The sequence below is a fragment of the Callospermophilus lateralis genome, chromosome 14 (genome assembly GCF_048772815.1).
Source record: "Callospermophilus lateralis isolate mCalLat2 chromosome 14, mCalLat2.hap1, whole genome shotgun sequence".
Taxonomy (NCBI): domain Eukaryota; kingdom Metazoa; phylum Chordata; class Mammalia; order Rodentia; family Sciuridae; genus Callospermophilus; species Callospermophilus lateralis.
This window is the reverse complement of record NC_135318.1, coordinates 56,586,300-56,709,108: the sequence shown is the minus strand read 5'-3', so window position 1 is coordinate 56,709,108 and position 122,809 is coordinate 56,586,300. Positions and strand designations below refer to the sequence as shown.

The 122,809-nt window shown below is 37.9% G+C and overlaps 2 protein-coding genes across 3 annotated transcripts; both read right to left on the bottom strand.

Annotated features, from left to right (window-relative positions):
• Window positions 1–5,021: 5,021 nt before the first annotated feature.
• Gmcl1 (germ cell-less 1, spermatogenesis associated) lies at window positions 5,022–51,459 on the bottom strand. Of its 2 annotated transcripts, XR_013088585.2 has the most exons (15): window positions 51,010–51,459; window positions 44,424–44,547; window positions 42,491–42,587; window positions 41,359–41,456; window positions 39,154–39,266; window positions 38,447–38,512; window positions 37,306–37,390; window positions 35,466–35,556; window positions 30,149–30,286; window positions 25,129–25,198; window positions 21,739–21,814; window positions 17,470–17,615; window positions 14,587–14,674; window positions 7,056–7,271; window positions 5,022–6,511 (listed from the first exon to the last, which is right to left on the bottom strand). XR_013088585.2 is itself a non-coding variant. In XM_076832816.2 (14 exons), exons 1-14 carry the CDS (start codon window positions 51,267–51,269, stop codon window positions 7,143–7,145), a joined length of 1,581 nt encoding a protein of 526 aa, XP_076688931.1. In that variant the 5' UTR covers window positions 51,270–51,459; the 3' UTR covers window positions 5,022–7,142. The 2 variants fall into 2 exon arrangements, 1 of the variants encoding a protein (XP_076688931.1); XM_076832816.2 differs by having other exon boundaries at window positions 5,022–7,271.
• A 4,954-nt stretch (window positions 51,460–56,413) lies between these two features.
• On the bottom strand, window positions 56,414–117,778 carry Anxa4 (annexin A4). Its single transcript, XM_076832917.2, has 13 exons — window positions 117,695–117,778; window positions 84,076–84,130; window positions 77,303–77,390; window positions 73,610–73,704; window positions 70,288–70,401; window positions 68,836–68,926; window positions 66,931–67,010; window positions 64,946–65,002; window positions 63,050–63,143; window positions 60,336–60,431; window positions 59,692–59,750; window positions 57,953–58,075; window positions 56,414–56,565 (listed from the first exon to the last, which is right to left on the bottom strand). The coding sequence occupies exons 2-13, from the start codon at window positions 84,076–84,078 to the stop codon at window positions 56,506–56,508; spliced, it is 960 nt and encodes a 319-aa protein (XP_076689032.1). The 5' UTR covers window positions 84,079–84,130; window positions 117,695–117,778; the 3' UTR covers window positions 56,414–56,505.
• Between the last annotated feature and the right edge of the window lie 5,031 nt (window positions 117,779–122,809).

Below are 122,809 nucleotides of genomic sequence, written 5' to 3'. Positions count from 1 at the left end.
TACAGAAGACACATGGAGAAGGCAAAAAACGATGATCCCTTTTATGAGTGCTCCTCTGTCAGGAATAGTATGGGACCTTTTCTGTGGGCTTATATCCCTCATGAATTCAGTGGAGCCCTTTTTGCTTATATTTGTTGTGAAGTCTGAGAATCTAGTTACACTTCTGCTTGCGGTAAAGAGAGAATCTGAATTTCATTTCGTTTTATTGAGTATGAACATCCAAAATAGATGCTGTTAGCAGGCATTTGACTATATGCAGACTGAGTCTGATATTTAGGGGGAGAGATCAGAAGATAGGAGAATTTGAACCACAGGAGTCCATGAGATGTTCCAAAAAAGAAGAGAATGACAAGATACAAATGTCAAGTATAAAAACACTGGTGAAGAACAGTGTGTGAAAATTCCAGGGGGTAGAATTTTGAGAAGAGGAGAAGGGCCAGTATAGGAGGCTAAATAATGGCTTCTCTAAAGATTTCTGGCCCTTATCCCTGGAACCTATGAATGTTACCTTACATGGGGAAGGTTTTGCAGATGTAGTTAAGAATATTAAGAGGGAGATTATGCTGAGATCCAAGTGGGTCCTAAATGCTTATATATACGCAGAAAATGTGACCACAGAGGCTAACATGGGAATAATGCAGCCACGAGCCAAGGAATACCTCCAGCCACAAGAAGCTGGAGGAGGCAAGGAACAGATTCTTCTCTAGAAATTCTGGAGGGAGTGCAACTGTGCTGGTGCTTTGGTTTTGGCTGATTAAAATTGATTTTAATTTCTGGCCTCTAGAATTGTGTGAGAATAATTTTTTAAGCTAACAAATCTTTGCTAATTTGTTGGCGTAGCTTCAGGAAACTAATACCATTGGCTATGTCAAATGTAGTAAACTCCTTTAAAGTAAGAACTGAGAACTGTCAGCTAGATATAGCAGCATGAGGCCATTGATGAACTTGCAGAAAATTATTTTAGTGAAAAGTAGGCAAAGAGATTGTAAAGGATAAAACTTCTTTTTCCCATTCCCTAAATCCATACTAGCACTAGAAATCAGGGAAGTTGCCTGATTTCCAAAAACCTGAGAAACTTCTCAATTAGAAAAATCATACCTAACACAGTGGCAGTTTAACACTGAAAGGAACAGCAGATCTGTTTTCCCAGGAACCTTTAAGCCCCTGAAGAAGTGGGCAGGGGTCAAACCATCCAGAGACAGCAGACAGTGGGACTGTGGAGCCACAGCAGGAACCCAGTGTTCCGTACTGTGAGTGGCATTGTGTCAGGGTGCAGCTGACAGGTCTCTGCACACACGAGCATTAGGATTGGAGGGAGAAGCAGAGCAGTGTCCCAGGAAACTTCAGGTCATCCAATGGGCACCAGAAGTAGGAAAAATCAGCTGGGACCATGGCAAAAATCCTTCAGATTAATTTTTGAATTTCCCCCATTGGGTTGGTCAACCTCTTCCAAACCATGGTACGCTGAAGGGAAGGAAGCGCCATTCTCTGTTCAGGTTGTTGTAACAAAATATCATAAACCCAGTGGTTTATAAACAATAGAAACTTACTTCTCATAGTTTTAAAGGCTAGGAAATCCAAGATCTATGCTGGAAAATTTGGTGGCTGGTGAGGGCATTTTCTTCATAGAAGATGAGTTCTGTATCCTCATGTGGGTGGGAGGGGATAGCTAGTGCTTTGGGGCCTCTTGTATAAGGGTGCTAATCCTATTCATGAAGGCTCCACCCTCTTAACATAATCATCTCCCAATGGCCCCAACTCCTAACACCATTATATCAGGGATTAGGTTTCAACATATAATTTTGAGGGGACACAAACATTCAGTCTATAGCATATACCCCAATAAACTCACCTCAGTAACTCTGGAGAAGCTAGTGCTGTTGACTGGTTTGGACTGCTAAGGAAACAGAAGATGACTTTCATAGTTCCTGAGGAAACCCAACCTACTATAACCAGTGATTAATGCAGAGGTTTATTTTTCAACTTTTTTATTTTGAGATAATTATATGTTGAAATTGCAAAGGTAGTGGAGAGAGAGGTCCTGTGTATTTTTCAGCACACAATTACATCTTATGAAACTATAGTACAGTGCCAAACCAGGAAGTTGACATTGGTACCTGTGTGTGTACAGTCTTTATGTCATTTTTCACATGTGTAGATATGTGTAAACACAGTAAAGATGCAGAACTATCACCACAGAGACATCCCTCATGATAACTCTTTACATCCCACCCTCTGACCCCTGGAAACCACTAACCTTTCTTCTATCTCTATGATTTTTTTTTTCATTTTGAGAATGTTATATAAATGGAATCATGGGGTTTGAGACCTTTTAAAATTGACTTGTTTTCATTCATCATAATGCCCTTAAGATCATCCAGGTTGCTATGGCAATAAGCTGTTCATTTTTATTACTGAGTAGTCATCCATAGTGTAGATGTGCTACAATTTAATCATTCATCATTTTAGATTATTTTGCTTGTTTCCAGTTTCTTGGCTATTACAAATAAAGCTGTATGAGCAATTGTGTACAGGTTTTTGCATTGACAAAAATGTTCTTTTACCTAGAATAAATGCCCAAGACCTGACAAGAACAACTTAGAGGAGAAAAACAACTCTATTGCTCTGGGCCCAGTGAAGGAAATCTGCTCAGTTCATGCTGAGGTTAAGAGAGAAAAAGAGACAGACAGACACAAACCCAGAGAGATTTGAGTTTATTTAGAGAACACTTTGGGTAATGTGGAAACTTGTTTACAGAAAAACATAGGAGGCTGGTACAACCATCTTCAACTGTTTTGTGCTACTGTAACAGAAGACCAGAGACTGAGTAATTTAAAGAGAAAATAAATTTCTCACAGTTCTAGAGGCTGGGAAGGCCAAATCAAAGTGCTGGCTTTGGGGAGAGCCCACTTGTGTCAGGATATGGCAGAGGGCATCACATGGCAAGACAGTATATACAAGAGAGGGAAGAATGCCTTTCTTGCAATGAACAGTGTCTATTCATGAAGGTTCTGCCCTCATGACCTAATCACCTCTTAAAAGTTACACCTCTCAACATTGTTGCATTGAAGATTAAGTTTCCAACACACAATCTTTGGGGGAACACAGTAAAATCATGATAGTTGGAAATTACCTCAGGTAATTTGTCAGTTCCCGTACTAGAATGGCAGCAATGGACAAGGTGAGAAAGTGACTGCATTTGAGATATAATTGGTAGAACTGAAAGAACTTGATTCTGGATGCAGCATATGAGGGAGTTGGAAAAGAATGGCATCTACATTTCTGGCATGCACAACTGCGTATTATTTCTAGAAATGAGGCATATGAGACAAAATCTGGGGAAAGCAGTATGTTCATGCTGGACATGTTAATTTGATATGCCAAATCACACCCATGAATAGAGGCCAACTAGCTGTATACCTGAAACTTGGAAGAGAGATCTAGGCTGGAACTATAGAAAAAGGAATCCTCAGAATTCAGATGAAGCCGTGAGAGTGCATGAAACCACCCATTGCAGGCTCAGGAAAGAAAAGGATCTGGAGATAGCCAGAGAAGAAACCCCCAAAGAGACTAAGGAATGGTCAGAGAAATAGAAATCAGGTGTGATGTCAAGAGAAGTTCAAGAGAAGGTTATTTTTAAAGAAATAAATGGTCAATTTTAAATGTTAGGTTAAAAGAATCAAAACATACACCTTGGGCTGGGGCCATAGCTCAGCGGTAGAGTGCTTGCCTAGCACGCAGGAGACCTGGAGTTGATCCCTACCAACTTGTACAAAAAAAAAAAGAAAGAAAGAAAAAGAAACAAAACAGATATAACTTATAGCATTTAACTGACCTGGAGAATTTAATTTTAACTCAAGTAGTTAAGTTGTTCTGACTTTGCTGGACCTAGTCCTATTTCATATGAATTACCAGGAAGCTTGCTGTTGAGTCAGCAAGCACTGCCTCCCCATTAATGTAAAGTCTGATCACGAATAACAATGACTGTTGCTGTTTGAGGCTTTTTGCACTTCGTACCCCTGTAGTTTGGTAAGAATTAAAAACTCTCAGGTTGGGGAAAGAACTATAATGTGTTTTTGTTTTTTTTTTAAACCACTGAGCCATATCCTCAGTCCTTTTTGAAGTAGGGACTAGCTTGCGCAGGTTGGCCTTAAACCTGCAATCCTACCTCAGCTTTTTGAGTTGCTGGGATTATAGGCATGCACCACAGTGCCCACCAGCCTATACCATATTTTTCCTCCTGTTTTTTCTTTTTCTTTCTTTCTGTGTGTGTGTGTGTGTGTGTGTGTGTGTGTGTGAGAGAGAGAGAGAGAGAGAGAGAGAGAGAGAGAGAGGTAGATAGTTATGTGCTGGGGACTGCACTCAGGGATTCATGAATGCTAGGTAACCACTCTACCCCCGGCCCTTTTTCTTCCCTTTCCAATCCAGTCAAGTGCTTAGACCACAATACTCCAATGTTTCCTTTCAGGTGACTGATAAGTCATCTATGCTTATTATTTGCACCTCTGGCTCCATTACTTTTTCTGTTCTTTACATGGGTTCACCAATAAGGTAATGTAACTTTAAACAGTTTCATCACTAACAGTCCAATATGTTCTAAACCAACTATCAGAACTTTCTGCAATGATGGGAATATTCTGTATCTGACTCCCCTGTCCAATATGGCAGCCACCAGCTACATGTGGCTACTAAACTCTTCCAATGTGGGTAGTGTGACTGAGTCAATTTAATTCTTAACTAAATTTTAATGGCATACTTTTGCATTTGATAGTGAAAAGTGTTTATTGTTAAGTTAATCCTGTTGAATGTCTTAGAGATAGAATAGTACCCACTATATATTTGGTTTAAAAAAAGCTAGTAACTCACTACTGTTTTGCATTTAATTTTGCCTATCTTGCTAAATTTCAATCCAAAACTATAAGAAAAAAATTAAAAAAGAAAAAGGAAAAGAAAAAGGTACATTCATATCTTTTTAATAATTTAACATGAACATATTCTCTTAAAGATCTGATAGACAAGCAAAAATAATTATTTAATGAATAAATACTGTTTTCCGGCCATAGCAGTAAAAAAACCAACCAAACAACAACAACAACAACAACAACAAAAAAAAAAAAAACTGGTAGAGGCAAGAGCTGACAAATACAAAAGCTTATATACAATAATTTATACACTACTTCAGCTGATACTACCACTTTATTGAAAATATTCCTATTTAGGAACACTATACAAACAGTTAAGTGGTAAGAAAATAAAAAGCAGATTCCTTACTTTTAATTAGCTTGCAATTACCAGTTTCTCAAATGAGAATATAAACTACTTGTGACAGAAGAAATAATTATCCTGTCTATGGATGACATAAGCAACTTGACTAGAAAAGAACCAATGAACAGGAATCAGATATAATTCCAATTTGGCCAGTTCATTTTTATAAGTGAAATGAAATAGTCAATTTTCCTCATTAATATACTCATTTATCTTTACTTCCAAATTTCATAAAAATTTATTCAAAAAATCCAACGAAGTCTAGCATTATGTTTTTTAATGTGTAAAGGATAATGAATCTCTTATGCTGTGATAAAGAAAAAGCTAGTACCTCATGAAAAAAGATGTAATTAAAGCCAAATATAAAATTAAAAAATGTAGCTTCTTGATATAGCTAAATCACTGTATTAGAAACATGTACATTACAGTTCTAAGAGTAGAGCAGGAGGCATTTAAAAGGTTCCTTATGTTAACCAAATGGACAAATTCTCAAAGGATGAAAGCAACTTATGAACCTGTCAACATATTGCTGGGAAAAACTAATAAATTTAAAACATAAAAGTAGTGGGCAAAAATATCTGACTAGAAAGCGAAAAAAATCCCCAGGTTTAATTAAGTTTTTGTCCACTTTAAATAAGAGCTTATTTATTAACTTTTTTTCAAATGGGCATTTTTTATTTGCACAGATACATAAAAGTGATTCCCATTTTAAAAAACATACTAAAAACATACATTAACCACAAAAGTACTTACTTTGAAAGGAAAACGAGCATGGCTATTTTCAAAATAACAACAAATACAAGAAGCCAACTTATGTAAATCATGACAAGTGTACATCTCGTTTTTGACAAAAATAAGTTCCATTTTTACATTAATGCTTTATTATCAGCTTTTATATTAGATCCTCCAACCTTATGTACATTTACTATGAAATTTCTATCAGTATGTATAACTCAAAGGCACTCAATTCAGAGATTACAAAGTCCTGAGCTTAAGTATGAAACAGGATTCCCAACTAAAATTTGAACATAAATAATTCTCAAGATCAGAGAACATGAAAATGTTTAAAACTGTAATATTTGATACATAAATAATTCATAACCTAATATTAAAAGTATACAGAATGTCAAAGATAAGACCATGTAAGGCAAAGGAATATTCTCAGAATCAAACTGATTTTTCCCTCATTCAAGTTCATTTGAAGGTCTAAAGCTGACTTTTGTTTATGGTTGAAATCCCAGGAAAACTAAATGAGAAAAAAAAAAAAAGCATGAAAATACTTAAGTTTTTAAAAAAGTTCCTCAGCTTAGTCTCCCCCAAACCATGAAAAACATATTTAATGATTAAAAACAACTGTAGACTGTAGATTGGAATGATATTAAACTAAATGGGGGAATTAAAATGAGTAGTTGAAAAAAATCAAAGGACAGCGTTAAAGGCACGAATTGAAATAGCATTTGTAATTGGCTGTTCAAATTATTCCTTTAGCATTCTTTTAGCAAAATAAAAATAAATTTACAGATGGATGAGGTTCATTTAACATTAGGCAGGATCAAATTTTAATAAAAATTAAATCTATATTTTGTTGCAAACAAATGTAAAATTTACCTACAGCAATTTTCTACTAATGCTAAATTAAAAGCATGGGTTGACATCTTTATAATGCATGGTTTGGGATGTTTTCTTGGCTTTAAAATGCTTTTTCATATATGCATAGAAATGTGACAAATGTAAGAACTATCTTCTGAATTATCTGTACAGTTCATAAGGCCTTTGTTAATATTAGTCACCTTAGATGTGAATATCAGTAAGGCCATTAAATTAAAGCTGGCCTAAAAAGTTTTCAAAGTGCTACTGTTTCCAACTGATGAGGATCCTCAGTTTTCTGGATTTTCTGGGTGACGACTGTTTTCAGTTCTTTTTTCTGGTGATATATACAAGAAGTTACAGCATATATATAAAGGGAAGATCAGAAGCCTGCTGTCCAAGTTCATCACCACTTGTTCCTATAAGACAGATTTGTATGTTTAATGACAACTGAATAGCAATATTTAAAAAGCCAAATTAACTAAAAAACCAAGCTACTGAATTGAGTGAACCAAAAGAGGTAACATGGAATTAAGAGTTTGTGCCTGGAGACGAAGAGTCACAGCTCAAATCTCAAAAACTCTTGCCCACTAAATGTGTGACCCTGTCAACTGCAGCTTCCTTGCTATAAAATGGGGACAAGAAAAATACCCATTTTACAGGATTATACTGGGGATCAGATGAGACAATGTACAGAAGTTTTGTAAAGCAGCTATATATTAAATAATAGTGGTAGTTATTTTCATTATTGCAAAAATTTCTGTCAAGTTCACATATACTTTATGGAAGAATTGGTGAACTGGTAAAGTGAACCTCTTACTTGGCTTCAGGTGGGGAAGTCATAATTATCATCATCAAGCAGGGTTTCTGTTCCCATTTAAAAGTTCCCACTGTCCCAAAGACAAACATGTTACTTGTCTCCTGACACATAAAACATTATCATGTAGAAGCAATTTCAGGTTCAATTATATCAATAAACACGGGAATGCTATGAACTCTCTTCAAAGACTGAAGCTGATGCTATACCCAAGAATGTCAAATATAAGCATTATTGATGTTACAGATCTCTTTTTGGATTCTAACATATGCTTTAGCAGAAACATTTAGCAAACAAAACAAATCCTGAGTAAAAGAAGCAACACTGAGGGGCTGGGGTTGTGACTCAGTGGAACACTGCATAGCATGTGTGAGGCACTAGGTTTGATCCTCATGGTGTTATGTAAAAATAAATAAATATATATATTGTGTCCACCTGCAAATTAAAAAACAAAAACAAAAACAAAGCAGCAGTAGCAATAGTGAAATGAGAATTCCTACTTTTTAAATATTTGAAATACATTCCATACAATAGTGTGCACTAGTTTCACTATTTAATCTAGAGTTTTACATTTTTTACTGAAGCAATGAAAATGAACTAAAAATAGAATATTGATTGACTCTAGTAGGCTTAACTGAACACAGCTTCTGTGTTTGGGGAGTAGCAAGATAATTGGATAAAGATAGGGAATACAAACGTACTCCAAGCACATGCTCTCGCGCGCACACACACACACACACACACAATCTCTGTACCTTTCAAAGCAGGAGAGTAGTATTAAAAAAAGAAAAAAATTTTAAAAATAACAGTATTAGTATTAAAAAAAGACAATATTGAGATCCCCCCCCCCCCCCCCCGCCACCTTGCTGATTGTGCTAACAGTGTTACCAGAGAGGAATGATGTCAAAGCATAGTTGACAAGCAACAGCTCTAAGATCACCAGTCTGGGTTTTGAGTATCTGTAGGGCTGGGGTTGGGTGGGGCAGGCAAAAAGGGCTAATTCTGGGAGAAGAAGGAAGCCAATATGGACATCACTTGGAGCCTATAAGGGCACACCCATTTCTGAATATTAAATTACATTCATCCCCATTCTCTATCCTCAAGATGAATCTTGTTCTAGCTTTATCAAATCTTTAACTCCACCTACAGGTTCAGTGTAGACCTACATCTGCATTGAAGCACATTTAAAGTTATATGTCATTTTCCTTGTTCCATTGTGGAAATGGAAGCCGGGGAGCCCATTGATTTACAGCAGCAGACATCTTCCTAGGTTTCCAATTCTATGTTCATATGATTATTTCTTCATCCACATGTATAAATTTGTCGGCTTCTCAGAGTCTCATGCTACCTATTCTACACCATCTCTCTATTGCTTCCCCCATATCCTGTCTTATCTGTTTATAAATTCTAGGATCCATAAATCCAACTTGCTACTGTAAGGTTTTCACAGAGTTACAGAGCAAGTCAAATTGAAACAGTTGACTTACTGGCTGTTATCTATTTCTTCCTTTCTGGGTAATCTATGCTTTCACTCTTATAGCTTGGCTTTGACTCCCCATCTTAGCTCTCAAATGTCTCATTCGGTTAGTTTTTTTTGGCCCACTAAATATCAGTGGTTCCTATCTGGGTATCCATCTTGTTGTATTCTCTTAATTCCTATGGGTTATCTCTTCCAGTCATTATTTCTAGCCCACACAGTATTTGTAAACTCCAGGCCCATTTACCTACCAATCTATCAAATTTTCACACTGATGCTATCAAATGTGCCCTAAATTGAATTCATGACCTCTCTCTTTACCATCACCAACACTTTAAGTAATATTTAATCTTCCTTCCTATAATTCAAAGTTCAGAGAAAAACCACTACTATAAATTGAGTTGCCCAAGTCAGAAAATCAGGAGACATCTTTCACTACTTTTTCTCATCCACACACAGTTAAACACTGAATTCTGTCAAATGCACTTTATTTCTAGAACTCATCCACATTTCTTCATCTCCACTCTTAAGTTAAGGTTCTCATCATTTTTTATCTGGATCATAGCAACATAGTCATTTTCTGTCATCATCATGTCTCTGATCATTCTTAAACATTGCTGAGAGAACCTTCTATAATGCAAATTAACATTCTTGTGAAATAGTTATAAAATAATTTTACAAAAACCACTAGCTTTCCCATGTTATCAAAAATTATTAGAAGAGATTCATGTTGCATTAGCATATATAAAATATTTATTAGCATTATAGTTTCTGGAAGTATATAGGAACCATGTGAAAACTAAATTCTAGAGAGAGATATAAGGAAGATCTTAGTTTATGTGAGAGTATCATATGCCAGAGGGATAATATCAGTTTCCCACAAACTATTCTATATATACAGAAAACAAAATCCCAACATGAAATTTGACAAAATGATTCTACCTCTGATTCAGGAGAATAATAATATACAAAGAATTCAGGGATTTTTGGTTTTGTTTTGTTTTGCAATACTAAGGATTGAACCCAGGGTGTTTCATAAAATGGGGACAAGAAGAGTACTACATCCCTGGTCTTGCTAAGTTGTTGAAGCCTGCCTTGAACTTGTGATCCTCCTGCCCCAGCCTCTCAAGTTACTGGGATGACAAGCATGTGCCACTATGCCCAGCCTTCCAGGGATTATTGGGGAAAAAAAAAAAGAATGAAAGTGTTTTTTTATTAGGTTAAATTTTTTAAATTTAACCTAATTAAAACAATGCAATGTTGTTTTTTATAATAAAGAAATCAATAAAATGCTTCTAAAATAAAAGTAAATTTATAGGGATATATATGCTATGGCTTGATTGATACACCTGGTACATTTCAGAGATATCATCAAACACTCTAATGTAAATCAGAAAAGGAGTAGGAAAAAAATACAGATGTCCATGTATGCCTAAGAAGAATGAGGAGGCCTAAGGATCACACTAAAATAAGTCATTAAAGGAAAAGATTAATAAATCATCTTAAAGACTGAAAAGATAAATGACAAAAATGAAAAAGACAACCTATCACAAATGGTACTCTTCACCTATATGAGCTGTTAAAAATTAGCATGAAAAATGAACACCTTAATAAAAGAGTAAAAAAAAATATGAACTGTCAACTTACACAAGATGGTAGTCAAACATACAAAACACAACTATACCACTAACAAGCAAAGAAATAAAAATCAAACCTGATATAATTTGTTTTGACTTAATTTATTAGGGAAAAGATTAAAAAATTATAATACACTATACTGGGAATACTCTGTTGCTGAAGGAAGTGTATGTGGACAGTATTTTTGGAGTGCAATTTTGGCCATTAGAAAATGTATATATGCACCATTTGATATGAATTCCACTTCTTGAAATTTACCTTTAAAATTTCAGAAATGTACAAAGATAGAGGTATATTTCTTTCTTTTGTCTTGAGTACTAGGGATTGAACCCAGTGCTTTACCACTGAGCTACATCCCTAACTATTTTTTATTTTGAAAAAGGGTCCTGCTAAGTTGTTTAGGTCCTTGCTAAATTGCTGAGGCTGGCCTTGAACTTGCAATCCTCCTGTCTCAAGTCTCCCAAGTCACTGGGATTAAAGGTATGCATCACTGTGCTTGGCAAAGATACGTGTATCTCTTAATAAGAAAAAAGAGAACAACTTTATCTAATAAGGAGAAATTACTTAAACTAAGGAACAGCCAAAACAGCTAATATGCAGTTAATAAAAATAATGTTGTAGTTATACATTTATCGGTAAGAAAAGCTATGTATAACAAATTAAAAAGAAAAAGTTATCAATTACTATCTCATTATCTGGTGCACACAGGTTCTCCCAGCCTTGGGTTCCAAAAGAGGACTCATTCTTTCTACTAGGCCCAGGTTAGGTGAGCCCATTTTGTCTCTTCCCAGGACTTAACCACTAAGTCATGATGAAATTCCCCTGATACTGAATGTAGGCTATGTAGAAGACAGAAGACAGCACATATTATTCACTGTGGATGTCAAGGCTGCAAGAATCAGATCAAACAAAGAAGCTCTGTGACACTGACCTGGCCAAGGTCAATACCCTGCTCAGACCTGATGGTGAGAAGAAGGCATGTTTGACTGACTCCTGACTGTCATGTCTGAGATATTGCTAACAAAATTGGGGTCATCTAAATAAAGTCCCAGCCAGTTCATTCTAAATATATATCTTATTTATTTTTTCCACCATCAAAGCAGGTTAGCTGGGTATGTGGCACATGCCTATAATCTCAGCCACTCAGGAGGCTGAGGCAGGAGGTTCTAGAGTTCAAAGCCAGCCTCAGCAAAAGTGAGATGCTAATAAGCAACTCAGTGAGACCTTGTCTCTAAATAAAATATCAAAAAGGGCTGGGGATGTGGCTCAGTGGTTTAGTGCCCCTGGATTCCCACCCCAGTACCAAATAAATAAATAAAATAAAAATTTTTTAAAAGCAGGTTATAAAATAGCGAATAGATCCTATTTTGAAATAACAATGTCAGCCATGATGTACATATGACTTTTATTTCTGCTTATTTATGCTTTCTATTTTTCCTACAACAAACATCTATGACCTATTAAAACATACATATGGAGCTGGGGTTGTGGCTCAGTGGTAGAGCTCTTACTAGAATATGTGAGGCACTCGGTTCAATTCTCAGCACCACATATAAATAAATAAAGTTATATCAATAAGTAAAAGAAATACTTTAAAAACCCACATATATACAACTCCCTAATTAAAATCCTTCCCAACTCCATTTATAGTCCATCATGTGTTGGCTCTCTTTGTATTGAACCCTTCCAACCCTCTTTTGAGTTCTATGAATGAATCATGTGCACCCTTCCTCTATCTCACTCATTTGAGGTATCCATTCACTTTTCAACTTTTCCAGAAAAAGATTTTTTTTTTTTTCCTGAGCTGTCTTCCTTTTTCTCCCTTTAATAACCATACCTACCCTCAACCTCATACCTACCCTCAGTATGGGCTGAAGATTTCTCCCTCAATGTTACATGCTACTCTGAGCTTATCCTATCATCCATCCCATTTACACCAGTCTACATTAGCACAGGCTCTTCCTGTTTATTTCCTTCACTATTGCGTAGAACCTAGTACAAGGTAGGGACACAATGTCTGCTGAATGAACAAATATCTTGGTCTGGTATTTTTACTTTTCTGATTGCTTTAAGTCATCACTATTTATCTATCTATGTATCTATTTAAATAATTTTTTATTTATGACTTAAGTTCCAGGTAAAGGGCAGTCATTGTCCTTTCAGTTTCAGAGGTTTTAGAAGGACCAATAGAGAATTTCAATGGAGAAAGATTTTAATTTTCTCATTATGTATCTGATTTGAAATGGTCATTTTCATATACTACCTACCTCATCTCTATCACTAAAGTTTCAACAATGGTTGAAGAACCTTCTATACAAATGCCATTTAGAAATTCTCATCCAGGGCATGTGAGGTTACTTCTAAGGTTCCTCGCAATGCTAAGAGGATTCCATGATGGTTTTTTTGGTCTAAGGAAAACTGCTATCTTCTCAGAATTTATATGAACTATCCAGGCTGTAAATCCTTTCATTATACCCTTTGAAATGTTAATTAGGTTTTTGTTGTTGTTTTTGTATGGGGGATTGAACCCAGGGGTGCTCTACTAGTGAGCTACCTCCTCAGCCCCCCTTTTTTAAAAAAATATTTTTATTTTTTAGTTGTAGTTGGACACAATACCTTTATTTTATTTATTTATTTTCATGTGGTGCTGAGGATTGAACCCAGGGTCTCAAACGTGCTAGGCACCACAACTTCAGCCCCAGCCTGTTTTATTTTTTATTTTGAGTCAGGGTCTTGAACCCAGCACTTTGCACATGCTAGGCGAGCACTCTACCACTGACCCACAACCCCAGCCCCCTGGTTAGTTTTTAATAGAAATAAACTTTCTCAATATTTTAACACTCTAATTTTACTATCTGAAAATAGTTTACCTTGTTATAATATTTTGAAATATCTGCATACATGTGATGTATGAAAAAAACAAATGAACTTAGAATTAATTTGGAGAATGTTACAGATATCTGTTATAAAATTAATGTGCTAGAGAAAAATGTTCTTTTAATGTTCAGGAGCTATGGAGACACACTAGATTATTTTTAAGATGTCTACCATTAATGTACAAATAAATATACTTAGATATACAGTGTATCAAATTCATAACTTTTTGAAGATATTCAAGTTAAACAATCATTTCCTTATTATCAGCTTCCCCTGCCTCTCAAGTCAAATTGTGTTTTGTACTTTCATTTTTGTTGGCCCAGTTATGCTTCTATAGATACAATATCCCTTATTTGAAAGGCCTGAGACCAGGAAATGTTTCAGATATTAGAAAATCTACAATATACATAATGAATTATCTTGGGGATGGGACCTAAGTCTAAACACAAATTCAATGTTTCATATGTAACATACACATATAGACTCAAGGTACTTTTTTTTTTTTTTTAATATTTATTTTTCTTAGTTCTCGGTGGACACAACATCTTTGTATGAGGTGCTGAGGATTGAACCCGGGCTGCATGCATGCCAGGCGAGCGTGCTACCACTTGAGCCACATCCCCAGCCCATTATAAAATATTTTTAATGATTTTGTGAATACAAGTATTTTGTTGTCAGACACATGTGGCACTCAACAAATTTCAGATTTCAGAAAACCTTTGTGGATTAAAGGTTTCTGGATTAAGGATACTCAATCTGTAGTGGGATCAGCTAAGTGCAGAAATGAATGTAGCATTTTCATCTTAAAAAAAACAACTTTCAAACCAATCTTTAAATCAAATATCGCTTTAATGTCAATTCTATTCTCAAAAGAGGAGTCAAAACGTGAATATTATAATGACAACAGAAAAGTAATCAAACATACCTGATCCTTTTCAAGTGTAAGTATTTGATAGCCAGTTGTTCTACTGCATATTAATTTTCCACTACTGTCAAAAGAAGCCAAACGTAACCTGCAATTAAAAAAAAAATAAACAGGAGATATTTTAAACACAGATTAATTTAAGCAAACCTCCCTCACTTTTTTCTCTTCCATATTCTGTTTTTTATTTTATAAGAGACTTCAAAGTCTTTTCAGACTATAAACTGATTCCATTTGGATTTATAAACCTATGCTGTATACATATGTGAAATATAATTTGAAAATGACTTTTCAAAAATCTTTTTTTGGGGAGGGAGAGGTCAGAGGATATAAATTACTTTTTATTATGGTAAAATACACATGATTTAAATTGTTCATTTAAATAATTTTCATGCAGTCCTGTGGCATTAAATACACTGATAATGCTCTGCAACTATCACTATGACCCATCTCTGAAACATTTTCTTCTTCTCCAGCTGAAACTCTGTACCCAATAAACACTCACCATTTCCCCTTCCCAGCCCTGGCAACCATATTAATTCTGTATGAATTTTCTTTTTTGTCAACATTTTTATGTGCACCCCCTCATATTTTTTCTTGGTGTACTAGAATTATGGGACTCACTGTTATACATTCATACATGCACATGATATAATAATATAATTGGTCAATATTATTTTTTAGAATTTCCTCTTTTCTTCTTCTCCTCCTCCCTGGTCCCTTTCTACTGGTCACCCTTCTATTTTCATGAGATTCCCCTTCTGTCTCTATGAATTTGCCACTTAAAGAACCTCATATGAGTGGTCCTACAATATTTGTCCTTTAGTGACATGTTTATTTCACTTATTATTATGTCTCTGAGGTTTGTTCAAGTTTAGCATGTGTTAGAATTTCCTTTCTTTTAAATACTGAATAATGTTTATTATATGTATGTTACCACGTTTTAGCCATAATCTGTCAATGAACACATGGGTTGCTCCTAACCTTAGGTTACTATGAATAATGCTGCTATGAACATGAGTATACAAGTATCTGTTCAAGGCTCTAATTTCAATTCTTTTGGGTGTACAGGCGAAAAAAGGAACTGCTGGATCATATAGTAATTCTGTGTTTAAATTCTTTGAAAGCATCATAACAATTTCTTTCCTTTTTTGTACGGGGGTGAGGGAGGAGAGCATGGGATTAAACCCAGGGCTTTGTACATGCTAGGCAAGCACTCCACCATTGGGCATCATCCATAGTACACAGGATTCCAATTATTCTATATTGTTGTCAACACTTATTTTGTTTTGAATAATAGCCCTCCTTAGGGTGAAGTAACATCTCACTGTGGTTTTGATTTGCATTTCCCTTAGCATTTTTTCATGAGCTCATTAGCCGCTTGTTTATCACGTTAGAGAAATTTTATACAAGTCCCCCCCTTTTTTTACAATTTTTTTTTCATCAGTGGACCTTTATTTATTTATATGGATTGCTGAGAATTTAATCTAGTGCCTCACACATGCTAGGCAAATGCTCAACCACTGTGCTATGATCCCTGCTTACAAGTCCTGGGGATTGAACTCAGGGCCTGATACATGCTAGGCAAGCCCTCTACCACTGCCTTTGCTCTTTTTTTTTTTTTTGGTACCAGGGGATTGAACTCAGGGACACTGAACCACTGAGTAACATCCCCGGCCCTTTTTATATTTTATTTAGAGATAGGGGCTCACTGAGTTGCTTAGGGCCTCGCTAAGTTGCAGCAGCTGGCTTTGAACTCGTGATCCTCCTACTTCAGCCTCCCAAGACGCTGGGATTACAGGTGTGTGCCCAGTTCCTTTCCTCATTTTTAATTTTTTTAAAAAAATCATGTACATATAGAAATTGTTCTAAATGCATTCTGATTAACTCCTATCAGACATACAGTTTACAAATATCTTCTCCCATTCCAATGCTGATAGTGTGCTTTGATGCACAAAAGTCCTCAGTTTTGATGAGGTTTAATTTATCTATTTTTTCTTTTGTTGCCCATCCTTTGGATGACCTATCAAAGAAACCACTGCCTAATCAAATGTTGTAAAGGTTTTACCCTGTTTTATTCTTCTGAGGCCAGGTCCTTGTGATAGCCAGTGCTCTACCACTGAGCTATGTCTCTGGCCCCAGTTTTAACTCTTTATTACTAAATAAATGTGATCCACCCTTGAGGTGATCTTTATATATAGTATAATATAAGTATAAATATATGATTTAAAAACAATCTGCTCGCTGGGCACATGTGCCCAGCAACTTAGAAGGCTGAGGCAGGAGGAACCCAAGTTCAAGGCCAGTCTTGGCAACTTAATGAGATGGTCAGCAACTTAGTGATAAGATCTTGTCTCAAAATAAAAAAATAAAATGGTCTGTGGATGTAGCTCAATGGTGAAGTGCCCCTAGGTTTATTCTCTAATTCCAAAATAAATAATTAATATGGAAATAATCTGTTCATTAACTATTTCCCCATTTGTTAGCCTATAGCATACTCTCCAGTAAAAGGCTGCCAGTTCATCTGTCAGGCAAATTTGGATATATCAAATCTTGTAGAAAGTTAAGGATAATTCAAGACATATTGGTAGAAAAGCACCTTGCCATATTTCTAGTTTGGATATTTTATTTACTAGCCATAGCAACAAAGCTTCAAACTCAGTTATCAGTCCTCTATCATTCATATTCCAGCCTATTCATTCTAATATACTAGCTCTTTTGATTTTGATTATTAATAATATATTTCACAGAAATGGAGTCTTACCAGTTCCTAACACTTTTGCATATTCTGTATCTTACTAAATTGGTATAAATTATCAAGGTTTTATTTTATTTCTTCTATTTCCTCTGTAGTAAGGAGAGTGGAGTAGGTAAATCTCATCCTACCTAAATGCTATGCTCCTTCGAGGTTGTAAACTGACAGATCCGCTACATGGCTGATTCAGTGTATTGCGTTTGAAAATGATGTACCGATTGGTGTAAGTTACAAGTAGGTCAAAGCCGAAGTTAAAACCTGTCCATCGCCAGCAGTACTAAAAACATAAAAGAGAGATTTATTTCAGTTAATCACATTAGCAAGTAAAAAATAAAAAGTTCAAAGTTACTTTTTTTCCCTCCTAACTCCAGGTATTTCCCTCATGGGAAGCACTTTTGTCAGTGCTTTTCTCTTAAGGCTTTCCAGAGAACCATATACCTAGTCAGAAAAGCAACCTTTATGACCATAATTCCTTAAGCTGCTTTCTTACTATGCCTCTCTTCATGCTCTCCATACTTCAATTCTATCATAAATAATAAGGTTTTCACTACAATTCTAAGTAACATTGCTTACATACTGGGAGTCCAGATGGAGGCAAAAACCCATTAAAATCCACTTTACTTTAAAAACAGTCTAATACCTCAAGTAATTAATCAAATAGCCACATGACTGGGTTATTCTCAATACCATCATAGGGTTCTAAGTTTGCTTATTCTACCAGCTAATTGTTAATAAGAGAGGTAAGGTACCACGGGATAGGGAAATAAAGTTAGGGCTTCAAGGGTTTGATGGGCACCCTGAATTAAAACATTAATTCAATATTTAGCCAACACACTGAGTACATATACCAGACACTGCTTTAGGCAGTGGAGACATAGTAGTAAATAAAGTTTCTGTCCTAGTAGAACTTATATTCCACTATGTGAATATGTTTGTGTGGTAGAATGGAAGATGTACAATTCACATGCTCTAGAAGAGAAGAGAAGGTCAGAGGAGTCATAGGGTAGAGGAGGGGGCTTGCAGTTGAGAAGCCTGCCTGCCAATTTATACAAGTACACAGGAAAATATCTCTGAGGAGGATAGGTGAAGGATCAGATCAGGTAGCTATCTGGGAAAAGAGTGTTATAGGTAGTGAGAACAGCAAGTATAAAGCTCTAAGGGTAAAAATATGCTTGGCATATGTGAGGATCAGCAAGACAGGCTATATGGATGGGGCAGTGACTGACAGTGTTAGAAACTGGAAATGAATTCATTTAGAGGAATTTGAGGGCCAGAAAAGATAGGGTCTAATGGTCTATGGTAAGAAAGAGTTTAGATTTCCTCTAATTGTGGTGGGAGGTGAATGGAGGCTATTTAGGGAAGGGAGTGACATAATCTAACTTACATTTTAAAAAGATCACTTAGTTGAATGTAAAGGAGGCAAGAGTAAAACAGCACTAATGAGGCCACTCCAATAGCCCAGGCAAGAGAGAATGGTGATGTGGACTTGAGTGATAGTGGTAGACATGCTAAGAATGTAAAGGCATAAATCCTTGAAAATTTTTTATGGAAAACGAGAGTGGTATGAAAGAAAGAGGAATCCAAAATGAATCCAAAGTTTGGAGCCTATGTAATGGCCTAATGGAGGGGCCATCTACAGGCTGCAGAATATATGGGAAGGAGGTGGTTTATGGAAGACAGAAGCTCTGCTTGGGATTGTTATATTAGAGATCTACTAGGTATTTGAAGAAGATGCTATTTGAGTAGCTGGATATATGAATTTAGAGGTAGGAGTCATCAGGGTACAGATAGGCTGTGACATCATGAGATTCTATGAGATCAATTATGAGGAGCACAGGTAGGGAGAAGTTCAAGGACTTGAACCTCTAGTTAAAGCAACATTTGTTGAATAAGAGAAGGATTTAGCAAAGACTAGAAGGAGCAGCCAATGAAGTAGGAAGAAAACTAGCAGAGTATGCTGTCCTAGAAGTCGAGAAAGTCTTTCAATAAGGAGTGAGTGAACAAAAATGTCAATATTGCCAAAGAGTTTTCAGAAGAAAACTGACATTGATTACTTGAACTACTCGATTTGGCAATGTGGGATCACTGCTGATTCTGGCATGACCGTTTCAGTGAAGTTGTGCTACGGAGTAGATTCAAGAAGGCATCAGAAAAAACTTTTTTCAATGAGTTTTGCCTAAAAGGGAGAGAAGAGAAATGGAGTGGTAGCTAGAGGAGAATGTGGAGTCAAAATATTGTTTAAGATGGTGGTAATGCAGGATGATGTTATATGCTAAATGTGAATAAGCCAACAGAAGAGAAAAACTGATTATGCAGGAAAAGGCAGTTATTACTGTAGGAACAAAATTTTTGAACAGAGGAGAAGGGATGGGATTCAGTAGAAGGACAGGGGATGCACTAGGACAGAAGCAGACAGTTCAGCCATTCTCTGAAGAAAAAAAGCACAGTGCACAGCTACAAATTGGTGGAACTGTTGGTAAGAGGATGTACAGATTCTCTTCCTATTGCAGTAAGAAGCAATAGGATAAAAATAAGGGGAGTAGTACTGAATAAAAGACAGTAAGAACAATGTATTGTATGTCCTACTGCGGTTAAAAAAATTGCTGGAGTAGAGAGCTAGAAAGATAAGAGGAAGTGAAGCCTGAAAAGGGATGCTTGAAATAAGAGATTTTGAAGGTGGTAATTAGTTGATTAAAAAAAAAAAAAAAACTTAGGATGGTAGGGTGAAGCACAAGATCACTGGGGGAAGATAAGGGAACAGACATACTGAAAACACCAAGACTGGTAATAAAAGTAGTGACAAGTAATGACAGTGAGCCTATGAATGATGGCCACAATAAGGGTCTTAGGTAGTGTAATAGAAGAATTTGCTTCAAAGGAGCTGTAGTCCAATGAAGGACAAAGGAGGAACAAAATCTGAAAGCAGCAACAAAGAAGAACAAGAATAAATAAGACAACTGTTCCTCTTGCACACTCAGAACATTTATCACAATTGTGAATACAAACATAATTAACTTTAAAAATTAAAGTTAAGCTTGATGTGGTGGCACATGCCTATAATTCCAGCTACTCAGAAATGGGGCAGGAGGATCATGGTTTGAGGCTAGCCTGGGCAATTTAGAAAGACCCTGTGTCTCAGAATAAAATGAACAAACAAAACAAAGGGCTGGGGATGTAGCTCAGTGGTAGAGAGCTTGCCTAGCATGATTGAGGCCCTGGGTTTAATCCCTAGTATTGAGAAGGAAAAAAAAAAAAGAGGGTAAATATGGAAGAAAAGGGATCAAATGGGTATACAAATTAGGCTAAAATTTCTTTTAAAATGAAAATCATGATTAGGCTTTAAAATCAATTTAATAAATGACAATCAACTTTTTAAAAATTAAATAGAAAATAAGTTCGTTGGACACAGCAAAGGTAAGTATTATTTTAAATATTTATAAATATGCATACACACATATATCATGGTAAGATCTGAGGATTGAACTCAAGGGCACTTGACACTGAGCCACATATCCCCAGCCCTATTTTGTATTTTATTTAGAGACATAGTCTCACTAAATTGCTTAGAATCTCACTTTTGATGAGACTGGCTGTGAACTCAGGATCCTCCTGCCTCAGCCTCCCAAGCTGCTAGGCTTACAGCTATGTGCCACTGCAAAAAGATAATTCTTAAAATACATTTACACAATAAAATACACAATACATTTATTTCATTCATTTATTTATTTTTATGGGGTGCTGAGGATCAAACCCAGTGCCTCACATGTGCTAGGCAAGCGCTCTACCACTGAGCTATAACCCCAGCCTCAAAAAAGGTGATTCTTAATGTAGTTAGCAATCAAAGGGTTTGACTATCTTTGATTTAGGGTAATTAAAAAACAGAATGACTTTTAAGACTATGTAACTTCCCTTTTTCTTTTTTAGGGGTGATAGGGCCTTGTTAAATTGCCCAGGCTAGTCTTGATTTGGTGATCCCTCTGCCTCAGCTTTCCGAGTAGCTGGGATTATGGGTACTTGTCACCATGCCTGGCTCATTTTACTTCCTTATCTTGATTTCTGAATTGCTGAGGGATCCTCTTCTCAAATATCTTATCTGGATCCCAAATTTAAGTTCAACAGTCTCATGCAAGGCTGTGTAATTTACCACTGAGCATGGTAGCTGAAACTCATTGCCTAAGACAATATACTACTAGAATTATCAAATAAGCTCTCCATAAGCATAGTAGGTATCATGATGGATATACAAAGTGCATTATGGTTATAGAGTTCCCAGACATTTGTTCTATTAGTTTTTATTATGAAGAATTGAAAACATATGAAAGTACAAAAAATAGTCCAATGAACCACACTTTCTCAACTATCTGTATGAGAAAAATTTAAGAATCACAACCCATACTTACTTCACCATCTTTGGCAAGCTTTCTACCACATCTCATGCTATTTCCCTCTAGTTCTTCTTTATTGATTTCTTGAGGCCTAAAAACATACATAAGACAAGAACTTCCATAGAAAATAGGTAACTGGTAATTGAAAAAGAGCTGCAAAAAGTTAAAAAGAACAAGGACTGGGGATAAAGCTCAGTGACACTGTACCTTAGGTTCAATCCCCAGTATCACAAAAATAAATAAAATAAAAATTAGAAAATTAAAAATAAATAAAACAAAAAGTCTCACTACTTGATTTAAATATGTACACACACTTTTTTTTGCAGGGGGGGCATGTATAGATAAAAATAAGAATGTACTGGGCTGGAGGTGGAGTGTAGCTCAGTGGTAGAACACTTGCCTAGCATAATGAGGCCCTGGGTTCAATCCCCAGCACTGCAAAAGAATAAATAAAAAAAAAAAAAAAAAAAAAAAAGAAAAGAAAAAAAAAGAATTGAGAATTTGTTGATTAAATTTAGTCCATTACCTTGCTAAAAAAAAAAAAAAAAAAAAAAAAAAAAAAAAATCAAAATTCTTCAATGTCTCACTTTTGCCCTGACTTCTAGATTTATTTTTATTAGGGCTCAGCCAAATCAGAGAAAAGGGGGGAAAATATGAAAATGCTGTTTACCAGGAAAATATAATGCTTAAAAGTCTAATTGCTAAGTAAAAGAAATTAAAGTCTATAAATTAAATTATAAGATGTGACCTAATTATTACCTATCACTTGATAGTACTTATTTTATAGGTAAGCCAGTTTCTACAAAATCATTGTCATAGAAAAAAAGCTGTATAATACTATCTATTATCCTTCAGTTTATTCCTTACTTTAAAAACTTTAGTTAACTGAAAGAAACCTTGTGCTTTTAAGTTGTAATAACAAATGGCATTATTATTATTTTGGTATTCCAAATAAAATACACTATATTCATTAGTTTACACATAAAGTGCTTAGAAACTGGAACGTAATATATAATCATAATAAGTAAATGTAAATAAGACATATTCTTCATGTCCAAGTACTGCACCCTAGTAAATAATTGGACATAATTAATGATCATAATAATGTGGAAAGAGACGCTATGTTAAAACCACAAGGGCACAGATTTATTGCCCAGAGTAGAGGGGGAGATCATGACAGAGTAAGTGTTTGTGTTTAGTAGGACTTGTGTTGGAGTGGAGGTTGGAGGCCTATCTGTACAGTGGGAAGGAATACATGCAGAAGGAACAGTAGGCTACATATAAAAAAGGGACTGAAGAATAGAATATAAATGGATAAAGAATTTAGTGCAGCTGGAATATAAGATGAACAGGAGGACGGATGAAGCTAAAGGCATCTGAGATAGACTGTTGAAGGTTGCCAGGGGCCAGGCTAATTAAAGTTTCAACTTTTCCTGTAGGTAGTAGAATTCCCAGATGTTAGTTTTATTATTATTCAACTTTTTATTATCAAATATTGCAAACATGATAGTGGACAAAATTACATAATGACCCATCTCAACATCTAGCCTCAATAATCTTGAGTAATGATAATTATTTAACCATTAGTACTGAATGTCCTGGACACATTTAAGCCGGGAAGTAACACAACTATATTTCCGTTTTAGAAAAATAACCCTCTTGGAAATACATAAGAGAGTTTGGACAAAAAGAACCCTGGAGGGAGATATAACTAGTATAACCTAGTATCCAGGAAATACACTACCTTCCTCACTTTAGCAATACTGGAGCTGTGGGCAGATGCTGCATACCCATAGAATAGAATATATCATCAATGGCAATATAATCATATACTTCTTTTGTTTCAGTACTGGGGATTAAACTCAGAACTTCATGCATGTCAGACAACTGCTCTACCACTGAGCTATATCCCTGTCTCTACACACATACTTCTGAGGTCAAGAAAATCAGACACTTAGGTAAGACTTTTACTAACCTCAGTAAGGATAAAAGTGAGAAATTTTTTGAAAAATAAAGAACATCCAAAATTTTGAGGCTGAACATACAAAATAATGAAGTGTTATTATTTAGTTTCTATTTTATTTATAATCCCATTTTTCCCAAATCAAAACAAAACAACAACCCCAACAAACCCTGGATGATAATAACCTCATACTTATAGTTTAGATATGAACTTATAAATAGACCATTATTTTAGGAAATTCTTCTGTATATAAAAATGGCTAAAGATATTAGGGTCAAAAAAATTAAACTTCTTGAGGCCTCTTCTATATACTTACAGGTGAAAGTCTTTCACACTATTTCAAGGAGCTAGCATAAGGAACACACAATAAATGTGCAAGTACTTCTGTGAACTGCAAAGCACTACAAATTTAAAGAAAAGGTTATTTTCTTTCCCTTAAAATGAAGAAAGTGCATAAATATTCTGTAGGGGGTCAGAAGTCTTGGGGGAAACACCTGTAACCAGATAGATTTAATTCATTTTAGACTCAAAGATTTTCAAAACCTTTTTATTAATCAGAAGTTGATAATACTACCACAAATATGAAAATCAGCTTTATCTATAGATAAGTATGAAAAATAAACTTATGAAAGCATCATTCCAAGTAATATTTCAATGTTAAAAGGAAATCATAATAGGTGAAAAAGTATATGAATTATTCAATTTTACTAACATAACAAGTGACAATTCAAACATTCTATTTACTATTTTAACTGACCAGAAATTTGTAAAAGACTGATAATGTATATAAGAATAAAAGTTGATTACATATCTTTTCTCTACTTCAATACAGCAATGATGTTTCAATATAATGAATACATTTAAAAATTTAAAGCAAAAAGAAATTATTATTTTTGGACTAGGGATATAGGTCAGTGGTAGAGTGCTTGCCTAGCACGCAAGAGGCTCTGGGTTTGATCTCCAGCACACACACAAAAAAAACCCAAAATGGTTTTACGGTACTGGGAATTGAACCCAGAATGGCTCTATCACTGAGCTACATCATCAGCTCAATTTATTTATTTTCCTTCTTTCTCTCCTTCCTTCCTTCTCCTCTTCCTCTCTTCCCCTTCTCCCTTTCTTCCCTTCCTCCCTTCTTCTTTCCACCATTCTTCCCCCCTTCCTCTATCTAACTGCCCACCTACCTACCTATCTATCCAACTTTTGTGTACATGTGATTAAACCCAGGGTACTCTACCACTGAGCTATACCCCAGACTTTTCTTATTTTTATTTTGACACAGGGTGGGTCTTCACTAAGTTTTACCCAGGTTGGCTGTGAACTTGTGATCCTTCTGCCTCAGCCTCCCGAGTTGCTGGGATTACAAGTGTATGCTAGCACACTTGGTTAAAAGGTTTATTATTATTTTTTTAATGAACAATAATAAAATGAAATATACTTACCCCACTTCACTGTCTTGTTCTGCCCGGAGCATAGCAAGCCACTGCTGCTTATATACAGAAGATAGCCATTCTAAAGCATAAACATTAATTAAGTAATTAAAAATAAATAAAAATGGAAAGACATACAGGATTTAAACATGTTAAATAGTTGATAGAATTGTTATTATTTCTTAATTTTAAAATAGTAATTTAAAAAGCAAGTATCTTAGATTTTACAAATGTGCAGTAACAATATGGCTTAATGATCTTTTAAGTGGTAAAGTTCATCCAAATTTGCCTCAGTCTAGATTCTACTTAGATTATATATACTTAAATTAGAATTTAAATCCTTAGTTAAAAGTTATTAATTAGGAGTTATTAATTCTTGCATTTAATAGTTTAAAAAGTTTCCTTTTCACAGCTTATGTTAATTTTCATTTGTGAGAATAATTTCTAAAATAATACTTTGTTTTACAAAGTTTTAACAGAAAACTGAATAATGAATTTTTCCTTTATTAAATTACCAAAAAATAAAAATTAACTTTTTTTTAAAATAAGCCACCATTAAATTAGCAAGTGAAAAATGATTACTTAAAAAATAATTTTGGAATATTAGATTTATATAACTATCATTAAAAATAAAACATTTTGCCAGGCACAGTGGTATACTCTTATAATCCCAGTGACTTGGGAGGCTGAGGCAAGAGGATCAAAAGTTCTAGGCCAGTTTGGGAAATTTAGGGAGATCCTGACTCCAAATAAAGAATAAAAAAGGTTGGGAATATAGCTCAGTGGATAAGGCCCTGGATTCAATCCTTAGTCACACACTCACACACACTCTCTCACAAACACACAAGACTTTAGCTTATTCTAATTATTATTAAATTTATAACTAGAGATTTTCTTTTTTAAAATATTTTTTTTAGTTGTAGTTGGACACAATACCTTTATTTTTTTTAAAATTTAGTTTTATGTGATGTTGAGGATCGAACCCAGCACCTTGCATGTGCTAGGTGAGTGCTCTACCGCTGAGCCACAACCCCAACCGGAGATTTTCTTTAATAATAAGCATGTAATTTTTTTTTTTTTACAAGTCTGGACAAGTTGAAATTTTAGTTATTTAGATAAAAATATAGATTAATGGGGCTGGGGTTGTGGCTCAGCAGTAGAGCACTTGTAAAAGACTGATAATGTATATAATGTTTCAGAAAGATTCAGTTTAGCCTCATGTGTGAGGCTCTAGGTTCGATCCTTACTATCACATAAAAATAAATAAAATAAAGGTATTGTGTCCATTTACAACTGAAAAAAAGGTTTAAAAAAATAAAATAAAAGTAGAATTGCTTATCACTATATTTATCTTTTTGCTATTTTATTCCCCAAACCAGAGAGTTGTTTTTGTAGGCTGAGTGTATATAGTATACAGCTCAGTGGTAGAGTACTTGCCTAGAATGTGCAGGGTCCCTGAGTTTGACCTCTAAGACCACAAATGGAAAAGGAGGGTTGGGGTTGAAAGAGAGGAAAAGAAGGGCTATTTTTCTTTCAAGTTCTTAATTTTTACCTTAAGGAGGGGAGAAAAAACAGTGCAATTAAAATCTGGATTTTCACTTTCTAAGTCTGTACTTAATGAAGGTATCCAGGGCAGGGGTTGTAGCTCAGCGGTATAGTGTTTGCTTAGCATGTATGAGACTCTGTGTTTGATCTCTAGCACTGTGGGTTATGGGGTGAAGGGGTAGGATCCAGATGAGTTCCAATGATTTACTGTATGCTTCCTTAAAACACGGTGTAAACACATTTTTCAATGTTTCAGTGCCCCAAAATAATATTCTTGCTATTATTAAAAGGCATAACTAACTGCTAAATGTTTATGCCAATTTATCTTCCTAGGTAAACGCATGACGAATTTTATGTGACTCAGTACACACACATATATATCTGCAATTCATTTGGATTTTTAAATTTTGTTTTACTGTAAAATGCTGGTTCCTATCCATTAAAATGATAATTTTACTAACGAGTTGTGTTTATGGCCTATCATGAATGATTTGTAAAATTGGAATGAAAGGGTTACACATATATATTCTCAGTATCATGTGAGAGATATTGCATGAAAATGTTTTTTAACATTTAAATTGACAAACTTCGTATAATCTCCTTTAAAACCAAAAACATTTTAACAAATTAAAAACATGATTGCATATTTTTGTCCCTCCTGTCTTTCCAGTTTGAAAGAGTGAAAAGTCAAATAAATCTTGTCACTGGTAGCTAAAAGCTTGTAGGACCTATGTCTTAAAAGCAGGATTCCAAAAACAAGTCAATGGAACACAACTTGAAATGCGCTATTAAGTTATTACAATAGGGCAGAAAAATAATCTGGTACAGTATAAGATGAAAATAAGTGAAACAGGTTCTTTTACATAGTTTTTTTTTTCAGTTATAGGTGGACACAACATCTTTATCTTATTTTTATGTGGTGCTGAGGATTGAACCCAGTGCCTCACGCATGGTAGGTGAGCATTCTACCTCTGAGCCACAACCCCAGCCCTACAGTTTTTAATAACTTATATGCAGTCATATCTCCAGAAGGCAGAGTCATTAGACAGAGTTTGCTAGTCTTTTTTTTTTTTTTTTAAATATATCAGGGATTAAACCCAGGGGTGCTCTACACGGAGCTATATCCCCAATCCTCTCTGAGATAGTGTATTGCTAAGCTGCCAAGACTGGCGTTGAAGTGATTCTCTTGCCTCAGCCTCCTGAGTTGCTAGGAATACAGGTGGGCATACTAAAATCCTTTTTGACAGAATATTGGGTAGAAAGATTCTGAAAAAGCCTTCAAGAAACTATGACTCACCAGAAATGGGGATGCTTGCCTATAATCCCATCTACTCAGGAGGCTAAGATGGGAGGCTTGCCAAGTTTGGGGTCAGTCTCAGCAATTCAGCAAGAACTTGTCTCAAACTTTTAAGAAATTAAACAAAATTTAAAAAGGGCTGGGGATGTCGTTCAGTGGTAGACCACCCCTGAGTTCTATCCCCAGTGACAAATAAATGATATAAATTAGAAGAAATCAATTTAGATTATTCCCTTGTCTTAAACAAAGGAAATGGGAACCATATCATTTAAAAATCTAATGTCCTATATTTACAGATTTTAAAAAACAAACAAAAAATCACATTCCTAACTTGCCCAGAATTTTGCTGTGTAAGTGAAAGGAAAAGTATATTGTTTATGGTCTGGGCAGCAGGAAGATATTAAATCAAGTAACCAAGTCTTAAACAAATGTGGAAAAATAACTAGATTCAGGAAAAAAAAGACAGAGGGTCAGATCACATGCAATACTGGTTTGGAAAGAACACAGAAGAATTAGGACCATGACCATCAGGCTTTTATTAGCAGGGTGTGAGAGATGAAGTCCTACCCAGAGAGAAAATATCTTCTGGTAGAATGAAATAAATGGAGGGAAGAGATAGAATATTCTGAGATTTTGTTGACCCAGACATTCAGGGCAAATAATAAAAAGATTTGGGAGGAACAGTAATAAGATAGGTTAGTGGCATTTCTAAATTTTTGACTTAAAGTGGTAAACAGATATAAAATCTCCCTAGACTGATGAATGTATAACTTTTATTAATGTCAACACATTTGGCACTATTTCTGAAAAATGATCAATAAATGTTAGGTTGATTAGTCAAAATTATTTCCATTTACTTCAAAGCTGAGATACCTTCCGACTCAGAGCATATACTAATTTATCTCAATAATATGAGCTAGATAACCAATTTCTGTCCCCTCACAAGCACTGTGGTATGTAACTTTACTTTATACTCTACATTTAAAACTACAACTTTTATTTGGACATACAGGAAAATCTATTTGCAGACTTATATTTGTAGGATGGGGTATTATAAAATTTTTAAAAAGATTTCTCCCATAAGTCAGAAAAACATGACTGAAATTTGACCAGAATAAAAATCTAAATTATTTTATACTGAATAAAATATTTCAGACTAGAAATATCTGTGCCCATCATGAATTCCAAAAAATATAAGGATTATCCACCTGCATCATAGATACACCTAAATTAAACTATTTTAGAACAGATTTTTTTTGCATTACTGGGGATTGAATCCAGGGCCTGGTGTATGCCAGGCACACACTCTACCACTGAGCTATATCCTTAACCCTTAAAATTCATTTCTAAAGAGACTTAAAAGGAAGTAAAATTGAAATGGGTATAATTGTCTTTGGCATTTAATATTAAATCACTGCTAGGGCCTGGTGTTCAATACATGCTGTATTTGTATTTCTTATATCCTTATGTATTACTAAACTGAATCTTTCTGAAACATTAGAGATTTAACTTTGAAAATGAAATCAGTAGTGGTTTCAAAAAACTGAAATTATAATTAGCAAGGATATTATATCTGGTTCAACATGAAGTTTAAAACCTTAGATGGAAAGAAAAAACAGAAAATAAGCACTTTAAGTAGTATTAATAGGAAAAGCAGTTATGAATTTTAAATACTTCTGAAGTCTATTTTTTAAAACTCAGGGGTACTTAATCACTGAGCCACATCCCCAGCCCTATTTTGTATTTTATTTAGAGACAGGGTTTCACTGAGTTGCTTAGCACCTCACTTTTGCTGAGGCTGGCTTTGAACTCTTGATCCTCCTGCCTCAGCCTCCAGAGCCACTGGGATTACAGGCATGCACCACTGTGCCTGGGCTCAAAAGTCATTTTTAAAAGTCTGATCCAAAACAGTGTACTGATAATTAAATTAAAGAATATCCATATTATAGAACACTAGTCATTTAACTATTCTGGAGAATATTTAATGAAATATGAGAAAACACCCACAATATATAATGTGAACATAGAAAATAATCTATATGGTATAATTGTACTGGTACAAAAAATATATATACCACTTTTGAATTTAGGTTAATTTCTTATTTGGTTCATTATTTTTTCTATGATATATATTGTTGTTAAAATCAGAAAAACATTACTTAAAATCAAAAATTCATCATATTCTCTTACCTGATGGTACTAGAGAATCTTGTTCAATAATCCTTGCAGAAGCCAGATCACTAATAATATACTGTAACCTTAAATGTCTAAACACTGACACAAATGGTTTCCCTTGCTCAGTTTCAAGGAATGCCGTACCTTCAAAATCTATTGAAAAAACAAAATAAGTGATTATTTTCAAGCCTATTATTTTATCCCTAAATGTCTTTGTGGACAGGGATACACATACACACATACACACACAGTCCTTAAAATACAAATTAGCTATTTCAAAGTTTCTAAGAATTTTATAAACCTAACATGTGAGGATAAAAACTTGGGGAGATTCAGACAAAGTCCCAGAAAATTAACTTTGGTCCTAGTTAGACTGCTGGCCTGGGAATTAACATGGGGGGCTTTAGAGTTTGTGGTGCAACAAGGGGGTAAAGGCTTGAGAAAAGTACTTAGGGTTAGACTAACTCTCCAGAATTACTTCCCAAGGACTGAACACTCCAGTGAAACTCAAGCCCAGAAGCTTCACTTGAAGGTCTTTCACAAGATTCTCAGGACACAGAACACCTTTTGGGAGTCTTCTAATATTTCTCAGCAAAAACAAGACACTGTTCAAGGGAGGGAAAGGGAGGAGGCAGGGGATTAGCAAGGATGGTGGAATGTGATGGACATCATTATCCAAAGTACATGTATGAAGACTCGAATTGGGTGTCAACCTACTTTATATACAAACAGAGATATGAAAAATTGTGGTATATATGTGTAATAAGAATTGTAATGCAAAAAATAAAACAAGTACATGTATGAAGACATGAATTGGCATGAACATACTTTATACAAAGATATGAAAAATTGTGTGTAATAAGAATTGTAATACATTCCATTGTTGTGTATTTAAAAAAATAAAATCAAGTAAAAAAAGACACTGTCATCACAGATTTGCAACACATGGGTAGTATTAATTTATTACTAAAATAATTCCAGTCTCTGAAGCACATGAATATATATTTTTTTAATTTTAGGGAGAATATAAGGTTATTCCAAAAAATTACTCGATTGCATTTCAATGTGCTTTCACAAATGTGAAGGAAATGTTTAGATATTGCTATTAAACATGAATTAATTTGTGCATAAGACCCAGCTTACATTCACCCTTGTTTCTAATAAGGATAAAGATAAGAGATGATGTTGTGCCCGCCGAAAATTAAAAAATAAATATTAAAAAAAATTCTCTCTCTCTCTCTCTCTCTCAGTCTCTCTAAAAAAAAAAAAAGATAAGAGATGAGAGCTGCTATTATAGACTATTATATCTCAAGCCATGAAACATAAGTTTTCTGTGAACTAGAAAAGTATTTTGCACCGAAACAGTTTTCCTGAAAATTGTGAAAAGACATCTAATAAAAAGAATTTTCACAATTTTCAATTTTTTTCATACTTTTTTTTGTATTCCTTTGGCATCTACCAAGAATCAAGCAGAACAGAAAAGAAAGTATTATACTTTTTTAAAATTAATAGTTAACGTTGATTATTTACACAATAGGTGTGTTACTGGATTTATTTCTCTACCTTTTTCTATAATGAAAACAGTTCTAGTTCATATGCTGAATTAACTGTGCAATTTCATGGGGTGTATTAAGAATATCATTAATGTTTTTACAGTTACTCTGTCACATAAGCAAGTTATAAAAATCTAATCTGTCTCATAAAAATCTGGTAATTATTCCATGGAGCCTTTCCTTCAAGGTTATAGGCTTATTTGCTTATTTTAGTAATAAATTAATACTACCCATGTGTTGCAAATCTGTGATGACAGTGTCTTATTTTTGCTGAGACATATTAGAATACTCCCAAAAGGTGTTCTGTGTCCGGAGTATCTTGTGAAAGACCCTCAATTGAAGCTTCTGGGCTCGAGTTTCACTGGAGTGTTCAGTCCTTGGGAAGTAATTCTGGAGAGTTAGTCAAACCTTAAGTACTTTCTCAAGCCTTTATCCCCTGTTGCACTATAAACTCTAAAGCCCCCAAAATTAATTCATGGAAACAAAAAATAAACAAGAAATAAAAATTTCTTGCTGGCCAACGTGTCACTATATTAACTGTATCATTCAAATTCAATAGCAATACTGAGGTGTAACTGTATACAAATTTTCCAAAATTTCTGTTATTTCTTTTCATCTTGATCCACATATATCTGGAAAGTCATATAAAACTTAAAAGACAAATATCAATCAATAATGGGCAAAAGGACAAGTGATTTTTCTCTATTTCCTAAGTATGTTTTCTAATTTTGAAAACTGTTTGAAATGACTTTTATAAAGACCTCACAGAAAAACAATGGCATTAGACATATATTTTCCTTTATGCAATAAATATCTCTCTGAAAATTCTATATTGTATATTGTTACACATTATGACTGGAATGAAGATTCTGAGGTGGGAAAAACAGAAATGGACCATAGTTTCCTATTCTGATTTCTACCAGGTGGGCTGGAGATTAGTTTCTCTTATTGATGGGTTGTTGTGTTTGATTAATCAGGAGCACAAATGAGCATGAAGTTATAGCAACATTTACCTATTAACTACTGTTTCTATGAAGTCCTTTTGTCCACTTCTCCACCTCCAGATTCTGTGTTTTATTTAAATTCTTTCCTATATTTTCCTCCTCTATAATTTTTCTAATCCTCCCTTAATTGCCACAAGGTAACACTGAAATATAATTTAATATATAAACTTAATATTTTGTTCTTCAAGTAAATCATTAGAATTTATTGATATGGTCTTTCATACATTTTTAGTTCAGTAGCTTGAATAATTTATCTGGCTTTGAGCTAGGAAATTTGACTACATAAAATAATTCTATAAAATTTATTTAAATAAGACAAAAGAACACCACACTTTAAAATTAAGAACTTCTATTCAGGGCTAGGGATGTAGTTCAGTGGTAGAGTGCTTGCCTAGCAAGTGCCAAGCAATCCCCAGTACTCCAAAAAAAAAAAAAAAAAAAGAAACATTTGCCAGGCACTGTGGAGCACATCTGTAATCCCAGCAGTTTGGGAGCCTGAGAAAGAAGAATCGCAAGTTCAAGGTCAGCCTTAGCAATTTAGCAAGTTCCTAAGCAACTCAGACCTGACCTAATAATGAAAAATTATTAAAAAATTAATAATAAAAAATTAAAAATTAAGAGAATAAAATCATGGCATTTGCAGATAAATGGATGGAGCTGGAGAATATAATGAACTGAAGTAAGTCAATCCCAAAAAACCAAGTGCCAAATTTTTTCTCTGATATAAGGAGGCTGATTCATGATGGGGATTGGGGGGCAGTGTGGGAGGAATATAAGAACTTCAGATAGGGCAAAGGGGAGGGAGGCATGGGGGTAGGAAGGAAGATGGAATGAGACATACATCATACCCTAAGTACATGTATGAAAACATGAAAGGTGTAACTCTACTTTGTGTAGAACCAGAGACATGAAAAATTGTTCTATATTTGTGTAATATGAATTGAAATTACATTTTGTTGTCATATATAACAAATTAGAATAAATTTTTAAAAATCCAAAGGCAATTGGTCAATTCAGAATAGAAATAAGGTAAACCTATTAAAGTAACTATACTTTGAATTAAAAAAAAAGGGTGGGGGATATAGCTCAGTGGTAAATTATCCCTAGGTTAAATGGTACCTCCCCTCCAAAAAACAAACTTCTATTCATCAAAAGACATCTTTAAGAAAGCAGAAGGATAATCTACAAGTTGGAAGATAAATGTAAAATGAATTTATGACAAATGATCGGTTATCAATATCACATAAAGAAGGGGATGGGATTGTGGCTCAGTGGAAGAGTGCTTGCCTAGAATGTGCGGGACACCTTGGGTTTGATCCTCAGCACCACATAAATGTAAAATATATTGTGTACACCTGGAACTGAAAAATAAATTAAAAAAAATACATACAGATTACCTACAAATCATGGGCTGGGGTTGTGGCTCAGTGGTAGAGCACTTGTGTAACATGCATGAGGCCACTGGGTTTCATCCCCAGCACCACATTAAAAAAAAACTAAATAAACAAAATAAATGCATTATGTCAAAAAAAAGGAAAAAGACTCATATATTTCATAATTTCATAGAAAAGGAAAAACATGACTAATATAACATATACAAGCCATTTAATCTCTTTAGTTAACAAGGAAACGAAAAATTAAGACACAATATGAAGTAGTTTCATAACAACTAAAACAAAATGATATACTGTCCAGTGGTACGCTGCAGCTGGCTCATGTTAGTTCACAGGAGCTGTGTGCCTCTTTCCAACTCTGCATTCAGTGATGTCATGTTGGTAGCTAGAAATCAGTCATGTGAAGAGAATTTTGGCCATGGAAAACTTTGCTACAAATCAGGGATTGGTTTTTCAGTGAGTCAGCTCATTAGCACACTACTATGTTAAGACATATATTCATATATGTAAAGACTTGCACTTTTACTTCCTAGATCTGCTGCCACTTAATAGCTCAAGAGATATATGCATAAAGTGGCAAAATTTTGTTTAAAGCAAAAGAAAAATATACACAAAATTCAATGTAGTGGTTGGGGAAAGTAAGAGGGACTTAATAGGAGAAAAACAAAAGGACACTGAAGTATACTCTACAGGGAAGAAATTAAAATTAGTTCATGGAGGTTCAATATATTATTAAAAATACCTCAAAAAGATGGCCATACGTGACCAAAAATGATAGTATGCTAAGAAAATGAAGAACAAAGGATTATTATTGATCTACTTTCTTTGTACCTGGGGGCCATTAGAAGTTTTTTCCTAGATTTATTTTAGCAAACTAAAAAATAAATACATTATATACTTTCTTCTACCCATATTAGACCTTGTTAGCAGTTGATCTGAATCAATTTTGGATCAATTTCCCTAGAAAATCTGATAAAAGATACAGAAGCCCCCCCTCTCCAAAAATGCAGATAGCACACATGTACCTAGCCAATTCGGAATTTACACACACAGAAGTCTGTCCATAGCCTCTCATGTTTTAGAATTGCTGCCAATAGATAGGATAATTGGTTATGAAAAATTCAATGCGATTAAACTAAAGAATGAATGTGATAACCACGATCTGTTGGTGAAACAAAGGGAGAAAGAACAGTTTTAGGGATAACCATAGGTAAGGCATTTTTCTTAATCTAACCTCAATTTTCTCATTGTAACTAAGAGACTAAATTAGATAATTGCTAAGGTCCTCTCCAGATCTAAAATTAAGTCTATAAACAAGTCAGGGCCCAGTTTTAATAAATTCCATTAAAATAAAGATAAGTTCTTTAAATTTTAGGCATACCTTTTCTCCGCTTAGAAAACCAGACATCTGTTTCTGTCAAAAGCTGTTTTAAGGATCCATTCCAAGAAGGCACAAGTTGAAGGAACATCCACTGAGTTTAAAAAAAAAGAAAAAACATTTGACTTCATCATTTTGTGATTATATTTTCAAACTGCTCCCACCTTTAAACATAACACCTTAAAATTTTAAATTTACTCTTTTATAAGCAACAGACAAAAAGTATAACTATTATATGACATCTTTACCAGCTTTAAATTCATCATGGCATTAATCATAGTCCAATGATAAAAGCCAAATGTGCTTGTGCCAAGAAGGAAGCTAATCCCTAAACTTTATGGTCATGGATACAACTTAGATTAATGTGTTGAATAATCTTATTTTATGCATATTATCAACTTTATGCTAACTTATTCATTAATTAACAAGTCAATTTCACTAAATACTATGTAAGGCTAAAGAATCAAAGTCAGGTACATTGGCACATGCCTGTAGTCCTAGCTACTTGGGAAGCAAAGGCAGGAAGATTGCTTCAGCCCAGAAGTTTGAAACCAGTTTACACAACATTGAGAGCCCATCCCATTCATAAATAAATAAATAAATAAAATTAAGCACGGGAAAAAGGATTATCTTATTGCTGTTGAAACAGTATCCATAGTAGTTAAGAGTATGGACTTTTATATCCTAGATATGCTACTAAATAGCTCTTTTTTTTCTGGGCCTTAATTTCTTCAACTGCAAAATGAGCATGATAATATGTCTACCTTATAGGATATTAAAAGAATTAACAGAATGGGGCCTAATGGAGATGATACCATGTAAGTGTTAGCATTTATCACTACTACCATAAAAGCAGTAATAGTAATGGTACGAAAGAATTCATACTATCTTAGTTTAGAGATAGAAATGGACCTTCTATAACTTTATAACCCACACACTAAATTTCCTTAAGAAAAACAGTAATGGAATCCCACCTCTGCCATAGAGATAAACAATCCTAATCATATAACCCAGAAGGCATCTCAATCCCAAATTTCACAACTATGTTACATGTAGACAGTGCTCCAAGTCAGGGACAAAAGGCTAAAGCAAAATTATGTAATTGGAAGGGAGCAGTGAGCCAGAACTCATAATACCTGGCCTTTGCCACTTAGTCATTATAAGAATTCTGAGTCTCACCATCTGTAGTAAAAGAATAATAGCTGATTTATTTCTTCAGAACTATGAAAATTAGATTAAAACATGTTGAAACCTTTCAAAAAGATGAATTACAGGTAGGCCTCTAGAAGAATAATTTCACCTTTTACTAGAAAAATTATTTGTGAAAATTGCATCATAAAATCTTGAATTCTACTGAAGCTTAACTTTGAAAACATTCCTGAAAACCATATAAAACATTTAAATTCTAAGATAACATCTTTTACATGAAACATTTCTGATTATGTAAAGATATAACAAAAACATGTTTATGGTTGAAAAAATTCTGGGAAAAAACAAAAAATACTCCTAAGATAGAAAAGAACAAAAAATAAAGTTATCACTCATGAAATCCCTAAATATACTTTTTAACATTTTAGCAAATAGTTCCAACTTACAATGGTTGATTTCTTCAACCTAATGATGGTACAAAGTGTACCCATAAAACCATGACTTTTTCACTTTCAGTGCAGTATTGTTTATCAGGATGTAACCCCATCTCAAGTCAAGGAACATTTGTAGCTTCTGTTCTTTTTCATGCATTCATAACCATCCCTTTATCACTGGATACCAGCTGTTGCCAGGTATTCATTATAATGAGCAAGGCTGAGGGGATATCCTTGTGTACATCATATTATGTGAATACCTTTTTAAGAGCTGTATAGACGTCCATCTCCACTTGCATCACAAATAAGTTAGATGAACCAATAAGCTGTTTCATAATGTTTATACTGAAAAAGATGAAACAGAAGCGTGAGCTTAATCTTCACACACAGACTGAAGGATGCTGGTGGAATGAAAAACTGTTTTTATCAAACAAAAATGGAATTAAAAACTATAACAGTCTTTTTCCCAAGACTTATCTTGGTTAATAATCTGTCTGAATACAATAATACTAGTAATAAAAATACAGTAATACTAATAATTCACAGTGTGAAATCTTTTTTTCACACTGACAGGGAAAAAAATCTAGCCATTAAACAACAACAAAATTATAAACTGTTTTAAAATGAAAATTAAAAAAGATATTTGAACTTCCCTTATTCCACAATGTATTTTAAAAAATTTTTTTTCACCTGTCCCCTCCGATCACCCCCAAACCAACAAAATTGGTATCTCAGGAAGCTAAACAATGCTGTCTTTGGTTTTACACCATTTCCTCCAGAATATCACATATTCCTGACATTTGTATCCTAAATCCTTTAAAAGTTCATTTCCACCCTGAATTTCTCAGCCCCATCATATATCTTAGCCTCACTATTACAAAAAAAGCTCCCTGACAGTAGAAACAAGGACATAATCACTTCTGCATCCCTCATAGCTCTTAAAAGAATACCTTTAATATATAATGGACATTCAGAAAGTATTTTTTGAAGGAAGGAAAGGGAAGAGAAGGGAGATAATAAACAAATAATTTCAAAAGCAAACTAATTGTGAATTTAATTTAATTAGGCTTAGCAAAAATTTTAAAATTATTTTCCTCAAATATAATTTCTCAAATACAGTTTAAGAAATATAAGAAACTTTTAATTCTTCCAGAGCCTGATAGAAGTAACACTGAAACTTCTCTATAGTCTTATAGTAGCAACACATTTTTCTGTTAAAATTGGTTAAACAAAATAGACATAGTATCATCATTTTATAAAGAAAAGAAATTTGTGTAGCATTTTTTCAGTTCATGGATGTAAAAATACGTTTTGTGTTCTACAAAAATAACTTGCATACTTTAACAAATGAAAAACATTATTCTAGGATATTAATTACAAAGTTATTTAAAATTCAAATACCTGAGTTCTTTAAAAAGCTCAACATTCTGGTGAGTCATCAAATTGTTTAGAAGCCACTCAAGGCACCTGAAATTAAAATACTTAATTATTACATTATATATATTTATAATTAACCAAGTAGGTCTTACAATTAAGATAAAAACAGAATATTAATCTTGCTAGTACATGCTCAAAATTTTTAGTTTAACAATATGAAATTTAGTATTGCTTTTGTCAGTAGTTATTAAGGAAATATTTCCTTGATATTATAGCATTTCTACTTAAGAAAAACATTTCTATTTAAGAAAAAATACCGTTTCAGGTTTGTGTTAAATAGTTTATGATGGGGCTTGCACATATCTTTAAGATCTCAAAATGAGTTCTGCAATTCTCAAGAGTTATAAAAAAAAATTGCCAATATCTATTTAAAATATCTATTAAACCTACTCCTTAAATAATTTTAATAGAAAATGTAAAGAGTGACCATAGTTTTTATAAGCTTGTATAACCCACCCATGGTCACTTAAAAAGACAACACTCTTGAGGAATTTACTAATTAGTTCAAAAGAAAAAGGGACTTTTAAAATAATAAGATTCTATCCCCCTAGGCTTTTTTCTTTTCTTAATTCTTTTATTTTCTTATAACTCTACATACATTCTCTTAAGAAATCAAAGCAACCAAATTCCCAGAAGTGGAATGGGAAGAAAAACAAGAAAAGTAAACTCACTTTTTCTTTACAGAATCTAATCCATAGGTCCCTGCTGATGTGTAATAGCCACATACAGTTTTCACATTAATTGTTTCCTTCATTGTCTCACCACACTGCTGAATTAAACCATCCTGTAAATATAAATAAGCACTGGAAAGGCCCATTTCATGTGGGAAAAATTAGTTCTGATATGTGCTTTTACATATTAAAAAGTTTTTTTAAAAAAAGGAAGAAAGAAAGAAAGAAAACTCATTAAGTGCAGCAAATTTAAATTTTTTATAAGTCCAATAAAAATACAGAAAAAAAAATTCCCCAAGTATTCAACTTAATACTTGGAACTGAAAAATGGAAGGTAAATAAATATAAATAATACTATTCTCTTTGTTTTCTATTTTTCCCCCTCTGTGGGACCTTTGCAAATTTCTTTGGCAGCACTTTGTCTGTTCTTTTAAAATTAAGAACTCTCTATATAATCAACCAGCTAACCATGTAACAGGTTAGACAAGTAAATAATATGAATTATCAGAGAGTTCCTATTAAAGTTTAAAACACCTATAAATATCTAAGACATTCCCATAAAACAAGTATAGTATAAACAATTTACATTAAAATTTTAATCTGAAATGTTTATATGGTTTCAAATGAACAAACTTTAATATACAGAAAGAATAATGATGCTTTTCATTCAAATTTCTGAAATACATTCATCATGCAAGTATATTATTAAGTTAGAATTAGTAAATTACAAAAACAAGGTGGAAAGTCAATGTAGAACAAAACCAAAAGGACTTAAGTTAGAAAATAAAGTACACTTCATTGGAAATAAGTATTGAAGGGATCAAAATATTTTTAAAAATCAAATTTTTACCAAGGATATTTAGCAAGTTGTTATAAATGTCAAAAAAAGGAAGCATTTTTTAAAAAAATTAACACATTGATACAAAATGGTTTTTAAACTTACCTGACAATCATTCTAGACTCCTCCCCTTTCTCTTAAACACTTCATCTGTCACCTTACCCAATGGATTACCCTTATTTAATCTTTTGGCTATCCATCTTTCCACTCCATGTTTATTGCCACTACTTTAACTTGGACTTCACTTGGACTCCTCCCATAGGCTTTTGTCTCTAATGTACTCATTTTTCATTTTCTCTTCAATACATTCTTCACACATCGATCCTGAAGTATTCTTTCTAAAGCATAACTTTGTCTTTCTTCTGATTAAAATCTTCCAAAAGTACTTACATATAAAGGCTAACTTCATAGAAATATATAGAGGGAACTTCATAATCTGTCTTCCGCCTCTCTTTCTACAAGCCCTGTTTAGTTTTGCTAGAGCCATGCTCCTCTTAGATTCTCTAGTCCTCCATCATTTCACATCTCTAGGTCTTAGCTTACTCTGTTCCCTATGTCTGAAATGCTCTTCCTCCCTCTTTCTTCATACAATGTATGACTCAATTTGGAAACATCCTCTTATGATACTATTGGGTTATAAAATGACTAATTCTTTTTTTTATGGATCTACTAAATCCTACAAGATTTTTATACCTTTAATTTTGGACAGCTCTTATTTTACCTTTGGATTTATATATCAACCCTTCCCCTTTCTACACACACATACATATACTATACTGTGAGCTTCGTGAAGGTAGGACTACATTGTTGTTTCAAAAATTGACACACACAAATTGTATGTATTTAGGGACTATATCTTAATTTACCCTTGGATCTCTATGCCTAATTTGACATATTGGTCAACGCACTTTTGTTAAATGAATAAATCTGTCATTCTAAGATTAAAACATATAAATGTGGTTTACACATAATTATTTAACAACTAAGAAGAAGTTTACATAGTAGCATACATGTTTTTTGAACTCATGAACTAAATTAATTAGTAATCAGAAAACATTTGTTTAATAGTGTAAATAAGTCATTAATAGAGGTAAATGGACTTAGACAAGTAAATATTTTCCATATTACAGTCATACAAAGATAGTGACATGGAAATAGTTTGTATTCGTTTTACACAGACATAAACCCCTACCCCAGTTATAATAAATTGCTTTTGGTTAAGCATTTTGAATGATGTATAACAAATAATACATTTATACATTTAATTTTCATTTTAAAATTATAAAGGCTTAACTTTATTTTTGGAAAGATATGTTGAAACAAAGAAAACACTGATTTTTTTTTTTTTAAATAATGTGCATACTTACCAACTGTAGCATACAAGCTGCTGCCAAAATAGCAATAACTCGACTGGGCTTTATTAAGACATCATCTCGATACAGTGATCCAAATGCAACCTGCAGTGCTGAAAGTAGAAAGTGCACATGTAGAATTAAATAACAATAATTAAATCTATAAGATTATTGCAAAAGTAATGACTGTCTTCACAGTGATATTTATTTAAATCTCATACGCACATAAAAGGATAAGAGAAGTATCATAATTAAAATAGTAGTAATGGTTATTCATTGATGATAATAACAATGTTGTAAATTTTGTTTATTTTATGAAATTTGGCTGCATTTTTTAAAGTCTAATCTTGATGTTTTTGACTAGAATAAAGATGTCCTTCGAATTTTTATAAGATATTCCTGAATAGAGCAATCATTAAGTGCAAGTTCTCACTGATAATCTTAATTCTGCCTTGTTCAGTGATTCACCACTAGAGAGTATGGTACGCTCCTGGTCCTATCCACAGCTATTTAGGCCTGGCCATCCTTCTCTCCACTGCTACTCTCATCAGTGTTCTACTGGTTTGTTTTGAAAACATTCTCAAGTTTCCTTTTTGCCTTTGTGGTGAGCACTGGGTATCCCCCATTTGGGCTATCAATGAGAGGAGCAGAAGGAGCACTAGAATAGGAATAAGGAAAGAAATAGTGTGACTGCAGGATCACTAAACTGTTCTCAGATCCAAAACAAGTCCCTATCTTTTTAGACCTTGAATTCCTCAATTAAGTATCCCTACACTCTAAAATAACACAAATTACATGATTCATACCCTTCCTGTTTCCAGAAGAACAATCTTCACACATTAATTTTTTTAAGTGGTCATACATTTCCTTCCTTCCCCCTACATTTCATATCCCAGGCAGACATATTTACAAAGGCAAGTAAACAAATTTGACAAAGTCCACAAGACTAAACAGATCTAGGACAGGAAGAACAAGACTGATATAGTATTAGAGTAAATTAATATAAAATTATTAGCTTCCAATGTTAAATGGAGCTTTTTCCTAGCTGACAAGGTTAGAAGGAAATAATTATTTTCTATCAAAATAATAAATTTTATGAAAGAAATGTTTTATGATTTTTTCATAATAGTAATTATGGAGGAAGTACCTTCTATATCAATATTCTGGTCAGGAATCTCCAGTTCAATAATATTCATGCTGGATTCTTTCCAAGAACCACTGAACATACTAGAAAAGTAGCCTGACTTAAAAAAAAAAAAAAAAAAAAAAGTCAATGATTATCCAATACTTTTGTCTCCCAAATTATTTTCCAATTTCCAGAGAAAAAGAATTGTCAAATATGACCATAGAAGAAAAGAAATAAAGATAAGGCCATTATTAGGTATATCAAATTATGACAGTTTAGTACAATTTTAACACAAACTATTTTAACACAAACTAAATCAAATTTTATATTACTATCTGAATAGTCCTCACACTGTTGAATCCTTACTGTGTCTTCATGGTGATAAAGGGTTTAGATCAGTTCCAAGTTAATACATAAGTATGTTCCCCCAAAGAAACCAGGAAAAATTCTGATTTTATTTAATCAGAAAAATCCAGAATGAACCTGAAATCTAGGAAGTCTTTACTTATCTTACAAATAGCATCCCTCAGAATTACAGTACTTCAGAATAGATCAAATATGAACTAATTTATTTTAAAAAATTTACTGAGTCTTTATTACAGTTATCCCTTTGAATGGTTCCAAGATCCCTTGCAGATACCAAAATCTGAAGCTGCTCAAGTTTCTTATATTTCTATGTAATCTATGCATATCCTCTCCTATAAATTTAAATCATTTAAAGATTACTCCTAATGCAATGTACATGCTATGTAATTAGTTGTTACACTTTTTTTTTTTTTAGGGGATAATGATAAGAAAAGTCTGTATGTGTCTTAGTGCAGATGGAATTTTCTTTTTTCTGGATATTTTTAAACCACCATCAGATTTATTTATTTTTATGTGGTGCTGAGGATCAAATCCAGTGCCTCACACGTGAAAGGCAAGCATTCTACCACTGAGCTACAACTCCAGCCCCTATTTTATTCTATTTTGAAAGTTCTGAATCTTTAACAATAGCAGACAGGAAAATTATCAGCACAAACATATAATAGGTACATCAGCTAAATTCTAAATAACATAGTTTATATATACTTTTTGTTCATCTTTTTTTTTTTTTTTTTGGTGGTGGTGGAGTAATTGGGGATTAAATTCAGGGGCACTTGACCACTGAGCCACATCCCCAGCCCTATTTTATATTTTATTTAGAGACAGGGTCTCACTGAGTTGCTTAGTGCCCTCTCAGTTGCTGAGTCTGGCTTTGACTCGCCTCCTGTCTCAGCCTCCCAAGCTACTGGGAATACAGGCGTGTGCCACTGCGCCTGGCTCATTTTGTTTTTAACTAAACTAGGTTTCCCAAGACAGAATAAAGGGTTAAATGTCAAGAACCTTTCAGTCACATTCAACTTGAACTTCAAAGCAACATTTCAGATGAATTTATGCAAATGAATAATCACAAATAAAATAAATTTAGCAATATTAACTTTAATAAACCATTTTCTCCTGACTTTTCCCTCTTTATCAACAGAGGGCACTGAAATAAGCACCTTGTTGAAGTAATGACTATTGCTGGGCTAGCATGACAGTGAGTTTCAAGTCTCTTATTTAGGCCAAACTAAGTTTTCACTGAAAATGTTTACCATCTTTCTAGTAAAATACTTATTTAAAAAAAATTTTTTTTGTAGTTGTACACAATACCATTTATTTATTTATTTATTTATTTATTTATTTATTTATTTATTTATTTATTTATATGTGGTGCTGAGGATCGAACTCAGGGCCTTGTACATGTGCAAAATGAGTGTTCTACCACTGAGCCATAACCCCAACCCCTTTCTAGTAAAATACTTATTATCAGATGAAAGGATTTTATTACTGTCTATGCAAAAGATTACTATGAAATGCAACGAGGAAGAACACAAGTTTGAGTTTCTTTAAGTAACTACCCTGGTAACCAACAGAAAAATAAAATACTTACTTGACATAAATATATTTTGTGTAAGCTCCACTCTTCTCCGAGAGCACAAATCTTAATGTCACTGTTTTCACCATTCAAAAATAATGTTTGATAAATATATTTGGATGTGCTCTTTAATTTTTTCCTGTTGAAAGACATGTAAAAGTTATATATATATATTAAAAAACCTGAATGTTTTTTTGATTTTGAAGACATTTTAAAATACTCCTTTTGTTCAATTTCAATTAGAGTTTATTTGTCCATTGTGTAAAAAAAAAAGAGGAGGGGAATATTATATATTCAAATTTTCTCATTTCTAGAAGAGTACAGAAGATAATACCTAGTAGCCACCTCTGGGGCACTCCATTCACAGGGGGGAAAACAGTGAATAGATAGGGGCAGCAGCATGGGAAGGAGACCTTTCTCTACGCACCTTTTATATTTTTTAAAAATCTTTGAATTAATTTTAATTACGTATTTAATAAATTAAGAAGATAAGTCAGCATGGTGGTTTTTGCTTTTTTCCTTATTTAGGAATCAGCATAGTTACAGAGAATTTCAATATAACTGCAATAATCTGCTGTGCACCTAAAAAATGAAGAACAAGAGTGAAAATTCCCTACCCAAGTAATTAGTAAAATAATTTACATCTAACCTTATTGGATACCAAACTGGACTAGTTATGACTGGTTTTAAACTAACTCCCATTTGTTTGGACAAATGGTCTGAAACCTTAAATCAAAGGTTTTCGAAGTTGGGCTCATGAAAGAAGCATTTTAGGGTTCACCAAGGAGAGGGAAACAATGAACTCTAGACACCTAACTTCACCCAGAGCAACACCAGCCACTACCTCTATAAACACACTGGATTTCTGCATAAGATTTAACTTAAAGGAAGACTTAAAAAGTTTAGAAATCATTAAGCAAGATGATCTAGTAAATAAGGAAAGCATAGGCAAAAGCTGATCAGTCTTTACAATTTTTGACTAATTCTGACAGCTTTCTTAGTAGTTAAAAATTTTTAAATTTCTTCTTAAAAATGAAGTCATTGTTTCAGATGGCATCTTGAACCAGTGTATTTAATACCTTTTCCCAACAGATATTAAACACAGCACAGTAGGTTGGGCATGTAACATGTTCCTGTAGTCTCAGCTACTCTGGAGGCTGAGGCAGGAGGGTAACTTGAACTCAAAAAGTTTAAAGCCAACCTGGGTAAAACAGTAAGACTCCTCCCTAAAAAAAAAAAAAAAAAAAAAGTACAAAAATAGTACATACTTTTGTGGTAGATAGACATGGGTTTGAGGCCCTGGTCTCCTACAGCTCAGTTACACTGTAAAAAGATAATATAAATAATATCTACTTCATTGAGTTATTGTGAGAAGTAAAGGAGACAACGTGGTTTCTGATTCCTGATAGTACCACGAGTACATGTTTGATTCCCATCCCTCCCAAATCACATTAAAGAACAAATGCATAAAAACGAATATTACATTCACAGTAACAAAAATATGACAGTGGGCTCATCATCTGATAAGAGACATATTAGGAATCTGAAAATTAGAGAATAAACTGGAATAAAAAAGTAGAGAAAGCCACAGCACAAAATATATTATAAAGGGCTCAGATGGAGGTTAAAATTTTGTCTTTCAGAACCCTGTGGGGCGGGTGGAAGGAAGGAAATATGAAAATTTGTCCTCCTTAGTGGCCTCCCTTACTCTATGAACACAGAGTACAAACACCCTGGCAAAAAGACTTCAGGGTTTTTCTACAAAAAAAAAACAATCTACCAGAAGACCTAAGGCTTTTAATGTAAGTATTGGTGATCCAGACAAAGCAATCCTTACTCTGGAATTTGAGGAATCTGTAGCCTATCAGCTCCCAACCCATTCATCCTCAGTCACGATTCCCAAACTGTGTGCCAAAATACCTGGAACACCGCAGAAAACTAGATAGGCACTATACCATGTTTTAATTTGAAGAAAACACATTTTTTAGACAACAGGTAATCTACCATTATTAAGTTGTTTGGACTTAACCATCAGGTATTTCTTCTGCATTAAGGGGTACCATAAAAAATTACTATGACACTAAGGGTACTGTGAACCCAGAAAGTTTGGAAATCTACTCTAAAACAAAGAAAACCCAAGTTTCCAATTCAGTCAATCTTCATACTCAAAGAAGAGGCTTATGGAAATACAACTATTTGCTTATTAAAACACATGTACACATACAAAGCAGCAACTCATTCTTAAACATAAGAGGACAACCAAGGATTACCCAACAAAATAAAAAGAGAATGACCAGAAGAAGTATCTAATTCAGGAAAAGAAAATTTCAAAACCCTCTCATTCATATACTTAGATATCTTAGATTATTACACTTATAAGGTGCTATGAAAAAGAAGTACTCAGAACAAGAAAGAGTTCTTACAGACTATTATTATGAATCTCTAGATTGTAAGGCTCCAGCAATTAACAAGGCCATCAAAAGACCCATAATTAGGTCCATTCTAGTTCAATTTAAAAACATCAGAGATGGGCTGGGGTTGTAGCTCAGTGGTAGAGCACTTGCCTAGCATGTGTAAGGCACTGGGTTCGATCCTCAAAACCAAATATAAATTAATAAAGTCCATTGACAACTAGGAAAATATAAATTAAAAAAAAGAAAAAAAATCCAAATGTGTCATAAAGAAAAGTCACCTAAAAAGAAAAGAGAATTAGTTCAGGATCAAATGTTTCAACCATGTTGTAAGACAGAAGACAATGAAGTAATATGATCAAAGATATAAAGTTATTATAGAGTTTCAGACCCAAAGTATGAATAAAGAAAGAGAGATAAAATTTGTATTTAGATATGCATAAATTATCCTATTTTGTGCTCTTTCATGAGAAAATACTTGGAAGACTTAGATCACTAAAAGAATGAAAAAAAGGGAAAAAAAATACAGGCCACAGAAAACAGTGGCTCTAATCCAATCCTAAGATGGGGTGAAATAAATCCCAGAATAGGAGTAGACAAATCCAGACTGGAAAAGAAGGATGGAGAAACCCTGGAGGGAAGTCTAGGATTTAGAGGAGATGAATTCCATGCAACTGTGTTTCAGAAGGTAGAAAAATCTGAAGATAATATTCTTTTGTCAACAAGGCAGCCAGAAACTCTGAGACAACAAAAAGCAATCCAAAAAAGGCACTGTCCAAATAAGATACAAACAAAAACAGCCCAACCTAAAGATTCCACTTAACTATGAGGTTCAAAAATTTCTCCCTTTGAACAGAGGGTTGTGACATTGGACTCACCAAGTATGATTTATAATCCTAGCACACTACTTGACTCTGCAGCAATCTTTACATAGTTATAACAATAAATACTGTTTAGTAGATTTCAATTTTTAGGCACAAACTATGGACAAAGCACTGGTTGGAGAACAGTGTGGATTTTAATAGTTCTGTTAATGAAAAAGTAAGACAAGCACTTAACCAAAGGTATGAGGTAGAAAGTAGGCCTAGAAGATAAAATTTCTTCTGAGGTAGTTTGTTAGGCAGGAAAGTACAATAAACAACCTCGAGAAGTGTATTAATGCCAACACATACAATTGCAGGTCTCAATATTTTCTTATTTTCCATGAAAACATATATTCTGATAAGCATTTTCTAGTAAAGCTTACTTCAAAGACTTTCCCTTATAGTCTGCCCATGTAGTCCAGGAATTGGCACATTTTTCTGTAATGGTCTAGATGGTAAAAATCTTCAGCTTTGGCCCAGCAATTTTGGGGGTACTCCCATGGAAAGTTTTCTACTCGCCAGTCCCAGCCTATCACACTTACCAAACTTTTTCGCCATATATGTTCAGTGGATGGCAAATTTTAGCTTGGGGAGGGAGGGACCTATTTCAAATTTGTTCTTTCCTTGGATATTCTGCCTCAGCCTTACAAAAAGTGACTGTTTCCTGTATTTTTTATCCCTATATTTTTAAGAGATCTCTTTACCTTAATATTTGCCCTTAGCCGTTAATTCCCTGTTTCTGTTAATATTTATATTTAAATTATCCCTGTTCAAATTACTGTGTGGTTTCTTTCAAATGGGCACTGACATATATTTCAATAATCATATTAAAAATATGTGGTCTAAATAATAACTATAAGGCAGAGATTGCTCTATTGGATTAAAAAGACAAGACTCAACTAAATGCTGTCTCTATGATATCTACTTTAAATATAAAGACACAGGTAAAAAGTGAAAGGATAAAATAAATAAATAAACACATATAACAATTATCAAAGAAAGTGGTCAAATAACCCAATTAATAAATGGGCAAATGAATTAAACAGACACTTCTTAAAAGAAGAAATACAAATGGCCAACAAATATGTGAAAAAATGTTCAACATCGTTTGCAATCAAAACTACATTTTATCTCACATCAGTCAGAATGGCAGTCATCAAGAATACAAACAATAATAAATGCTGGAGAGGATGTGGAGAAAAAGGAACACTTTTACACTGTTGGTAAATTAGTACAACCACTATAAGTATGGAGGTTCCTCCAAAGACTAGGTACAGAACCACTATATAGCCAGCTGTACCGCTCCTTGGTATTTATCCTAAAGAATTAAAGTCATCATACTTCAGTGATAAATGCTTAACCATGTCTATAGCAGCACAATGTACAATAGCCAAACTATGGGACTAGCCTATGTTTCCATCACCAGATGAATGGATTAAAAAAAATGTGGTATATATACACAACGGAGTTTTATTCATGAAATCATGTCATTTGCAGAAAAATGGATGGAACTAGAGACCATTAGGCCAAGCAAATAAGCCAAACTCAGAAGGTCAAGGGTCAAATGTTTTCTCTCATATGTGGAAGGTAGAGAGGGGGCAGGATCTTATGAAGATCAAAGGGAGATCAATAGAGAAAAGGGACCAGGAGGTGGGAGGTAAGGAGGAATGGGGGAAGGGGAGAAGTGCTGGGGAGTGATGATGGCCAAATTATTTTGTTATGTTGTGCATGTATGAATATTTAACAACAAATTCCATCATTATGTACAACTTTGATGCACCAATAAAAAATGTGGAAAGAGAAAAAATTTTAAAAAAATAAAGAAAGTGGTAGTGGCTATATTGACAGTGACAAAGAGGAATGAATATTTTATAATAATAAAAGGACCATTTAATCCTGAGTAGGTATATGCCAGACACTGTGCACCATGTTCATTCTCAAATTTGTGTTAACTATGAAGTGGTTTTAATATCTATATTTTACATATAAAGAATATGAAGTACAGAATACAGACATGAACTTAGAATCTAAGTGCTTAAAACTGCTACAGTGAGTGCTATGGCACTTGTCCAAGTAATTCCAGCAGCTAGGGAGGTTGAGGCAGGAGGACCACAAGTTGAAAGCCAGCCTAAGCAACTCAGCCAGACTCTGTCTCAAAATAAAAAAATAAAAAAATAAATGGTTTGGGGATGTGGCTCAGTGTTTGGATTCAATCCCCAGTAACAAAAAAATAAAAACTGTGCTACAGTGACTCTTTAGAAAGGTTACTGAAGGAGGGAGCAGAGGAGGAAAAGGAAAATACTGGGAAACAATATTGACCAAAATATCCTGTGCTTGTACAAATATGGAACAATAAATTCCACAATTATGCATAATTATGATGAACCAATAAAAAATATGGGGGGAGTAGGGGTCAATTTTTTTGGTAAATAAATACAAACTAACATAAAACCGTATGAAAAGTTTTATAAATTAAACTATTAAACAGCTTTTACCCATGATATTTAAGCACTACCTCTATCATTGATCTGTTACACTTCCGTCATGACACTTTTTTACAATATGTAACACTTCTGTAGCAAAATTTTTTGAATCATTTTTAAGGTTCATTTAAAAAAAATACATCTATTGATTCTGCCAATGACCTTAAAAATTGTTACGTGAAGAAATATTCTACTTATAAATTACATTCTAGTTCACAAGCAAATATTTTGTTTTCCAACTTTTCCAAGAAAAGGGTAAGCACGCTCTCTGCAGCACACAGCTTGACAGATCCGCGGTCAATGACTTCGTCTACTATAGACCTTGAAAGACTTTGTTCCCTATTAGGAATAAAGGCACACTATTTGATAAACTTCACCTTTATACATAAGGAGAACTGGGAGCAATTATTTCCCCTTTACTGAGTGAGCGACAATAAAGGTGCTCATCTTGGGCATCAAATTTACTCCTGTATACTATTTTTGGCAACCGGATGCAAAACAATTTATTCTGCGGTAACCGCTCAGAGAGGGCAAAGGTGTACTATGGAAGGCCAGCCAGTCGGTCTGGGTTGAAGGAGAGGCAAGCTCTAGCTGACGTTCCTCAGTCTCATCCCGAGGCTGAAACAACACCCCGGCAGCGTCAGTGGTTTACAAGGCAGAACATCAGGCGTCTCCCGGACCTGCCTTGCAGCAGGGCTCGTTCATTTACTCGGTCAAGGGCACGTCCACTCTTTACTGGCGGGGGGACGCCGCATCCAGCCGGGACACTGGACGCCGGCTCCACCCCAAGCCCAACAGGTGCAGGTGCGGGTGTGGGTCCGCTGGGGAGCGCCCCTCCACGTACCTTCGAGGAGTGTTGAGGAGCTTCTGCTGCTCGTCGCCTTCATCCTCATCCTCGTCTGTCTCGGAGTCAGGGTGACAGTAGCAGAAGGCCCCGCTACTCCGCTTGCGTTTGCGGCTACCCGGGCAGTAACAGAAGCTGTGGCCAGCCGCATCGCCGCCAGTCTCCGGCCTCCGGGCAGAGCCCCCCACTCCGGGACCGGGCTCCTGTGGAGCTCGGGCTCGCCCAGGGTGGCGCAGCACTCGGCTGCTAAGCGAGCCCATGGGATAGCGCTCCCTGGTCCTTCAGGGAGCACGCTTCAGGACACCCAGAGGAGAGGGTCTCCCGCCATGGCCCGGCCGCTGCCGGCCTCCTCCCAGCCCAGGTGCCTACACAGCCACCTTCTCACGCGCAGCCCCAACGGTTGAAGAGGACGCTACCGCCTCCATCCTCGGCCCCGCCCGCCGCGTCCGGCCGCGCGGCGCGCCGAGACCGCAGAACCTCGCCCCCTCCCCCGCCTCCGCCTATCGCAACAAAGCGCGGACCGTTCGGCGCAAGCGCGCGACGAGCCTCCGGAAGGGGCGGGGAATCGCGAGTGCGTGGCTGCGGGAGCCTGCACAGGACGGGCGCGCGGGTGCCGCGGAGGGCTTCCTAGCCTGCGGTTGACCTGGTGTTTTTGCTAACGTGCACTGTAGGGCTGTTCTCGTTGTTCGCTGTAGTTCACACACGTCTTTTGCATCAGAAGTCATTCATTCTTTCTACAAAGTCCTTTGGGCTGCAGATAATTACTGGGCCTTGTGTTAGACGAGAAGCAAGAACACCTTCTGTTCAGGCTTCTCGAAGGAGCTCTCACTTCCTGGGGTCCGACCCTGCAGATTTGGGGCATGATTTCCTGTGAGAAGAGCACTTAGAAGGAGGAACTACGTGGATCGTCCGAGTTTCTTCAGCCCTGGGTTGTGGCAAACATTTCCTGCACTCCCCTCTCCTCCTCGCCCTTTAAACCCAGGGCCTCATAGATGCTATGCACTCACTCTACCTTGGAGCTACATTCCCAGCCCTCTGCACTCTTTTCCTTTTCTCCCAGCACCAGTAGGACGTCTGAAATTTTGTCAGAATTTAAAAATACCTTCAGGAGGCCCTAGCAAAATTAACAGGTGTCTGCGTGGGATAGCAGTTTTTGCAATAGATTGGACAGCTAGCTTTTGATTGCTGCCTCTCTTTCTGCCACCCCAACCCCACCCTTTGCCCTTTTTGTATTGGGGGCTGAATCCAAGGGTGCTTTGCCACTGGGATACATCCCTAGACCTTTTACTTAGCAGGTAGACTAACTCTGTTATCCAGGCTGGCCTCAAACCTGCAATCCTCCTGCCTCGGCCTCCCAAGTCACTGGGATTCCAGGTGTGGGCCGTCGTGCCTGGCAACTTCTTTCACTTAATGAAGTTGCCTGGCAACTTCATTTCACTTAACTTTTTTAAGTGAAATGTTTATAATGAAATCTAATAGAGTAATGTGAACACCTGTGGACACCCCCGCCCCCCGCCCCGCCACTGACTTGAAATTTTTTTATGGTAGTTGATTTATTCTAACCCTCCACTCAGCTTTATTGATATGTAATTGAAGATTTGTTCTTTTAAAATAGGACAATAAAAATATGAAGTTCCCTGTGTACCCACTTTCCATCTCCATTTCCATTCCCAGTGGTGATCACTGTCATGAGAATGGTGTATATCATTATTCCCATGCATATCCTTGCATGCACACCATAAACAATGTATTTTGCACATTTAGACATATAATTAAAGGAAATCATATAATACCCATCATTCTGCACCTTTCTCCTCTCTCAAAATGATACTTTTGATTAAATCTTTAGATCATTTTTCTCTGCTCATTGTAAGACTGACCCATAATTTGTTTATCCACTGTTAGTGAGTCAGATTATTTCTAATTCTCTAACAGAGCAAAAATGAACATTATGTGCAAGAGATTCATCAAGTAGATCTCACAACAGGGGGTTTGCTGGGAAGTCTTCAACTCTACCAGCTATTGTTAAAGTTGCTCCCAATTGATTGCATCAATGCACCAATTTATATTCCCCTTGGCAGCATGTGTAGTTTGGGGGTCCCAGTGGACTGGTATCTGATTCATTCCTGAGAAATCTGAACTGGAGAACCTAGCTGAGGCATCTTGGAATGGAAGTGGGAGGCAGAGAATGATGGCTGCAATAGTACCAGCTTGAACGCACAGAATTTGTTAGCATAAATTTGTTAGCATAAATGTGCAAGTGTTTCCCATGGAACGGATGTGGGCCATAATGAGACAGCCACTATGGTGTCATCCTATATCCCTTCCAAGAGACCTGGATGCAAAGGTAAATTAACTTCATCCCCAAAAACCTAAAGTCATCACCAAATTCAGAAAGGCTGAAAAAGAACTGCATTTACCTTCCTAGAGGAACCCCAGGGTGGTTTCTGTGGTGATAAGTTTGACAAGGGACCCCACAAGAATCAGCTTTGAGGTGCTGGGTTGTGGCTCAGTGGTAGAGCGCTGGCCTAGCACGTGCGAGGCCTTGGGTTCAGCACCTCATAAAAATAAATAAATAAAATAAAGGTATTGTGTCCAATTACAATATATATATATATATATATATATATATATATATATATATATATATATATTTTTTTTTTTTTTTTTTTAAGAATCAGCTTTGAACATCTGCCAAGATTACACAAGGCTGATTCTCTTCTACCACGCCACAAACAGCCAGGTAAGTAACTTCTTACTTTCTTGCTCCAGTTACTCTCCTCCCTGCTGCTAAAACTCAGGAAAGGTAGGCTGGTGGAAAAGGGGGAAAATGCCTTGGTGGAGAAAGAACTCTACCCTCTCCCCTTCCCCCAAAAGGTGGCATCTCACTGGCAGTAGGCCAGAAGTGAATGAGGGAAGAAGCCAACTGTAAATCAAGTTTGGAATTTTGACTAGATATATTAATTACTGAAATGATACTTTTTGTTACCTTAAGGGACTACACAGATTATTTAAAACCTAAGAATGAGCAGAAAAGTCATGACCCTATCTTCTATCTGAACTGACATCTAAAGACAAGAGAAGAACTAGGCTCATTGAATAAATGAAAATGCACAAACAGGAAAGAGAAACAAATTTGCTTCATAATTATATCTCAAAGTCATGCTTCTTCATTATAACAAATAACCAGAGAAATAGTCCTAGTTTACAAGTGTGTGTTTTTCAGAGAATGTTCATTTGACCAAAGAATTCATGCAGCTTTTTCTGAAATAAAAAAATAAAATTATACAATTTTAAAAATGTGACTAACTTATGTAAATTAAACATAACACAAGACTTTGGAGATCTATCCACTACTTGCAATAACATTTGCTCATTTAAATTATTAATATCTAATTAATATTAATTCCTCCAGGGTGGCTTTATCTTGCCTTCTAGAAAGATTCTGGTCAATAAATGCAATTTGTTAAAAAATTCTGGCTAAGCCATGTATCATTTAAAGATTAAAATTCTACCAAAATAAACAACAAAAAACCCTCACAATGCTTCCAAAGTGAAATAAGTTTGATTTGGAAATTCCATGGTGTTCTGGGTAGGTATTGACACGGAAGTATTATTTCCTATAGTTAACTGGAATGACTAAGTACTCACATAAGTAGCTTTCAACAATAGCCCCAGCACTTATAATAGATAAATAAGTAGCACTAAACTGAAAAGCAAATCCTTAATATTTTACCCCAATCCATCAATACATAGAATGGAAAAGAAGGCATATATTCTTATCATAAAAAGAATATAAGTAAGTGTTCCTCATACATCTGTAAGCTTTTTGTTTTTGCTGGGGATTGAACCCAGAGTCTGGCACATGCTACACAACTGAGCTACACCCATAACCCCTATATCACATTTAAGTTAAGGATTTTTCTTTCTTTTTTTTTTTTTTTTTTTTTGGTACCAGGGATTGAACCCAGGGGCACTTAACCACTAAGCTACATCCCCAGGCCTTTTTTATTTAAAGACAGGATCTTGCTGAGTTGCTTAGGGCCTAAGCTGCCGAGGCTGACTTTGAACTTTATCTCAGCCTCCCAAACACTGGGATTCAGGCATGTGCCACTGCACCCAGTCAAGGATTTTTCTTTTGGTAGGACTGGGGATTGAACCCAGGGCCTCGCATATGGTCGGCAAACCCTATACTATTGAGCTCCACCTCCAGTCTACCCAATATAACATTTAATATAAATGTTTTACTTAGTAGAACAAGAACATGTTCATTTCCAGAGAATAAGTTTGTAAGTTTAATATCATTTGGTAGTGTTTGGCATATGTAAGCATTAGTTTTATAGCAGTAGGCAAATATAAGATTAAATATGTTATTTTTCCCCTAAATTGTAATCCCTAATAGGAACTAAGTATCACAACTCCTTCAAAAATAACTCCTTTCATAGTCCAGCATGAAAAATCTCAGAAGTGGAAAAGTTCAGCAGAGAAAGAATATACCTCATTTTAAAGTCATCATTATTTATTAAAATTATCTTTCCATGTTGTATACAAACTGAACTTTTTAGTTAAGTCCAACCACACTTTCAGAATGATTATAGGGTTGAAAAAGCACAATGCACATGTAAATTGCTATGGATTAACAAAATCAAAAAAGATTTAAGAATTTATTTTCAGCACAAACAGATTTCTTTAAGTCAAACAAAATTCAGAGCATTACACCCTTACCAGAATTCCCTTATTTGAAGGTTGCTTTTTTTTTTTTTTTTTCCCCATTCACTTTTAAGCTAGATGAAGACCTTAACTATTATATTGTGGAATGTTCAGCATTTATCTTTGGTAACCAGACATATATGACCTGTACAATCACACTTGGATTTTAGTTTATTTAAATGAGTTGGTGATTTGGTGCACTTCAACCTTGAAAAGTGTTCTCAACATGAGATGAAGGAAGCCCCCTATGACAAATAATAAAGATCAACAAATGTTACAAACAAAACCCAAAAAAGGAGATTTGTGGGTGCTTTCCATTGATGACCACACAAAATAGAAAACTGGATGGATTTTACTAGCTAGATGCTCACTATTTCAAATGAAGAAATTACCATCCTCTTTAAAAGTAGGATTAGGGAAGAAAGTGATTTTAGAATGGTCTTCCAGTATCCCATTTTAAAAGTTTTTACTGAAAAGAAAATATGAAATAATTTAATGTATTCAATTTCTGTGAAACATAAATCTGTTAGAAACACAGAGCACATTTTAATTTCTAATTTTAAATTTCCATTTAGAACTTACAAGCTTTGAACTACAAGTACAGCTTTAATGCATCATAATGACTAATTATAGATGATAATAATACAGACAGTTTATATCCTAGGAGGCAACTGTAGGCGTCTTAATTGGAAATAAGCATTCTGAGTTAATGCTAATAGCAGTGTAGAAAAATGAACTTAAAAAAAAATTTCAGTGTTGAGAAGAAAATCCTCCTGGGACTTTATTTTAATCATCTCCTCCACAGAGAATGAGCAGTACTTTCCTGTAGTCTCCGGATGTGTCACCCTGGGGGCCAAGGAAGCAAAGTTACAGTCAGATTAGTGGGTTTTTAAGTAGAATACACAGATCACGGTCATCATTAACTTCAAGCTTGGTTGGATTTTTCTCAGCTCTTAAAAGATTTTTTTTTAATTACAAAAGTAATACCTGTTCAGTGTAGAGAATAAAGACATAGAAGAACAACATAAAAATCACCCACAGTTCCACCATCTATAGATTACTAATGTTAACATTTTGATGTGTGAATATGTTTCCTGTCTTTTTTCTATGCATATAAGATACCTTTGTGATGGGATAGTAGTATTCTTCTGTATCGGGCATTGTGTGTGTGTGTGGGGAGGGTGTTGGGGACTGACTCCAGGGCCTTGTACATACACTGAACTACACCCCAACCCAATAAATTTGTGTTTGTCCTTCATAGACACAGAAACAGATATAATCTCTACCTATATAGTTCCAAATTTTAAAATATCAATTATTCTCTTCGATAATACTGTGAACCTGCTTTCTTTCTTTTTTTTTTTTTTTTTTTTTTTGTATTTGTCAAATGTCCTTTTCCCTGGCCAGGTTCCATAAACTTTTTTACATACTCCTGTATTTTAGCTATTCCTTATAAGCAACATGAAATTGGAGTTCATGTTTTTACTTAACCTGAGAGTTTATTTTTATTATTATAACTTACATTTTTATCTGTGGTCATTTTTTCTATTATTTACATATACTACTCTGCTTCTTTTGACAAGCTGTTTCCCAGTGGGCAATGTATCCTTTATTTTTCAGAATATTTAATTCACAGATCAAATCCTGATGTGAAATTTGTTATGCAACCACAGCTTCCAGGAAAACGAGTCTCAGCTTTGTGTTTACGAGATTCTTCTGGCTTCCTCACGAAGCAAAACCCACTAATGAGGGGTTTTGAGGGATGTGAATCATTTACTCATCACTCCCATGTCATCTTAGGACTCCTAGATGTCTGGTATCAGGTAAATAATAGCAATCTAGGAAAACTTATGTTTCCCCATATTACCAGCAGACTTCAGCTCACTCTGCACAGGATTCTGGATTCAGTTGCTTCTCTTATCATTTATTAGGAAGACATGGAAATCATGCTCTTAAAGGTATTCAATAAAATGTAAACTTCTTTTCTCTGGGGTCAATGTGAATGCATTACTGATTTACAAGGCAAAAATTACCAGCTTATAACCTGGCAAAGGTTTAAAGATGTGTGTGAAAGAAGAGAGTCTGGAAATATCTCAAGTGGAGGCCCATTTGTATGTGAAATGACAGATGCCAAGAAAAGGGGGACCTGGAGTTCTAAATGCTGAGATCAGAAGGGGCCCCATTCCTTCTATGGCACTTTCCCCTGGGCCAAGGCAAGGCTGCTGTGACCCACCTTGATAAAAGAGTACAGAGACTTTCCATAGAGCCTCTTGAAATTTGCCCGGATGTCCAGCATGTCAATCTCTGCTCGAGAAACCATCACTCTGATGAGGGTGTCATCATCAGTGCCCAAGCCCTAGGGAAGAAAACAGATCCCTCAGTAGGAAAGGCCAGCTGGTTTTCAGACTGCTCTTCTCCCGTCTGGCAAGGCAAGGGATGGGTAACTTTCCTGTGGTGTCCTTTGCTTCACAGTCTTGAGGGCCTTCACCATGGGATTCAAGGACCCCCCAATTTACTTTTCCAATACTCTATATTCAACCCCAAAGTTACTCTTTGCCCTCTAGAGACATATGCTGTGCTGTCCTGACCCAGCCTGTCTGCTTTACCTTCCATGAGTCCTCTTTTCTCCCATGTAAACTTTCCTAAAGGTCCTGCTCAAATACACCACTTTATTTATTTATTTAGGTGCTGGGAATGGAATGCAGGAGGGCCTCGAGTCATATGCTGTACCACTGAGCTCTACCCCCAGTCCCCAATTTATTTATATTTTCTTTTGTATCCTCCCCTCCCCCACAAAAACAAATATTGAAAAAAAACAAACCCTACCCTTTCCTCCATGTTCCTATAATATTTGGACCTTCGACTGCTATCTTTCGTTGTGTATTATTGATGTTTTTCACATACTTGACTCCCTATAAGGCTAGATGTTCTTTGAGAGCAAGGGCTACATTTTGATCTCTCCTGCACCTCTCATGGACCCCAGAATGGGTGCATCCATGGGTTAAGAGCATGGGCTCTGGAGCTAGACTGGCAGAGTTTGCATCCTTGCTTCACTACTTTCTCACTGAGGACCTTGGGCAAATTGCATATTCTCTCTGTGCCTCAGTTTCCTCATCTGTAAAATGGGGGTTTTGATAATAGTACCTTCCCCTTAAAGTTGTGGAAATAAAATTAATCCGTACATATAAAGAATTAAGAATACTGGGGCTGGGGTTGTGGCTCAGAGGTAGAATGCTTGCCTAGCACATGTGGGGCCCTGGGTTTGATTCTCAGCACCACATAATAAAATAAAAGTATTGTGTCCAACTACAACTAAAAAAAAAATATTAAAAAAAAGTACTGATTTGAGGGCTGGGGTTGTAGCTCAGTGGTAGAGTGTTTGCCTCGAACATGTGAGGCCCAGGGTTTGATCCTCAGCACCACATAAAAAAACAAATAAATAAAAATAAAGATATTGTGTCTATCTACAGCTGAAAATTTTAAAAAAAAGAATAATGATTTTGAAATAAATACAAGGAAGATGGGTAGAGAAAGAGGAATGGGGAGGGGAGAGGAAAAGAAGAGGTACCAGGCACTCAAATGGAGCAAATTAAATCTCATTCATGTAGGATTATGTCAAAATGAATACAATTATTATGAATAATTATAATGTACTAATATAAGCATAAAAAAAGAACACTGATTGGGGGCTGGGAGTACAGTAAAGCTCTTGCCTGCTACATACTACTAGAGCACAAAGCCCTGGGTTCATTCCCAGGACCTGAAGGTGGGGTGGGGGCCGGGGAATGACAGTGATCCACACATCGTAAGTATTCAATAAATACCACTTGGTATTATTAGTAGCATCACTCAGTGAAGTATATACAAATTGAATTGAATATTTCAGGCTAAAATTTGGGGGAATATAAGCAAACCTAAGGTGACACAAGATGTGCCAAAATCATTCAGATGTTAAAAAATAAGGCCATTTACCTTCATAGATTTATAAAGCCTTTCAGCAAAATATGCAGATTTATTCCTCATGCATTTTACTGTCAAGAGAAAACAAAAAGAAATGAAATGATTATATATATGACCTAAGAGAAAGAAACGGACCCTAGTTCCCTCAGTTTCTACAAAGTATCAAGAAACAGCTCTTGATTACTTTGATGGAGAAATTTCTAGCCTAACGTTTCATGAACATAGGCTACATTCTAGGCATTTCCTGGGATGGCAAACATTCTCAATTTACCATAAAGGTCCTAGAGAAGTAGTTAGTAAAGGCCACAAAAATAAAGGGTGGCATGTAGTTTCAAAATGATTATGATCTTTACAATATGAAACAATTATTAGTCCCAGCCATTCACAGACATGCAAGATGCACCTAGTATAAAATTATCTTTCACATAATGAATTATAAAAGCTATCAAAGAAGATATCAAAAATATAAACCACATAAGACAATAGCAATCAGGTTGTATATAATATTCCGGTAAAATCTGGAACACCGCATGATTGATTTAAACAACTTTAATTTCTGAAAAATAAAATTCTATATCCCCAAGACAAGAAACTGGCAACAAGAGGAAAAGTCTATAGACATTTGTGTCTCCGCTCCCTACTCCCTACCAGCTTACCTATAGCCAGCAGAGCATCTTCAAAATGACCAGATGTCTCAGATTTAATACTCTGTTCAATATCCTTCTGTGATATCCTTTTGTATTCATCAAACACTACAAGCAACAACAAAATGACATTATCAACAATAAAAAAGAATAGAGGAAACTAAACCTTGTGGAGAGAATGAGCATCTTTTAATTAGTTTACACTATTTATTCTTTGGCATATTTCAAGGGGAAGCTAATTAACAATGTGGGTGAGAATTCAGTAGGGAGATGGCCCAGTGGAATGGCTGAAGGCAAGGAGGAAAGAGCACCATGATTCTTGGAGGACATCAGGCAAGTCCCTTTCCTTTTCTGGGACCCTGTTGCCTTACATTTAAAATGGAGACAACCTCTGGAGACATTTGCTTTCTTTCCTCATTGCTTCCTTAATATGCAGAATGTGTCTCTTTGTAATTTTGACTTTGGCAATCACCTGTGTGTTCATCTTCCTTTTGGCTCATCAAAACTAGAGCACTTCAGCCTCTTCAAAACTGAGTCACAGTTGATAACAGCCGGTTGCATCTTTTAATAGATTTTAGCATAATTAAAAACTTTTTTTTCTTGCCTTTTTGCCAAGTATTTTTGAATGTGATAAACATGTCTTTCTCTCCTGCTGTCTTCTTCTGGAGCCTTCTTAGAGCAGATATCTTAACATCACCTTCTTTGGCTTGCTGTCTTGCCCCTATGGATATGATTCTTATGGGCTGTCAGTGAAAGGACACCCATACCCAACAACATACACCATAACCTCAACCAAAACCAAACAAGGGAGCAGTTCATCCGGTCAGCTCCATCAGACTTGCCCTCCTGGGAATTTTTAAATTGAGCATATCAGGGGATGGCCAAAAGCATTAAGTCATCTTACCCTCAAAGAACATAAGAATCACTTCTCAAACCTGTCAAACTTTTGAGTGTCACTCTCAGAGATTCCAACTCATACAATCTGAGTAGGGGGTTCAAAAATCAACATTTTTTAATGCATTGGCAAATAGTGCCTTAAAAATAAAAGCTGTGACTCACTTCTAGGGAGGTTCCCAGAACTGCCTTCATTTCTGTTCTTCATGAAGTTGTTCAACTCTCCCTTCAATTTTGTGAGCCACCTGTATTATTTTCTATTTTCCTTCTGGCCCCAATCCATATTATTTAATTGGAATCAGTATATGTTGCTTGGAATCAAATAATCTAATTGACACACTTTTTATAGGGTGGTGGTGAGGGCGGGTACTGGGGATTGAACTCAGGAATATTCAACCACTGAGCCACATCCCCAGGCCTTTTGTGTGTGTGTGTGTGTGTGTGTGTGTGTGTGTGTGTTTTATTTAGAGACAGGGTCTCACTGAGTTGCTTAGCGCCTCGCTTTTGCTGAGGCTAGCTTCGAATTCCGTATCCTTCTGCCTCAGCCTCCTGAGCTGCTGGTATTACAGGTATGCTTGCCATTACTGTTGGTTGGTAAGCAATTTCTGATGCTTTCTTTATCCAAATAGTGCTTAAAGTATTTTCTCTAGGGGGTTGGGCTATAGCTCAGTTGGTAGAATGCTTGCCTAGCATGCACAAGATCCTGGGTTCAATCCCTAGTACCACCAAAAAAAAAATGCAAGCATTTTTAGTGACTTACAAGCAGTTATTTTATAACTGTCCAACTATTGACTTGTGTGCCTGGAAGGGAAATTTCTCACAAATGCACTACATCAACTTTAGAGGAAACTGCAGTTTTGGAAAAACACCACCAGGGGGAGATTTGTGTTATTTGTAATCAGACCATGGAAGGCAATGAAATGAGTAGCTGAGCCACGAGCTGGTGAATCTCATGGTAGCCCATGATGTTTATTAAGAGAAGTAATTGCTTATTTTTTTTTTTTGTCACTGAAGAATAGTTGTAATAATTACAACTTCAAAAAGTACAACTGTGTTATACTTTTCAATTACTCTGTTTTCAATTTAACAAACTCATTCCTCTCAAACCCCACAAGTTTTGTAAATCTGTGTGTGTGTGATAAGGGTATGTGGGTTTGTAAAATTATGATGTACGTAAAGACCCAAAAAGTTTACATAAAAGATGAAATATCCTATTAAATCCTTATTTCTATTTACAAGAAGGATATAAAAGCCTGCAAACAAATGTTCTACAGCTTTATAATCTTTCCCCTGCAGACATTAAAAGCTCATTATGAAGTTTAGAATTATCAGAAACAAATTAGAAACATCACACATAGGAAATAAAATTGAAATGATCCACTCTTCATCTTATGCAACATAACCTCTAGAGAAATCACTTCTTTTAGGTACCCAGCATGGATGTTAAACAGGAATAAATATAAATGAACACTTCTATTTTATTTCCTCCTGATATACGAATATTATTTTCTTATGTAACTCAATAAAAATGAAAGTCTTGGGGCTGCTTCAGAGAAAGGGCTGGCTGTGATGATTGTTTTCCTAGAAACAGTAATGCCAAATTTCTATAAATACATTGCATATGTATTAGTTGGTCATAATTATTTTTTCAGAAATTAGCTCTCATTCATGTCACTGGACTCATAACATTTCCAAGGTAAGAACCTGAGATGGTTCAGTACATTTGTGGGGGTTTTTTGCATCAAACAAAGGGGAAAAGGTTATCAATTATTTATGGGCCAGTTTTCACCGTCTTTCAAAGAGTTTCTTTGGGAAGTGAGATAAGTGCCTACCATGCAACAGATGATTTCGATTCCGGGAACAGAGAACAGATAGAAATTTCACCTCATCTGTCCCCCATCTCTGCTCTCCAGCCTCATACAGGTCCTGAAGCCAAACAAAGCACAAATTTGAAACACCAAAGAAGACATTTCAGGACATGTGCAAATATTTCAAGAACTTCAAAGAGCTGGTCTGGCTGATTTTGTTGGAGAGGGAACACACACACACACACACACACACACATACACACACACACTCCCCTCCCTTTCTCTCTGTTAATAGAGGGTTCCTGGCTTACAATGGTTTGCCTTATGATTTTCCAACTTTAAAATGGTGCAAAAGTGATACGTGTTCAGTAGAAACTATACTTTGAATTTTGATCCTCCCCTGGGCCATAAGCAGTATACTTTACTGCAGTTGAGCAGCTGCAGCAGTAACTCTCCCAGACAGCCACCAAATCATTAGTATAAACAACCAATACGCTATAGTGGAATGCTAGATTAGTATAAACAACCAATACGCTATAGTGGAATGTGTTGCTAAGCTAGGGTGTTTGGTAGTTTTGGTGTATTGAATGCATTTTCAACTTAAAATTTATTTTCAACTTGCAATAGGTTCACTGGGACACAATCCCCTTGTGAATTAAGGAATATATGGATGTATGTAAACCTATAAATATGTGTATATTCACATACACACACATGTACCTATGCACCTTATTGGTTTGTTTCTTGGAAATCCCCAATACACGACTTCAATTAATAAAGTACAGTGGAAGTGACACTGATTTCTGAGGCTGAAGTATAAATAATAACGAAGCTTCTACTGGTTCTAGGGAATGATTGCTTTTGGGGTGCCCCTTCTTGAAACCCAGCAGCCACACTTTGAGAAGCCCAAGCCACACACATACCCCCTTCTCTCTAATGAAAGCAATGGGTTCTCTTCTGCATGAAACATAGTGGTTCATATCACATTGGAGTAGAACTAATTTCTTACTATGGTTGTGTATTGGTTAAGAGCATAGGATCTGGGGCTGGGGATGTGGCTCAAGCGGTAACGTGCTCGCTTGGCATGTGTAGGTGCTGGGTTCGATCCTCAGCACCACATAAAAATAAAATAAAGATGTTGTGCCCACCGAAAACTGAAAAATAAATATTAAAAAATTCTCTCTCTCTCTCCCTCCCCTCTCTCTAATAATAATAATAATAATAAAAGAGTATAGGATCTAGATACAAATCCAAGTTATTCAATTTACTGTCTGTCTGAGCTTGAGCAAGGAATTTTTCTCTGCGCCTCAAATTCCTTGTCTGTAAAATGAGGATTGCAATGCTCAACTGCCAGGGCATTGCAAGGATTTGATGATATATTTAATGTTAAGTCCTAGGGCAGTGTAAGGACCTGGGAAGAAGCCACTTTTATGAGCTATTATTTTTAGTGTTATCTGGTCTCAGTGGTTGGTACCAGGGAATCATCTGCCTTTTTGGGTTTGGTATTAATTTTATCCCTCAGGATATATGCTGTGCCAAACTGTTCTACACAAGTCCTACTCAATGTCCTCTTTGGGGAAATAGAAATACAAAGTAAATAGACAAAGGTGGGTCCTTCCAGCTTCAAATGATTCAGAAGATACCCAGTGATTCTCTGGGCTTGACACACAATGACCCAGTGTCAAGTAGTCTAGGATCCAGGAGTTCAGGTATAATGAAGTCCAGTATCACCCCCAAGTCCCAAGTACTTCTGCACAAAACCTCTGTTATTAAAGGTCATCTGTGGCACTTTTTTTTTTTTTCCATCATCTATCCTAGCCTGGCTAATATACTCTGAAACAGAAGAGGGTGTCCACCGACTCAGAATTGTCTTACTGGCAGAGACGAAAACTGGGAGAAGGAAGCTGCAGTTCTACCCACCTGGGCATCCTGTTTCATGAGAGCATCATCCAGGAAATTCCCCTCATCCCTGCCACCCTGAGGATGAGAAAAACAAACCAAAGAGAATGAGAGAGCCTTCATGAAGATTCTGGAAAATGAAGACAGAAGGCTCAGGAACCCAAGGACACAGTAATGTAACTACAAGGCTGCAACTTTGGGACTAGGGAGGCAGAACAGATGTCCTCTGAATGTGCCTGCGCTGCTACCATGGCTCTGATCTGTGTGTAAAGAATGTTGCCAGCGTTATCAGGTACCCCAGTGTGGCCCCCATGCTGCGCCAATGAGAGAATGACAGCTCCCTCTACTCTCCCCTCCCTCCCCTAGCTCCTCCCACTGCATCTGTCTTCCCAGCTGACCGCTGTCTAACTTGTTCAATCTATTCCCATCAACTTTGGTCAAAAAGGGGTTGGAACAGAGAAGAGTCAAGAGAATCTGGAACCTGTGGTGGGATTGGAGGAGCACAGGAAACATCTCACACACTCACATCAACAACCCCAGCTCACGGGAGGCAGAGGGGAGGCCTCCAGGAATGCCAAAGAGCAACAGAATAGGCTGCTCTCTTCAAGTTTTTTAGACTATTTTTTAGTGCTGGGCTTCCTCAATATTCTGTGGTCTAAGTATGGTTCCTCAGGATGGCCAATATGGGAGGAAAGGAAAATATGGGAAGGACATAAGAGAAACAGGCAAATATTGTGGAAGTAAAATATCAGAGACAAGGGTGAAATGGAAGGTGGAGATGATCTCTAGGGTTCTGCTCAGGGTGTTGCATGAATAGATATGGGGCAAGTGAGGGAGGAGAAAGAGCTAGTTTTGGAGAGAAAATTATTTTGGGTTTAGGTTTTTTGTTTTGTTTTTTGATATTGGGAATTGAACCCAGGGGCACTCAATCACTAAGCCACATTCCCAGTTCTTTTAATATATTTTATTTAGAGATGGGTGTCACTAAGTTGCTTAGGGCCTTTTGCTCAGTTGCTGTGGCTGGCTTTGAACTCGTGATCCTATCTCAGCCTCCCAAGCCGCTGGGATTACAGGCATGCACCATTATGACTGGCTTGGGTTTAGTTTAAGAGCAATTTGAAGTGATAGTCGAATATCCAAAAGGAAGCATTTAAAAAGCGGTGGAAAACACAAGCCTCATACTCAGGAAGGAGGGCAGGGACAAAGCTGGGGGTCATGTGAGGTATCTAGAGTTTTGTCTTCTCTTGTTGGCCGCCCTGCTCCCACCCTAGCCCAGTCCTGCTTTAGGTCTCATCCGGAACACGGATGTAACTTTCCACCTGGTCTCCCAGCCTCAAGTTCTTTGCCCCTGTTGGTCCCACACGCTACGATGACATTCCTCTTTTAGAAAACACAATTCTAATCACATCCCTCTCTCATCACCACCATCATCACATCAGCTGCTTCTCCCAAACCCACTCCCTACTACTCTCCAGACAAAGGAAAATCTCCTCCCAGTGTAGGACTCACAGTCCATCCTTCCAGCTCCCTTCTAGAACCACCAGCCTGACTATTCAGCCAATCATCCCCTAAACACACAGTATTTCCTGTCTCCTTGACTTGTTTTTGTTGTTCTTGCTGTTCTTCCTTCCTGGAATGCACCCACCCATGACTCCGCCTCTTGGAATTCCCTGACCCTATAAATCTTTGAACCAGCATCCCTGCTATGAAGGCTTTTCTCTGTTTCCTGCATCCAAAATGTCTCCTTGAGTCTTCCTCTTGCTATGTGCCTCTTCTTTGGTATTTAATTTTTTCTTGCCTCATAACAACTTGTGTACCTGACATATCCCTTTATGATAACATAAATATAAATACAGTAGAACAAAAGGGCACACAGGACTAGCCAGGTCTCTGGAAGAGAAATAACAAAGAGGCCTGAGAATAAAGCCTGGCAAAGGGGAAGGAGAGTGAACATGTCAATGAAACCTGTCCCCCATCAGAAGTCAGAGTCAGAGGTGGAGACTTACAGCTGACAGAGACACCAGCACTCGCTGGAACATGAAGGATGTGTCCGAGCAAATGTCATCTTCAAGGCTCCGTCCATATTCTAGCAAGAGAGTGGGATTAGCTACATAAGAATAAAGTGTCCTGTCCCACCTTGTGTCACCTTCTGGGGAGGTCCGTCCCTCCAAGAATAGCTTATTTACCAAGCAGCTCATGTCAAGGTTTCTCCCTTGTACACAGGTTTTTAAAAGCTAAACTCTGGTAAAATGATCAAGATAAGAGTTATGATAGTAGAAAGGAGGGGAGTTGAGAAGGGGGCCAAAACCCTTCTCTGGTTCCTAGTGTCCAGGGCTCTGTTCGGAAAGTGGTTGACTGGCTACTGCGAATGGCCTCCACATCACAGAGGAAAGCATCCAGAGCAGCCTTTTGGGGCTCTAACCCTCTGCAGGGCGGAGGGGGGATCAGGGTGCTAATTCCAAACTCCCAAGGTTTAGAATTTCCACAAGCTCTTACTGTGCTGTTTTCTTTCTACAAAAGTTATACATGTTGATTGGAGAAAATTTAGGGGAAAAAAAATAAAATAAAACACAGGGGAGGAAACTCTATCATAATCACTGATCACATTTTTTATAAGAATATTTTCTAATTTTCCTTCTACATACACACATTATTTTCTTTTCTTAAAAATGGTATCATAGTATATTATTTTTGACTTGTCTTTTTTCACTTATCTGTATACCACATCACTTAATATAATCTAATAATTTTGCAATATAAGATCTATTGATATACTATCCGTTGTGTAAGTGTACCCTATATTGTTTAGCCAATTTACTACAACTGGTGAATCTACTACAACTGGACAATAGCTAATATAAAAAATACCGAATAGGCGCTGGGGTTGTGGCTCAGCAGTAGAACACTTGCCTAGCACCCTCGAGGCACTGGGTTCGATCCTCAGCACCACATAAAAATAAATAAATAAAATAAAGGTATTGTGTCGAACCACAACTAAGAAAAATATTTTAAAAAATACTAAATAAACAGAATCTAACCCTTTGTGAATTTTTTTTCTACTTTTAGGGCCAACTGGCATTGCATTTTTTAGTGTAAATTTACTTATTTAGAGTAAAAAAAAATAAAAAAATGCTCAGGCACTTTTTTTTTTAACATGTTGTTGAGGTAAAATATGTATGTGCACAGTTCCATGAATCTTGGCAAATGCATGTCACCAACGTAAACATAAATCTATCAAGAGGGAGGCAAGTACTTTTTTAAAGAATTTTCCTACACATTGTCTTCTGGAAGTTTCTAAGAGGGGAATAAGTGGCCAGTATTCTGAGATGGATAGAGGAAATATAGTCCAGGCTGGAGGTCAGAAATTGGGCCAGTGAGTGCCTCTAGGCCATTGCTTAAAATGCTAGGAATCACTGGTATCAGCATTTTTTTTTTTTTTTCCCCACTGAGTCATGTCCCCAGCTCTTTTTATTTTTTGAGTCAGAGTCTCACTAAGTTGCTTAGGACCTCACTAATTTGCTGAGGCTGGCCATAAATTGGCGTTCCTCCTGCCTCAGCCTCCTGAGTCACTGGGATTATAATCTACTACCACACACCTAACTGGAGCCAGCATTTTGAACAACCACCTTTGGTTCTTTGCTTAGTTATAAAGAATAACTTTTCAATGTTTAGGGTAACAAAAACACTGCACTGGGGTAGCCTAAGCAGAGTGGCGTCCTTCCCTAAGAAGTCTTAATGATGCCAATAGCTAGTCATTTGCATAAACAGGGGTCTGCTTCAAAACAGAGTTTGGATTCCTCATGGTCAGTGTGTCCAAGAGAGGAGTGTAATCACTGGATAACCACTTGCTGCTAGTCCCTTTCTTAAATCAGGGCAAAACATCAACCAGGGCCATTGAGGATGTTACATACCCTGCTGGTAAACCTGGTTGATGCGACGGATCTCCTCTGGAGTCCGGGAGGCCAGGATCTCAATCAGGCATCCTTCATCTGTGCCAGCTCCCTAAATACGAAAACCAGAGGAGAGGGAAGTATGAGCCAGTTTACAAGGCTGAAGTATAATTTTTTTATATTTATATCTTATATTTTTATATTTATATGTTTATGTATCAGTTAAAACACCCCTGGGTTATATCTCCAATATATATTTTTAAAAAAGAAGGGAATCATTTGGTCCTTCCTGTGACCCAGTATGAGTGATTTTAATTGCCTGTCTATCTGCAAAATAAAAATTAAAAATTGAGTCCCAAACACAGAAGGAATATAGCTATGAACCTGCAGGGGATAAACACAAACCTGTGGGTTCTAGCAACAGGATTTGTTAGCTTTTAAATACCCCAAACCTAATGTTTTTACCAGATCGTTATCAGTAATAACAAATATTTATAGAATGTTTACCATATGTTGGTTACTGTGTCAGGATAGATACTATTTCTGCCTTCTGCGGGCTTAATCTTTCCTTTACCTCCTTTATTTTCTTCCCTGAAGGCAGAATCTTCTGGCAAAGACTTTGTTACCTTTTTTGCTTTCCCAGAGCCTCACCCTGAGCCTTCCACAAGACCAAGTGTTTATTGAGATGGCTGCAGAGGGTCAAGTGTATTTTCATACTTGAGTTGTTGAAAATCTGTAGACCTGGGCTAGGGTGCAGTAGATTGACTGGTCGTGTAAGGAGGCCAAGAATTCTTTTGTCAGTTCTAAGCAGAGAACTGTCACAAAATTCCATGCCTCAAAAGTACCTAGCACAACAATAAAGTTTCTAGAACTGCACCAAAAGCACAAATATCTGTTGGGGGTGGAACACAGCCTTCTGGTACAAGTACATGCTTAGCCTCCACGAGGCCCTAGGCTAAATCCCACCACTGCAGATAAACAGGCAGTTAAAATCACTCCTACTAGGTCACAGGAAGGATCAAATGATCCCCTCCACTTTTTTTTTTTTTTTTTTTATATTGGATATATAACCCAGGAATGTTTTACCATTGAGCCACATCCCTTTTTATTTATGTATGCATATACATATATATATATTTTGTTTGTTTGTTTGTTTTTTAAGACAGGCACAAAGTTGCTTAGGGCCTAGCTAAGTTGTTGAAGCTGGCCTCAAACTTGTGCTTCTCCTGCCTCCACCTCCCAAGTTGCTGGGATTCCAGGTGTGTGCCTCCATGCCCAGCTGATTGTCTAACATTTTAGAAAAACAATTTTAAAATTAAAATTGCTGAAACATTTTTAAGTTGTCATAATGAGGGAAAACCTTTCTCCTATACTCTATCCTCCCACTCTCAGAAGGGCTCGGCCGCAGTTTCTTGAGATACCGGTCCGTGTTGGTACCAACAGCTCTGAGGGCACAAGGGGAGAAGCACGAACCTTCATGGCCTTTCGCAGCTCCTGCACATCGTACAGCACGGTGGGTGTCATCATGCCTATGATGACCTGCTCGAACTTGCCGCTCAGTTCTGACTTCAAGTCATCCATCAGGTCCTGCAGTGAGAGAAAGCAGCCCTGCTTAGCTGCAGCAGTAAAAAATCAGTCATTCTCCAAGGGTGGACCCAGATGTTTGAGGTCTCCAAGACCCTTCCAGGAGGCAAGCAAGGTCAAAACCATCTTCACAATTACACTAAGACATTATTTGCCTTTTTATTGTCATACTCTCAAGTGTGTACAATGGAGTTTTCTTAAGATTATTATCTAGGGTCTGGGGATATAGCTCAGTTGGTAAAGTGCTCGCCTCGCATGCACAAGGCCCTGGGTTTGATCCCCAGCGCCAAAAAAAAAAAAAAAAAAAAAGGAAAAAGCTTACAAATCTATAAATCTACAGTTATGTCAAAGGCTATTCAAATACTCCCCACTGTCTAGAACTGCCTGCCTACACAAGAGCAGATTTTCTTCATATACCTCAAGCAGATATGAGAATCCAGGCCTCTCATGGAGCTGGACATTTAGGAGATTTGCAAAATGTTAAATAATGCCAATCTTCCCACCACACTTCTTAAATAGTTATTTCTCATAAAAATGTTAGAGTAGTAAGTAATATATTCACTATTTTCAATAAGTTAGCTGTATATCTTAAAATGTCATTTTTTTTTAATGTCATTTTTTAAAAATTTCTAACATGGCCAAGAGATATAACTCACACAAATTTAAAAAGGACTCAATAATTGAAGGATGTCAGGAGGCTCTGAGATGGAAATACTCTCAGACACTAACCGAAATGCATTGTTTACTTAATGATATATCAGGCATATATTTCCAAGTCAGTATTTGCCTATGGCATTTTTAACAGCTGCAGAGATTCCTACACATGCGCTACATTCCAAGTTTATATTTTTCCACTGTTATATATGGAAGATACTGAGTTGTATCTTTGTGATCATCTGTGATTATTAAGGCTTGCTTTCTAAGAAAAAGTGTAATTATTTGGACAGAGAACCAAATTCTAAAGACATTAAAATCATTTCCTTCTAGAACAGGTCAGGGAGTTTAAGAACCTGTTTAAGATCAACTGACAATGAAAACTGAGTTGCTATTCAAATCCAGCTATCTGATTCTTACAAACCCAGTCTCACTACATTTTCTCCCAGTCTCTTGGGGTATTTTTACCCTACATCCAAACAAACTGAATAAATGAATAAATAAATTAGTGCTTGGTTGATCTGTTAATGTTGGCCATCTTAACAAATTTACCGTCAGGTTGGCTGTCACTCCTGAATGTGTGTGGCAACACCACTTTGGTCTCAAGTTCACTTGTCATGTGCACATTCATGCCTATTAGTGCTCATTCAATTTCTTTGGAAAAGGAGAAGAGCTTGAAATGTCCAGAATATAGAGCCACTCTGATCATGGATGTCCCATTCCTACAGGAATACCCAGAGTTTGCAAGCAGATGCTGTGGGGAGCAGCTGTGGAGGTGCCTTTCTTTGAGAAGCAGCCTCAGTTTGCCTGGCTGTGAAATCTCTCAAGGACAGGCAAACTTGCCATAGAGTCACTCTACTCTGAGGTCTGGGGACACTCATTGATGTGGTTTCCTCAATAACCATACTCATGGGTGTTCCAAAGTGATGGCGAGACTTGATGGAAAAGATTCTGGTGAATGAGTCAATGAAAACAAAGACTAGAGTTCCTAAGAGATGTGGGATTCAAATCACAAGGAGAAAATGTGGGGAGTGAACACTCTCCCAATTCATCAGCCACAACACGTACATACATTTACATATGTGAACACACATACATCCCTGTTTTAGAACTTAAGAGGGTGTCCCTCAACTGAGTTTCATTGAAGGAATGAACATATTCTGCAAATAGATTTATGTGGAAGAGTCAGGACACTAAGTCCTAGAAAAGACTATTTAAAACACCCTAGTTTGAATATTTTAGTCAGTTTGGCAAGTCTTCATCTGCAGGGCCAAGAAACCATCTCTGGAAGTTCAGCCTTGCCTAATGCTCTGAAGGGCAGTGATTGAGGCCATAGACCCAGGCCCTGTGACGAGGACTTGGTTTAAAAGGATCAAGATTGGCCTTGAGGTCTGACTCAACCCTAAAATCATTTCTTGATGAGCATGGTAGAGAATACCAAGAATATCTTTTTGTTTTGTTTTGTTATTTTATTTTCCAATTATTTATTGAGCAAATGATATAATATATTTTTTTAATTTATTTATTTTAATTAGGTATATATAATAGCAGAATGCATTTTGATTCATTGTACACAATTGCAGCACAACTTTTCATTTCTCTGGTTGTACACGATATAGCACCACACCCCATATACCTAGGGTAATGATGTCCATGTCATCACCATCTTACCAAGAATATCTTTTTAAAAAAATTTTTTGAAAACACTTTTTTTTTTCCAGTGCTAGAAATTAAACCCAGGAGTGTTCTACCACTGAGCTACATCCTCAACTCTTTTTATTTTTTACTTCAAGACAGTCTCACTAAGTTACCACGGCAATCCTCCAATTTGCCATCCTCCTGTCTCAGCCTTCTGAGTAGATGGGATTGCACACATGAGCACCCAGGCAATATTAAGTGTTTTTAATTGACGTTTAGTAATTATGAATATATATGGGGTACAGTGTGACATTTCAATTCATGTATATAATGTGTAATGACCAAATCAGTATAACTGGCCTATCTATCATCTTGGATATTTATTATTTCTTTGTGTTTGGAACATTCAAAATATTCTTGACTAGTTTTTTTGAAATATTCAATTAATTAATAACCATAGTAATCCTTCTGTACTACAGAAGGATAAAATTTATCTTCTTCTCCAGCTGTTTCCAGGTACCCATTTCTGCCTTCATCACAGACTTCCCAGACTCCAGTAACCACTGTCTTCAAGAACATCTTTTTTTTTTTTTTTTTTTCAGTACCAGGGATTAAACCCAGGGGCACTTAGCCACTGAGCCACATCCCCAGCCCTTTTTAATATTTTATATAGAGACAGGATCTCGCTAAGTTGCTGAGGCTGGCTTTGAGCTGGCGATCCTCCTGCCTCAGCCTCCCAAGCCGCTGGGAATACAGTCATATGCCACTGCGCCCAGCACAAGAACATCTTTCAACAAGATGAAGGATCTATCTTTTAAAACAAAGGGTCCTTCAGACATGTGCCTCTGGGAGAGGTCCTGCTTCCCTGCTGCCTGACAAGTCCCCTGTCACGGGAATAGAGCAGAGAGGCTGCACCTACCCTGCCAATGTTGCTCTTGTAGGCTGTTCTGATTTCCTGGCGCTGGGCTGTGTTGCGGTAGGCGAGGACTCCAATGATGGCGTCTTCATCGGTGCCTGGGGATAAGGTGGTGACAATTAGTGACTGATTTGAGAATGAAATTGGAAAATGGGTTCCTCTGCAGACACTGGAGTTACCCCAACAGTAATAAGACAGCTTACTCGGAAAAAAAAAAGTCCTTGTTCTGAGCGTTTGGAAGTTTAAGTCTTAGCTTCTTTAATTAGCAGAATAGTTAACCTCTCTAAGCATTAGTTTCCTTATCTATAAACGTGAATGATTACAGGACTTCCCTCACTGAGTTACTGCAAAGGCTAAAGCGAAGAATTCAGCACAAAGCCCAGCACCTACTCAATATCCAATAAACATCAACTAGGAAAATTCTTCTCTGGGATTCTCTTCTTGTCTTTCAGATCTGCTGTCTTCTAGGGTTTTGCCTCTTCTGTTTTTCCTCTGCCTTTTGAAGCAATTCAAACTTGTATTTAATTTCTCAGATGGGGTGTTTCTTAGAGTTTAAACTGGCTGCCACGGCATCCACTGTGCTTTAAAACCCGTGATTGTGTTTTTCATTTCATTTGAGCTATCTTTCTCCATCTCCAATGGTTCCCTTTTTAAAACTAAAGACAAATTCCCATGATACAATATCTTACCCAACCTTAACATTAGAAATGTTCCAAGTTTTGCTTTTTATAAGGGGACTTTATGCTAATTTTCAAACTGGCCCCTCATCTTTTTAACAGCTGAACATTTAGTAACTTTTCTGCTTCCTCATTGTTTATGCCTTATGGAAAGTTGTGATGGTATTTATAAAAGTGTTTCTATTGAACTATTTTGGAATAAAATGAAAAACATATAGGTTTGCCATAGTTATTCTTTGCAAGATTAGAGATCTGGGAAAGTGTGAGGTATGGGGAGAAAGCTAGAGAAATTTAAGTTCACATAAGATAGGGGCCTACTTTCTGTTGGTGTTAAAAAAAGGAAAAAAAAATCAGACACAACCATCTTTTTCTCTTTCAGAACTCTCAGCTAGGAAGAAGTTTCCTTACCTTTTTCCCATCTCCTATTTCTGTGAAAGACACCACCCTTCCTCCAGTTGGCCAAGTTTGTATTCTCAAAATAGCTTTGATTTTTTTTTAATCCACCTCCATATTTAAATTTCCTGCCAAGTCATGCAAAAAAAACACAACCTTTTTTTTTTTGAATCCATGATCTCTTTTTGACTCTTAGCACTACCACTCCAATTAAGGGCTTCAGAATTTCTTCCTAGACAACTGTAAAATGCTAACCAATATTTTTACCTTCTAATTAGTCTTATCAGAGTCGTTCCAGATTCTTTTTTCCTAAAAGGAAAAGTTCACCATGTTCCTCGCCTGCTTGGAAACACACAATGGCTCCCCCTTGTGGCTGGATTTCCCATGGGGCTGTGGCTGGCCTTGGAGGCTCTCCTCAATCTTTCATTCATTCTCCTTTCCCAAAGGAAAGGACACCAGGCACAGCTGCATTCACAGATTTAGCTCTTGAATTACTGTACTCCACCCACCCATACCACACCCTATTCTCCCAGCTTCCTGTCAGTTTAGATGTCTCCCTCGCCCTTTGCACTTAGGGTCATGACTCTGGAATTGGTTGTTACCTGCCATGTCTGTGGCTTTCTTTCTTTTTCTTTTCTTTTTTGGTATTTATTTTTTTATTGTTTTTTTTTTTGAAGTGACTTTTTAACTTTTTCTTTTTAGATATTCATGACAGTAGAGTGCATTTGGATAAAGAAAATGTAAAAGAAAGATACGTACAATGGAATATTACTCAGCCATAAAGAAGAATAAAATGATGGCATTTGCAGGTAAGTGCATAGAGCTGGAAAATATCACGCTAAGCAAAATAAGGTAATCCCCCAAAACAAAAGGTGGAATGTTCTCTCTGGTATGTGGATGCTAATGTACAGGTGGCTTTCTAAGTAGCATCCCCACATAGATCTTTTTGTGCCTAGCTCAGTGATGTCCATGCACTAATTGACCACCATGACTAGGTGTTATAATCCTTCCTCCTCCAACAGTCCAACCTCTCATTGGCACACACAAGGCAACCACTGAAAAGGGGTTGATTTTGCCAAATGTCTCCTAACTCTTGTTTTGAGTATCCCAAGTGCCATGTAATATTTGCTCTAAATTATATTCATGTTATACACCAAATAATTAAGATGAACCTGAAAACAATAGGTGAGTCCAGTATATTTTCTATTATCCATTTCATTTGGAGGAGGAGGAGAAAGAGGAAGAAGAGGCAAAAAAGAAAAAGAAAGAAAAAAGAAAAAGAAACGGAGAAGAACACATGGACTCAGAGCAATGTTCTGCTCAGAGGGGGTCAGCAGGAAAGCACAGGGGCCTAGATGCCAGCTGTGAAGTCAGATGGCCTGAGATTGCCTACCTGGAATTTCCTGGATTCCTGACTATATCACATATTAGTTCTGAGACCTTGGGAAAGTCAGCTAACCTCCCTACACCTCAGCCTCTCTCTCATAAGTGAAGTAAGCTGCTCTCAGAGTTAAAAGGAAATAATCCACATAAAACATCTATGTTTATGCCCCACTCATGGTACAGCCTAATTTGCTGTTCTTGTTAGTGCCGCTGTTACTGTTAGTAGCATCAAAGTTAAGTCAAATAAACTCTTTTTTGGATAGAAAGATTGAGAAATTAGATACCATGGTTGAGGGATTTCACCCAAATCTCAAAGAGATTCTAAATAATAGCTAAGGACCAAGGGACACTTCTCTGACCCAAAGTGTGCCCTTGACAAGGTCTTGGCAGCAGGAACTAGGCCAGGGTAGCTACAGTGCGCTCCACCTGACTCTGCTCATTCAGGGCAAGGCCTGTGGCCCTGGGGGTGGTGGAGATAAATGAAGGACGGTGTCATAGAAGACACAACCAGCCTTCTTACCTAAAATTCCTTGTATTCATGCTGGTGGTGCTGTGGCTGTGTCTGTCACCCCAGTCCCAAGCAGAGGAACTCAAGGGACTTAGAACTGGCAGACCTGAGCTAGAAGCTGGGAACTGACTCTAGCAAACCAGCCAAAGCTCAGTTGCACCTACTATGTGACTTGGTGAGAGTTATTAGGCTTCTCTGGGTCTGTTTTCTATCTGTAAAATCGGGCTAAAATGACAATAGCTGTTTGCACTAAGTCGCAGGTTTGTTGTATCTATCCAATGGGATGGGATAACGTTTGTGGCAGTGCTTGGTAAAGCTATGGCACTATACACAGACCAGCACTTATTGGAAAACAAATACATAAAGTTTTATACAGAGGTTCATGGTATAATTCAAACAGCAGCTTTAAGCAACTGGAGAAATCCATCATGAGTGCATTAAATTTAAAATTCTATATTAAGTGGAGAATTTTCTAATGCTCTACCATCCGATTTGCCTTACAAAGCCAATTTGTTTCCGTGGTCTTTCTTTCTTTTTTTTCTTCTGTGGTGCTGGGAATGGAACTCAGGGCCTTGCACATGTTAGGCAAGTGCTCTACCACTGAGCTACATCTCAGGCCTCACTGTGTTTTCCTAAGGGGAGACCTATTCCCAGTTGCCAGTGCACATGGCATCCTCCCGTGTGATTCTCCTATATAACACACAAGGGAGGATTCACCTCCTGCAGGACACTTACCCAGCCCTTTCATGGCCTTCCGCAGGGTCTGGGCATCCTCAACAGCATTGAATCCTGATGCAGCTTTGATGGTACCTCCTTTGGTTGCCTGAGAACAGAGAGAATGAGGTGACTGAGAAGCAGCATCTCACCAACACAGAGGCAGCTCATTCAGCATATAGTTGCTGAGTAACTACGGTGGCTCAGACGGTAGGTTGAGGATACAGCAGTGACCGTGAATGAGGCTCTTGCCCTTGTGAAGTTGATGTTCTGGTTCAAGGGGAGGCAGAGTGTAAACAAGCCAACAAATAAATATTCTATGAAGTGCCTGGTGGTGGGCTGGGGAATGTAGTTAGTGGAGTACTTGCTAGCATGCATGAGGCTCTGGGTTCAATCCCCAGCACCTACACAAAATGCCTGGTGGTGAGAAGTGCTACAAAGCAGATAGAGAGGGCCTGGATGGGCTGCTCAAATGAGTGACACTTAGGCTGAGAGCTGAATGACGTGAAGCAGCTGACCATGCAAAGATGGAGGGAAAGTGTTACAAGCAGAGGAAACAGTTACTGCAAAGGTTCTGAGGCTGCAAGTAGCTTCTAGAAAGAACCAGAGGTCACTGTGGCTGAGTTGGTGGGATGGAGGTGAGTGGTACAAGAAGTCATACCATCAACTACAAAGTAGTCTCATACCCTCAAAAAAGGAAAGAAAAATCAAATCTGAATCCAATCAAGCTCCAGAGCAAAAAAAAAAAAAAAAAAAAAAATTATAGCAAATAGAAGAGGAAAATGTTAAAACATACCAAAAGATTGCAATCGGCAAAATCCAGACTAAGAAACACTATTTAACAAATGATTTAAGGGATGTGGATATATCTCAGAGGTAGAGTGCTTTCCTAGCATGTGCAAGGCCCTGGCTTGGATTCCCAGTACAGAAAAGAAAAAAAAGACAGAGAGACTTAGTTGCTTCAACAGATAAATTGCAAAGGGTATTAAAAGAGAGAGAGAGACAGATGGAGGGGGACTGTAGTTTAAAAAGACATATCAGTAATCATGATTGTGTGAACCTGATTTGGATCCGGAATCAAACAATAAGAAAGAAAAAATAGAGGTTTATGAGACAATTGGATATTTGAACACTGAGTTGATATTTAACGACATTAAGGCATCTTGAGATTTTTAGATATGATAATGGCATTATGGTTATATTTTAATTGTTAAGACGTTTACTCTAATAGAATTGAAATAACTTCCAGATGAAATTATATTGGAAATACATTATCGAAGAACACAGATAGGAGGAAGTAAGTAAAGAAGAAATAATATTGACGATGAGTTAATAATTACCGATAGGTGTGTCAAAGAGTCCTTATAATAACTTGTTTACTTTTACATATGTTCAAACTTTTCCATAATAAAAACTAAAGATAGAAAAAAAGCAAAGAAAATTAGAGACACAGGTTGGGGTCTGGGCAAGGCAGCCCTTCTGAGCTGGATAAGAAGTTTGCATTTTATTCTAAGGGTGGGAGGAAGCCACCGCCAGGTTTTAAGGAAGGAGATGGGGCCATGGGATCTGATCTGCACATTAAAAAGATCCCTCGGGCTGCTGTAGGGAGATGCAGAGACCAATTGAGAGTCTGGGCCAAGATTGGGAGTGGGAAGTGTTGCTAGACTAGAATGAAATAGCTCAGATGGAAATAAACAGGCAGATTCAGCACATGTTTTGGAGCAAAGGCGACAGAACTTGCTGATGGGCTGATGTGGGAGGTGAGGAAAGAAAAGAATTAAGTATAACTCTCCATCATTTTCTTTGAGCATCTGGGTGAAGAGTGCTACCACTCACCCCCAGATGGGGAAAACTGGAGGAGGACTATCAGATTTGGGGTGATAGTGGGGGGTGGGTGGGATTTGAAAGTTCTATTTTCAACATGTGAAGTTTGGGATGTCCATTAGGCATCCAAGTGGAGTTGTCAAACGGACAGTTGGTTATACAAGTCCTGAAAGGCAAGTCTAAAGTAATATGCTTAGGTTGCCTCAGCAAGTGGACAGTATATGATGAGATGACCCAGGGAGAAAGCAGAGGATAAGGACAAGACCTAGGACACTACAGGTCCAGCAGAAGGAAACCCATCAAGAATGACTGAGAAGGAGCAGCCCTGGAGATAAAAGGAAACCAGGAAGAGTACATTGTCCAGAGGCTAAAGATAGAGGGAGTGGTCAGCCCCTGCTGCAATGAGAAGCCCAGTGGAAAGAAGCACAGGCACTGGTGTGGGATAGACCTGTCACCAATCCTTTCTCTCTGTGTGTCCCTCATTTTTCCTCACCTGCATATTGGGAATATATCAATTCACAGGGCATATCAACTTACAGGGTTGTTATAATAATGCAATAGGATAATTAAGGAAAGCACTTAGCTAGCACAGAACCCGCCCCCCCCCCCAAAAAAAAAGAAAATACTAAAACAAAAAGAAATTAGATGGCTATAATCACTGCCATCATCATCATCATCACTTAATATGGTTGTAACCACATTACCATAATAAACATAATAATGAGATTCTTTTGTCTTTTTCTTATAATATTCCTCAATGCCAAAGCAGAAACAAGGCGGAACATTGGTACAAGGTGGTAAAACAGTGTAGAACAGAGCTAAAGCTTTTAATAATTTAATTTGATCTAAGGACATACTACAAGATTTAAAGGAATGCAAGTTTTTCATACCCTTAGAGTAGTTCTCCAGCAAATCAAATTTGAGTTGTATATGCTAGACTGTCTTGGCCTGGACTGCTCTGGCTGATTGTGGGCACATTGAGCCCATCTAAGGCCCCAGGTACCACAGGGCATGGGCCTCTGTTGAAACACTAGGCTTTCATGTCCTGGATGTGGTCAATGTCCAACACTCACTCATTACCCACTATACAACTGACCAGAGGAAAGTAGAGGTCCATGACATCAGCCTCCTCAGGCACTGTGGTCACTTCATGTTGGGGTCCTAATCCCAGTACTCCAGACTGTGATTTTATTTGGAAATAGGTCATGGCAACATAGTTAAGATGCCATCCTATAAGAAGATAGCCACATGGAGACAGATACAGTGCAGTGCGACTGCAGTATAATGGCAAAGGCACAGACTGGAGTTCCACAGCTGACAGTCAGGGAACACCTAAGACCACCAGGAAACCACCATAAGCTCAGAAGAGGTGAGGAAGGTCTTCCGTATAGGTCTCAGAGAGAGCAGGGGCCAGGCTGACACCTTGATTTTGGAGTTGTGGTTTCCAACACTGTGAGGCAATAAATTTCTATGATTTTAAGCCACCCATTTTGTAGAAACTTTGTTACAGCAGCTCTCTGAACCTAATACAGGCACCTTACTTCTTTTCCCTCTACTGTATATCCTTAATAATAAGCAAATTGATGATTTGCTATCAAAATTCCAATATGGCCTAACTTAGCCTTTGCCCCTCCATGAGATTGTGTGTGTGTGAATGTGTGTCTGTGGTGCTGGGGATTGAACCCAGGGCCTCTCACATGCTAGGCAAAATCTCTATCACTGAGCTATATCTCCAGCCCTGAAGCAGCTTTCTGAGTAACATTTCACAAGGTTCTTTTTCAGCTCCAGTATTTTAGGTGGTACTCAGACATTGTATTCAAGTGTAAAGCAAACTGCATTGCTGAGGGACTATTATGGGATTAAAATTAATATCTAACAAGATAAATTGACAGAGGGACTTACAAGGGTGGTTTAGTTTATCTATTTGCATTCTAAGTGATTCTTACCCCCCCCCCCGCCTCCGGCCCAGGAATAAGGCAAAAAAATTTATTCTTTGTTAGTCCTTTAAGTACCTGTATTAATTAAATTCTAGGGCACAATGTACCATTAACCTTCAGGCAAGATGGGGTTTTCATCCATCCCAGGAAGGCTTATTGTAATAGTAGGCAAAGGAAACCGAGAGCATGTAGAAAAGAATGATGGAAGTGAATAGCTAGAAATAGGTGCTATGCCAGCCAGGAGCAGCGGTGCACACCTGCAATCCCAGCTTCTTGAGAGGCTAAGGCAGGAAGATTGCAAGTTCAAGGTCAGCCTCAGCAACTTAGTGAGATCTTGTTTCAAAAAAATAAAAAAGGCTGGGGATGGAGCTCAATGGTAGAGTACCCTTGGGTTCAATCCCCAGTACTAGGGTTGGGGGACTAGCAAGAAGAAATAGGTGCTATACCATAATCAATGAAGTATTATTGTTATTATATTAATAAGAAAAACAATAAACATCAGAAAGATTTGAGTACAATACAGTGGTATACTAATGAGCAATAAAAATGAAAGGTGGAAGAAACGACAATTCATACAGATACATGAATGAGTTACAAAAAGTATAATGCTCAGAGAAAAGTCAGACATAAGAGTCAAGTGCTTCAATTCCACTTGTGGGATGTTCTAGAAAAGACAAACCTCTTCTATGGAGATGACAGTCATAACAGTGGTTGTGTTTCTGGGATGGAGTGGAGAGCAGAGAGGGGACTGACCTGGGAGGGCATGGAGGAGCTTCTTGGAGGGATAAAAGGTACTGTCTTGATGGAGGAGTGTACTGCCTGGGTAGAGACTCTGGTCAATACTCTACCAGCAACCTTAAAGTCTATGCATCTCACTAAAAGCAACTTACAACTCATAAAAATCATTTAAAATACTTGAATACAATGGCTTTTAAAATGTATGGTCAGCCAGCCAGGAGCAGTGAGACACACTTGGAATTCAGGAGGCTGAAGCAGGAGGATGGCAAGTTCGAGGCCAGCCTGGTCAACTTAGCAAGACCTTGTCTCAAATTAAAAATTGAAAAGGCTGGGCATGTAACTCAGTGGTAGAGCATCCCTGGGTTCAATAGCCAGTACTGCAAAAAAATCAAAATAAAAGCCCCATAGCACATATGATCATCGTAGAGAATCAGAAAATTCAAAACAAACTAAAGAATTAAGAAAACTAAACACTCATAGTTTATAGTAAATAATTTTAGTATTAGAGTAAACAATTTTAATATGCTATAAAATGTAATATAAATAAAAGTTAACAAAGAGATTAGAGAAAGCATAAGATTAGAGTGAATACATAATTTCTGTATCCTAGTTCATTTATCATTTTATTTTGAACATTTTCTTATATTAAGTGGAAAAAAAACCCCAGAATCCAAAAATGTTATTTACCCTCTTATTACTACTGTTTAAAAATCATTTTTACAAGGCTGAAGCTGAAGCTCAATGGTAGAGCTCTTGTATCACACATGTGAGGCACTGGGTTCGATCCTCAGCACCACATAAAAATAAATGAATAAAGAAAGATATTGTGTCCATCTATAACTAAAAAAAATTTAAAAATCATTTTATATGAGAATAAGGTCTAAAGTAAAATGATGTTAAATAGTGGGGAATTTCAACATTGTAGCTGTATCTTGTGATTTTCTTTTCATTTAAAAATGACCTTTTTCTGTCCAGTGAAATGACAGTCATGATGGAAAGACAGGTTCTAAAGAAAAGAGGGAAACAACTGAGGTGATTCTTTAGAGCACACCAAAAAATCATTGGATTACAGTCTTCATGTAGAGGAAAGCTGTGAGCTTGCTGAAGATAGGAATAGTATCCATTAATTTTGAGTCCCCTGATCCTAGTAGTACATCCAGAACACAGAAAGGACACCATAAACATTCTGAATAAATGTTCTTATGTCCAGAGAGAATCAAGCAATAAGAAGTGGATTTTAAATTAAAGCGTAAGAGATTTAGGGTAAACATGAATAAGCCTTTGAGTGTCAGGGATCATGAAGAAAATTCTGGAATGTCAAATGCAAAAAACATTTTTTAAGAGTATATTCCGAGCCTGGGGTTGTGGCTCAGTGGTGGAGTACTTGCCCAGCATGTGTGAAGCACTGGGTTCAACCCTCAGCACCACATAAAAATAAATTAACAAAATGAAGGCATTGTGTCCATCTACAAATACTACTACTACTACTACTACTACTACTAATAATAATAATAATAATAATAATAATAAAAAGTATATTCCCATGTGTTCAGGATATTTTACATATCCATCTTCCTAAAAGAAGTCATCCAGAGCTGTCAGGATCTTTAGTTGTTCTCCAGGTATAAGTTGCTTCTTCTAGTATTTCTTCCCAGAAGACCAGGGATCGAAATCCCCTGCCTATTCAGAAACCTACTTTGGATGGGAGAAGAACAGATGGCCAACCTTAGGTACAGCCACGTTTGTAGCCAAAAGGCTCCCCTTCCACATCAGCACTGAACTTCACAGAACTCTCAAAGGGATCCAATTTCATGCCTGTCCCATAGATCAGATAACCAAGGAGCCTGATCCTAATTGAAAGCAGGAGGCAGACGACCAGCCCACATTGCTAAGAAGCACCCCTTGGGATTAGCCTGACCCGATGGGGCCACATCAAAATGATCACAGTAGTCATCTCTTACTTTTCCTTTTTCTTTTGCCTAAATTGATCACACAGTGCTTCTGCAGAGAGAAAACTTTAACTCATGTCTATGTTCTCATTTCTATATTCAAAAGAATTCAAAGGATTCTGTTTTTGAATTAATTTTCAGGGTCAAGTTACTCACTAGCCCTGAAAAAAATTAAAATGGGGTTCAAAAAAAAGAAAAAAACAAAAAGAAAAAAAGAAAGGAACTGCCCTCCTACTTCCTCTTTATTGAGCAAACAACACTTTGCTTAAATCAACAGTCCCTTGAATACACATCCTGTACCTGACTGTACCTGGCACTAGGTAGGGTGAGACACTCCACAACTTACCATTGCCACGGTTCTATGCCAAGATCAGAGTCCAGTCACGCGAGTAGAAGTTCCTCTGGGAAAAAAAAAAAAAGGAAGGTGAGATCACTGTGATGAGGAAAGTGGCCTTAAAAATCATTACAAGTCAGGATACCTTGTGGTTTGACAAAGGCCAAGCGGAAAAGACATATAAATTCATCAAAAGAACAGCTAATGATTAGCCAAAGGTACAAGGACCAGGCTAATCGTTAAAGAGGAACTGATATCAGAGTCACGTTTATTGTACCAACAAAATACTCTTCTGTTTGGAGATGCACATGACAGAAACAACCCAAGCTGTTTTGATAGGGCAAAGTACCATGACTAGTCCTCAAGCCAGAAATGGATTCTGAACTGTATTCTATGGTAGTTCAGAAGATGATCAGATGGATTATCTCTCTTCTCCGTAGAGACAATCCATCTGTACCAGGAAAAAAAAAAAGTATAGCACTTCAGCCTACAGTGTGTGTGTGTGTGTGTGTGTGTGTGTGTGTGTGTGCAGGCCAGCCAGCCAGCCAACATTAGAATCTGTTTTTTCACAGTGGCTATTTTTACTGCCACCATCTCAGGATTAAAGATGCTGCTTCCCTTTCTTGCCGCCTCACACATTCAGCTTGTCCTCAGTTTCCAGCATCGCCTTCATCATCAAGGAGACTTGAGCCATCCTACATTTCTTTCAGTTGTTTAGAATGTAAGAAACGTCTTTGCTGTGGGCTCACTCCTTTGTGGGGTTCTCATGACATATGGGCAGGCCCTGGAGGGGTAGGACGACTGCCTTCTGTTCCTGTAAGTCACGTGGACAAAGCACTTTTTCTGAGCATTTAATTAGACCTTCAACATTCAAAGAATCATCTTAGAACCAGAAGTTTGGGCATCCTGGGAGCTTATTAAAAATGGAGAGCCTCAGGCCTCCACCCAAGACCTACTTCCCGAATCTTCATTTTAACAAGATTCTCCACGTGTTGGTCTGCACAGTGGGTTGAAAAAAAAAAAAAAATTGGCCTGATAAACCCAACCAAGCAGCGCTTTTCAATGATAACTAAGACCCTCCTAACTCACTGATTAACTCTTCTGCCATGCTTGGTCCTGATTACTTACCTTCCTCCAGTTTTCCTCAGCCTGGTCTCCCCACCACTTACTGAACACTGCCCTTACTTTCTAAATGGGTCCAGTTCCTTCCTACAGGGAAAGCCAACTGGTTCTGATGAACCTCCTGAGCAAAGAGCTGAGCCGGAAAGAACAGTAGATTCTGTGACAATGAGGAGATGAGGCTGCAGGAGCAGAGGGCTCCTTATAGAGGAGGCCCAGGGACAGGTTGGCAAAGCAGGGGAAGGGATTGGTAAGGGCCTTGAATGCCCAAGGGAGGGGGGTGGGCTTGGTATGTGAAAGACAGTGATAAGTTGTTATTTTCTGAGAAAGGCTATAATAAAAGAAACACTTTATCAGGGTATAACACAAGTGAGAGAGACTGGAATGAGGGGCGAGAGGTCAGGAAGGCTTGAGAGATGACTATAGGAACAGCCAGGGAGAGGGGAAGACCTGGATAGGGTTGTCACCTGAAATATGATATACATGAGATGCTTAGAGGTGAGACCTTATTAGATATAGTGACTCATGAACTATATAATGCCACATTGTTCATGACTAAAACACTCAGGGGTCACTCCAGGGGAACTGGGCTGCGCCAAATAACCACACAAGAGACAGAGATACCTTTTTCTCTGGGTTCCTGTGATGGCTCCTCTGACCTTAAGGGTCCACAGAAAGAGAGAGAGCAAGGGCATGCTGAACCCTTTTATTGAGAAGAAGCCATTCAAATGAGGCAAGGGGTCAGGTTTCAGGGGGTTGAGTCTAGCTTCATGATGTCTGCTGTCAGCAGGTTGACTGACATTTAGGAAGGCCACACCCAAAGGCAAAGAAAGAGAAGGGGACACACAAAGGGCATTTCCAAGGAACATTCTATCCCAAACAGGGTAAGGGGTAATATCTCAAAAGAACAGGTGAGCGTAGCTCAATCCCTGGGGATGTAGGAAGGCATGCCCATGCATGAAGACACATTTGGTTGCATTATGTCTAATCTCAAGATCAGGGCTACCATCTTTAGCTACTTAAGAGTGGCCAGATCACTGGAAGTGACTGACAGAGCCTCAACCAATCAGGAGAGGAAAAACACTGGTCACATGATGTGGCAGTCTCCCACAATATAAATTTATTCTTTAAATCACCAAATATTCATAGACCATCTCTATGTTCAGGCACAGCTTCAGTCAATAGAAATAATGCAGTGGATACATCAAATAGATACATCAAATAACCTGCTTTCAGGAAGCTTACCAGAAGAGGGAGAGAAAAACAAACAAATGAATACGTAAGATAATGTCAGACACTAGGAAAAACGAAAACATAACATAAAGATAATGGTATAGAGCAGGGAGCAGTAAAGCACAATTATTCATGGGTCAAATCCTGCTTTTGTAACCTACAAGCTAATGATGATTTTCACATTAACAAATAGTTGATCAAAAAAGAGGAATATTTCATGATATGTGAAATCTTCATGAAATTCAAACTTCAGTGCTATTAAGTTTGTTCTAAAGCTGCTCCTAATGCATCCTAAGTTTGGCTTTCAAGTTTATCCACACAGTGAATTGTAACCTAATTTAAAGAGCAAACAGACTGTAACCTACTCCTATAACAGGTAGCTGAGTCTTAGCCAATCATAGGTGACTGTCAACAATTCAACCCATCTTCAAATAAGAGGAGGACTAAAAACCATTAGGGCTGTCTCTGTACCTCAGTTTGGTGTTTTTTTTCTTGTTACCAGGGGTTGAAATCCAGGGGCACTTAACCCCTGAGCCATATCCCCATCCCTTTTTATTTTTTATTTGGACATAGGGCCTCACTTAGTTGCTTAGGGCCTTGCTAGTTGCTGATGCTGGCTTTGAACTTTCAATCCTCCTGCCTCTGCATGTGTGCATCCTGGCGCCTGGCCTCATTTTGTTTTCTGCAAATCACTTTCTTTTCTCTGTCTATAAATAAAACCTGCCCATGTTTCGAGTGAGCATGCGGAACCATTTTGGATTTAGGCTAACCTGATTCTGGAATCACATACACACACACACACACACACACAAAGCCAATTAAGATCTGCAAAACCAGATTTATTATAATTTAATCTTTTAACAGCTTCTAGAAAGAGACTTATTGCCTCATAACCACAGCCATTTACTTATATATTGTCTATTGCCACTTTCATGCTACAAGAGTAGTTGTAACAGAGATCATCATAGGGTTCACAAAGATGAAAATATTTACTATGATCACAAGATAAGTTACCAGCCAGGAGCCAGCCAGGATGGGGATCTGGAAGGTGTCTTTGAAGAGGTAATATCTGGGCTGAATTACCATTCATGAAAGTGATCACTTTTATGCAGAATGAGCAGAGTGCAAAGGCCCTGAAGCAGAAAAAGCTTATTGTGTTTGAGGGAGGAACAAAAGTCTCCTGAACAAGTGCAGGAGTGGCAGAAGATGAAGATGGAGTAGGGTTACGTGATATTGTGACTTATAATAAGAAATACATATTTGGTCTTCATTTTGTTGCCCACCCAGAATTCCAAAAACTCTTGGAATTTCCTGAATGGTAAAAGAAACATCTATGTTATTCAGAACAAGCCCCTCTCAACCTCTCCTGAGTTTGTGTAAGGAGGTGACTTTTGGAAAAGTCCTAGATGACTACAGCATGGGGAACTGGTTGCCAGGAGACCTAACCATGTGATTTGAGGGCTGCAACTTCCACAGGAGAAAGGATCTGAAGATTGATTTAAATCACCAATGGCCGATGATTTAATCCACCATAAGAAAGCGTCCACCAAAGCTCCATGCCCCCTCGGAGCTTGTTCTGCCTGTTCTGAGTTGTACCCTTTTATAGAAACCTGATAACCTGGTAGGGAAACTGTTTTCCTGAGTTTTGAGAGCCATTCCAGCAAACAATTGAAAAGAATGAGTGCAGGGATTGTGGGAACCTCTGATTTATGGCTAGTTGGTCAGAAGCAAAACCTGGACTTGAGATTGGCATCAGAGGTGGGGACAGTCCTATAGGACTATGTCCTCATCTGTAATTCCAGGTAGTGTCAGAATTGAGTTAAATTGTAGGATGCCCAGTTGGTATGCACTGGGAATTGGATACTTGCAGAATTGCTTGGTGTGGGAACCTCCCACATGCATCTGATTGCTGGAGCTCAGATCACAATACCCCAAAGTATGGTGCTTTGGCATGTTGAGTTCTTTGACTGGAAGGTCTTGGAAGCAATCTCAAAACCAGGAACTTTGGCCTTGTTCTGCTTTCCTGTCTCTCAGCCCTCTTTGAGTCTCCCAAAGGCAATTCCAGAAACTAGAATTCCTTTTCTTCAAGGTGGATCACAGAAACTAGAACCCCTGCCCCAAAGCAAATCATAAGGCTCAAAAACATTACTCTAGCCTTCCCCCATCTTCCTGTGTAGGAAATGGCCATAAAGAAATTCTCTGACCTATTCTGATAGTAGATCATAAGATTCTCATTCTGCAGTCGCTCTGCCTCCAAAAGAAAGGAGTGTTATTCAGAGTTCAAGAAGAATCTGAACAGACAGGTCTTGCTGGATTTCCACACTCAGTCGATTACCATTAGATCATATTCTCCTGTCCAATCACATTTCTCCACGGCTGTCCAAGCTTCATTAAACCTAAGCATAGACACAGACTTTTCCTTGCGTCTTGGGAAGTGTTCATTCTGAAGGCTCCTGCATCATGTAGAACCTTGATTAAATACATTTAATGTCTTTCCCTTGTTAACCTGTCTTTTTTGTTATAGGAGTGTTAACTATGAACTTTAAGATGTATGAGGAAAGGCACCACACCTTTCCGCCCATGCAGTGCCAGAAATAAAGTATTGAGAGCACAGTTGTGCTTCAGTTCCCAAAGGGAATTCATTGCAGGACCCAGATACCAAAATCCCTAGATACTACATTCCATTATGTAAAAAGGTGTAGTATTTTGCATACAACCTACATATTCTCCCATATATATTTTAAGTCATTTGTAGATTACTTGTGATATCTAACATAATATAAATATTATGTAAATGTTGTTACACTGTATTGTTTAAGGAATAATAACAAGAAAAGTCTATAACACATTCAAGATAGATGCAAGGATTTTTTTTTCCAAAAATTTTCTATGTTCATTTAGCTGAATTCATGAATGCAGAACCAGTGAAAAGGTGTTTTTCTCTACCTAGTTGGTGTCAGAAATGAGACTTGCTAACATGGCTGCCCACAGAAACATGATTTGGGAAGAGAAAGGATGACAATCTTCCATTCCTGAATTGGCCTCATGGACCAGTTGGCTCACTGAATGCACAAGGAATTGTAAACCAACAAGAAAACATGAAATGGAAATCTCCTGATTATCATTATCTGTAAGAGCTAAAAGGAAATAAGAAGAGAGCTCTGAGTTGGCCCTGGGTGCCAGACCAAGCTCAAATTTCAGTGAGTCTGAGCTCTGATCACTAACTTCAGAGACAACCCTTCAGGAAAAAATTATACAGAGACTATAGAAAGTACTGCTAAGAACTCTGGTCTCATGGGAGGAGGGCCAGACGGAGACACTGCTAGAACCAGGGAGAAGAGAGTGCAGGAACTGTTTCCTTTTGTAGATGGGTATCACCAGTTTCTCGAGGAGCCCTCACTAAAATGACTCAAGCCAGTAACTAATTTAGGGGTAGAATTTTTGGTTTTGAATGCTGCAGAAGAGAAGAATGTGTCTGGGTTGCTGCAAGACCCACAGCTCACTAGGGAATTGAGTTAAAGTGTAGGACACCCAGTTGGCACCCACAGAGAGATGGAGAATTCAGGTGGATGTACGTGACCCCCCAACACACACACACACACACACACACCAGATACTCCTGAGGGAACACTAGAGTGGTGAACTGAATGAAAGCCAATGTGAGGTCTGATTACTCTGAAAAAGGAGACTGTGCCTCTACCTATATAAATGCCAAGTGAAGCACTGCAGAGGTGGCATATGCTCCTTATAAAAGCTGCGGGGGCCTGGCTTTATGATAAGGAGGATTTCACCTGCCGAGTACACCAATGACCCGGATTATGGCAAATGCTATGATTAATTAACAAGAGAATGAAAAAAAGACACAGAGTTCAGAGACTGCTTTTAGATGTTTGGGAAATCTTAAATGATTACTAAAAAAATAAGGTGAATGAGCTGGTTGAGGTGGCACACACCTGTAATCCCAGCACCTCAGGAGGCTGAGGAGGGAGGATCACAGTTCAAGGCCAGGCTGGGTAACTTGGTCAGTTGGTCTGAAGATAAAAATAATAAAAGGCAGAGGGTGTAGCTCAGTGATAGAGCACCCCTGGGTTCAATTTCCCAATACCACACACACACACACACACACACAAACGATAAGGTGAATGAGACAAATAATGACAGAAGCCAAACAGAAAAAAAAACAGTCATGAGCAGAGAGAGGTCTTTGAGACTTTTATAGTCTTGAGCCACAGCTTTGTGTAGAGGCACTGCTCTATATCATGTGAATGGACACCCATCTCCCTCTTTAACAGTATAATTAATTTATTTCTTCCTTCCTTCCTTTCTTTTTTTTTTTTTTTCTTCTGGTATTGGGGATGGAGCCCAGAGGTACTTAACCACTGAGCCACATCCCCAGCCCTTTTTGTATTTTATTTAGAGACAGGGTCTCACTGAGTTGCCTAGGGCCTCACTAAGTTGCTGAGTCTGGCTTTGAACTCACAAACCTCCTGCCTCAGCCTCTGGAGCCACTGGGATTATAGGGCTTGCACCACCCCACTAGGCTTTCAGTATAATTTCTGCGTGAGTTGAATTGAGTTGCTGCTGACTGGCTGAAAAACTCTGGCAGCTACAGCTTTTAGGAACCAGCGCCCTCCTTGTGCTTCAAGCTTTGGAATAAATGACAAGTGAAGAGGCAGGGAAGAGGTCCCACCCGAAAAAGCAACCTTTAATATGAACATTCCTACTCCTTTTTACTCCACTAAGAAGTGGAAAGCTGGCTTGAGCAAAGCCTGCTGGAAATACTGAGGGTCATTATTGAATGAGCTAGAAATATTCTACCAAAGGGAAAAGACTGTATCATACTTGAACACCAGGTGCTTTTAGCCAGACAGTTTATTTTGAAATGTGGACAGCACACAGCTAAAGTCTATTTATATAGAGGCAGCTGTTGTGTATTTATTTAAGTGCTACTAGCACCAAAGGAGATTCTAACTAGCTTATAGAAATGAATGCAGAAAGTGGTACTCCTTGGTTCTTTCATTACACATCAGATAACACAAGTTAGTCCACCCAACTGCTTTCTAGCAGTGTCAGGCTCCTAGTAAGGCACAATGACTCTTGGCAAGGGAAGAGGAGCAACGAGGGAAGAAAAGAACTGCACTCCCCAGCACAGAAGACCTCCTTGCTACATAAAAAAGATCGGCCCTGAAGGGATGAAAGGTCCTGCTTCCAGAAGGTTCACCTACAAAAGCCCTCCAGCATTTCCTACCTGCCCTGCTCTTTGCAGATCCTTTGCAAGAAGCTCAGCTACCTCAGCTTCCTGGATTCCTTTCTTCTTTCTCTCTGAGGGCTTTCCTACAATTCCATAAACTGAACCATATGACCAGGTTCACAATGACTCAAGACTTTGGGTTGGGATTTTAAAAGCTTTGATTTCATAGAGAGGCAAAATAATGAGCAACCATGCCTCAGTTTTATATGTGTAAAATGCAAACACACTCTCATTTCAGGAGTGATTCAAATGACCCTAAACACATCAGGACACTCCAAGATGGAAGACCGAAGGTGACATATTTTAGTAGAGATGTCTTAAAAAAACCAAATTATACAGTATGTGGGGGATCACAACTTCTTCTTTTCGGTACTGGGGATTAAACCAGGAGCATTTAACCACTGAGCCACATCTCCGGCCCTTTTTTATATTTTATTTAGAGACAGGTCACACAGAGTTGCTTAGGGCCTTGCTAAGTGGCTGAGCATGGCTTTGAACTGGTGATCCTCCTGCCTCAGCCTGCCGAGCTGCTAGGATTACAGGCGTGCACCACCACTACCAGCCCTGGGACTGCAACTTCTTAATAAGGGAATTCTACCACTAGGTTTTGGGAGAGGGAAGTTTTCAAGACATAGTTTAAGAACCATGGAAGACAAGCTGGGAAATAAACATCTGAGACCTATGCCAATAGCAGTTATATACAGAAAAAAAAAAAAAGTTGTAAATAAATTCAGCCTATTTCAGGCAAGGTTACATAAAGTCAGAAATAATTCACAATGGATTAATAAAGAAAAATCAGGTATGTTGATAAAACATCTGTATTGTTTTTCAGAGTGATGTACAGGATAATTGTGCACTGTCCCATAAATCACCCTGTTGTACCACACTGTCAGTGTAGGGCACCACAGCAATAAGCCAGGTGTGCTGACTCAAGTCCAAAGTTTCTTACATCCTTTTGGCAAATTGCGGGTACGTGGGAGAAAGGACCTCTGATTTCAAGCACTATTTGGTAGACCATATGTAGAGGCAGCAGTATGGGGCTTCCCCCCATCTGATGGAGAATTTGGAAACAGGCAAAGTAGATTTTTCCCTGAGCATTAGAATAGTAAAATCAGCAAATACCCATCAAAACAAAGATATGCAAACTCATCTCAGTGAGAAAGAAAATCTCCTGGGCTGAAGCAGGTTTGTGGAAAAGGCATTAGCATATTTAAAGAAGAACTGTGTTCACCAGCAATACAAGCGCCACTCAAAACCATCATAGAGGGGCTAGGGTGTAGCTCAGTGATAAGAGCGCTTGCCTCACAGGTGTGAGGGCCTGGGTTTGATCCTCAGCACCACATGAAAATAAGTAATAAAGACATTGTGTCCGTCTACTATCTATCTATCTATCTATCATCTATCTATACACACACCATCATAGAAACTTACTCTGAAATATTCATCCAAGTCCTGCCCTATAGGAAAAGGGGGATCCAGCAGTACAGGGGCCAGATATGTCCCTACTGTGATTTTATTCATTAATATTCTGTTCTGATTCCATGGTTGCCAAGTAACCTTTGGACTAAGGTTTGGCTTCCTCTATAAACCTGGAGCAAGAGGATTTTTGTCTAAGTAACTTTTTTTTTTTTTTTGGTATTGGTGATCAAACCCAGTATCTCTGGGCTACATCCCCAGCCCTTTATATTTTTTATTTTGAGACAAGTTCTTGCTAAATTGCTGAGGCTGACCTCGAACTTGCCATGTTCCTGCCTCAGCCTCCTGACTTGATAGGATTACAGGTGTGCAGCACTACACCTGGAAATACACAAATCAGCTGTGTGTGTGTGTGTGTGTGTGTGTGTGTGTGTGTGTGCGCGCGCCTGTTCCTGAGGGCTGAACCCCTTCTTGGTGAGCTGATAAACACAATTTCTCTATGTCTACTGGATGTTGCACTGTAGTGAATTCATCCAGGACAAATACCATCCTTGAGGCTCCAACTTAAACTTGGTGGCCTCCAACCACCTCCCAGGACAGGCAACCCCAGGCTTCATCATGAAGGGATTTGCTGTCCATGGCACATTCATACTCTGTCACATGCTCACTTCCCTGGAAGAGCACATGCGAGTGAGTCACTCACCATTTCTCTTTGGTACAGTTTCATTTTACATCCCACAAGGAAGACAAATTTAAACTTCTGCTCTGTGGATTTGTGGAGGGTGTGACTGGGCCCCACCCAAGCACTAAAGACTTTCAAAACTGCCTATGAAGTAGGGCAACTCTTTATCTTTTTTCTTTTTTCTTGGAACTTAGATCCTTCTAAAGTTTAAGAAGTTTTGTCACAGGGATGGGGTTTGAGTCACAGGACACAAACATTTTCAAAATTTTATTCACCAGGCATCATGTGTAAGCTAAATAATGCAAAATTGGAAACCTGTATTAAATAAAATTTATGTAAGACCATTGTTTTGAATTGAGCTCCTGTACTAGGTTCCAACTGACCAAATCAAAATGGAGTCACTCAGGGCTGGGGCAGGGGCTCAGTGGGTAAAGCGCTTGCCTAGCATGTGTGAGGCACTGAGTTCGATTCTCAGCACCACATATAAATAAATAAAATACAAGTCCATCAATGACTAAAAAAGTATTTTTAAAAAATGGAGTCACTCATGCTAAGTGCCATGCAATCAAACTGAAACTTAAAAAAAAAAAAAAAAAAAAAAGGAAAATCTCCAAACAGGCCACTTTAAAAACAAATAAACAAGCAGAAAACAACACAACAACAGCAACAAACAAAAACAATGGCAATTCACAATAACTGATTGGAGAAAAGGGCCACTGGCTCTGACCCTGCATAAGGAAGTCACCTCTGCTCGAACGCTTACAAGGAAAGTAACTGAAGTAACTGATCTGCTTTTTTATTTTTTATTTTGTTGTATTATGCTGTTCCCTGAGCCTGCTTGAGCTATCATAAAAGCCAACTGTCCAGTCATCCTCAATGGAGCTCCCTCTGATTTATAGATAGGATACTGCTTGATTCATGAATCAATTAAAAAAAAAAAACCAGTTCAATTTTTTAATTTGTTGAAACAATTTTTTTGGGGCGGGTACCAGAGATTGAACTCAGGGGCACTTGACCACTGGGCCACTTCCCCAGCCCTATTTTGTATTTTAGAGACAGGGTCTCACTGAGTTGCTTAGCACCTCACTTTTCCTGAGGCTGGCTTTGAACTCATGATCCTCCTGCCTCAGTCTCCCAAGCCGCTGGGATTACAGGCACTACCATGCCCAGCTTGAAATTTCATTTTTAACACCAGCCTGTTAAGCAAACCTAGGTAAGAATCTACTCCAACTCAGCAGGTGACAATCTTTTGTCCTAATTTAGTATTTACTTTCAACATTGTGTTGAAACACAAAAACAATTTCAACTTATAAGTTCAAAAACGTGTACTTTCCATATAATTTAAAACATCTCCACTCCACTCCTGCAATCTTTCCACATCAAGCCAAAATCTTAAAGCTTCAACTCTTTCCCAATAATTCCTTTATCTAAAAGACAGGGCAAGGAGGCAAGGAACATGCGTTAAATACTTTTCTACATTATCTTTAACAATCTACCCAGTAACCTCTGGAGTCCTGGTTATTATCTCCATTTTGTAAGCTAAAAGTGAGGCATTAGAAAGGTTTTGTAATGTGCTGAGGTCATATGGTTAGCACATTGCAGTGCTGGGACAAAACACTCAGTTTGTCCATTGTGAAAGCCAGCTGGACAATTCAACAAAAACTGGCTGTGGTTTAGTTCTACATTGTTTTAAGAGGTACGTTTAAATATCTAAGTTTTATAAAAATAAAAAGAGATCCAATGTAGCCTAAATGAGAACTGTTTGGATCCTGCATGTTCTGTTTAATCCTTGCCTTGTTAAATGTCTTGTCTCATTTTCCCAGGCACGGTTTCAAGTAGGACAGAAAATAAGAGCCTCTTATAATAAACTTTATAAACGTGCAGCTGATCTCCTTTGTGTCTCTGGGTGCTGTATTCAGCTTGCATCATCTAGTGCTTCAGGTTGTCTTTGGTCATTATTTTTCCTTTTATTTGGTTATCTGAGTAGCTCCTAGTACCACATATAGACTAGGGACCTTTGGAATCTGATTGGATGGATTTTTTTTTTTTTTTTTGGTAACGTTTGAAAAACTGTTCTCTCTCAATTACAGGCAAATTGGATTCCTCTTGTCTTAGGCCACTGACCATAGAAATAAGAAGTTGATGTACAGGCAACAGTGATTATTGCTCACCCTCATGGGACTGATAGAATAGTTTCACTGTTGTCTCATTAATTCATTCATTCACACAAGTAGTATTATCTGAATGCCTGTTCCAAGCCAGGTACTGTTCTAGTGTTACAAGATGCACTTTAATTTCCACCTCTATTCTCTTTATTACAAATTATTATCCCCTAAGTTTAAAACAGCCCAGCATTGCTGGGTGTGGTGGCACACGCCTGTAATCCCAACGGCTCAGGAGGCTGAGGCATGAGGATCAAAAGTTCAAGACCAGCCTCAGCAATTTAGTGAGGCCCTAAGCAACTTAGCAAGACGCTGTCTTAAAAAAATAAGAAGGACTGGGGATGTGGCTTCATGGTAAAATGCTGCTGGGTTCAATCCCTAGTAAAAAAAAAAAAAAAAAAAAAAAATTAAAACAAAAATCCTGGAGACCATTGACAAAGATTTGGTTACACTTCTTCTCCAGTGTGAGGACTCTCCCTGTAACCTTTCTCTCTGGTCACTTTCCCAGCTTCTTTCTTGTCATCGTCTGTCTCTCTGGTCATGGGGTTTACTCCTCCATAAGTAGCTTTGCCACTGCTCAGTGGCTCTCAGCAGCAGGAAAGCTGGCCTTAACATTCCTTGTTCTGTCCTCTGGAGCTAGAGAGACTTTTTGTATTGAATGTTCAGGTGTTTTATCAATACTATGTCATTTTTGCTCTCTCATTATCCAGTGACCCAAAAGGATAATTTACATTTTAGAGGAGTTACACCTGGGATTCCAGGCCATTCAAATAATAGATGATAAGGAAAGGTGTTTTCACAGTCTGACTCTATAGACTTTTATATTGTATCCACATCAAATACAGGTGCATGTACTTATACATATAATTAAGTATAAGCTAGGCACAATGGTGCAAGCCTGTAATCCCAGTGGCTCTGGAGGTGAAGGCAGGAGGATCATGAGTTCAAAGCCAGCCTCAGCAACTTAGGGAGGCCCTAAGCAACTTGGTGAGACCCTGTCTGTAAATAAAATTTAAAAATGCATTGAGAATGTGACTCAGTGGTTAAGCGCCCCTGGGTTTAATCCCCAGTACTAAAAAAAAAAAAAAAAAAAAAAAAAAAAAGTATTAAGGGAGATGACAATTTTAGAAGCTTTTCAAATAATAATGGAATAAAAACTTTAAAGTGTCATGTTTCTTGCTGAGCTAGATGCTTTTTTTGTTCTTCATACCCTTAATATGGTACATGAGAAACACAAAACAACAATTATAAAAACACTCTTTTCCCAGATTCACCTTTTGACAAGGTCTCCCAGCCTTCCTGGTAGAGAACAACTTGACCCACTCTGTGGTAATGTCCCTTCGAGCAGACACATGGTCAGAGTCATGCCATCTCCAGCTGAGAGGGCAGAAGCCTTCCAACCAGGCACATTCTGTGCCCTGCTTTAGAACAGAACAGGGCCCAGCATCCTGAGAATGCAGGTGGGGAGGTCATGACTCATCTGACCACAATATAGACATGCATCCTGCCCTTGGGTTCCTCTGAATTCAGTGTCAGAGGAGGTTAGACATAATGGCTCCGTTTGGTTATCTGAGTGCAGCAATATTAAGCCTATCTAGTCTATAACAATAAGGAGAGAAAGGAAGGCCAGAACTAACTCTTTCAGCTTTTGTGATGAATGGAAAACACTATGGACTTTCATTCAAAGCTTAACATGAGGTTGGCACAGCTCTGACATGTTTTTTTCTAAGACCTCCATGGCAGCTACTCATGCTACTAGGGGTTGTGCCCCCAAACTTAAATACAGCTCTTTTTTTGCTCACTCAGAGTTGATTTTCCCCTGCTTCAGATCATACTGTTAAGCAAGCTACAGCTGAGAGAGCAATTCCAAGGATGAAATGTGAGCACCCAAAGAAAGCAGAAGTGGAAATGGGGGAAGGCGTGTGGATATTTGTTCCCAGAAAGAGTACATTTCCTCCATGGTGGTTGGATTTGTCAGGGTAAAGAAGACTTTGGAGAGTGCCCAGCCCACACCTTCATTCTGTGGGTAAGAAACACTTCTGTCTACAGATAAGTGATGGGTCCCTCTTCTGAGTAATATGCAGGGTCAAAATGTGTTGGGTTCTCAGCTGACTCAATGTCTGAGAGATGCTGTCATCATGGGCAGTACAGGTACACCCTAGGACCGGAGAATCCATGCCATCCTGCCAATGAGAATCGGCAATGGAAAGGTCCAGATCTAAAAAATGGCACAGGCAATTTCCCAGCTTAGTCATTCAGAGGAGCAGAATCTTCTTCTACAAGGACCACACCATTCTCCCTCCATAAAAAAATACCTGGAGCCCTGGGGCAGAACCCCTTGGATTTACAGTCACACTTTCTAACTATGTGATTTGAACCAAAGTGAAGTCTCTTGTGCCTTACTCCTTGCTTATGTGGAATTTATAATAATAGTTCCTTTATAATGTTGTTACAAAGATTAATCGCATAAAGTACATGGGATCACAAACACATATTTACTCAATAAATTCTAGCTACTCTTTTTGTATTACTATTTGCTCCAGGACAACCTGGACCCAGTGTACGAGAACAGGCTCCAATGTGCCATGAGACTGAAAAAAGACAGACAGATCCAGGATTGCACAGAGCACAATGGAGGACTTACTGATTAAGTGTGGCAGCAAGATAAGGTGATTCCCATAATTTGGGTCAAAAAGACAGGGCCTTATAAAGTGGCTAGGACAAAAGGGACTTCACCCAAGCAAGAATAGACCTAATTTCCCTTAAGCTAATATCAAAGAGTCAGGCCTATTCTTGGCATTTGGGTCCAGATGACCATCTCCACAGAATACTGAAATGGTTTGTGTTTATTTGTGATAAGCTGGGAAACTATGCAGGGAAAATCATCAGGATTACTGAGGGGCAATCATGGCAGTTAGGACTCAAGATGGCTGCAATCACATCAGGCTAAATCCATACACTATTCTGTCCAAGTAACCTTTATCCACTACATCTACATATTCTAGATCATCTGTTTAGTGAGCTCTTTACAGTTAAATAGGTACAAGGTTTCAGTTTTATATGATGAAAAAAAATTCTATGGATGGTGATGGCTGCAACACAATGTAATGTACCTAATGCCACTGCACTGTACACTTTAACAAGTTAAGATACTAAATATTATCTTGTGTGTATTTTACTACAATCAAAAAATATCTTACATGTGAGCTCCTAAACAAAACAAAACAAACAACAAAAACACCTCTAACCTCTCAGGATCTGTGCATTTTGTGGTATGCATATTTTACCTCAATCAAGATTACTTGTATACATATATACAACCTGAGGTCAAGGGCTCAGCCTTGTGAGCTTATGATCACCTCTCACAGGAAGCATCTACTGTTATCCTGTCTCTTACAATGTTTTCCAGAGAAATTAAAATCTACTCCGTGTTTCTTGACAAAAGCCTGATTATCCTTGGAGTCAAGGCAAAATCCAACTGAGTGAAATCCAAAAATCCACGGCTTTTACACAGCATCGTGGATAAAATCACGTCTCTTCAGGTTTAACAATTATCTAAGGAGAAAATCTGACAAGCATGTTAGGTTCTGCAACAGGGTTACATCATACTTCCTGGTTGTTATCAGAATTATCTTAAAATCAAAACCTCACAAGAAAACATGGAAAGTCACTTAATTCCATTTTCCTACTTCCGAAACACCAGAAGTCTTAGGGATAAAGCAAGTGTCCCTCATCAGAATAAAAGTAAGAACTCAGATTCTAGTACAAGGCTTTTCTCTTACAATGTTTTCCAGAGAAATTAAAATTTAATCCATGTTTCTTGACGAAATCCTGATTATGCAGGAACAGAACAGGTTGGATCCAAATAAGATCAAGGGTTGTGAAGAAAAGGGAAACTTGTACATTGTTGGTGGGAATATTAGTACAGCCATTATGGAAAACAGTACGAAAATTCCTCACAAATCTAAAAACAGGGCTGGGGGTGTAGTCCAGTGGTAGAGCACTTGCCTAGCATGTCTGACTGAGGCCTTCAATCCTGGGACCATCACTACCACAACCACCACAAAAAAGAAAAAAAAAAAAAACAAAAACTAAAAGCAAAATTACTGTATGAACTAACAGCCTTACTTCTGGATATTTACAAAGGTTTGAAATCAGTATGTTGAAGAGATATCTGCACCTCCAAGTTCATTGCAGCATTATTCACAGTAGCCAAGTTATGGAATCAACCTAAATGTATAGACAAAGAAACTGTGGTATACATACAATGGGATACTTTTTAGGTATTTTTTGGTACTGTGAATTGAACCCAGTGGTGCTTTACCACTGACACACATCCCCAACCCTTTTTATTTTTTACTTTTTAGACAAGGTATTTCTAAGTAGTTGAAGGCCTCACTAAGTTGCTGAGGCTGACCTGGAACTTGTGATCTTCCTGCCTCAGGCTTCTGAGTTGCTGGCATTACAGGTGTGTATCACTGCACCCCTCAATTTAGCTTTAAAATTTTTTGTCATTTACAATAATATGAGTTGAAGCAGAGAACATTATGCCAAGTTAAATAAGGCAAGGACAGAAAGACAGAACCTCTTACATGTGGAATCGAAAACACTCTAACCCCCAAAGCAGAAGTTACCATTAGAGACCTGGGGTTGTAGCTCAGTGGTAGAGCACTTGCCTAGCACGTGTGAGGCACTGGGTTTGATCCTCAGCATAAAAAATAAATAAATAAAATCAAGTTATTCTGTCCATCTACAAAGATAGATAGATAGAGATTACCATTAGAGGTTGGGAGGGTAGGGGGAATAGGAAGACCATGGCCAAAGGGTACAAAAGCCCTAATTACACCAGAGGAATCTGGGAGTTTGACTTGTTTACCCTATAATGTGGTTAATACAGTAAATAATAAAGTATTATGCATTTCAAATTCATTAAGAGTAAATTTCAAATGTTCTCGCCACCAAAAAATAGTATTTGAGGTGATGGATATGTTAATATGATTTATTTTTTCTGGATTTTATTCATAAGTCATACTATCACTTTGTACCCCATAGATATATACAATTATCATCTGTCCATTCACAATTTGAAAAATAAAAAATTTAAAAAGTAAATTACAGTGGGGAAGGGATTGGTGGTGCCTCAGTCATGTGGCCAGGCTTCCAGTCATCTTGCTAGGTTTTCTCGCCTGTAGGTGGGAATACACATGTGTGCAGCCCAGTCCTTTCTTTCTGGCTGTACAGGCACCCCACCACTACATCTGTTGCTAATAGCAGCTTAGTTTTCCTTCCCAGATTTACATAGGAAGCCAGCAGAGGGTAAACACTTCTCTCTCCAATGTCTGGCTTTATTCTAAGGCCTCTGTGTCCTGCCAATGTTCCCCTCCCAGCTCTGCGGGCAGCTAGCTCCTCCTCCCCCTGGACAAGCCACACCCTCACTGGGCCAGGGCTGGGTTCCCTCCCCAAATCTTTCCAGAATCCAAGCTGACTTTGGCAGAAGAACACAAAAACAGAACTGTTAAATTTCTTCCATAGTGGATTTCTGATTCACATAGGAAATTTGCTATTTCTGATGAAGCTCCTATCAATTTCTCATTGAAAGCCTTGTGAAGGCACAGAGAGAAGGAAGACTCTCATGACAAAACTCAGAAGACTAGGACTGATGTGAGATTATGTCTGAAGCTGGGAGGAATTGAAAATAACTTAAGGCAGATGATGCTGGATAGTGTGTGTGTGTGTGTGTGTGTGTGTGTGTGTGTAAGACAGTTTTCTTTTTAAATATTTATTTTTTAGCTGTAGTTGGACACAATATCTTTATTTATTTACTTACATGTGGTGCTGAGGATCGAACCCAGGGCCTCACATGTGCTAGGCGGGTGCTCTACTGCTGAGCCACAACCCCAGCCCTGTAAGATAGTTTTCTACCAGCTCTGTCAAATATGGGGATCTATCTAGAAAACTCTACTCCACCTCACCCTACTGCCTCTGAGGTGAAAAGTTATGACATAGGCCAATTACTGGTGCCATTTTCTCCCATACCTGCCAAGGGGTGTTGGTGTGGCAACCATGATGGCAGAATAGATGCAGGGAGATGTGTTCAGTGAGAAGAACCCTAGGAGAAATGCATGCTGGGAGGTATATTTTATACACTGTGTGTACACTTTATGTGTGTGTTTGGTATTTTTTTTTTTTTTCCTCAGACAACCAACCATTAACAGAGGAAAAAAAGAAAACCCAGTAGAAACTGGGAATCAGACCAGTACTGTACAAACAATTCTTTTCCTTTCGTAAAGCTGATGCCAACACCAAAAGGTACCCAGGGCAGGCCTCGGGTGTTTTGTTCACCTGTTGTTTTTTTTGTTGTTGTTGTTTTTGTTTTGGCACTGGGGATTGAACTCAGGGGCACTCAACCACTGAGCCACATCCCCAGCCCTCTTTTGTATTTTATTTAGAGATGGGGTCTCACTGAGTTGCTTAGTGCCTCACACTTGCTGAGGCTGGCTTTGAACCCGCAATCTTCCTGCCTCAGCCTCCTGAGCTGCTGGGATTACAGGCGTGCGCCACCATGTCTGGCTGTTCACCTGTCTTTTTGATAAGCAGCCTCCATACCTGCATTGTACAACACAGTGGCCACAAGTCACCTGTGGTTACTGAGCAACTGATATGTGGTTAGAGCAATGGAGAAACCACATTTTAAATTTTATATCATTCTAATTAATTAAATTTTAAAATTGATGTAGCATGTTTTCCCATTACACAGAACTTTTTACTTCCATAGATTGACATTTCATTTTAACCCTTGCCTGGGCAGTGTACCCAGCAGGCACATGGCATCTTTCTAGTATTGCACGTAACCACTAATCTATTTGGTGCCAGCATCTTTCTTTGCTTTGTATGTTTTCCTAGGCACTGACGTGATATTTTAAATGTATTTATTTGAATATGAATTTGCAGACAGCATAAGTTACACTGGTAACTATGTAAATTGTCATAATTCCATTTTCTTTTGTCTTTAATAACTCACATGCATGGTTATTATCTCTTTAAATCTCACCAAAAAAAAAAGTTTATTTATCTTCTTAGTGTCTTAATTTCCTCATTTTTCTAAAAGGAAGGAAGGAAAGAGGGAAGGAAGGAAGGGAGGCAGGCAGATAAAACATGGCCTCATGACAGGGCAAAAGGATCAAAACCTCAGAATATTTAAATAATAAGCCTATTCTGAAAAAAAAAAAACAATTTAATCATTCAGGAAGAAAAAAACCCTCAGAATACTATTGGGCACCCTCAATGTTTGACAAAATAACATTAACAATAACAATAACAAAACATTCTTTTGCCCCATTCATATGTTCATATAAATTTTCACTGATCATTCAAGTACCAAGGACTATGGAGACATTTAGCCCAAATCTGTTCATGGGAGCTGATGGGAGGCATATCTTGGAGAGGATGAGTTTTAAAGGATGAGTAACTGCAACCTGGACACAGAAGAAAACTAATTCATTCCAAGCAGAACAAATAGCTGAACCAAGTATCTGCTTATGTGTGTGTTTGGTGGTAGGCAGAAACCAGTCACAACTAAGCAGTTTTAATTTATCCTAGGCAATTGGGCACCTTTAGGAAATTTGGGGTTAGGCTGAAGAGTGACAGTAGTAAGAACAGTAAGAGGTTTTAAATTATTGCCACCCTGGCACAGGTTAAGAATATGCTGGCTTTGGTAAGAAGTAATAAGGGCCTGAACAAGAACAGTAACAAGGATGGAAATGAAAGGACAAATTTGAGAAATGTTAAAGAGAGAGCAGACAGAACTTTGTCCCAGTTTTGTTAGTGAAGGTAGAGTGTCAAGCATGGAACCTACTTCTTGTTTGGACAACTGGGTATTGGCATCCCATCCATTCGTTCTTGGGTATGTTGAGTTCCAGCTAACTTTACAACATCGGAGTGGATCTCCAGTGGGACTCCAGAGTTGAGAAGAGGGCTAAGGGTGTAGGTCAGTGGTAGAGCATATGCAAGGCCCTGGGTTCAGTCCCCAACATCAAAAACAAATAATATTTTTTTTAAAAAAACCTTAATAAATTTAGGCAATAGATTTAACTAGACATTTCTCAAAAGAAGACAAGTACACAAAAATTGTGCAGCATCATGAACCATCAGGGAAATGCAAATCTAAACCTTGCTCCAACAAGAATAGCTATTATCAAAAAGATTAAAGATGAGAAGTGCTGGTGAGGGTGTGGAGAATCAGGATAGTGGGAATGTAAATTAGTACAGCCATTATGGAAAACCGGTATGGAGGTTCCTCAAAAAATTAAAATAGAACTACCATGTGACTCAGTAATCCTACTACAGCAGATAGGTCCAAAGGAAATGAAATCCATACGTCAAAGAGACGTCTGCATGCCCATGTTCACTACAACAGTATGCACAATAGCCCAAAATGGACACAATCCAAGTGTCTATCAACTGATGAATGGATACAGAAAACATAGAACATTTACACAATGGAATTCTATCATGAAAAAGACTGAAATTCTGCATTTCAGGCAATATGGATGGAACCAGAGACCATTATGTTAAGCAAAGTAAGTCAGGCACAGAAAGACAAGTACCATATGATCTCACTCACATGTGGAAACTAAAAAAGTTAATTTCATGGAAGTCCAGAGTAGAATGGTAGTTACCTGAGCCTTGGGGGAGTAGTATGGAGAAAAGTTGATCAATGAGTACTAAATTACAATTAGAAAACAGCAAGAAATTCTGGAGTGCTTTTGCACAGTAAGGTGACTATCGATATCAATAATACACTGCACATTTCAAAAAACTACAAGGATCTTGAAAGTTTTCATTAGAAAGAAATGATATATGTTTGAGGTGATATTTACCTTGATTTAAACATTACACAATGTATACATGTATTGACACATTATATGATATCCCATTGATAAGTTTAATTTTTATTTTTTTATGTTAAAAATAAATTTTTAAAAGGAAGGGGAAAATATGCTTCCTAAAAATAAATAAATAGAAAAAACAAGCTGAGAAGAAAGGTCTAAGGCAAAATCAAGATTTTGAAGACACTCAGCACAGGTAGTTGAAGTCTCAGATCAGCTGAGTTTTCATAGGAAAGAAAAAAGATACACCCAAATACATATGTAGAAATTTCTTCTTGGCTCTGAAAAGCCTGCTGGATAGAGGATGAGTTCTAAATTTATCTTATTTACTACTCTACCCTCATTGTCCAGCAAAGCGCCTGACATGTCATAATTTATTCTAAATAATTGTTTGTGTGAACATACTTATTTCCTTAGGTTTGAGAATAACATAATATTCTAAACAGGAGATGAAAAATGACTAGCACAATAACAAATCCTTTAAGATGAATGATTCTGTTTTAAATATCCCATACTTAGGACATCAAGGTCAAGATTAATTTTCTAGGATCCTTCTTTTCTTCCAGTTTAATCAAGTGAAAAGAAATTTTTGATTTTAAAAACATATGTGAGGGCTGGGGTTGTAGCTCAGTGGTAGAGCACTTGCCTAGCATGTGTGAGGCACTAGGTTCTATCCTCAGCACCACATAAAAATAAAATTTAATCTAACACCTTAAGAAGTCACAGAAAAGATAAAACAAATATTAGTTCACTTTTTACAAACAACATTTATTTATTTTTTAATTTTATTTGTTTATTTATTTATTTATTTATTTTTGGTACCAGGGATTCAACTCAGAGGCACTACATCCCCAGCTCTATTTTTTTTTTTTTTTTGTAGTTTATTCACAGACAGGGTCTCACTCAGTTGCTTAGTGCCTTGCACTTGCTAAGGCTGGTTTTGAACTCGCAATTCTCCCGTCTCAGCCTCCCAAGCTGCTGGGATTACAGGTATGCAACACCATACCCAGCTCAACCTTTATCTATTTTGAATTTAAAAAATAATATATGTACATGACAGAATGAATTATTTGGCTTTATTTCTGTTTTAGCAACCTCAAGATTGGACAGTAGTAACAATGAAGTATGGATCACAGACTGTTAGCACTAACTTTGTCACTATAACTTCACCTTCCCCCCTGTTTAAGTTTCCTGTGTGATCTGATAAACTCCTTTCCCAAACTCCAAAGAATGGGGAGAGGCAGAATTTTCCACTGCAAGGTTGAAAATAATTGATCTTCCATGTCTACAAATGGAAAAGATTAACTTTCATGGAATTTGAGAGACTGGAAGGTCTTTAGCAATCTATTTTCCCTTTCATTTTATTTCATAAATTATTAAATCAGCTTTAAACACAGAAAAGAACATCTTAAAACAATGTAAACATACCATCTACTTTTATTTTCTGGTTGCTTTAGTGTTTTAGCATAGTAGTAATCACAGTATGTATATGAGTTTTGTGTCTACTCTTTCCAGTTAACTTTCCACAGTCTACACTATCACCAATTTTATATTCTTTTTTTTTTTTTTTTGGTGGTGGTGGTGGTACTGGGGATTGAACACAGGAGTGCTCTACCAGTGAGCTACATTGTCAGCCCTTTTTATTTTATTTTGAGACAGGATCTCAATAAGTTGCTGAGGCTGGCCTGGAATTCATGTTTCTCCTGCCTCAGCCTCTCAAGCAGCATGCTCACCTGACTCAAATTTATCATTTTACAGAATTTTTATTCATCCATCATTGATATAATTTACTCAATGTCCATATTATTAGTTGCTCAACATTTTTGGAGGGGAACTGGGGATTGAACCTGGGGGCATATTAACATGAGCTATACCCTCAGTCCTTTTATTTATTTTTTGAGACTAGGTCTTGAATTTGTGATCCTCCTGCCTCAGCCTTCTGAGTCACTGGCATAACAGGTATACACCACAGGTTTTTTTTTTCTTTTTTAATACCATAACAACAATCTTTATAATTAGCTTTATGGATATTTTCTTCTTCTTTTGACTCATTATTTGTGATGTATAATTATGAATATTTCCAGTTGTCCTCCAAATTTATAATGATGTGCAAAGCCCAGCCAGCCATCTGCCAGCTTGCTTTCTTGCTTATTTATTTATAATTTAATACTTAAATGTTATATTAAAACTTTTTATTAATTTGCCTTTTCCAATTAGTAGTAGGAACATTAAATCTTTCTCTTTTTTACCTACTTATATTCCTTCTTGTGAATTATCAGTTAGCATTTTTTGCTCATTTTTAGGATCTTGATGCTTTACTAACAGTTATATAAGTTGTGAATATATTATAAAATTTAATGTCTTATACCTAAAAATTAATCATAAGTATTTTCCAATGTAATATCTTCCTTATAGTTTTATACAGTCAAAACATAGGAGAAAAATTTTAAATCAGACCTGTCCATCTTTTCCTCTTTTGTACTCCTCTCTTTTATTAGTTCAATGGTTTAAAAAGTCTCATTTTTGGTGAAATGTTGATAATTGTTTAGTTGGATGATGATAGTTACGTGGGGCTCATTTTGCTGTTCTCTATTTAGGTATATATTGGAAATTTCCCATAATAAAACTTAAAAAAAAATCTTACCCAATTGCTAGAATAATCATTTTATTTTATTCCTACTAATTTCTCTCTCATCCCCTTCATTTTAGAGTTGAGGAAACTCTTGCCCATAAGGTTAAATCAACTTGCTTACTGTGTGAGTCATCTTGTTCCCCTCCCCAATGAATAAACTTAGTCACAACCTCTTCTTTTTTAGACACAGCAAAAATACCCAAAGGCACGGCTATTTGAAAAGGGCAGAGCTCAGTTAAAGAAAGTTGGGCTGGTAGGTCCCACAAACCTTCCGCAACCCCACCCACTAGAAATGGTAGGGCTGGGGATGTGCTGATCAGCCTAACAGCTCTCCAAGGAAAGAACTCTGAATTGTAGCCATTTCTTTGGTGTTACTACTTCCAACCTGAAGGATTTCAAGACTAATGTAATGTCCCTGAACCCAAAGTCAGGAATAGAAGGGCAGTAGCATACTCTTTCATGCTATTTCCACTGTATGCATATAGTAGATAACAGATCTCAGTAAAAAGTAATAAAGAGGGCCTGGGGATATAGCTCATTGGTAGAGTGCCGGGTTCAATCCCAGCACCACATACACACACACACACACACACACACACACACAGAGGAATAAAGTATTAGGGAATGACTTGTTCAAAATATAACATATTTACAGATATTTGTATCTTAATATAATTTAGCCAATCATAAGTTCATGTGCATTAATAGTTAACAATCAAGTTGCAAAACCCCTAATTTTCTCCCCCCAATGCTGGGGCCTGAAGTAAGGGCCTTGTGCATTCTAAGCAAGTGCTTTACCACTTAGCCACATCCTGACCTAAAACCCCTAAATATCTAACCATCACCTCTCAATGGGCTGGTATAAAGATCCAACACACCACTGAGAGACAAATAGTAATGAAAGTACAATTTATATTTTCAAGAGTGGTATAATCCAAAATTTATCATTAGCAATTCAGTGGCATTAAGTCTATTCACAGTGCCTTGCAACCATTACCAATGTCTCGTCCTAGAGCATTTCCGACACCTCAATGGAACCTCTGTCCCCACTGAACGAACACTAGCTCCCTCTTTCCCCCTCGTCCCAGCCTTTGATAACTTCTGCTTTTTGTTTCTAGGAATTAGACTGCTCTAGATAACCTCATAGAAGTAGGATCACATAATATTTGTCCTTTTTGTGTGTGGATTATTACATTTAGCATAATATTTTCAAGTTTCATTCATTTTGTAGCATGTATCAGAATTTCATTCCTTTTTAAGTTTGAAGCTAGATTATAAGTCCACCTTTGAGGGTCACAGTTAGTGTCCAAACAACCATCCGTGGACTTTTCATGGCCGAAGAATAAGCCCAGCCCACAATCAGAAAGTACAGAAGATCAGGTGAATCAGACTGGACATGGGGGGACGGGAAGGCAGGTGTCAGCAGGGAAACTTTAATAGAAGGCACAAAAAACCTGGAAAGGTGGAATGTGCCACATACACAATTACATCCTATTATATCATTTTTCCCCATAAATTCAGATCTGTATTTCAATCTGAAAGAAGTTCACCCAGTTCAGTGAGTGCACTAGAACAGTTGTTCTTAAAGTCTAATTCACTGACCCAACAGTATCACCAGCACTGGAACCTTATTCAAAGAACAAATTCTTGGGTTGGGGTTGTACTCAGTGGTAGAGTGCTTGTTTAGCACGTTTGAGGCACTGGGTTCAATCCTAAGCACCACATGAAAATAAATAAATAAAATAAAGGCGTTGCATCCATCTACAACTAAAAAAAAATATTTTTTTTTAAAAAGTACAAACTCTCAGGCCTAACCCCAGACCTAAAGAGGCTAAAACTCTGAAGGTGGGACCCAGCAGTTTTAGGATGCTTTTCCAGATGATTCTGATGCATTCTTGAGTTTGAGAATTTTGGTTCTATTGATGCCTGAAAAGGTCCATAAAATACCCTGTGGGCATTTCATAGGTATGGACTATCATTCATGATCTTACATCAAATATAAGGGAAGAAATTATATTAATAAGGGGAATACATAAACATGAAGTCCATAAAAATTGTGTTTTCCAAAGATTATGTATATATTAAAATTCTCAAAACATCCACTGAAATATGCATTACTCCTAATTGGCCTAATCTGTTTTACGGTGTCTGTGAAACTCCAAGTTCAATTTTCTTCACACACATGGTTATTGGTATGGACTATAACAGGGAGCAGGCAGAGAATCCAGAAAAAGCTGAGTTCCAGTTCCTGCTCTGTCTTCTAGATTTAACCCACATCTGAAAACTGACTTATTCTGGCATAAAACTGGGATGGTAGAGGCTATTGTGCAGGATTTCTTCAAGAACAAGCAATACTGGCTCGGTGGTAGAGTGTTTGCCTAGCAAGTGTGAGGCACTGGGTTCAATTCTCAGCACCATGTATAAATAAATGAATAAAATAAAGTTCCATCAACATAAAAAAAAAGAATAGGCAATATCATCAACCTTCATTACAACTTCCTTCCTCCTTAAGATAACCTTCTTTCTGTTTAGGGATTAGTCTTGGCAAACCAGGAAGGTGGGGCTGGTCCCAGGAGGTTATAATAATTGGGTCAAGGCAGCCCCATTCCAACTGCCATGAATCACTTAAGTGTGGCCCTGTGACCCACTTCCGGACAGTGAGAAATAAGGATAAACCTTCTTAGGGTCTTCCAGGAAAGAAATTTCTCCAGTCTAAAAAAGAAAAGTTGGTCTCCCAATTTCCCCTTTCTTTTGGTCTTGGATATTGTCAGGCTATGATATTTGCAGTTATGGATTCTAACTAATGGAGACGGTAAGCCACTTAGCATGGTATCTGGGGGAAGTCTCAAAGTGTGCAAATGTTACCTGGGTGCATTTAGAAATATAAATTGGAGGGTGGGGAGCAATACCCTGAACTCTAAAACCTAAGTCAGTAAATCTTGGGTGGGACCCAGAGGCCTTATTCATTAGGCTTAAATAAGTAGTCATGGTCATTCTCCTCACAGCATAGTCCAGTCTGACTCTTATGCAGGTGGCCTTCAGATCCCAGTTCCAGAACTGTCATTCGCTGTATGTACAGGTACTTAAATATTTATTTTGCCCCTATTGTGTACTAGGCATTGAGGAAGAAACAAAGATGGAAGAGACACCATCTTGCTCTCAAGGAGTAGATAACCTAACCAGAGAAACAACAGGTGTAGAGCTAATCTAATGATAGAGCAGCATGTAAGAACTCTCATTGGGGCTGGAAGGTGGCAGGAGATAGAGTAAAATGTCCCCTGAGAGATTCAAAGAGCTCTCATTTGACTTGGGCTTTGAACAACAATGCATTTCAATAGGAAAAGAGTTTTCCAGTCAGGAAGGACCATAAAAATGAAGCTTCAGCTATGGCTACAAATCATAAGATTTATTTGGATAAAGAGTATTTAGTTTGGAGTTGGCCTGGAATATAGGGACACTATGAAGAGGTCAACAGGCACAAAGACTACAAAAGCAGTTTTCAAAACTGAATCATTTTGTGGCAGGCCAGGCTTGGAGGCTGGATGACCTTTTCCAGGTCATGGGAAATCATCCGTTCACCTAGCACATCTCTAGCAGGCACCTACTAGGTGCTCAGCATAGTGCTAGGTCAGAGGATAGGGGCTGCATGGTCTCTGCCCTCAGATGGGTTCAGGATCTGATGAGTAGCAGAGACAGGCATGTGACCAGACATAATGACGTCTGAACAGCGTTGCAGAGGGAAATCATGGAGAGGCACAGGAGCACATATGACAGGCCTCTTTCCCAGATGAAGTCATCCAGGGAAGAAGACGATGTCCAAGATGAATTCTGGTGACACGGCCAGTTTTAGCACAGGGAAGCAGTCGTGTTTCTCTGAGTTTTGAATCTTTGCCTTCATTCCCTTCCTGGTATCTGGTTAGCACTTTAAATTTTATCCAAAACATTTACAACATAACTGCGTCAGACGATGGAGCAGATGTAAAAGAAAATAGGATTTACAGTTCAGGCCAGTTCTTACTATGGGATCCTTGGACCATCTAGGACCTGTTACCCAAGACAGATCTGTTCCATCTCCCACAGCTTACAAAAGAACTTCAGTTTCTGAGACCCTCCAGTTCCATTTTCTGGGACTACCCTGCTCTGGTCCATGTGCTGCAACTCCAGCATGCCTTGGCCTTGCTCTGTGAACCCTGTGCACTTGCATAAGCCTTCTTCACCTATCCCATCCTCAATGTAAAGGCTAGCCCTCCTGGAAGCCTTCTCTGACCATCCATGATGAACCTAAGCATACCTCCTGTTATTCCATGAGAGTCTGTACATAGTGAATCAAACCACTATACAATCCTGTGATGGGGGGAGGAGCGGATAGGGAGAGAGAGACATCTATCCTAACTAATGGAGACTGTAAGCCACTTACATCTACTCAATAGGTCCTGACACCCCATTTACCTCCTCTCTTTGCTTCTGAAACACTGGATTATTTAAAAACACCAGATTGTTTAAAAACAGCTTTCCCCACCATGAAATTCAAGGCATCTTATATTCTTTTTGGAATCAGCTGGAGTACAGCCAAATGAATCAATAACCCAATGAAAACATATGGGAAGAATGAGCAGCTGCTACTGCATCTCATTAGACACTGGACCATGATTGCATGCTAGTTCTTTGTATACAAATAAGGAACTATAGGATCCTATGTTAATTCTGAGGTTGAAAAATTGGATAATTATAAATTCCTCATTTCTACCTCATTCTCCCTCTTCATAAACAATGTTAAGGGGCAGGTACTATCTGTAATTCTCTATTTTTAAAAAAATAAATAGGTGATATATGAATATGATAAAAATTCATATGGTACAAAAAAAGTACATAGTTATAAGTCTGTAAGACTTTCACATCCTCCTCTGAAGGCACACACTGTTATAATTTTCTGTGTATCTTCCCAGAAGTATTTAGTGCATTAGCAAGTATATAAGAATATAGTGCCCATCATTTTCATATACAGAAATGGTAGCATACCATGCTAAACTATATTCTGCTTTTTTAAAAAAAGAAAAAAACAATATACTTCAATATCATTCTATTCATTGCCTATCAAACTGAATCTTTTTTCAATGTTACAAGGTATTGCATTACATAGATATTCCATAATTTAACCAGTCCTTCTCTGATTGATATTTTATTCCTTCTCAATCTTTTGCTATTAAAACAAGTCTGCAATGCATACATCCTGTACACATGCCTCTGTATACATGCCCAAGTATCATTAGGATAAACTATAACTGAAATGGCTAGAACAAAGGTAAATGCATTTTTGTTGGTTTGACAAACATTGCCAAATTTCAGGGCAATTCTTAACGCAACATCTAGGAACTTTCTAGATATCCATGAGTGGGTTTAAAATGGTGTTTGTGAACCCCTTGAAATTGTATAAAAAATGTGAAGTATGTATTTATTTTTCTTCAGAGAGGATCCATAGCTTTAATCACAGCCTTACAGGAATTTGTATCTCTGAGAGAATGAGAACCATTGAGTCAACAGGTCTTTGCACAATAGCAAACAGAAGAATAGCACAAGTCGACACTAAGTAGGATCCAGAGAAAACCTGCCTCAGTCCCTGAAGAGGAGTGAGGGAGAAGATGCAGGGGGCTGATATTCACCCCTACTCTGTTCTCCAGCAGGGGCGGTTCAATTCCCCATCATAAATCAGAATCTGTTCCCAGTAACCACAGGGCCCCTCTGTTAGCTTCTGGTAATGATTTGATTTGCTACTTCTTTAGGGGATTGAGCACTTTGACTCAGAGGAATGACTCCAGAGCAATAGGGTGGGGTGCAGTTTGGAGGGGTTCCCACTGTATGACAGGTCACACAGCTTATTCTCTGCAACTAGCTATAAAAGGTTAATGCTGTTGGGGGGGGGCGGTGATATACAAAAGGTCTTTTACATAGTATTCACAGTCTGGCCTTTAGCTGCCATTTATCCCTGCTGCTAATTGTGAATATAACATTCACTTTAGTTTTTACACCAAGCACTGAACCAAGAAGCACTATGGCTGTTTACTGACTTCAAACTACTTGAACCTTTGAAAAGGAGTCTTCCAAGGTGGAGGATTAGGTTTCTACAGCAATATCCTTCAGTCTAGTTCAAACATGAACAAATTACTCCCAATAAAACCAACAGGCCTTAAACAGAAACGCAAAATTCCTAAGGAAATTAATCTTCATGGATGGATCCATCTCAGTTTCAATTATATGAAACAACAACAACAACCAAAAACCTTTAGTTAGAATGCCATATGGTCTAGAGGTGTTAAGTACTGTAAAACTAAGAGCTGAGTTTGGAGGGAAAAAAAAAAATCTGTTAATCAAATTAAAAAGGAGATGTGATTGGTAAAACAAAGAACTATTACTGAGAATGGAAAAGTTTTAGTATTTATCCCCATTACATAGAATTTTAGCATTTATTACATTACCTAGCATTTTGTAGCATGACCACGTGATTTCCTTGGGAATATCACGTTTTAGTTAATGCTTTATTCAGTGTAGCAAGTATGCATATATTTATTTAAGCATTTCTTTCTTTTCTTTTTCTTTCTTTATTTTTTGATACTGGTGATTAAACCCAGAGGTACTTGACCACTGAGCCATATCTCCAGCCCTTTTTACTTTTTATTTTGAGACAGGGTCTGACTAAATTGCTAGGGCCTCACTGAGTTGCTGAGGCTGGCTTTGAACTTGTGATCCTCCTGCCTCAGCCTCTCAATGCCGCTGAGATTAGAGCTATGTGCCACCACATGTGCTCATATAAGTATTTCTAAAGTATAGTTTCTCAAAGTGAGGCCTTAACAACACTTGAATCTGGGATCCCTTTAAATTCTCCTGGATCCCAACCTGTAATGTTGGATCAGAATTTTGGGGAGTGAGGCAAGAATCTGCACATTATACAAGTTTCCTAGGGTCTTTAATGCACCCTGAAGTTTGAGAACTAAAGCTTTAGAAGTCACCTTAGCTTAATGTTCTGCCCTTCACAGCCCCATCAGAAAAGGACTGCCATGACAGATGCATGTCACATACCTGCTCCCTGGGCAGAAGGGTCACAAGTTCAACACCAGCCTCAGCAACTTAGTCAGACCCTGTCCCCAAAACTAAAAATGGCAAGGCGAGGTGAAACATGACTAATCCCAGCAACAGAGGCTGAGTCAAAAGGATCACAAGTTCAAGGTCAGCCTCAACAATTTAGTAAGAACTTGTCTCAATATAAAAAGAACTGAAGATATAGCTCAGTGGTAAAGCATTCTAGGTTCAAACCCCAGTATCAAAAATAAACAAGTAGAATAAAATAAAGGGCTAGGCATATAGGGGTCAGGGTAGATGCTTGCTTAGCATGCTCAAGGCCCTGGGTTCAATTTCCAGGGAAAGAAAAGTAAAGAAGAACCTGCTAAACCTCTGCCTAGACATCTACCTGGTAAGAGTCACCAACTCCAAGGACACCCAGACTCCAGGTTTCAAAAGCCATCCTTTTATTCAACCAAATGCACCATTTGAAAGACTCCTCCAAAACTTTACCAGCAATACAAAGACTGAATTTATTCCCTTTTCTACACATCAAGTCCCTCAAGAATTTGGGGTCAACACTGGGTATGGTGACACACACCTGTAATTCCAGAAAGTAAGGACACTAAGGGAAGAGGGTCACAAGTTAGAGGCCAGCCTCAGCAACTTGAGGAAATCCTGTCTCAAAAAATTAAAAGGGCTGGGAATGTGGCTCAGTAGTAGAACACCCTGGACTCAATCCCCAGAACTGCAAAACAAAACAGATTTTAGAGTGTCCACTGTGTGCCCCTACACCCAGGACAACCTTCCCTTTCTTTTTTTTTTTTAATATTTATTTTTTAGCTGTAGGTAGACACAATACATTTATTTTATTTATTTTTATTTTTTTATGCAGTGCTGAGGATCAAACCCAGGGCCTCACATGTGCTAGGCAAGCACTCTACCCCTGAGCCACAACTCCAGCCCCCACAACCTTCCCTTTCTAATCAAAACAACTCTTCTTCTTTCACCTCTATTTCATTTGGCACCTTGAGAAGAAGAAAGTCAAGAAAAATAGTTGATCAAGATTTAGTTAATAAGCCAGGATACCATAAATCTAGATACCAAATCACTATGAACCAGGCACTAATCAAATCATAGTAGAACAGAGAGGATAAAATGACAGGTTTTGGTGTCCACAGTGGATTTAAGCCTCAGTTCCCAAGGGGTCTGACTTTGACCAAGGACCATGATTTGGAGTGTTGGGATGTGTAAAACAAGCTTAGTAACCTCACTTCAGGTTGAAGTGAAGGTTAAATGAGAAGAGCCTAGGTTACTGTTACTCAAAGTCACTCCAGGGGAGACACGGAAGTACCTGCCAAACTGCATCCTCAAGTAGCCCTAACTGCAGGGAGAACAAACCCTCAGGGGCTAGATTGGGGCAAAATTGCAGTCCAAAGGCCAAACAATACTTTTTCTGAAGCTTTTTGTTTTAGATTAAAAATGCACATGATTTTTGGATTCTACTTCAAAATTTTTGTGATTGTTTTCATTTATGACGTGGGGATTTTTGTTTTGTTTTGCAATACTGGGATCAAACCTGGGGACTCATGCATGCTTGCAAAGTGCTATACCACGGAGTTACATTCCCAATTTCCACCCCCTCTTTTTTTTTTCATTTTGTGACAGGGTCTCACACTGAGTTGCCCAGGCTGGTCTTGAACTTGTGATCTTCCTGCTTCAGCATTCCTGAATAGCTGGTGTTATAGATGAGCATGACAATACCCAGCATAAAAAAATGTTTTAAACCTTCAAATAATTGGGTAAAACTGATGCCCAAGGAAAATCCCTTCTTGTTTTTTCTGTAGCTTCAAGTACTCCCTAGCACACTGCCCACCATCCCCCGTGTCTACCATTCACCTTGATCTCCCTTGGAGAAGAGCAGGCTTAGTCTACAAGCAGATTAGCACGATCAGGAAAATAAATGAAAGCTGTACACAAAGAAACCTGCCTCAGGACACAAATCTGGGGACATCAAGGAAGTTCACCCTTTAAATGCTGAGGGTTGTGGGTCCAGCCTGATGATGAATGCTACTCTCTGAAAATGCTCTGGAGGAAAAAGTTATATTTGACCAAGAGCAAGATTGTCTAGGAGGAAATTCATAGCTCCCTTGGTCCAGTGCTTTTATGTCTGTGTGAGTATGTATTGAGTCCCTGATCTGGTCTTGGCCATTTAGAACTTTGAGAAGTCAGCTGCTTTTGGGTGGCTGTGCTTACCCATTTTCTCATTCCTGTCCCCTTCTTCTCCAACTTGCTCTTCCACCTGTCTGTCATCTGAGAATTCCTTTGGTAACTAAAGAGTAGGGCTTGGTTATGAGTAGCCACCTGCATGGAAGGGGCAGGTGGGATGTCCTGGAATTGATGGTCAGCTGGATGGGCAATTTGAAGGACGGTACCCTATCCATCCTCCCACTATCTGCTGGAGAGAGCAGATGCCCAGTTTTCATGAAAGATACCAGTGACTTGTGACCCACAATTCTCTAAAACGCTCACAGGAGACCTGCATCTACTTGGAGAACACTATGAGTTGGTGGACTATTGGAAAGCCATCCTCTTTGTTCCCCAAGACTCCCAGCTGGTCAAAGACAGGGGGAAAGTGAAATTGTGCCACTGACAGACACACAACATGAGGCTCATATTTTAATAAGATTCTACGTGCCAGGCACTGTGTTGAGATCAGTAGATACACACGGGAATAAAGAGGCAAAAGTCTAGGAGAAAGGAGTAAGTTTCTTAAAAGGAGAGAGAGAGAGTTAAAAAGTAAAACTAAGAGGTGTTAGACTGAGTTAGTTCTGGGCAGTATTAACTCCATCCTTCGGTTTTAACGCCCAAGCTCAGCACGTGGACTCAATAAACTGCTGAGGTCTCCGACTGGCATCCTGAGCTCTACACATTGCTCTGAGTGTCCTTCTGGATGGTGTCAGAGGGTGGGACTGTGATGTTTCCCTCTGGCCCATCCAGAGCGAGTCCCAGCCAGCTGGCCCTGCTCCACCCTGCGGGCCACTCAGGCCCGCCCGCAGGCCGGCGTCGGGCACCCTCTCCTGGGATCATCTTGGGGACTGGGATCAGCTTGGGGACTGGCATCCCCGAGAGGCGCTCCCGGGCCGCCACACCCCTCTCCCGGAGCCCAGGACCCCCGGGCCATGATCCCTTTACCTCTCGTGCGGACCCGGCTTCGCTAGTCCTCTGTGGCTGCGGAGGTCACACCCGCGTCCAGGCCCAGCAACGGGTCTTATCCCGTGCGGATCCGCCCCACTTCGGGGTGGAGACTGAGCCCGAGTTCCTGGTTGTCGCTCTGCCCACGGAACCGGAAAGTCCCTCCCAAAACAAAGCGCACCTGGAGCCCCAGACGCCCACGAGAAGCCAGCCTGGCCCCGAGTGGGCTGCTCCCGCACGTGCCCGAGCCCCAGGCGGCGACCAGTCCCCAGTTCCCGGGGGTCCCGACTCCCGCGCCTCGTCCCGCTGCCGAGATCGCACAGCCGGCCTGGCACCTCCAGCCCCGCTCCTGCCCCCGCAGAGTGGACCCATGTGTTCACGAGTTTTCGGGTGTCCGGATGTCCCCACCGGTGTCACCCAAGCCCCGCGACCTCGCCCTCTCCCTCCCTGCGTGGGCAGCGCCCAGTTCAGTGCCCTGTCCGGAGTCACGTTTGGAATCCCAGCCTTCTCCCTGGAAAAAGGCACTTTCTCACTCCAGCAGGATCATGGGGAGCCTGTGGCTGGAAAAGTAGAAAGTGAAGTCTGAATGGCCCTTTTCATTTCCCTCTGTCACAATAAAACATACATTCCAAAAAGTGTCCAGCGGTTCCACATCTCCTGGAGGAAAAAAAATCTCCCTCCTGTTGCACCTAGCAGGTCAGAGAAACTCCGGGAATAGAAAATTGGGAGCAGCGCTGATCTTTCTCTCTTAAACCTGTGAACACTAGCGTTTGGTGCCTGTCCGCAGGACACACTTTTGTGGGTCCATATCTTCTTACCCCCACTGAACACAACACTCCTGAAGCCACTTACTAGGTCTAGGTTGTCCTTGTGCCTGCGCAGGATTCTGTTTCTGGCACATCGTAGGTGCTCGGTGAATGCTGGAGAGAAATCTGTTGCAACTACCAGCAAATTTTTATTTTATTTGACAAAGGATAGGTAGCTTTGGGGAATGTTTGCTATTCAACGGACCAAAATCCAAGTGGTTATTAAAACCTTTAAAGCTGGAGAGGCAACATTAAATTATTTCATAAACATGTAGCTAGAGGAGGTGGTTTAATGTGGTTCAGAGCATGAGTTTTAGGACCCAGACTTGGTTCTGTCCTTTATATGTATTTGATAACCTAAAAGTTTCTGAGTTTCTGTTTAGGAACTGACCTTGAGGAAACAAAATTAACAAGGCCAACAGTAGAAAAAGAATGCAATAAGGGCCATCACAGTGGCACACATCTGTAATCCCAGCTAATTGGGAGGCTGAGACAGGAAGATTCTAAGTTTGAGGTCAGCCTGGGAGCCTGGGCAACATAGTAAGACCCTGTCTCAAAATTTTGAAAGGAGGATGCTGGGAATATAGTTCAGTGGTAAAGCACTCCCAGATTTAATTCCAGTACCCCCCCCCACACACACACAAACAATAATAATTCCCTCTTGAGAAAAATTAGAGACACTATTATATCCCTTAGAAAAAATAACAACTTAGCACCCAGTTGAAGAACCTTTACTACACAGTTGTACCCAGACCCCAGATCCCTGCTGCTACCTCCTCCCTTGGAACAGGTTGGGAAGCCACAGAAAGAGGCTTTCATGAAGCACAAAAGGCCAGAAGTAAATCTGGCCAAAACTCCTCTAGTGTCAGCCTGAGTTTTAACTACAAAAGGAATCACATCTTTGCTTAGCTTCTCTCTAGGCCATATCCTACTTCCTTCACTTACAGGGTTTCCTGAGAATATTTTCACTGAAATACTTGCAGGAGAATCCCTACGTGTAGCTCTGCTTCTAGGTAACCTGATCTAAGACAGGATATTTTAAAAATTAATAGAATTGTAACAGGGGTCCCCTTAGTGCTTTGAATATATAACACTCACTTCTGCCTCAGCAACTTAGTGAGGCCCTAGGCATCTTAGTGAGACTCTGTCTCAAAATAAAAAATACAAAGGGCTGGGGATGTGACTCAAAGGTTAAATGCCCCTGGGTTCAATCCCTAGTACCCCTACTCCAGGAAAAAAAAAAAAAGAAGACAACCCTCCCTGCTCTGTTACTATGGTCTATTTTTAAACTAACCTATTTGTTTTTTCTTTCCTTCTCCCTCTTTGCCTCCCTAACCATGAAAGAAGCCTGATTAACTTTCTTCCCACCCTAGGCCCAGTTATTCGTCCTTTGGCTCATGACCTACAGGAATAAGCAATCTATGTCCTGGGGCTGGCACCAGCGGGTCTGAGAAACAGCTAGCTATCAATGCTACAGATGAATTGACTCCTGACAGGGCACAACTGGAATGTAGCCTTTGTATTCCCTCTTTAAAAGCCTGCTGTTCTCAGCAACTTAGCAAGGCCCTAAGCAGCTCAGCGAGACCCTGTGTCTAAATAAAATATAAAAAGGGGCTGCTGCTGTCCCTCTTTAATGTGCATGGAGGACTCGGAAGGCTCAGTGTTTATGTGCCTCTTGGTTCAATCCCTGGTACCAAAACAAAAAAAAAAAAAAAAAAGCCCTCTGTTTCCCCTGGCAGTTAGAATCACAGCCTCTGGGATAGGAGTCCCCTCTATTTCTGCTTTGTTAGCAAAGTAATACAATTTCTTTTTCCTTTTTCTCAAAACCTTGCCTTCGTTATTGGATCCAATTCCAGGACAAGGACCGACCTTCCAGTATCAGATTGTCCAAATGAAAGGCTCAAAGGAGCCTTTAAATTAAAGATAGCAGAATGAATACCTATAGTTATCTCAGATCCTCTCAAAATTCAAGTAAAGCAAAAGTTTTTTTTTTTTTAATCTCACAAGAACAAGGGAACCAGACAGAAAAAAAAATAATAACAAAAAAAATTGGAGCCTGGAAAGCAGAGAGACAGGATAATTGACTTAGCAGACCTGAGAGAACTAAGGAATAAGGAGAAGGGAAAGCCAGGAAGCAAGATGACAATGTAGATCTCTGGGGATGTGGGAATTTGCAGCACCAGGTGCTTCTGAAAAGGGGTATGTAGGTGAGACTGAAACCTGGAGGATTGGTTGTGAGCTACACAGGGAGAAGCTAGTGTTCCCCATCCCCTCCTGCACAGCTGCTGCTGTCCCTCTTTAATGTGCATGGAAGACTTGAAGTGCCTTCTCAGAAGGGATAAAGAACAGGATCTTTGGAATGGGGATTCCCAGATATTGTTGCCGTGTTCTGGTTATCTGAGGCTGCCTAAACGATCCCAAAACTTGGTGCCATAAACGATGACCATTTTTCCACCATTTTGTTGTCCCTCATGATTTTGTGGGTCTGAAATTGGATAGGACTTGGCTGGGGAATTCTGTTCCATGAGGCATCAGCGAAGTTCACTAAGTATAATTACATGGTGGTTTTCAGCCAGTCTGGAAGACTCCTTCTATATTTGACACCATAGCAAGAGTAACTGGAAGACTGATCTCAGCTGGCACCATTACCCAGGGCACCTACACCTTCTCTCTTCACATGGCAGTTTCAGGGTGTCAGATCTCCTATGTGGAGAGTCAGGGTTTCCAGAAAAATAATACAAGAGATACAAGCAGAAGTTACTAAGCTTCTTATTATCTAGGCTTGGAAACTATTGAACATCATTTCCATTGCATTCTATAGATCATGCAAATCACTGAGACCAGCCCAGTTTCAAGGAAAGGAGAATTAGCCTCCATCCCTGAATGAATGTGTGTGTGCAAAGATTTTGCAGCCATCTTTAATCTTGGGTACTAAATGAACACAAGGATAGGGCTTCTGTACTGAAATTGAAGAGTCGTATGAAAATTAAGAAAATGAATATTGAACTAACTGTTCAATATTCTTCCTCCACTTGATTCCTGCTAGAAACTGGCAGCCAGGATTATATTCATTAAGAGTTTAGATTCATTAAGAGTTTGGAGTATTTCTCTCTGGAGAAATCTAAGAACAAAGATCTAAGGAGACTGTATTCAATTGCTTAATGAAACTGAGCAACTTGTTAGTAAATTTATCCTTGTCAAGCCTCACCCACTCATGTACGCACAAAGGTGTCCAGAAAGTATTGTTGATTGCACTTTTAGGATTAGTAGATAAAATACAGGACGCTTAAATATGAATTTTAGATAAACAACAAATAATTTTTATTGAAGTACAAAATATATAACATGTCTTAAACACTGCACAGAATGTACTTTTCCTATATGGTATCTGTTGTTTATGTAAAATTCAAGTTTAACTAGGTGTCTTGTTTTTTGTTTTGTTTTTTGCTAAATTTGGCACACTTAAGAATGGATAGCCAAGACTGGGGTTGTGGTTCAATAGTACAGCACTTGCCTCGCGTGCCTGAAGCCCTGGGTTTGATCCTCAGCACCACATAAATAAATAAAATAAAGGTATTGTATACATCTACAAGTAAAATTTAAAAAAAAAAAAAAGAAGAAGAAGAATAGACAGCCAGACGGGCATGGCAAAAGCCTGTAATCCTACTTGCTCAGGAGGCTGAGGCTGGAGGATTGCAAGGTTAAAGCCAGCCTCAGCAACTTAGGGAGGACCTAAGCAACCCAGTGAGACCCTGTCTCTAAATAAAATATAAAAAAGGGCTGGGGATGTGGCTCACTGGTTAAGCACCTCTGGGTTCAATCCCTGGTAACAAAAAAAAAACAAAAAAAAAAACAAAAAAAAAAAAAAAAAAAAAAACATAGATCCTCAGAATTTAAGGGAAGAATCTGACATGACAGAAAGAATCCCAAAAGTATAACAGGAAAGAAGCTTGGAAGAAACAGACTATATGGAAAGGGGAAAGAAAAGTGATGATCTGTTATTGGTCTCCTCTGAGAAATAAATTTAGAAAAAAAAAAAACAGAATAGATACTCTTTAACAATTAGTACTTAGAGAACAAAACAGAAGTCTTTTAAATTATAAATATGATAGCAGAAAAAAAAAAAACTCAGCAGAGTAGTAAGAATATAAAGTTAGAAAATAATAGAATGCACAGTCATTCCTCTGTATCCTTGGGGATTGGTTCCAGGACTCCTGTGAATAGCAAAATCTCTGGATATCCCTTAGATAAAATGGCCTAGTATTTGCATTTAACTTCTGCACATACTCCCATATACTTTGAAACATCT

Bases quoted from the DNA above. Each gene is read 5' to 3' on its own strand.
- Gmcl1 (XM_076832816.2), bottom strand. From the start codon at position 51,269: ATGGGCTCGCTTAGCAGCCGAGTGCTGCGCCACCCTGGGCGAGCCCGA. The intron at 39,267-41,358 runs GTAAGTATGCAC...TTATATTTACAG, and splicing joins CAGCTTGTATGCTACAGTTG to GATGGTTTAATTCAGCAGTG. The intron at 38,513-39,153 runs GTGAGTTTACTT...TTTTAATTTCAG, and splicing joins TTAGATTCTGTAAAGAAAAA to GTGCCTTGAGTGGCTTCTAA.
- Anxa4 (XM_076832917.2), bottom strand. The intron at 70,402-73,609 runs GTAGGTGCAGCC...CTCTCACTGCAG, and splicing joins ACAAGAGCAACATTGGCAGG to GACCTGATGGATGACTTGAA. The intron at 60,432-63,049 runs GTAGGCACTTAT...TGTTGCTTGTAG, and splicing joins TCGAAATCATCTGTTGCATG to TGTTTGATGAATACAAAAGG.